The sequence below is a fragment of the Rhinatrema bivittatum genome, chromosome 14, assembly GCF_901001135.1.
Source record: "Rhinatrema bivittatum chromosome 14, aRhiBiv1.1, whole genome shotgun sequence".
NCBI classification, from domain to species: Eukaryota; Metazoa; Chordata; class Amphibia; order Gymnophiona; family Rhinatrematidae; genus Rhinatrema; species Rhinatrema bivittatum.
This window is the reverse complement of record NC_042628.1, coordinates 19,010,827-19,155,005: the sequence shown is the minus strand read 5'-3', so window position 1 is coordinate 19,155,005 and position 144,179 is coordinate 19,010,827. Positions and strand designations below refer to the sequence as shown.

The 144,179-nt window shown below is 43.5% G+C and overlaps 2 protein-coding genes across 2 annotated transcripts; both read right to left on the bottom strand.

Moving 5' to 3' along the window:
• Positions 1–46,781: 46,781 nt before the first annotated feature.
• On the bottom strand, positions 46,782–67,566 carry CLEC19A (C-type lectin domain containing 19A). Its single transcript, XM_029577142.1, has 5 exons — positions 67,375–67,566; positions 54,182–54,347; positions 52,404–52,497; positions 49,939–50,071; positions 46,782–48,547 (listed from the first exon to the last, which is right to left on the bottom strand). The coding sequence occupies exons 1-5, from the start codon at positions 67,487–67,489 to the stop codon at positions 48,468–48,470; spliced, it is 588 nt and encodes a 195-aa protein (XP_029433002.1). The 5' UTR covers positions 67,490–67,566; the 3' UTR covers positions 46,782–48,467.
• Positions 67,567–69,158: 1,592 nt separating this feature from the next.
• On the bottom strand, positions 69,159–134,138 carry SYT17 (synaptotagmin 17). The gene is made up of 8 exons (XM_029577443.1): positions 133,730–134,138; positions 131,106–131,123; positions 129,957–130,105; positions 120,136–120,284; positions 119,189–119,808; positions 95,323–95,443; positions 94,645–94,800; positions 69,159–69,400 (listed from the first exon to the last, which is right to left on the bottom strand). The coding sequence occupies exons 1-8, from the start codon at positions 133,742–133,744 to the stop codon at positions 69,204–69,206; spliced, it is 1,425 nt and encodes a 474-aa protein (XP_029433303.1). The 5' UTR covers positions 133,745–134,138; the 3' UTR covers positions 69,159–69,203.
• Positions 134,139–144,179: the final 10,041 nt, after the last annotated feature.

Sequence of the window (144,179 nt, the reverse complement as noted above, 5' to 3'; positions counted from 1 at the left end):
TGCTGGCAACGCATACCCAAATGTCCTTGTGCAGTCGAAGAAGACGACACCATACCAATAAGAATTCATAATGTAGTCAGGGAGACATCATTCTTTTAAAAACTTCCCTGACCCTGTGCGTTCCATGACATTAGATATAGATAACAGGATCTTCTGCCATCTGCAATATTCTACAGAATTAGTCAAGATAATTTGACTCTGTGCAACTCCGGGAATCAGGCTCGCCTCTGACATTATTCTTAGAACGTGAATAAACCAGTCCAGTAATAAGAAAAGGAGAGGGGAAAGAAGCGTGTTAGACTCATTCCACTTCATTTGATACTTTGGCTAACTCCCGGCAAAGAATGTGTTCCAGACCCTGGGTTTTCATAGTAATAAATAGATTAAATGTAATTGAAATGGGAATATTTTCTAAATACCGCTAATATTTGCTGTTCTGAATAAAACAGAATAGAGGGACAGTGGTACTGCAGGCCAGTCAAGCACATCTGGCTCCTGCTGGTAGGCAGACAGAGTCGTGAGTTGAATTTGTTATACGAGATTTCAGTCGGTGGCTTGCTGTGTGCAGGCTGTGATTAATCCATGAGCTATGTAATTCCCATTTCAGCGAGCAGGAAAGAAAATCAGCAAAGTAGAAGGCCTCTCAGTGCGGGTTGCTTCCCCATGATTGTTCATTTACATCAGAAGGATATTGTCATAGCAAAATGTATGCACCACTGATGTTTAATTTCGATCGAAGGGATCCTCAAGCAAGCCTGGTTTTAGGCTATCCAGAAAGAAATGCATGAGATACATTCACAGGGCCGGCCTTAAGTCTGAGCAAGCAGCGCAGCCACATAGAATGCCATGCTCGAAAGGGGTGGCCCACCCTCCAGTATTCCATGTAAACTGCATGCACAGCTTCTCTTTGTCCACACACTGGAAATGCACCATGAGCTTCATGAAATCAGAAGCCAAGAAGTGGTGACCTTTCAAGTTTTGAGAATGCTGGGAGTTGTAGTGATAGCACAAGTTGACTGACAGTGCCACACACACACACACACTCATACACACAGGCTTCCTCTCTCATATACATGCTCACACACACAGGCTCCCTCTCTCACATGTACCCCCTGGTGTCTCCAGCTCTTCTTTGGTTGGGATCTGCCGGTAGCTCAAATTCCTCCTCTTCACTTCAGCTGTGTGACAGGTTGGGAACTGCCAAGTGGCCTGCGGCCTCTTCCACATCCTGGCTGCCAGTGGGTTGGGATCCACTGGGCAGCTCTACAGCCTACTTCGGCTGGTGGTAGGTTGGGTTCCACCGGATGACCCCACAGCCTCATCAGAACTTCAGCTGCTGGATATTCCACAGTGGAGGAGCCGGAGGGAAGCAACCAGTGCAGCAGCTGGCGAGATTTCAGTACCCTATTAGTTGGTGCTCCAGACAATTGCCTGTTTGGCCTGCCCCTTCATCTGGCCCTGGGGTTTTGTAGCAGTCCAGCTTGTTCTGTTTGCCCAGTAAGGTGGTGTTTTAGTGTTCTAGGGCCTGGTGTAGTGTTTGCCTTGCTGCCTTTTCATAGATAAGGTTTCTGCCGTTTGAGTCCTGAGAGACCTCTAAAGGCTAGGAAACAGAAATGAGATAAGTGTTCAGGGAGGTAACGTGCTGGTACAGCGTACTACCCTTAGCAGAAGGCTTAGAGATTACTACCCTTAGAAGTAAATTTTGAAAAGCCCACACATGGAAATACCGATGGTTACACATGTAGCCGGGTTCTGTGTGCGCTGCGCACATTTTCTAAAGGGCCCAGCCTCACGCGTAACCACCGACACGCACACATGTGCTGGGCCTCTTGGAAGGAGCAGGCCATGGGCAGGGTCTGGGTGGGGAGGGGAGGGGCGGAGCAGGACAGTGCCATTCGACACTTTGCCAGGGAAGCACGCGCTGGCAGCTGGCCGGCACATGGAATCTACTGCTGCTCCAGAGGAGCAGCAAGGTAAAAAATTAAAAAAAATTTAAGAGTTAGGTAGGGGGTAGAGGTTGGGGAGGAGAGGAGAGGGGAAGAGGTAGGAAGAGTGGGATGCAAGATGCTGTTGTTGAAAGCTGCTGTCAGGAATAAAAAGCCAGTTCTGCTCAAGGCCGGCCCAGAGCACAGACAACGCTTGCAAAAGAGGAGACCGGCAAGTTACCAAAAGATGGAATGTGACTTGAGGTTGAGAAGGCAAGGAGGTAATGGATTTCCACGTTATCTCTTCAAGGACGGACATGTGGTTTGCTTAATGCTTTCCCTTAAGAGAAAAGGCAAAACACTGAAAAACAATTTGATAGAAAGACTATGACAATATCCTGGTAGAAATCAACAGGTAGATTTTCAATAAGGCCCCTAAAAACTACCCGACCTTCAAACACAAATTATCCACATTGCTTGTGCTTGAAGATCACGTGGATTATATCGCTAAAAGGTAGGCGCACTTCACATGAGGGCATAAAACACGCATATTGACCTTGTGTGTGTACATTTTTTAAATTGTACATGCAGAGGAATAAGTCCTGATACCGACTGTGAACCCTACCCACAAGGCAACCACTAGAAAAGGAGGCTCCATTTTTTTTTAGTGAGGGAATTGGGGGGGGGGGGGGGGGCAAAACACCTCAGTAAAGCCAGGAGCTGGCAGGGCATGAGGAGCAGGCAGATACAGCAGCGAGACTCCAAGATGTCAAGACGTCCAGGGAGAGGAAGAAGAGGAGAAGATTTTTCTTTTGCTCCTTGGTTCTTTTTTGAGGTAGGAGGCCACGGCAGGAGGAACCCAGGCAGCAATAGGGTTTGCCAACTTTCAACCGTCAAAGATCCGAACACTCTGAGATTGCCGTTTAATATCGTCCCTGATGGGGTTTACACCCATGCAGCGTTGATTGTCACTCTGGAGAATATAATAGCAGATAAGGATCCACCCAGTCTGCCCAGTTTACATCTTGCTGAGGTGCCGCAGACCCATTTGGTCACTGGTATTCCCTTCACATCTTCACCATTAGTGATCCTCTGCACTTGGCCTGCGCTTTCCTGAGCTCATGTTGTTTTTGCCTCTCTCACCTGTACTGGGAGGTTGTCTACGCATCCACCGCCCATTCCGATTTTACTTCTAAGTTTCTGGAGCCTGACATCAAGAACTTCTTTACTCTGATAAATGTTTGCCTTTACCAGCCAAGGGGGCCAAACTACTATTTAGCAAAATGTTTTAGGCCTGACAGGCCGATGCAATAAAGTGCATCCAGCCTAGCTCACAGGTTAACACACAGTCGGACGCGCTAGGCTAGCACCTGATGCAATAGGGGATTAGTGCGTCCAAAATGCGTGCCCAAACAACTCCTTAGCCGATAGCGGTCATCATATCTAAATTCCATGTAGATGAGGCTATTAGCTAGCTATTAACCCCCCTGCCCCCGGTGCAGAAAATCCCCCGGTGCCCAACACACACTTGTTATTGCGGCAAACTTAACTCCAGTCCCGGAGCTGGCGTTAAGCCATTCCGTGAGTCAAGGGCTCATGGCAATGGGCAACCCAACTTCACCGAGTTTATTGCAAAAGTGAAAGGAAACAAGAAAGACCAAGTTTAGGGAAGGGAGCTCCAAAAAAAAAGAAACACGCATCAATTCAATTTTATTGGGAGCAGCATGGCGAGCTACACTGGCTCACAAAGCAGGTGGCAGAGGAAGCGGAAGAGGTGGCTTTAGGGAAGCACAGCAGTCCCCTGCCAGGATAACCTACTGACCCTGGAGAGGTCGACAGAAGGTTCGCACACTGCACCGATGCGGTTGTGGCCGCACAGCCGCTTCTCCTGGGCACCAAATGCATTTGAGCACCAGGGACACACAAGTTTTCCCTAGCGCATCTTTTTTTACCGCGGCAGCTCGTTTTAATATAGCATCAGGCGCCCAGGAGAGATGGCTTTGAGCATGTTAGGAAAATGGGTGCTCAATATGAGGGTCCATTTTAATGGGCATCTTATTGCATTGGCCCCTAAATTATGGACTGAAGTCTTATGTATGCAACACACATCAAATGTATGCAATTCCTCTCTCTTCCTCTGCTTCTCATCTCTTTACCCCTCCTGCCTAAGATCCCACCTTCATTCCCTTCCTCTGAGCTCCCCTTTCCCTCTTTTGAGATCTTCTCTCTTCCCATTCCCAGATCTCTTCCTCTCCCTCCTCCCCAGCCCCAATCACTAAGATCTCTTTTCCTCTAAAGAGCCAAATAAATTAATTGGATGCAGAAATATCAGAAAATAACTTTTATGTGTTTGGGGAACCTTTGGGTCCCCCATAGCTGGCCCTAGATCCCTGCCTGCTAGGTAACAGCTAGGAGGGACAGACCATCCCATGCAGCGTCTTCCTCCGAGGGTGCCTGCAATGGTTCAGTCCTTGTCCAGAAGGGGGGGTTGGAGCCTTAGTGAGTGTGCTCAGCTTAGTTTGGGTTTTGTGGTGAGAGGAGCTGGTTTTAGGAGTTGGGAGGCTGCCTAATTCCAGTGCACCCCTTGCCTGGGAGGGGGCTCTCCCTTCCTGAGAGTGAAAAGGGCCTTCTCCCTCCTCCCTGTGTGGCTGGACTGTAAAAGCTCTGCTGGTATCTAGAAAAAGACCTTTTCCCCTAAGAGATCAAACTACAGAAACAGTCCAGAGGAGAAGAGTTTCAAGATCAAATTGGAGATCTTGAACCGGATCTCCGCCCCGGGGAACGTAGGACACAAGCTGGGAACGTCTGGGACTCTGCTGGAATGCAAGTACGAAATGTTTTTCTGGATTTAGGGGACTTTCCTCAATAGGATTTCCCTTCCCAGCCGGGACCCTTGCCCCACAGACAAGAAAAGGAATGAGCTGATCCCAGAGCGTAGTGCTACGGAGTGACGAAGAGAGAGTTCCCTCTGTATGACCCAGATTAAACACAGATGTGAAGTAAGACAAGTAGCCCCTCGACTGGGCATTTATTTAATTTCTGCAAATCAAAGTAAAGTTTCTTTAGAACACCCACATTGTGTCCTGCCTTTTTCTACAGTTATAACATCACCAAACGGGACAGTGACACACCTCAGGGAGGATTCCCATTCACCGCCTGCGCCTAAAAGGTTAAGCCTTTCCCCCACAGAAAGAATCCACTCCTTGGGACTTGTAAAAATTGGGGAAGTGGCAAAAGGAGATAGCCCCAAGAGAAATTCTTCTGTGTGCCCTTGGACTGCCATAAAAAAACAAAAAAAGGGTTACATATATAAAATAATAATAATAATAACAACAAATGTATCACATTACTTAAATTGCAAATATATGCAAGATTATGCAAATTTGCCACATCCTTGCTTCAGAATTTGCTTGCTCTTGCCGCAGAAACCTTGAAAAATGTGCCTAAGGAAACTGAGGGGCTCCACTCATATCCCACTGTCCCTTCCATAAATTTGAGTAGTCTAAATCCCTGCATCTTTTCCTTCCACTAGCACAAAGATAATTAGCCAAAAACATGTTTACTGTTTCCTGGCTCCTGAGCATCTCCACGTCTAGCCACGCATTCGTGACACTTTCTGCTGGGCACAGCACAGGTGCTGGTAAGACGGATAATTGTGCTGTAAGAGGCCCGGCGGCTCTGCTGGTTCAGAAGGAAGTGACTGCGTATGTCAAAACAAGCCTGCGACTTGGGGAAAAAAAGAACTGACAGTAATTACTAGAGGGTGCTGGGCGTAGCGGTAAACACAAGTTAAAGTCTTATCTGAACCATTAACAATTTCATTCTCAACTGCCTTTCCACTGTTTTCATTGAGGCTAGGCCAGCCAACTTACAAGGAGAACAACATTTTGTTCCTTTTCATTCGTTTCAAATAAAACAGACGGCTGCCGTTGCCACCCAAAAGTCTTCCCCAGTACCCTCTTATTGAAAAATGTTTCCGCGGAGCTGGAGCGCTCCCCAGTCATTCCTGTTCCCACAGCTGCTGCTGCTGCTGTTGCAAATGGCGCTGGCCGATTTGAGGCTAGCACCGCTGAAAATGTTTGCCAGGCAGATCTTAGAAACAGGCCCAGGCAAGTGCCATTTTGCGTGTCAAAAACTTGCAGTGGTGCTGGCCTCAGTCTGCCCATGCCAGGGGCAGCGGAACGTCTTTTTGGTTGGGAGGGGGGGGGTGGCCTAACCAAGTTCCACCCCTAGCTCTGCCCCAGCTCCACCCCCCCTGCCAAATTTGTTTACAGTTAATGCATTCTTTCTTATGTACATTCTTTGCATAAATCATAGATTAGAATTATTCATTCCTTGACCTACTAATACTTGATGCTAGAAAACCACTATAGTCTTCTTTTCTGCCTGCAGGCAGGGATGGCCTGCCCCTGAGAAAAAGCTGGATGGGCTAAGACCTGGGTAGCCCACCCTATTCTGATACCTATGCAGTGTTGCCAACTGCTACTTGAAGAAAGTCACTAGATCCACTGTGAAAACTCTCCAGATTGGGTAAAAAGTAGCTAAAACCATGTTGTTGCGTCGGCATAGCTGGTGATCCTAAAATTGGTGGGGAAAGAGGGGTAGCTGACACTCACACATGCTCTCTTGCTGTCTCAGAAGCTGACACACACATACTCACATTCTCTCAGTCTCACACACACTTTCTAAGACATGCTTGGACCCTGACACACACCCTCATGCTCTCTCAGACACAGACACACACAATTTCTCAGACACTGTGACATACACACACACAATGCTTCTACTGCTGCTCATGTGCTCACTTAAAGGTGAATGTTAAAGGCTCAGCACATGCATCAGTTGGGGGATGCGTGAATAAGTTGGGCTTGTGTGCGCCGAGCGGATTTTAAAAGCCACCTGGCAACACGCGTAAATGCCACAGAGTGCCGGGCGTGATCTGGGCGGGGAATGGGCGTTTTGGGGTGTGAATCTGAGATGTGTGCATAAATACTTACATGATCCAGTGGTCACCGAGGCCCCTGCCGCATAACTTTACTTCTGTTATGGATGATATTTAAGTTAAAAATTAAAGAAAAATAGGAAGATCTGCGGGGCTTTAAGGGTCAAGGATAACTGGGGGGGTGGGGGGGTGATGGCTATTAAACTAGGAGGGTTTGGAGGACCTCGCTCTTAACTGGATGAACTGGGCCAAACTGGTAAAACTGGGAACAGCATTGGCGTGCACCCCTTTTAAAATCCTCTGATTCACGTGCTAGAAATGGCAAAACTTAAAACATGCCCATTTAAAATCTGGTGCACGTGTGCGCGCAGCCAGGCTATTTTATAACACGCGAGCACGTCCCTGGGTGCGGGCTGATGCATGTGCACCTGCGTGCTGGTTTGAAAGTTACCATCCACATGAATATCCCCTTCTCTGGACTTGCTAAGGGCACTACAGTATCATCATGCTAAGCTCCTGCCCTTGTTGCCAGCCTGCAGCAGCCACCTTTACGCTCCCTCCTCAGGCACCCACTGACTCCATTTGCTCTGTCAATGGCCAACAGCGCTGCCCTTCTCTGAGATCAGCTCACACAGAGGCCTGACTTTCGGGGCAGAGAACTTCCCCTGACTCCCAGCTGCACAGCAGCAAAAAAAAAAAAAAAAATTACTTATGACAAAACATAACCCTCACCTTGTCTTCTGTTCTTCTGCTGTAGGGCTCTCATAAGGTGATAATAAAGTTGCTGCTGATCCTGATATTTATTTTATTTTATTTTTTTATGATTGTGATTTGTTCTCCTTCCAGCAGAGAGAGCTCATCTGTGATGACATCAGATTTCCAGGGTGGGGGTTGGAGAGGGGAAAGACTGAACTAGCAGAGTCTGTTCTGAGGAGGGAGGGGGCAGGACCAGCAAGCAAGGCACTCTAGCCAGATGTCTCACTCTCTGCACTCTCCTGCAGCACTCTAGCCAAAGGAGGTCTCACTCTCTTGTACTCTCCTGCAGAACTCTAGCCAGAAAAGGTCTCACTCTCTGCACTCTCCTGCAGAACTCTAGCCAGAAAAGGTCTCACTCTCTGCACTCTCCTGTAGCACTCTAGCGAAAGGAGGTGCACTCTCTTGCACTTTTCAACTTACCATGTATTCAATATAGATGCATGTATTTTTCCTTGAAAAATAAATAAATCATCTATTCAGGACTAATTCAAACCATTAGCATCACAAAAGACATTCCAATAATTTTATTTCTAATGGTGGTGTTGCAAGCGAGACAGATGCTTGAGAGCATGAGCCCCTGTGCCGCGATACGATCTGCACAACCCCGGGGCTGGCTGTGGTCACGCTGCTGGTTGGCGAGCACATCTGGGCACAGGCTGTTTGGAACGGGAATACTCTTGTCTTGGGACTAGGAACACACTTGTCTTGGAACAAGAATGCTTGGATGTTGAGCACGCACCAGGTAGAGATACCTGGCAATGTAATGCTGGTCTCTGGGGTAGCCCTCTGACCACTTGAAAACCCTTTCGGACTGATGCTTGGAAGCGGTTTGAGCATGAGGACAGACGGAGGCTAAGGACTCTAGACAATAAGTGATAAAGGCTTGAACATGACTCTGAAGATGGAACAAGGTGAAGACTCAAGACTAGGAACTAGGCAAAGACACTGGAGACGTGGAAAAAGACAAAGGCACTGAAGATCTGGAAACATGATGAAGCTCTGGGGGAGCCCTGGTCCGCAGTGCACCCTGCACAGCCTATGGGCTGGCTGTGGACCTCGCTGATGGCAGTGCAGACTCTTCACTTGGAACTTAACAAGGACTTGTCATCAGGCTTGGAACATGATGAAGGCTCTGAGGAGGTCCATCACCGCTGTGCGCCCTACACAACCCATGGGCTGGTTGCGGACCATGACAATAGCGGTGCAGGCACTAGACTCAGGAACAAGGCAGAAGCTGGAACAAGTCTCAGGAACTTGGAACTCAGACTCAGGAACCAGGGATGGACTTCTGAAGGCTTGAACCAGCAAACGAAGACCCTGAAGACTCTGGACAGGATGAAAACTTGGAACCAGGAACAAGACAAGGACTTGGATTCAAGAACAAGGCAAAGATTTGGATTCAGGAACAAAACGAAGAGACCAGGACATCACAGGAACCAGGAACAGGGAACATGGAGGATCTTGAAAGCGCTAGTAGACCTTTGCAAAGTAACAAGGAACTGACTGAAGGACCCTTTTACAGGAAGGACTTTAACAGAAGGGTCTGTGGGGCTTTTCCGTGGATCCCTTTAAATACTAAGCAGAGGTGTGCACCTAAGAGAATGCTAGGGCAGGAGCAGAATGGAAGTTAGCAGCCCTCAGGCTGTGAAGAACCGGCAGGAGCAATGGCGTGGCTGCAGTTGGCAGCGTTCCTGAGTTGCGAAGAAGATGAGAGCAGTGGTGGCTCACAGCTGCACAGAAGACAGGCCGCAGCAGCAAAGCTCAGCCGCGTCAGGCGGGGTCTGGAGTTGGCGGCGTTTCCAGGCCACGCAGGAGTAGAAGCTGTGGCAGCAGCACTAGGGGTAAGTGAGTCGCTAGAGGGCCTGTCCCGCAGTTAATTGGGAAAACGCAGTACTGGCTGACAACACGCATTGTTGTTTTTTTGCAGATTTAACAAACAGGCCCCAGTTGAGGGATATGGCTATATAAGGAATGCTTTCATAAACCTTAGAGGCCATTATTGTCTCAGAAATGATATGAAATCAGGACAGAAAGAGGAATCTTAATACATTTCATTTTACCTTTCAGCTGAATTAAAGAAAAGTTACTGTTTTGCTAATAGTTTTAACTTAAATGTTAGGAAAGGCTTTGATAACTGGGGATAGTGACGTTTAGAAATAACAGAAACGAATGTGCAAAAAACCGAGCAAATGATAAAATGAATAAATAAAATAGCTCTCAGTCAAGGGCATGGCTGTCTTATGACAGGAGAGCTTGCCTGAATAATAACTTCATTGGCTTTCTGCAGCTCGGCGGGTGCACAGTTCGAGGGCTTCTTCACCGTTGAGGTTTAGAAATTGAAAGGGCTGGTTATGGATGATGAATAATCCACCTCTTTATTTTCGCCGCAGGGCAAGCAAAGTTCTGGCACAGACTCCTGCCTGCTCTTCCATGAGTGGCGTTTAGGTTATTACATTTGAAAGGGGTCTCTCCGCTCACTTCTCGGGGCTTTATTTAAAGTTTAACGTAAGACTCGTATCCTGTTTGTCTTGGTTTGCTCTTTGAGGTGTGGGCTGAGCACGTCTGAAACCAATTTGCAGGATATCATCATTAGGTTCCACTTGCATGAGGTGGAGGAAAGTAAAATCCATCCCATAATTCTAGAAAGAGATGGAGGAAAAGGGAAGACTCAGAGGTGTGCACTTTTTTCCCCATTTCATTTTGTTTTTCGTTTCTTTTTTTTTGGGGGGGGGGGACCCCACTGTTTTCATTTTATTTTTATTTAAAAAAAAATTATTAAAATGAGAAATGAAAAGCAAAAAAAATGTCTAATCGATGTTACTGCTGCTGCAAAACCCTCTGCACCTTCCCACAAGCCCATTCTCACCGGATTTATTTATTTGTTTGTTTTTTTTGCACATCATTTTATTAAGGCTTTTATATACCGACTTTCTTGATACAAATCAAATCAATTCGGTTTACAATGAACTAAGCAGAATATACAATTAACCAATCAACAAGAGATACGGAGCATACAGTTACATTATAACAAGGAAGCCTTAACTTGGAGTAGGAAAATAAAGAGGGGGTGAACGGAGCAATAAATATATAAAGTGAAATAAAATAGAATCATATCAACCAATTCAAACACAAGCCACAATAAAACAAAACCAACAAAAAGAAAAGGCAAACAAAACAGCCTGAAGCACAAACCCATCAAACCCCCCCGAGCCTTCTTCCTTCACAGGGCCGGAGCGATCCCTCCTCGCTCCTGACCTGCCGGGGTTCCACTTGCAAATGGCGCCGGCAGCCTGAGGTCACTGCCATTATCCTCTGTGCAAGAAAAAGATAGACCGAGTAGGTGATACCCCCCCCCCCAAAGTCATGCCAGGGTATCGGTGCTTCTCCTCACAGGTTTGTGCGTGCCATTGGGTGTGGAGTAGGGAGGTTCGTTTTCAATTACAGTAAAGGCGAATCCATTTCCCAGTGAGATGAAGTGGAAAAGGTTCTTCCATCCAAAATAGGGGCAAAACTTTTCGCAAGTCAGTTGCTTAGTATTAACCCCCATCATTCTTGCATAAGCTTGGTTCATGTGTTCCTCATCAGACAGAAGTTTTGGTTAACTCTCGCCCCACCCAGTCTCTGTCCTCTCATGGCCTATATTTTATAAGGAGCAGGAAAATAGGTTGGATGTAATTCAGGCTGCAGCGCAACTCACTTCTCTGCTATAGATTTATGGACAATTCTATCAATTACACTGCTCTGCCCATGCTGAAACTCGACGGCGGTCGGCTCTTTGGGAATGCCTTTTGGATTATTTAGAATTCCTGCACTCCGAAATTTTAGATCTCAGTATGTTCTCATGAAATCAAGTTTAAAACGGCATTGCCTTTATGCCAAATTATCTTCAGCCCTTTAACTTAATTGCTGTCCTCTGAAAGGAATTTTGCATTCAATTATTTTTTCAGCTGTAGGTTAAGTATAGACTTCCATTTGCGGAAAGTAAAATTAAAGCCAGGAAAGACACTGCAATTTATCTTTCAGAAACCCTCTTCGTAGTTTTGCAGTGCTTGAACCTCGTTATTAAATGCAAACAAAAGGGCTCTACTGGACAAGGATCTAATTGTGCATTGCTGAATACAGGTAGTAAAGTGTTGTACATTTCTGAATATCTGTGACTTCAAAGGTCTTTAAATACCAGCGGATAAAAGAAACAGTTCCAGATCTCTGAGACTTAAGTAGATTATAGAAACTTTAGATTGAAAATTAGTGTTCACAGTGCTAAAACTGGATAATTGACTCAAATATCCAACATATCCAGGAAAAACCGAGGAATGTCAACATCTTAGAGAAGATCGAAGATGCCCGTTGTATGTTAGGATGCATTTTCTAGGAGTTCCTTTTCATCCACTTAAAAATGTATGCTGTTATTTTGGATTTGAATTTGTGGCTTTGGCTTGTGCTGTCTGCTGTGTGCAAGTCCAAATATAAAGCATACCCTTTCCAATTGGTGTTGACAAAGGTGTTTTCTGATGCACTTTGCATAAGTGAATTGGAAGTCCATGGCAGAAACTGGGGTATGGTGATTCCGCTTGCTGTTGAGTGATGCCATATTAGTTGGGGACATGCTGCAGATCAGGATTCATACATCCAGTGCAGTGGAAGAGGGAATCTTGGCTCACTCTGAGGAAGGGTGGCCATTTACTGCCACGTCCCACGTACAAGTGTAAATTCTCAAGAGGTCGAAGGGTAGTTTGCCTTGGCTTCTTCATGTGATGCCAAACTGCTTGCATGATTCTAGTTCACTGCTCTTCTTAGGTGGGTTCTATCAATGTTTGGTCTGTAGTCTTTTTTTTTATAGGGGCAGTGACATGCCTTATTGTGGGACTTGACTGGTGAAGCTATTAGGTGAGTCAAGAGATAGGGTAAGCCGAATAGGCCAGAGACTAAAGCCCATCTGTTTGCCAGGACGCTAAGCCACAACTGAGAGTCTGGGTCCGTAGATGAATGCGTGTTTTGTTTGGGATCTATCAAGGGAAGGAATGTCCTGCCCCAGTGATTTGCTGCTGATATTTTACCTTGTTCAAGGAATATGGTATATACACGTAACAACATAAGATAACATAACTTATAACGGAAAAACTCAACTAGAGATTTTAATTTTCACCCTAGCTCAACTTCTGAAGAATCTTTTATAAAATTTTTAAAGAATTTTTTTTTTTTTAAATGAGGAAAAGGCTTCAGACATCTCAAAGGTAAGAAATTTGCCTTGAGAATTCGAAAACTTGAATCATCAGTCAAAATATCCTAACTTGATTCAGTTCAACCAAAATTTCTTATTATTTTCAAAACTTATTTTAAAAATTGCAGCTTGAGCAATCAAATTCAATCCAACATGGCCAACATTTCACATTATGGCTGCCTTAGGGAATTATTTTGGTGCACCTCAAATAAAGAATATTTTATTAATTCAAAATAGCATTTTGTAAAGAAAACATTTAGTGAAAAAAAAACTTTGAACACAACCAGTACTGTACTAAGGGGGGGGGGGGGGGGTGCAGGGCTGCGGTCCGTGGGTGACAGCCGGGAAGTCGGCGGCCGTGAGTGGAGCCCATCCCGCTCATACTGGAAGAGGAGGGAGGCCTCCGGGCTGTGAGCGGTGGGAGCACTGGGTGGCTGCCTGAGTGCCACAGGTCTGGAGCCAGCAACAGCATAGCCTTCCCGCTCCCCTCCCCGGCCCGGAAGTGGAAGCGATGGGTCCGCACGGGCGGGAAGAAGGAAAGGTCATGCAGTCGCAGCCCGAAGCAGCAGGAAGAGCAATAGCGCTGACCCACCCTCCCCACTGCAGATGCAGGGAGTAGAGCTGCACCAGCCCCCCCGTGCCGCCTCACGAAAAATGAAGAGTCCCTGTCTGTCACGGGGGGCTGAAGGAGGAAACTGCTGCTATGGAGATAGATTTTCATGCAGTGAAGGTAGTGCATGCAAATCCAGCTCACCGATATGCAGGCTGGATATCCTGAAAACCCAGCTAAAAGGACTAGGTTGAGGAGCCCTGCTTTACAGTAATGGGTAGGACGTGACGGGAGAGAAGGCAAAAGAAGATGAAAAGAGAAATGGATGCTGATGTGGTATTTTGATAAGTGAAGGGAAATGGCTTTTAGCAGTGTCTCCCAACCCTAACCAGGATATCTATGGTGAATATGCATGAGGTAGATTTGCTTACGCTGGAGATTCAGGGACTGCAAAGCTATCTCATGCATATTCCTTGACAGATAACCCGAAAATCCGACTGGTTAGATGTGCCGCCAGGACAGGGTTGGGTTGCACTTTCTTGAACTTGCAATGTCAGTAACCTGTGTTTCAGCACTCTGCAGGGCAGACCTGTGATTGTCACAAACACTGTTTAAGATTACCCCTCTGCAGGTCCCTTGATTTTCTCAAGGGTGTTTGATCCTTAAGCAAAATGTTTGGCCAAACAATGATGATATAAATCTCGTGATGATTAAACAAGGGAAGATTACAAGGTAGCATTGAGACAATATAGAACACTGTTTTGTATGATTGAAAAACTAAGTTTTAAATGTCCCTGGACGACTTCTGAGAACAATTTTGGATTACGAGGAAACTGCTTGATAAACCAGGGCTCACTAGGTCATTTTATGAATTGGTTCCAGTAATATTGAACAACGTTTTTGTTAACAAAATGAGGAAGGTGGTCCACCTGCACTGAGCGGCAGTTACTACCCTTAACAGAATCATGGGAGTGACCTGCACTGAGCGGCAGTTACTACCCTTAGCAGAATCATGGGAGTGACCTGCACTGAGTGGCAGTTACTACCCTTAGCAGAATCATGGGGATAACCTGCACTGAGTGGCAGTTATTACCCTTAACAGAATCATGGGAGTGACCTGCACTGAGCGGCAGTTACTACCCTTAACAGAATCATGGGGATAACCTGCATTGAGTGGCAGTTATTACCCTTATCAGAATCATGGGGATAACCTGCACTGAGCGGCAGTTATTACCCTTATCAGAAACATGGGGGTGACCTGCACTGAGCGGCAGTTATTACCCTTATCAGAAACATGGGGCTGACCTGCACTGAGCGGCAGTTATTACCCTTAACAGAATCATGGGAGTGACCTGCACTGAGCGGCAGTTACTACCCTTAACAGAATCATGGGGATAACCTGCATTGAGTGGCAGTTATTACCCTTAACAGAATCATGGGAGTGACCTGCACTGAGCGGCAGTTACTACCCTTAACAGAATCATGGGGATAACCTGCATTGAGTGGCAGTTACTACCCTTAGCAGAATCATGGGGGTGACCTGCACTGAGCGGCAGTTATTACCCTTATCAGAAACATGGGGCTGACCTGCACTGAGCGGCAGTTATTACCCTTAACAGAATCATGGGAGTGACCTGCACTGAGCGGCAGTTACTACCCTTAACAGAATCATGGGGATAACCTGCATTGAGTGGCAGTTATTACCCTTATCAGAATCATGGGGATAACCTGCACTGAGCGGCAGTTATTACCCTTATCAGAAACATGGGGGTGACCTGCACTGAGCGGCAGTTATTACCCTTAACAGAATCATGGGGGTGACCTGCACGGAGTGACAGTTACTACCCTTAAGAGAAACATGGGGGTAACCTGCACGGAGCAGCAGTTACTACCCTTAAGAGAAACATGGGGGTAACATGCTTAGTCACCATATACTATTAGATACATCAGTATCAATTGGGATGGGAGGCGTGTTCCATGCTGATTTCACTTTTTTCTATTTGATTGAACTCAACAGGTCAGATTGGGAGATCGCTGTTCCCCTCTGAAACCAATTACATCAGGTGCCCTCCCGGGATCATCCTGGTTGATCATATTGTTCAGTCCTGATCTGTATCCTTTGGGGAAACATATTGTTTCCTATGAGATAGGGCAATGATATTCAGCTTTATCTACCAATGGGCTCCTCTCGTCTTACTGCCATAGCTTCCCTATCTAGGTGTAGTCAGGTGATTGAGAGTTGGATGATCCATAGCAAGTTAGCTCTTTAACCTTCAGAAACTGAAGGGCTTCAGGACCCCATTCCATTAAAACCCAGGGCACCTGCAGATTAAAGATCAAGGATACCCATTTCTTTTTGAAGTTCAGGCCCTTGAAATCATTCTTGACTCCAGTCTTACTTTTAAATCTCACATTAAGGCAGTGTTAAAATTGGTTTTCTATAACTTATGTCTAGTAAGGCTTCTTAAATATATTCTGCGTGAAGCTGGCTTTTGCTCTGGGGTACAAGCCGTGGTTTTCAGTTCTTTGGGCTATTGTAATTCCATCTCTGTGGGTCTCCCTAAGGGAGAGCTGGAGGTTTCGTAACCGTTTCAAAATTCTGCAGCACAATTGATAACTGATTGTGATAGAAGGGACCTCATCACCCCTAGGTTGGCCAAGCTTCAGAGGCTTACTTGTTGCCTTCCAAGCAAAATTTAAAAACCTTGTTTTAACTTACAAAACCCTTAGCAAATATGGTCCCAAATACTTGCAAGAACTTTTACAGTTTTACTGTACATCTGAAACCCTCTGCTCCACAGAGAAATGGTTTTTGGCTGTCCCATTTATAAGGCCCAAGGAACTGTGCCTTATCAGTCGCTAGCTCTACGCTGTGCTGTGCTCTTCCTTTGAGAATTAGACCTCTTATCCCTTAGGAAGAAAGTAAAAATTCTCTTATTTATCTGAGCATTTGCAGGTGACACTTGACTCATCCTCAGAGGAGCAGTGCTATTTTTTTAGATGTTGCTCAGTCTAACCATAGTGTATTTAACGTCTATCTTCTACATTTGTTTATTATATGTCGCGTGTCTTAATGTGTCCTGTCTTTTAAGTTATGTTCCTTTCAATGGCTTTATGTTTTCTCTTTGTAACCCGCTTTGAACAATCTGTTGCATAAGGCAGAATAGAAGTCTTTTAAATTAAAAAAGCTGTGGCACTGAATGACTATAGGAGCAGCTGTAATTAGTGGCGTAAAGCGCTGATGCTTAAAAACCTGAAAGAGAAGCAGCCTCTTGTGTAATTACCTCCAGATTACAGAGGCAGAGCTAAAATTGGATAATGACACCTTGTAAGGATGTAAAATGTAGCCCTATAGGATTGCCATATCTCATACGGTAGGAAGTATTTCATTGCATCCAGATGCACAGTTTGCTTTCAAGTTCAATAGGGTTCCCATTGTACTTAGCCAGGCAAGCAGCAGGAATAAACTGCCGTTCTGTGAAGCCCGAATCCCTCGGATGATTTAACGTGCACAGTGGGTTCTGCCTTTTTAGCATCTGTTTTTTTTCCTCTTGGCACGAGGAAAGGTCATTTTCCAGGCAGAAGAAGGGTGGAGCTGCCGCACTGGGACATCTGGAGAGCAAACAAAGTGCCATCTTCCTCTAGAAGGAAGAGCATCCATGGGGCTGCTCCATCTCATTGCACCTGCTCCGCTGACAGTTTCAGGGCTGGGATTAGGCCGAGAGCAGAAGCAGATGGACAGAAGCCTCTTACTGCAGCCGGGGGAGGCACCGCACCCTATGCGCTCTGTCTGCTAATTTCACTCTTTGCTGCCCAAATTATTTGCGGGTAATTTGCCACCTCTCTAATTGCCTGTGGCGAGAGACAGCGATTTACTGAGATGGGAGCTGGTTTCCCTGCTGAGCTGTAGAAAACTAAAGCCTGCAATAGACACAGCGACAATATTGCGTTATCCCTGGATATGCAGTGCTAATTCTAAGGGTAATAAGGTAGAATATTGCATGTAAAATAAGCGGGCATGCCACGCTATGGTATGCTAATACTGTATGTGGACTTGTTGGGTTACACAGATCAGGGGAAGGGGAGGCAAAGCAGATGTTGGGAAGGGAAGGCAGCATAAACTTTTATTTCCCTTGTTAGGGCTGCTACAAACAAGCTAAGGGCAAACGGGCTACCGGGCTAGGAAGTTCTGAGGATCCTGTAAGCTCCAATTTTGTGCCCTGGAGGCTCTTTTGCAGGATTGCAAACATAAAATGTGACCATCTAACAGGGGTGGGCAACTCTGGTCCTCGAGGAGCACAAACCGGTCAGGCTTTTAGGGTATCCGAAATGAATATGCAGGGGAGAGTTCTGCATGCACACTTCCTCAGTTGTAGCCAAACCTATCTCGTGCATATTCATTAGGAATATCCTGAAAATCTGATGGATTGCCCACTTCTGCCGCATATCATAGGTTTTACTGTTATGTATCAAACAGGCTTGATAGTATGGTCACATTCTTCCACGAAGATAAGAAAGAAGAGCAATGGGCAGCCTACGGAATTATTAGGAAAGGTAATATTTTGGGATGTGATAAAGTCTGTCGTTTTTTCTGGCCATTGTCATTATTTTGAAATGGTAAACTGTACTGTTAAGGAGATGCTGTAGGCTGGACCATCAGCTCTGTGCCATATCTTCTGGAAACTTGAGTTCAAATCCCAGGCCTGGTTTCTGTTTTTTTTTGAGTTGGCTGGGACTGTAGAGGCAGCATTCACCGCCCTGATGGACCTTGCCATTAGGTGTACACCTGTGACACCTAATGGCAAGATTTAGGTAGCCGCCACGCAGGGCAACTTCTATACAGCTCTGGGTTCTTCAGTAATTTGGCCTATCAGCCACGGAGGACTTCCTTGTAAGATGCATAAGCCATTCTGTGGCTGTGTGTCAACTGGAACTGGGATGCTAAGTGACAGAAGTCCGCACAGCTGTATGTTCCAGCTGTCTGACTTTTATTGTCCATCCATCCCTTTTGGAGCATTACAGTTCACAGGCAGTAATGAGATTTCAATCACAGCCTTTTTAAACAAAACAATTGAACTGTATACAGAACCAGAAAGAGGAACACCACATGAGCTGAAAGGGGACAAAGCCCAGCTCGTCCCTTACCCTCTGTCCTGCGCAGGATTGATGCCTGAATGCTGTTGCTGGTGTCTGTTCTCCGTCCCCTCTGAGTGACATTTCACATCCCAAAATTTGTTGATGGCCCAGGTGGGTTACTGTTGAAGAGGTAAATCAAAGGGGCCTAGACCCTTTGGGAGCAACCAGGAACACAGGCAGGATAACAAGTCAGTCGGGATGTTGATAATATTTAGATTTTTGGGAAGGATTGTATTGTTGTTTGATCTTAGTTATGTGATGCAGTTTAAATTATTCCCTAGTGAGGGATGGGATAAAACGATGTTAGGATTGTTTAAACATACAGTGCTGCAGATGTCTAATAGGGCTTTAGAAATAACTAGTAGTAGATTTATATGATTATATGTTTGCTGTATTTTTATTTTGATTTATATTGTAAACTGATTTGAATCATTTTTTAGAAAAAGATGGTCTAGAAATACAAATGCTATGTCATGTTCCATTGTTAAGAGAGAACTCCATGGTTAGCTGTGATGGAACCTATTTACTTTACAGGATCTGGTTTCAAATCAAACCACTTTTTTTCCAAATGGAAGATCTCTTCATGCTACTCACAGTTCCGCGGCACTATTGTTTAGTGATCCTTCTGAAAGAAGACAGTGCACACCTTGATGTTCCACATATTCCTCCCAGGAACCGCTCAGCGAGGAAGCTAGATTATTTGCACCTCTTCTGAGCTGGCTTTTCTCCAACAGAACTCTCTGCAGAGCCTCTCACAGTCATGCTCGACACTCTTAAGTCACTAGAGCATGCCCAGATCCACCCAGGTTAGACCAGTACATGTCCCTGCACAGGTCTCACTGTCACATACCAAGAGGTGGGGTAACAAGCGTGACAGGTTCTGGAGGGCACTGTCTGGTCTCTGGCTGAGGATTTTTGTCTGTGCTGGATGTAAGGGGAAGATGGTTGAAAATATCCCCAAGTAGTTGCAAATGAGGGTTCATGGCACTGTAGACTTTTGAAGGCTTCAACTCAGCAAGAACCCTAAAGAGGCAGCTAGCAGGAAGACTTAAAGAGCAGGAGGAAAATGCTGGGTTCTCCATTCCCTGCAAAAACAAACGAGAAGATGCCAAAATGCATTCTTTCTTACAAGCTCGTAGAAAGAATGTCAGGAGTCTCCAAACTGGTACTAATGCTGAGGCTTTTGTGCCATGTGGCTTGTAATGAGAGAGCAAGTTGATTGACAGCATCATTATTTGTATCTGTCAAAGGCTGAAAAGGCTTAGGTGTACTAGATGGTAGGGAGCCTGGCATGGGGAGATGTGTTCACTTTCTTTAATGATAAAATCTAGCAGCTGCTTCCTGAAGAGTGGGCAAAAACGTCAGGCCCACTTTCCCAATGATCAAAGGACTGCACAACTAGGACTGATTGGGGAATGCTTGCCTGCTAGCCTGCATGCTGCTAGCAGGTGTCTGTGCATTCAAGGGATATAATGGAGTCAAAAAGAAAATACATATATGAGTACTCACACATACACACAGACACACACACACACACACACACACACACGCGCGTGCAAAAAAAAACCACCAGAATGACCCTGGTGACTTAGTGGCAGTGCTGGGTGCTTCCATGAGACAGATCTGCATTCGAGCAGCTACTTCTCCTGACAGAATGCATGCGGGTAACCTGCATGAAGCAGCAGTTTTTATTCCTAACAGAAGGCATGGGGTAACCTGCATGAAGCAGCAGTTTATATTCCTAACAGAAGGCATGGGGTAACCTCATGGAGCGGCAGCTACTACCTGTAACAGAGGGAAGGGGTGTAACCTGTACAGAGGTTACTACTCTTAACTTGCTGGCAGCCTGGATGGACCTCTTCAATCTTTTTCTGCTGACATTTACTGTGGTACTATGTTCACTGGGCTGGGGATGCTGGTCTGCTGGTGCCATTTTCAAGTGCAGCATCAGCAGGGCAGATGTGACTGGGGATTGCTCCTGCCCCGGAGAAGGACAAGGGGATCTGGGAGAGGGGTGATGTGGGAGGAAAGGGGAGATGACTGTGGAGGAGGATCGGGGAAGGACTAGGAAGGTGTAAGGGTTGGGGGGGGGGTTTGCAGTGACAGGGCTCAGCTTTATTTTTTTTAAAACAAAACTATGGCGAATGAATTAAAATGTCATTTGTACCATACGAAGATGTAGAAATAATAGGCATCTCAGAGACCTAGTAGAAGGAGGATAACCATTGAGCCATTGGGGTACTAATCATATCAAAATGATAGGTCAGGTATTTGTTATTAATTCCTTCTTATTTTCTTGGATAGTTTCTACTCTACATTTTATTTTTCCTATAAAGTATTTTCATAATTTTCTTTTTGTATTTGGAAAATAAAATACAAAACTGATAAGCCAGGTCAAGTTGCTGGAGGATGGTACTGTGTGTTAGGGATGACAAAAAGTCAAACAGGATAAAGTCCTGCAGGAGACAAAATGCAACATGGAATCTCTTTGGATATAAATTCCATGTATGAAGAGGAAGAGTATAGCAATGGGGGTAATCTACCTGTACCTGGCAAGGATGGAGAGACAGACAGTGAAATGCTAACAGGAATTATAAGAGCTAACAAATTAGACAATACAATAATAATGGGAGATTTCAATTACTCCAATATTGATAGGGTAAATGTTTCATCAGGGCATGCTAGGTAGCTAAAGTTTCTGGATACCATTAATGACTGCTTTTTGGAGCAGCTGGTTCTGGAACTGAGAAGAGGGGGACCACTCTAAATCTAATCCTCATTGTGACAAAGGATCTGGTGTGATAAGTAACAGAGGGGTGGGGGGCTGCTTGGCAATAGGATCATATAACATATTCCCTGAAGGCAGGATATCAAGGAAAACTACTGCAGTAGCACTTAACTTTAAGAAGGGAAACAATGATAAATGAGGAAATTAGTTAGAAAAAAAGATAGGTTTTAAAGACACCATCTTGAAAACCCAGACTAAATGCATTCTGTGTATAAAAAAAAGGTAGAAAGAAGACCAAATGACTATCAGCATGGTTACTTGGTGAGGTGAAAGCCAAAAGGGCATTTCTCAAAAACTGGAAGTTGGATCCAACAAAGAAAATAGGAAAAAGCGTAAACACTCACAAGTTATATGTAAATAATAAGGCAAGCCAAAAGAGAATGTGAAAAGAAGCTTGACAAAATAAAACTTTATCAAGTATATTCAAAGCAAGAAGCCTGTGAGGGAGTCAATTGGACCTCTAGATGTCCAAGGGGTAAAAGGGATACTCAGGAAAGGCCATAGAAGAAAAAAATTAAATTAATTCTTTGCTTTGGTCTTTACTGAAGACGGTGTTGAGAAGATACCTATGCCAGAAAAAGTTTTGTGGATGATGATTCAGAGAAACTATTGTTATGAACCCTCCTGTAGCAGTGCTACGGGAGGCTCCTTACCTCTTCCTGGAGGCCACTCCAAGCCAGGGTCTTGCCTGCAAACTGTCCAGGATTTCCTCCAGGGCCTGGGAGGCCTCAATGTCCTTGGGGCCTGCCGGAGGCTGCTTGTGTTTGCATGGACTTCCTGGTTTGAGCCACGCCCTTCTCTAGGGGCCGGCCCGCAGCACTTCTCCGTATTATAGGGCCAGTTAGGTGTGGGCCTGCCAAACTCCTCCCAGGGAGTCGCCAAACAACAAAAACCTGGTCTATGGAAAGGCAGCAATGCAAATATTATAACAGGCTCTAGAACACTAATATATCACCTAAGGGGAAACAGATCAAGCCGTACTACAAATCCCTACAAAGAGGCTACATGCTAACAGAAATACTGCACCTCAGTCACATACACAGAATACAGATTGACCCTTACCTAATACAGAATAAGGGACTACAAATTAGAAACAGAAACGAGCAGACAAAACTGAAATGGAAAGGCTGAGAAACCAGACTGAACAGTGGAATTCTGAACAAAAAGCACAATACAAATATATAATGCACATTCCCAAAGATAGCACATGCCAGTCACTAAAAAAGCAAAATAAAATGGGTTAAAGTTTTTTTTATTTTACCTTTGTTGTCTGATCTTATTTTTCTAACTGGCTGGTTCTAGCCTCTTTTTTCATGTTCCTCTTCTCATTCTTTTCCCAGTTCCATTTTTAGAGTCTATATTTCTTTCTGTTTCTTCTTCTTCCCTTTCTCCCTCAAAACACACACAGGCTCTCTCTCTCTCACACACACACACACACGCTCTCACTCATACACGCTGTCTCCATCTCACACATACACACACGCATACAGGCTCTTATTTTCACATGCTGTCTTTCTCTCACTCTCATATATGCTGTCTCCCTATTACATGTACACAGGCTCTCACTCACACTTGCTGTCTCCATCTCTCTCACACACACAGCTCTCATTCTCACATGCTGTCTTTCACACTCATGTATGTACAGGATGTCACCCTCACATGCTCACTGGCTCACACTCACAAGTATTCCCTTTAACTCACAATCAGGCCCAGCCTCCCCCTCGCCTATAGGCCTCCTCCTTGGACCTCCATGGGATGAGACCTGCCGCGGCCCTGCCGCTGGGTCTCCTCTTCTGTGCTGCCAAGGGATGGTATCCGTGGCAGCCCTGCTACAGGGCCGTTTCTTTGGACACCGTAGAGGGTTAATTGGTTGAACCATGGCCCACCCCATGGCCTCAGAGATGCTGACCAACCTCAGAATGGGGATGAATCCAAAGTGCCTCCTACTTCTTGCCCATGCGGGGTCAACGCACCTTCTACTTCCTGCCTGTGTGGCTCCTGCACTCATTTTCTGGGTCCTGCTTCTACAGGAAGTAGCACCCGGAGTTTTCGGATGTTGGCCCAGAGACGCGGCAAGGTTTACAGAATTCCAGAGTCTCCAAGCCAAATCCAGAGAGTTCCTGGGTATGCTTGTGACCTGCATGGGCCACTCTTGGAGACAGGATGATGGGCCTGATGGACCTTTGGTCTGATTTAGTTATGCCGTTTCTTTTTCCATGAAGAAGCAACTATCAATTATTTTAAGGGACTTTGCAGCACTTTTTCAGGAAATTTTCAGCTGTAGGCCTTCAACCTCCCCACCAAGATATTTTTTTTCTGGGACTCTTGGAGGAGCTGAACACAGGGAATAGAGCATCACATGGAGTAGGACAAGCTCTCCTGGCACAAATCATCCAAAAATGTGTGAATCTGATATCTCATTTGAAAAAAATTCAGGTGCGCTTTTGAAGTTTGTTGATGGATACATTTTAGCATTATTCATCCACAGGGACTTTTACTGGCTGCTGCAACACTATTTCAATGCGTTTAAAAAAAAACAAAAAAACAAAAAAAAAACCCTCACAGCTGCTTTAAGGACCCTGGAAGTCCTGTGTTATGCAAGAATATGGAATGAATGTTCTGCTGCCCAAAAGCTAAGCAAGGAATATTTTACTGCATCTCTACCACTGCTGCTACTACTAAGACTATTCATGTGCTGCCAGTGTGTACGATCCTTTTGTTGAGAAGTTCCTGCTCCAAAGAGCTTAAAGTCTCACATCTGAGCAGAAACCAGGTTACAGAGTGAGCAAGGAAGCGGGCATAATAAGGAAAACACTTGTTTTATGTGTTTCATGGAGAAGGATAGGAGATGTGTGCCCTTCACAGGTCAGAATATTGTGGTCCTATGGAAAGTGGGAACCTGTAAAGAGTAGAACCCAGGCAAAAGAAGGAAGCAGTGGGGTGTCTATCGAATTTCTACCTCTGACTATCGGACATAGCATCTAACAGCCCGTAAAGGCTCGCCATCATTTCTTTAAGTATCCACAGACTTGATAAGTAACTGCAGTCCCCAACCATGAGGCAGCAGATAATGTATGTGCAAACTTGCACCACATATGCTTCACTAGGGCTATGCTGCTGTTTGAAAATAGCATGAAAACGGCAGCGACATTTAATGTTTCATTTCAAGGGCTTTTTCTTCAAACAAAATGATAGGACAAAACTCCCATTTTGGTTTGGTTTGGTAGTGTGTGCTACATTGTTTCAGTGCACACATTAAAGCTACTGAGTGCAGACTAAGTCTGAAAATCAAAATGAAACAAAAAGAAAACCAAAAGTATGAAATGAAACGAAAAAGCAACATAAAACGAAAGATTTTGCCCTACACACTCCTGGCAATCACCACTTTTGTCGCATTCAATTTTATCTGGGATATTCTCATAGCCTGAAAAAAGGTTGTCCAACTAGTTACAGTCAAAAGTGCATCTGGCGAGTATCGCCATGTTTTCTTCTTCTCAGATCGTCACAAACCGCAATGTCTGTGTCTTTCTTTTTTAAATATTCATTAATCTTAAAAAGGTGTAAGCTCCATTCTCCATCCAAAGCTTTTTGGGGCAGGGGTTAACTGATTTTGTTAAAAAAAAAAAATATATATATATATATATATATATATATATCCAACTGGGGCTAAGAACAAAGTTATTTTGTTCCCAGTTAGCAATTTCAGGTCCTAGCATTGCTTTATGTGATGCATTGACAGTTTTAATTAAAAAATCCATCAGTTCTACTACTTGGTACAACAGATAGCACGAAGCCAAGGAATGGTATTCTAATGAGGTGTTTTTCTAACATGCAGAGACAGTCCTTGTATCCCAACATTGTCTCACATGTTTGGATCCTCAAGCAAATAGCTTGAGAGAATCGTGACAAGCATATTCAAGAAAAATCTGCCATTGCACCTGCTTAAAATGAGAGAGCTTTTAAGCAAATGCAGAATCTAGTGACAAATTCTTCCTTCACTAGTTTTGCACGCTGCCTGCTCTGCAGTAGGACTCTTATTTAAGTGATATTTCCAAGTACAAATGCTTACCTGATTGGCTGTTTGGGAGCAGATATTTCCCCGGGGAAGGTACAAGCATAGGGTTGAGTGCACAAGCGGCAGTACACTACAGAACAGGAACAGCTGGATTCACAGCTGCTTCTCCCAGTATATTACAATGAGAAATATGCAGGGTAGTATGTCATTTTTTTGTACACATTTGTATGATCTGAATGGACAAGGAGTCAGAACAATGGAAATACCAAAGCCTGGAACATCTTTTTGTTCCATGATTGCATCTTCAGGAACAATTTTTATTAAATGTGATTCATTTGTCAGATGTTCTCTGACAAATTACGTTACTGCTCTTTATATTTATGCAACTTGATATTTTGTTTTGGATTTAACTTTTTATTTTATTTTATCTTTTACTCTAACAGCTAATTTATTTAATTTTCCACTTTTATGTAGTTTTTAGCTGTTACTATTTGTAACAAAACCATGTATTTCTTGTGTGTTTTAACTTGTAAACCGTTGTGAAGGCATGTCTGATGTAACGGTGTAGAAATGCTAATAAACTAAACTAAACATTAAGATTTTAATACTTGTTTCTTTAGTTTTAAAGGCAGGGCTTTAATTTCCTTTGGATTTATATATATTATATTATATTATATTACAATAGGGAAAGCATTGGAAAAAGACAGTCTTGTCAATCTTCATTCAAACTTCATTAACTTCAGACTCGCTCTCTCTCTTGCTCTGTTTAATCAGTCTTGGTCTCTGGCTCTGCAATGTGAGAGACATTTAATTAGCAAAGAATGTTGTAAGAGAAATGCATGCATATCCCATTTTCCATAGACCTGGTGGTGCTGCTTGAAAAGTTGTACCTGTTATCTTGCCCCCTCCTTTCCCCACATGACACCTCCCCCACCGCCGGAGGTGGATTATTTAGCTGTTTGTTAGACTCTGAATTCTTTTTGAATGGGCATATCTTCTAAATTTCGTGATTTGGATCCCTTGCTCACAGGACTACAACTGGAAAGATTTGTCCCTTACTAATTAAATTCCCCTATCTGTTGAAAACAGGCTGTCAAGCCACCCTCACATTTGTCTATAAACAACCACCATTTTGTGTTTAAATATTCCTCTTGTTGCTATCATGCCAGGTACTTGTGGTTTGGCTTGGTCACTGCTGGAAACAGCATACTGTGCTTGAAGGTCCTTTGGTCTGACTCAGTATGGCAACTTCTTATGTTCTTAACTTAATAGTTCTCTCTCACCTGAATTTCCACTTAATGCTGAAATAGCCCATACTAGTATCATTAACTTTTACAACTCGTTTAAAATCTGACGGTCTTAAATATTTGTCCTGAGTGGCTGGTTATAGGTAGATTAGGTTCCATTGAAACAGAAGAGAAATTTCAGGCACGCAAACAGATGTACATTAATGGGAAGCTGGGGATTTCAGCAGTAAATTATATGCAAATATTCTCCCCTCTCCTATTCTAACGAACCCCCTTTACAGCAGAGTCATTACATAACTTCTGTTTTTAAAAAAAAACACACTAGGAGTTTTTAAAGCCCAGGAATGAGCTTGCCTGGCCTCACTTGTTGGATTTGTTCCCTCTTGGCCCAGTGGAGACTGGAATATGTAAACATTCTGCTTAGAAATTTCAGCTGCATACAGCAGTCCGTATTAAATCAAATCTCAAAAGCCCCCAACATTACAAGCTAGGAACATTCCATCTTGTTTCTTTGATTCTTGCTGCACTCTCTCCATGGTTGTTTATATTGATGGGTTGCATTAATAATGAGATACTCTCACTTTCCAGTGCTACTTGGAGAGGAGTAGTTAACCTTTAGAAATATAGGGAACAAGCTTCGTCTTTTTCTCCTAAAAATATTTTCCACTCGTGGATTCTGTGGCCCTAGCCAGCCTCCTTCTGCCATGCTTCTTGCTTGAGCTGTGGGCCTTCACTTCTTTTTATGACTTTCTCTAGGCCGCCTCTACGCCATACCTTCGTCTCCTTCTTTCCACCTGTCCTAACCACACTATTTATTTGTTTTATTGCTCCTTTAAATTTCTCCTCCATCTTCTCTGCAGCCTCGGCTACCTTCAACCTTTTTTCTAAGTTTGTTCCTGACCTTGCCACGTCTGGTCTTGTCATCAAAAGCAACTTGGAAGAGCAACCTTCATTGGAAAGAAATAAATAGATTTTTGTTTTAAAGTGTTGAAATTGTGACTGAAGTTTAAGACATCTCTGTGACTTGTCAATATATTGATTATATGTGCTGGAACTGGTTTGCAAAATTTGTATATTTTAGTTAAACAAGTGATCACGACCTTAAATGAAGTTTTAAAAAATAAGATGTAGAAATAAATATAAACAAATAAGTTGTAGATGATGGGTTTGTTTAAAAAAAAAAAAGGCAAAGTTGTGCATTTGGGGGAAATATTGCATTGAACAAGAAAGGACAAGCTCTTATTTTTGCAAATAAGTAAGAAGTTTACAATTAAATTGTTGTATAGTGTTTGCAGATAAGTCTCCAACAAGACTAGCTGTACTAACAAAAGGCCCCATTTTGAAAAGTTTTGCAAAACCCTTTTGGAAATAGATTCCAAGTAATATCTGTATATTGTCCGTGGCATTAGCATAACTCAGTGACTTGCCACAGGCATTTTGATTGAACATTTGGTTCTATGGTACCTACTAAGTGAGGAATTGGCCAATTGGCAAATTCCCTTTCAAATGTCTAGGATGGCCACTATCAAAATATACAAGAGTATTTCTGTCAGTTGCCTTACGATATATAGTTGTCAACAGTTGATTATAGGTTTTCTTAATAAGTGTCCAGAAAAAATATATGTGTCATACTAAAAGTCATCTGAAATCTTTAAATTTAGGTCTTTTGAATGTAATCACCCATGCAATTCTAGAAGTCTTCTTTCAGGCTCTAGAAAACCAGAATATCATCAAAATATCTCTTCCAAATTAAAACCTCTTCTACGCAGAAATCATCTTGGAGAAATATATTTTCAAAATTCCCTACATAGAGATTGGTCAGATGTGATGCCATAGTTGTACCTATCACTATCCCTTTTATATATTTATAAACATTGCCATAAAAGCAAAATAGTTTTATGATAAGGCAAATTCAGCTACCACATATATTAATGCAGTGGGAATATAGAGATTTCCCTATCTTTTTCTGTAACGTGATCCTGACAATCTCCAATGTCTCTGCTTGGGGTATATCAGAATATATAGTGATTCAATGTCAAGTATTACTAGAAGAAGGTCTCTTATGTATATATTAAATGAATTTACTATTTGGATTATTACCTTGCTGGCTTCTTGGACTTGCAGTAAACTCCAACAACCACCACTCTGACTCCACTCCAGTGACTCCCCTCAGCGAGTCATGGAGTCAGCATTTATATTCCCATATATTGACCCATCCATTGGGTCACTCCTAAGCAACCATCCTTCAGTTGTTGAAAACCAGATATATTTCTCATTGCTGATTACTTTCTCCAACGACATGACCTGCCCATGCAAATCGATCTGATCTAATATCTGTGACCCACAGCGATTTGCATTACTTTCACAATTCAGTATATTATTTATTCTATGCCATGATCACATCATCAGCTTCCATTGTACATCAAGGAATTATTCTGAGTATTATGCTCTTGAAGGCAAAGAGAATTGCTTATTCTGTCTGTATCATTTTCTCTGAGTGCATGGCATATATTTGTATCACAGATTAACAATTCAATTGAGCTTTTCGGGCTTGAAGTTCAGAACCCAATGACTTCTGAATGGAACAGGATGCCTTGTTCCCCTAGAAACAATTCCTTCCTGATGCCGTGTGAATATTTTGAGATACACCAAACCCCTTCATAGTTTTCCTAGAATCTAAGGTTGGGTATGAACAGCATGCTTGCATTTAGAATGAGCCATCTAGACTGCTGGAATGAAATCAAAGGTTCATTTTAAAATTAAGTAGCGCTCCATTGTCATTTTTGGAATTATTGCTTGTTCTGTATAATGTGCCTTTTTTCTCTAGAAGTTCCTCAAGCTGTTGAATGAAGGTGGCTCCTGCCAGGGCCAGATTAAGACACACTGAGACCCCTAAACTACCAAAGAAAATGTAAAACTTTAAATTGAGTAATGTTGTTTGTATTTAGAACCCTCTCATAATCTGACGCCAGAGACTGTATTTTAGGTAGCATCTTGTGCCTAAAGCCGCACTGGCTCCTGCTTCTTGCTAGCAGTCAGTCCTGACTCACCAGTGCAGTGCAAATCCAAACAGAGTAGAAAGGTTAAAACGGAAGTGACAAGTAACATCATCAGCACCTCCTGTCTTTATCGCACAGATATGCATTGCTTTATCATCATATCAAACTAAAAATACCCAGCCCTGTTGACTGACTGCCAGGAAACTGAACATAGACCAGATCTGACTGCACCACCAAAGTAAGCCCTGAGATTAATTTCACTTTCAAACCTTGAAGGAAACAAAAGTCAGTAGTATGCTGCGCAATCAAAAGAACAAGGACCAACCTTATTGTCTGGAGCCTGGCTTTGTCAGTTATAATAACATTTAGTCCAACCCAAAAGTTTGAAGAGAAAACCATATAATATAATTGCCAGTGAGGAACTGCAAGAGGACCATTTAAATAGCAGATTCAATGTAATGTAGACAAGAGGAAAATGATGGATATAGAAAAGAATAATCCAAATTATAGGTATATGATACTGGGTTCCATATTAGGTGTGGCCACCCAGAAAAAGAATATTGGAGTCACTGTGGACAATACTTTGAAAAGTCTCAGCCCAGGGTGTGGTGGTGGTGGTCAAAAAAGCAAACAGCATGTTTTGTATTATTAGGAACAGAATGGAAAATAAAACAGAAGACATCCATAGTGCCACTGCAGATTGAGTATACAGTTTTGGTTGCTCCATGTCAAAAACGAATGAAGCAGAGCTAGAAAAGATACAGAGTAGCAAAACCAAAATGATAAAAGGGGTAGAATGGCTCCCCTATGAGGTGAGGCTAAACAGGTTAGGGATCTTCAGCCTGGAGAAGAGACACTGAGAGGAGAGGAGTGGGATGGAATGGATAAACAAGGGATGTTTTTTTATTCTTTCAATTAGTACTAGAACTAAGGGTCACTCCATGAAGCTAATAGATAGCACATTTAAAACAAATTAGAGTAAGTATTATTTTCACTTGGTACACAATTAAACTATGGAATTTGTTACCAAAGGATGTGGTAAAGGCTGTTAGTGTAGCTTGATTCAAAAAGGGGTTGAACAAGTTCCTGGAAGAAAAGTTGATAAACCATTATTAGCTATGTAGTCTTGAGAAAGCCACTGTTTAGCCATGGTTATAAGCAGGAAGGATTGGATCTATTCTTTGGGATCTTACCGGGTACTTGTAACCTGGATTGACCATAGTTGGAGGCAGGATATTGGGCTTGATGGACCTTTGGAATGACTTAGTGTGGCATTTCTTATGTTCTTATTAAAGAAATAGCACTACATAGAAAAGAAACCAATAAAAAAAAAATCAAATTAATCAACTATTTTTTTTTTTCAGTCAACATCTAAGCTATGGAATTTGTTGCCAGAGAATGTGATCAAGTTGAACGAAGGTGCCTAAATTTAGGCACTAAGGGGCAGATTTTCAAAGACCTACGCGTGTCGGGCCTATTTTCAAAAGGTCCAGCGGCACGCATAAAGCCATGGGACGCGCGTATGTCCCAGGGCTTTTCTGAATGGGCGGGGCAGGGGCGGGGCAGACGGTCCGGGGGCGTAGTGGGGCGGTACAGGGGGTATGACTGGGCGGTCCGGGAGGTGTGGCCGAAGACTCCGGCACAGGGGATTGCGAGCTGGCAGTTGGCCGGCGCGCGCAAGTTACGCCTGGAGGGGAAGGTGGGGAAGTTACAGGGAGGGGGAAGGGAGGGGAAGGTGGGGAGGGAACGGGGAAAGCCAGCGGGGCTCCCTGAGGGCTCAGCGCGCGCAGTTTGCACTAGTGTGCACCCCCTTGCGCGCACGAACCCTGATTTTATAACATGCGTGCGGCTGCACGCGCATGTTATAAAATCGGACATACATGTGTGCGCGCTGGGTTGCGGGCACAAATGTACGCCCACGCGTATGTTTTAAAATCTGCCCCTAAGACTTTATTTATATATTGGCTTCTGAGCTCCTAAGTTGGGATCCTATTTTCAGTCACACAGAATCCTAAGTTTCAGATGAAAATTAATTTGCCTAGATTTAGGGCCTTAAATTAGGTTCCTGTGTTGAAAAAGAGTGCTAAGCTCCTAACTTTATTTCCAACCTTTTATCAAGCCCTGTAATCACTAAAGCTAGGAACTTGGTGACACTAGGAGACTAAATTTAGGTACTCAACCCTGTTTTAATTTAGTTGACATTTTAGGGATGCAGTGTTATGCAGTTTTACTTTTTACATTTTTTGTCTCTTTTATGATTTGTTTTTTATCCTGTTCTTGCCCTATTTATCTGTTCTATTTTATGAGATGTGAATTGTTAATTTGTTTATTATGATTGTGTATTTTGCATGTCGCCCAGGGCTTCGGTATGGGCGACTCATAAATATTTAACAATAATAATAGAACATTTTCAGAAGGGTCAGTTTAAGGATTCCCACAGTTAGGCATCAAAGCCCTTGGAAACTTAAGTTGGCCTCTACATTCTTAAATGTTTTGGGTGCAACCTTTAAACTTAATTTTAGAAAATGAGTGACAAAGCTATAAATAATAAGAGATCACTAAAAATGTGGAGTGTGATTTGTTTGGAATTCATTTTCAGAGCATGGGTGGCTTTGTGCAGTGTAGATTTAAGCACATGATTTCAAACACTGAAAGCGCGTGAGTCCTTTCCCCAACTCTGTCCCACCCCTGTTCGTGATTCGAGCTTACTTTTCCGTGCACGCATCCTCGGTTCATTTTCAAAGTGCCACTTAACGTGCAGAAATAGGGGCTTTATGTGAGTAAGTTGCTTGGAAAATCAACCCCCACGATAATGTAGCCATTCTCAAACCCCTAAATAAATTTAGCCTGGCTTTATTCATTGTAGGATAATTAAGGTGGAACTAATAAAAAAAGATATGCTATCTAGCAATCTAATTCACCGTTTCATTTGCAATAGTTAATTGTTTTAAATGGCAGTTAAATGAGTAAGAGGCTGAATCTCAAGTATTCTCAGGCAATTATTGCATTTGAGACAGGGGCTCACTGTGAGGTGGTGATTCAGTTGAATATCTGCATGCTGATTTCATGATCGTTCAGTATGTAGAGTATATTAAGTTTTAATAAAACATAAAACCAAGGACATATGCTGCACCAACACCGTACTGTCATTGCATGCAAAATTCAACCACAAACCTATGCAAATGATGCTGGCTTCCCACGAGCAGAAGCTTATATAGATTTTCTTCCTGTACTGTAGTAAAGGATCAGTGGGGGAGTTTCTTTATTTTCCGACAGTGAAATGTAGTCAACTGAAAAAGACATATCTGGGTCAAATGTAGGAACGACTCTGTAGGCACTCGTCTGAAAACAGAATTGCATTTCCTAAGTTATGGTACAGTAACCGGGGAAACTATACCTAATTCTAGTATATGTGTACCCTAATGGATCTAGATCAGTAAGGACTCTTTCTATTAGATTCTGTTTAAGGTTACCATCTTAAGACCCTTTCACTTCTTAGTTCTTTGAGCTAAACAATTCATTCGGTTATGGATGCTTTTTCTTTGTTGACGTGTTGCAGGTATAACAAGAACAAAAGTCATTAATTTGATCTTTTGTTTGAAGTACTTGATTGCAGGGCTGCTTTAACCACTGGGCAAATGTTTGTGGATAAGCCCCCCCCCCCCCCACTGTTTATTTTTTCCACATCTGGATTTGGATGTTAGATTTAATTAGTTGCCTTTCCAAATTCAAGCTCAAGGAGAGATACAGTAGATAGTTTCCTGCCCCAGAGGGCTTACATAGAAACATAGAAATGACGGCAGAAAAGGACCAATGGCTTTGCTTGATGTGCTTTGCTTATGGACTTGGCCGTAGAAGCAGTCCTCTGTTTTTTTTCCTTAATGTCTGCATATCAGTACTCCAGACTGTTAAAAACATCATGGCTCATGTCGGTTGTCTCTGAATCCAAATTCCTCTTTTCTTCCACACCCTACAACCCCTTCTTCGAAGAAGAGAGCGATGTTGCAGTTGCATCAAAAGCATCAAGGCTTATTGGTTAAGGGTAGTTATCCCATGCCTTCTGTTAAGGGTAATAATTGCTGCTCTGTGCAGGTTACACCCATGCTTATCAGATCCCCAGACCCTAAAATAGTCGGAGCCCTCGTTGGTTGCTATCTGAATCCAATTCCCCCTTTTTTCCTGCCGCTGAAGCAGAGAGCAATGTTAGGGTTGCATCAAAAGTATCAAGGCTTATTGGTTAAGGGTAGAAATCCCATGCCTTCTGTTAAGGTAGTAACTACTACTCTGTGCAGGCTACCCCCATGTTTATCAGTTCCCCAGACCATACAAGTCGGGGCCCTCATTGGTTGCTGAATCCAATTCCTCTTTTTCCCTGCCGTTGAAGCAGAGAGCAATGTTGGAGTTGCATCAAAAGCATCAAGGCTTATTAGTTCAGGATAGTAACTGTCGCACCAGCAAGTTACCCCCATGTATGCTTTCTTCGATTCCTTTAGGACTTAGCCATAGAAGCAGTCCTGTGCTTCTTCCCTTATGTCTGCGCATTGGTATCCCAGACCATGGAAGTTGGGGTCCTTGGGTGTCGAATGAATCCAATTCCTCTTTTTCCCCGTGCCGTCTAAGCGGGGAGCAATATTACAGTTGCATTAAAAGCATCAAACATATTGGTTAAGGGTAGTAATCTCCATGCCTTCTACTAAGGGTTGTAACCATCGTACCAGCAAGTTACCCCCCTGCATGCTTATCTCATTTCTTTCCTCTAGCCTTTAGAGATCTACAGTGTTTATCCTATACTCCTTTGAATTCTTTGACTGTTTTCATCTTCATCACCTCCTCTGAAAGGGCATTCCAGGCCTTCACCACCCTCTCCATGAAGAAATATTTCCTGACATTGGTTTTGAGTAGTTCCCCCTGGAATTTCATTTCATGATCCCTATTGTTTTCTTTCCAACAGAAAAGGTTTGAAGTCCATACATCATTAAAACCTTTTAGGTATCTGAAGTCTGTATCATATCTCCCCCGCACCTCCTCTGTTCCAGGATATAAATATTAATATCCTTCAGCCTTTCCTCATAAGTCTTCCAGTACAGACCCCACACCATTTTAGTCTCCCTTCTCTGGACCGCCTCCATCCTGTCTCTATCCTTTTTGAGATACAGGCTCCAGAACTGAACACAGTATTCACCAAAGCCTCACCAATGATCTGTACAAGGGCACTATCACCTCCTTTTTCTTACTGGTTATTCCTCTCTCTATGCAGCCCAGCATTCTTCTGGCTTTAGCTACTGCCTTGTCACATTGCTTCATCATCTTCAGATCACCAGACACCATCGCTCCAACATCCCTCTCTCAGTCCGTGCACATCAGTCTTTAACCCCCACCCCACACTGCGTAGAACTCTTTTGGATTACCGCATCCCAGATGCATGACTCTGCACTTCTTGGCATTGAATCCCAGCTGCCAAATCTTTGACCCCTCTTCAAGGTTTCTTAAATCACTTTTCATTCTCTCTACTCTTTCAGGCATAGAGAGAATGCAGATATTAATATCATCCGCAAATAGATAAACTTTACCTTTTATCCCTTTCACAATGTCATTCACGAAGATATTGAACAGAACCTGTCCCAACACTGATCCCTGTGACACTCTGCTTAACATGGCTGTCTCTTCAGAGTAGGTTCCATTATCATTACATGCTGTCTCCTATCGGTCAACCAGTATGTATGTAATCCATGCTACCACCTTGGTGCTCACGCCAAGCTTCTCATTTTATTCACAAGCCTCCTATGCAGGACCATATCAAAAAATGCTGAAATCCAAGTAGATCACATCGCGTGCTCTTCCTTAATCCAATTCTCTAGACACAAAATCAAAAAAAATCAATCAGATTTGTCTGACAGGATCTTCCCCTGGTGAATCCATGCTGTCTCGGGTCCAGTAAACTACCAGATTGAAGATAATTCACTATCCTTTCCTTCAGCAGAGCCTCCATGAATTTTCCCACCACCGATGTGAGGTTATCACAGCCGTGCAGCCTTGTCTCAGCAAGTACTAAGGCATGATCTATGCCTCCCATGCTAAGATGTCTCTGCTGATAATAGTGTAAGTAACTTCTAATCGAGAAGAAGGTGAAAGTCTATAAACATAACTTCAGTTGAAATAAAATACATCAATTCTGCTTCATTCAAATATTGGGCGACTAGTAAAGAGAACAAATGATGAGTAATTAGAATAGGAAACTGGGATAAAAGACACCTGCTCTATTGCTCGTCTGGAATCCTTGAGGCTATTCTGCCATTTAAACTTGCAGATTTCATTTGCATATGGAAATTTGACTGGATGACCAACAACAGTTGGCTTAGGCTTTGGAGAAAACTATATACGTGAGTTTGAAAATTCAGCTACACATGCGTAGTTAACTCCCCCTGTCTAAGGAATGCCTCTTTTTTATTGAGTGCTTCTTAGCTGGTAAGTGGGGGGTACATTTTCAGATAGCCAGCTCCTGAAGTTACATGAGTATCCCTATTAGGCATGCTCTTTACCTTGGAGGCATAGCATACTCATTGTGGATCCCGAAAACCAGACATTTGTAAGGTCCAGAGTTGGCCACTGCTGCTCAAGCTACTTCTTAATCAACTTGTACCCTAATAGCTAGAGGGCTTCTCTTTAAAAGTATAACAGAGGGAAATACCATTTCATAATTCACCACAGTTACAAATACACACACACACACCCAGGTATATCCATGTGCGGATATGATAGGAGGGAAGACATAACCTGCTGAGACTCTGAAAGTAATAGCCCTGTGCTACATTAGGAATAAGCATTCCTCTAAATATCAACCAGTCCACTCTTAGCTTTCTTGCTGCCTGTTTGGGTCTTTCATTGTTTTGTCCCAGTATATCTTATCTCTTGTGTTTTTTTTATCAGAGCTGACCCCAAAAGTGAGGGGGGGGGGGAGGGTGTCTCTCTGAAGATGCAGGAATGTATGAAATGGAGTGGGGGTTAGAGAGAAGAGCAGAACCCGCTCTCCAAAGATGTTCCAGTCCCACAGGAACGGGGCATTGCCCCCTCCTTACCAGTGACTCTCTCTCCTCATCCTGAACGGCAGAGCGAGCCCATTCAGCTTCATCCCCGTAAAGGCAGAGGGGTTCACGGCGCTGGCAGCAAATCTCTGCTGCGGTGCTGTGAGCACTGCTGGTCCACAGCCCTCTTGTGCTTTTTAAAGGGGTGGGTCTAATGGTGCCAGGATGCCACTACCCAGGCTGAAAATTGCTTGGGCGTGAGGGCTGCCAGGAGGGAGGAAAATCTGTCCCTTTCATCGCAGGACCCTTCAGCTCATGCCTGCCCTGTCTAATTAGAAATCTACGCTTGATTTTTAATGCCAATTTGCACTTGCAAAGAATTCCCATGGTCCTGGCCCGGCATGGGACTTTCAAAGGGAACTTGCTGCTGTTATTTACTGGCATTTTAAGGACTTGCTCAGAGGTTGGCAGACCACCCTCAACAGTGGTGTTAAGTGAGAAAGCTGACCCAGGTAGCAGCCTCAAGAGGAGGAAAGGCGCATTAAGAATTAAGCAATGCTATGATCAAAAGCAAAGAGACCATGGCTATGTGAAATTTAAAAAAAAAAAAATAAAATTGTTTCTTGCAGTAAATAACTGCATTATGAAAGGAATAAACCCTCGGCAATAGCAGGCAAGTGTCAAGCCTAAAGCCAGAAACAAAATCCCAACCATATACTGTCAACAGGTTCTGCCTGGGAGGGAGATTGGCCACGAGCTGACTTGCCCAAAATACTTGGCAGCTCCAAATTCCACAGAGAGGGGGAGGGGACAGCAGAAAACACCAAGTGAATTTAGTTTCCCTGCCTGCATCAATGGTTTCAAACCCGCATGATGGCACTTTGTGCCACGGCACACCCTCGCCCCAATCAAGAAGGTCAACACGAGGAATTTGGCTGTCTTGTGCGATACCTCAGAATGTCGCCCACATCTGCTCTTTCAGGGCCTCATTTTCTAAAGTATCGCAGGCCTGCGATACTTTAGAAGATGAGGGGCGGGGGGCCAAAATGGGGGGGGGGGGGCGGGCCTGCGCTAGCCGGCAGCGATCGCACCGTCGCGGTTCGATCGCTTCCAGTTTCGCACCCAATAGCGCCACCATAGGAGGTGTAGCCATTGGGAGCGAAATAGGCAGCGAAAAGGCGCAGCTACCTTTTCGCTGTCTGCGGCGTCGGCGCAGAGTCGGCCCCGGTGACGCCCCGACTCCTCCTCTTCCGGGGCCGACTCCGCCCCCATCCTGGGATCGCACGCGATATGGGACTTTTCGCGTGCGAAAGGTCCCATATCGCGTGCGAGCGGCTTGGAAAATGAGGCCCTCGGTCTCTTCTTCAAAATAAGTTCGCAGGTAGCAGGTGCTGGCCGCCCTTTCAGCACCAGGAACAAGATGTTTATCGCCCACATAACAGATCTGATTGGATCCAGTTCCTGCAGCACATTATCAGGCCTCAGGATTTACACGTCGTGCAGAGCCACCAGCGCTCCTCTCCTCATCTACCAAGCAGGCTTACGTTTTCAGAATCTAGTTGAGAAGTAGTTTCGAAATAAGCAAGCGATGGTGTACTGAAGCTTGTACTGAAGCTGCCTGTGCTAACATTTAAAACAGCTGTTGATCCATATGACATTCAGTAAATACTCAAATGAGCCGTATTACTGAAAGTAAATAATAAAACTTCTGGTGAAAATGATCTGGAGATGGTGAAAGATACTCTTCCCCTCAGGTCCCATAATAAAGAATTGCTCACGGGAGAGAGGCACCTGGCTTGATGATCGCCTAACTTAAAAAAAAACATTCAAGATAAACCTTTGGTTCTCAGCTCAACCACCTGCCAATGAGGTTTTCTTGCCAGAATTATAAGTAGAAAGATCTGAATATAGTTTATTAGCCTACACCCAGATGTCTCTTATTAACAGCTAGCATAAAACAGTCTGTAGAACATATTTGCCAATTTTTCAATAAGATAAATCTTGTGTTTAAGAAGTGAGGGTTGGTTTTTTTTTTGTATGTTTGCTATCAAAGTTACTCACAAGTTGATCCAAGTTGTTTATGCTGGGGATATCAACAGAAGGGACTAATGGGGATGGGGACTGAGAGGGTGGGAGGGAAGGAATCCAGTGACTGAAGAGCCAGCGCTATGCACTGCCATGCAAAGGATCTAGGTTTGATTCCTGCCCCAGCTATCATGCTACAGCAACACCCAATGGCTGGACATAGGGTTGTAGGGAGAGAGCCCTGGGAGGGGGCAGCAGCTGAGGATTGCCCTGCAGCAACTATGGCAGGTGAGTTGGGAGGGAAATATAAAATGGGGGACAGTGACCATAGGTAATTGCTAATGAAGGATCATGGTGCCATAACCCAGTAGACGCCCCTTCCAATTGAGCTGGAAGCCCAAAAGACAGGAAGAAAGACGAGGAACCTGAATGGCTTCAGAAAAAAACCCCCAAAGAGCATCACCCTACTAATAACAGTACTAGACAGAGACAGAACAGGCTACAGGACCTGAAAAGAAAGGGAAAACGTAGGATGCTGTAGCATAGATTCAACCAACGTTAAAGCAATTTGGAGAAATTAAACGTGCTGTAAATGACTAAATGAATTATTTTATTTATTTAAATTATTTTATATACCGTCATTAAGCTGGGAGCCGTCACAACGGTTAACAATGAGGCACATAAATTAATGTTGCTAAATGCGTTTATTATACCAACTACGGTACAGAGTTTCATAATAACTAACTTTGTGAGCGACATTGCGGACGGGATTGAAGGTAAGGTTTGTCTCTTTGCGGATGACACTAAGATCTGCAACAGAGTGGACACGCCGGAAGGAGTGGAGAGAATGAGACGGGATCTAAGGAAACTGGAAGAGTGGTCGAAGACATGGCAGCTGAGATTCAATGCAAAGAAATGCAAAGTCATGCATATGGGGAGTGGAAATCCGAATGAAATGTATTCGATGGGGGGGGGAAGGCTGATGTGCACGGAGCAGGAGAGGGACCTTGGGGTGATAGTGTCTAATGATATGAAGTCTGCGAAACAATGCGACAAGGCGATAGCAAAAGCCAGAAGAATGCTGGGCTGCATAGAGAGAGGAATATCGAGTAAGAAAAGGGAAGTGATTATTCCCCTGTACAGGTCCTTGGTGAGGCCTCACCTGGAGTACTGTGTTCAGTTCTGGAGACCATATCTTCAAAAAGACAAAGACAAGATGGAAGCGGTACAGAGAAGGGCGACCAGGAAGGTGGAGGATCTTCATCGGATGACGTACGAGGAGAGACTGAAGAATCTAAATATGTACACCCTGGAGGAGAGGAGGAGCAGAGGTGATATGATACAGACTTTCAGATACTTGAAAGGTTTTAATGATCCAAAGACAACGACAAACCTTTTCCGTAGGAAGAAAATCAGCAGAACCAGGGGTCACGATTTGAAGCTCCAGGGAGGAAGATTCAGAACCAATGTCAGGAAGTATTTCTTCACGGAGAGGGTGGTGGATGCCTGGAATGCCCTTCCGGAGGAAGTGGTGAAGACCAGAACTGTGAGGGACTTCAAAGGGGCATGGGATAAACACTGTGGATCCATAAAGTCAAGAGACCGCCAATGTAGAGTGGGTGGCTCACCAGAATGATGGCTACTGCCCGGAGACAATACCCTTATTAAATAAACATACAGATGCTTACTGTGACTCCAACATCGCTCTAAGCTTCAATGGCAAGAGGAAATGTGGAAAAAAGGATTTGCAATCACAAAGAGGGGAGTAGCTGGCTTGTTACGGCGGTTACTACCCCAAACCAAATAAGCCTAATACTTCACTTTCCAAGCATATACAGCATAGTTCTCTGCTTCAACGGCAGGGGAGAAGAAAAGAGGGTTCGCACTCACAAAGCGGGGAGTAGCTGGCTTATTACGGCGGTTACTACCCCAAACGAAATGTGCCTGATACTTCGCTTTCGATGCATATCCAGCATGGCTCTCTGCTTCATGGCATGGGAGAAAGGCTGATACATCAAGCATTTCCAGCATAGCTCTCTGCTTCAACAGCAGGGGAATAAGAAAAGCTGAGGCTTCACGCATATCCAGAATAGCTTCAACTGCAGGGGAGAAGAAAAAAAAAAAGGATTCGCACTCACAAAGCAGGGAGTAGCTGGCTTGTTACGGCGGTTACTACCCTAAACCAAAAGGGCCTGATACTTCACTTTCAATGCATAACCAGCATGGCTCTCCGCTTCAACGGCAGGAGAGAGGAAAAACAACCAATAGGGGCTGTATGACATAGTCTGGGTAAAGGGAATAAACATGGGTGTAGCTTGCTTATTGCAGCGGTTACTACCCCTACTACCCCTAACTAATCAAGCTAGGTATTTCACTTGGATGCAGCTCCATCACTGCTCTCTACATTAATGGTGGGGGTGGAAGGGAAATAGAACCAAGAGTTAAGAGAAAAAGATAAGTATGAGAGAAAAAAATGTGTGAAGCTTGCTGGGCAGACTAGATGGGCCATTTGGTCTTCTTCTGCCGTCATTTCTATGTTTCTATGTAGGGTGATAAGTGCGATAGATTTGCTTAGATTTATTAGAACAGTTTTTAACAATATATATAATCTACATGTAATCTGTTACTGCTTAAAAGTCGTGTTGCTTAGTTGTGTTTCGTTAGTGTACAAACTCATTGCTCTCAACAGTTCCCTGGATTCTATTCTCCATTCTCTCTGCTCTGCTCTCCAAATAGTTTTTGCTCTGCTCATACCTGCAATACCAATATTTCTGCAGACGGAGGTGCCCCTGAACCAAAGTGCATTAACATTGGCCATTTACACACATCAATAGCTCACATTTACTGCCCATGCTAATGTATGTAAATGTTTTGCACTAATTTGCTAGAGTTAAAATTAGTGTCAGGTTCCTGCCCTTCAGTACTTCCTGGGCTTGGACAGAACCAGTTCCTAGGCATTGGTACGGGCTAGGAAATACTCAAGAGTCAGTAGTTCCACTCAGATAGACGGAGGCTTGGATCACGGAACTGCAGGAACAAGAGCTGGAGTGGAACTGGATCCGGAGCTAGGCTGCAGCCGGAAACAGGAATGAGCAGGCAGGTTGCAAGGCTAGGGCAGGCACTGGCAGCAGGCTGGCATTGCAAGTCAGGAACTGGAGCCTGAAAACCAGATTACAAGCAATAGCAGAGCTAGTAAACACCGGCACTGGTAGAACTGGGGGAAGGCGTTGAAGGACTTGGAACTGCAGTCCTACAATGACGGACTGGAACCAAATTCTTCACACAAGGTGTCTGGAGATTTGAGGTTTGGCATGGAGCAAATCTGAGAGCAAGAGAGCGAGTCAGCCTTCGGGTTGCTGCAAACAATTTTCTGAACCTGTGCAACCGTTTTTAGCTGAGTTACAGCTAATTTGAGATACCTGGAGGTGTGGCTTCCGGGACTTACCTGAAGCAACCACCCTCTCCTCTGCTCCCCCTTGTTCCACCCTTCCCCCCCCCCCCCCCCCCCAGCTGGTCTGAGGGCTAGGACTCGATCCTGAACTCTCCCTGCCTAACAGTTACAGGCCGATGCAATACCATTCACTGCGGCCAGTGCACGGCTCAATACGAGACTGGACGCACGTCCATAACCCCCAGTGCAAAACGGGGGTTAGTGTGTCCAAAACCCACGACCAATCGAGCGCGTAGCTAATAGCGCTCCTCACGTGTAAGGTACATGTAGACAAGGCTGTTAGCCGCTCCCCGCGATGCAAAGAAATTTCCTGCGCGTCCAATCCCTGTGGTGCCTGCTGGTGGCAGTGTGCTCAGCACAGTGCTAGAGTCCAGATCTGAGCCCGTTTGCTTCTTTTTTCCTGAGTGGGAGGTTCTTTAAAGGAGCTGTAACACATTTTGTCGGAGCGCTCCTCTCTCAACGTGTCTCATCCCATCTTCCTTGGACACAGAAGAGGCGATTTTTTTTCTTTTTTTTTTTTTTAAATGATGTCAAGTCTTTTCCGTTATCACAGCTATACCTGCAACATCACGGCACAGCGGCTTAACTAGCACTGGAAACATTTGCACCGCGTCAGAGGTGGAGTAAAACTGCCAGTGTTAAGAAAGTCCGCGTTAAGCTGGAGCTTCCTCCCTGCATCGGGGAGCACTGGGTAAAGCCCTCCTTTGCGTAGGATTTCTAGGCGAGGGCACTGAGACAAACGCACATTCGGGCCGATACAGTAGGGCGCGCTAAAAAAAAAAAAAGTGTGTCCGTTCCGGCGCCCGCTCTCGGAACGTGCGCACGGCCCCCTCTCCTGGGGGCGCGATACGCGATGCAAACGAGGGGTGGCACTAAAAGGAGGGACAATTACGCGCGCCCCTAGTGCCTCCTTGGGCCAGGAGAGGTGGCTGTCAGGGGGTTTGGAAAACGGCGCTCAATTTTAGGAGCCACGGGTTAGGAAAATGGATGCTCCTTAGCCGTTTTCCTAACCTGACCCACCAGCACATTTTTTTTTTAATCTTTTTTTTTTTGTTTACCTTTTGGTTCCTCCGACTTATTATCGCTATGACATTAAGTCGCAGTATTTTCTGCTTTTCTGTACACCTTTTTGGGCTGTTCTGAGCATAAAATGTAGGGATCAGCGGCACATTTTTTTTCAGTATCCCAGGGGAATGACTAATAGCCTCATCAGCATGCATTTGCATGTGATGAGCGCTATTAGTTTTGGGGAGGGTGGGCTGGACGCACATTTTCGATCCGCTAAACCCCTTGCTGAATAAGATGTCTCATTCTATGATTCTGTCCTCAGGCAATAAGTTTCGATCATCACTGCCTGCTTTCTGCCTCATTTCAGTGAAGTGTTATAGTCTTCCTATGAGGCCATAGAAATACACAGAAATAAAGACCAGCAAAGCTGCATGGCTGTAAACAAGGGTTAATTTGAAATGAGGGATGATTTGTAAATTGGTGAAGGTGGGACCAAGAAAAGAAGCATGGTAGCCGTCCAGTGGTAGCAGTCTGATGTGCTCTTTGGGGCAGATTTTCAAAGCCCTACACGCGTAAATCCTATGGATTTTCACACGCCGGGCCTAAAGCCCTGGGACGCGTCTAAGTCCCGGGGCTTCGAAAAAGGGACAGGGAGGAGGTGGGGCGGGGTGATCTGGGGGCGGGGCAGGGCCAGATGCCTCCGGCACAGCGGCCATTTGCTGCTGTGTTGGAGGATCGCATGCCAGCAGGCTGCCGGTGTGCGCAACTTGCGCCTGCCAAGAGGTAAAGCAAAGGTCGGGGGGGGGGGGGGGGGAGTTTAGGATAGGGCTAGGGGGCGGGAGGGGAAGGGGAAGGGAGATTAGGTTAGGGGGTTAGGAAGTTCCTTCTGAGGCCGCTCCGAAATCGGAGCGGCCTGGGAGGGAACGGGGGAAGGCTGCGGGCCTTGGCGCGCACAAGATGCACTAGTGTGCACCCCCATTGTGCGCGCTGACCCCCGATTTTATAACATGTGCATGTTATAAAATCGGGGGTAAAAGCGCGTAGGTATTAAAATCTATCCCTATGTGTGGAGCATTGCTTATTTGTCCATTATGTTAGGTTTTTTTTGTTTTTTTTAAAGAAATGTAATTAATTAATTAAATTTGATGAGAATGGGAATATTCACTACCAGGATGCCAAAACACTTCTACTTCTGCCAAATTACAGACCTAATTAGTCAAATAGAAACATTTTTAAATGAAAAGGTGAGAGCATTTTTTTTTTTTTTTTGAAAAGTCATATTTTAATTATTCAGAATGTTTTTCATCCACTCAGGACCCAACAGGCTTTGCAATCCACAGGGCAGATAACGTTTCTGGCATCTGGACTGCATGATCGCTTCCAAAGAGGGCAAGAGAAGAGAGAAAGTGTTATTACTGTGCACTGCCCAGTTTTAATTTAGTAAACCTAGGGAGGTAACTGACTTACCTCAAATGATCAAATCAGGACGAAGATCTCACAGTGCATCCCAGGAGTTCATGATTTAATCACTGATTCGTACCTCCACCCTTCATCCTAACAATACTTTGCACAGATAGGCTGATCGCACAGCTGACCCTGGGGGATGTGGGGCTCAGGGAGATCCAGCCAGAGCAGATTCCTCTTCCCTTACCTCCCCCCCCCCCCCTCCAAAAAAAAAAGATTAAAGAGCAGGGATCCTCCTAAGATATTGAACAGCAAAGAGGCGGGAGAACTATATCTCTGTTGTGGCTGCTCCTGGCCTGCCAGCACTTCTGAGCCGCTGTCAGCCATCTTGGATGGGGCTACTGCAGGATTTCCCTAAGCATGGGGCTGGGAGCAGTCACACCCTCCCCCCCCAGGACAGCCCTGTATGTCAAATAGGGACATGCTACACCTCCATTGTATCGATCTTCCTATCTTTCTTTAAAAATATGGACCTCGTAGACCATAGCAGCAGCAGCACGAACTATGGACCTCGGAATATCAATGGTGTGACTCTGGCTTTCATCCCTAAACTTCATTTCTTTTATCTTTGTTTATTACGTCTTGTGTTTTCCTGTTTCCTTGGAGCAGGAGCGCTGTGTCTTTTCTTGTGGGCACACATGTATCCGTGGACGGCTGCATGGAGCATCAGTCACCACAGCAAAGGCTCCCATTTACTCAGCTTCATAGTAACAGTGAGGGTTGGAAAAGCTTTCCAAGAACATTTAAACACGTATTTTTTACACAGAAATGAAATAAACAAGAGTGAAAAGGCAAAATCTTAAATGATTTTCTTAGCTTTAAGTGCCAACTAAATTATCTAATTCGTACTTCTTTTGCTAATACTGTTGCACAATATCCTCTGCACACTTATGCCAATGGTTTGCTTGATGTATTGTTGGCTGCACCCTTTCTCAGGCTGGAAGCATGTTGCATGACACCCATGAATGATTCATCCACTATACATGACCTGCTTCTAGGAAAATCACCGAACTCCTGCCCCCAGAACTCTCCTGCTGCTGGGGTCATAATAACCAATTCCCTAAGAGTTACAGCAGCAAGAGCTCGTCCCTGGAAACTGCATACAGAGGAAACTGAAACCAATTAAGAAAAAGCTAAGTGAAAACTGCTTAAGCAAATGTCACTTCCTACAAGACTTCTTAAAATGGGATCTGTAGGCTGCATTGCCTCCCAATGAGGTAAATATCTGTAACCTCTCCAAGACTCACTGGCAGTTTGCCTGGCTTCTACAGCTGCTGAGGGAGAAGAAAATTAGATTTCCTGAGCAGTAGTTAACATTTCCCCCTAACATCAAGTAAAGACATTTTAAAGTTTTTCCCGTTTTTATGCAACGTTTGGACTCTATCGGCTGAGAGGCAGTTATGCTGAAAGGTTTAAGCACATGCATAGGAGCACCACAACTCTGGGGAGTCAGGGGGCCTCAGCAGGTGGCGATAACCTATTACGGGACCAGTGCAAGAATAAGTTAAACATCAGCTTTCACTCAATCCTAGACTGCTCCCATGAAAGAGAAAAGTCCAGTTTATTTTTAAGATCCAGCCTGGCTACTAGAACTCTGCCTTTCACAAGTAAGAAATATCTTTTACCAATAAAAGGTATTTCAGGCTGTTTTGAAGACAAGGTTTGAACTGGCAAATCTTCGCACTGGATTGCAATCCAGGGGCATGGCTCAATCTAGGTATTTATGTTTCTAATCCCTTTTTTGAATCATGACCTTGAATCAATAATTTTTTTTTTAATCTAAAATAATAGATCCAAGGTCAAAGTTAAAAAAATAACTACATATGATTGGTACAAACAATAGCCAGATGGGAACACATTCCCTAGATCTAAAAAAAAAATGACCTGTATCTTGCTCGTACTTATTATGCCCTTTCTCTGCTATCAGGTGGAGCAATGTGATAATATGGTTGATTATTAAAAATCTTTTGGTTCCTCCCAATAAACAGCACAAGATCTCCCAAAATGATACCAGCTATTCAGACAATTTTCCTTTGATTGAAACCCTTTCATTGGTATGGTCATTCCAAAGATTCTTAAGTGAAGCTATAAACCCAATGACGCAGCCCTCAAGGACTTCTACTGTGTGTCTGAGGTTTAAAAAAAAATCATGAATAAATAATTCCATAGTTTCACTTAACCTCGGTTTTGATATTTTTTAATTTACAGATTGCCTTAAAAATAAGAAGGGAATGTAATGAACTTCCTGATTTAATTTTATTTGCATATGCTTTTAAACATTTAAAAAAACAATGTCATTTCTCATATGAAAACGATGTATTAATAGCAAGACACAAGAATTCAAAACTAGGAAGAAAGATAACCAGATATCCCTCTCGGAGATGAAAATCAACAAGTTGTACATATATCACAATAGTCCCCAGACATATGAGAGGAATCCAACTCAAGATAACTGAAAAAACAAACATTTAGTAGTCTTGCCTAATAATTTTCTAAATGCACCTCCTAATTTATAAAATATCTGCACCCGCCAAATAAACTGAAGGTTATTAAGAGCACATTATATTATTTTGCACAAAAAATATATCCACCTACTTTTCTAAAAATAGGTGTACAAATTATATGGATCCCTGCTTACAGAAAAAAATGACCATACTGGAACATTTGCGTATACTTTCGGGGGCGGAGACCAGTGGCATTTTATAAACTATGAAGCTCCTGCAAAGTACAAGTGTAACTTTAGGGAAACCTAATTATGCATGTAAGTGCTAAGTTATGAGCACTATTGAAAATGATTCACAACAATATGATCAATTATTAAATCCTTATCACAAATAAGACAGCACAGCAATTCAGAGACTGAGATAGGGATACAGCCCGGGCCTTCAGAAAAGAATCTAACTGAACAAAAAACATGCCAGTCCCCTTGGTAGGTGACCAAGTACTTACAAGGGAATATTATTTGTGTTTGTAGATTGTTTAATGGTATTGGCAAAATATTCTAATAAAAATATTATAAAAAAGCAATCATCCCTTCTACATGAAATCACATCTTGTCAACCTTGAGTTGTTCACAATTTATAACAATGAATCGTTGGCATAGGCTCGATCCAGATTAAAATTGCGAGGTTCTTCATGAGGCATGCTATTTGGACTTAACGGGTTTGTCTGGTTTTGGCTTTCAGAAGTTTTTTGTTATGTAGAAAAGAGACCGATTGATCCAGGCCTGGGTTTACCCCACTGCCTGCATGGACTTTCAGTCTTGCTTTTCTACAGCAGATCTGAAAGTCCATGCAGGCAGTGGGGTAAAACCAGGACTGGGTCGGCCTGCCCTGAAAATCTGCAGCCAGTTGGCAACCCTGGACGAGAGGAAAAGGTCCTTTGGGCCATCTAGATAGAATGATTTACAGATTTAGTGCGAATCCCAGTTGTTTCAATCTATCCTTTGCTGGGCTTCTGACAGCCCAAAATGGCTTTACTTCCTTTAGTTATATTAAATGTGCTATTACACCTTGTTTTTAATTATTTTGTCTTCTCAACTTGACAGCAAGAAAGTGAAGGCTCTGATGTCAAGATGACGAATATTAAAGTCCTAGATAATAGTGTGCAGTACACAAGAGCATGGCCTCTTACTTTAGAATGATTGGGACACTGCTTACCTATATTACAACAATATTAACCATATAGTCATATTACATGTTAGGTCATATTATCTTTTAGGTCTGACTTATCCAAAACGTACATCAGATTACCTGCTTCCTACCTGATAAAGAGTTGCTGGTATCGGATCAGAGATACAAAAATAAAAAGCTTACTATGCACGTAGACCACTAAAATGTTGCATTTTTACAATAAAATGCTCCCTTTGGTTGGACTTAGTGAGTAATTACAGTAGGTACTAATTCTCAGTCACTACGGCTACTCAATTGCTGGTGATGGAATCTTGCAGACAAATGGGAACGCTTGATTGCATCGGTTGTCGTTCCAGGATCGTAAAGCTGAAAGACACAAAGAAGGCAAGTCTAGGATTGTTCTTATGGGGAAATGTGAGCTTGCATTACCACTAAAAATGAGCTGTAGGAGCTGTCCCGCCTGGGAAAAAACATTATTAGGAAGGTAATTTTCAAAAGGACTTCGGTGGGTAAAGCAGAATTGAGCTTTTACAAAACTGTGTGCCCATAGTATGCACCTATATCGTGTGTCTTTAATGTCTGAGAATGACATGGTGACCGTGAATGCCAATTTACCTTATAGCCTGGATTACTTTTGTTCTACCCACTGTTATGTAATGTACTGTCCTCAAACCATATTACTTCCTCAGCCTGACATGGTTGCGTTTTCAGTGGTTATCAAACATTTAATTGGTATTTTATGGTCCTATATTGGGTCAGACTGACGGTCCATCAAGCCCAGCATCCTGTTTCCAACAGTGGCCAATCCAGGCCATAAGAACCTGGCAAACACCCAAATATTAAATAGATCCCACGCTACTAATGCCGGTACTAAGCAGCGGCTATTCCCTAAAAGGTGAATTGTAAAAGCCCTGCGCGCGAATAAGTGGGACTTGCGCATATTTTAAAAAGCGCCCAGATGCACGGGTAAATGCTGCGGAGCGCACATCTCAAACCTTTTAAGAAAGCGGCGGGGCAGGTGCATGCCGGGAGCTGGCCAAGAGATGCGCGCGTAAATACTTAAGTGCGCTGAGGTCCCTTGCCACCGTAACATTGCTTCTGCCATGGATGATGTGTAAGTTATAAAAGAAAAATATTCATCCATTTCAGAGAGGTTTAAAGGATCTGTGGTAACTGGGGGGAGCACAGGCTATCAAACCAGCGGCCTCTGGAGGACCTAGCTGTTAACTGGGCGAATCAGTGGACGAACTGGTAAACTGGTAATGGCACCGCTGCGCGCACCTTTGAAAATCTCCTGACAACGCAGTAGAAACGGGATTTGCCCACCCACTTAAAATTTGGCAGACGTGTGTGCGCAGCCAGGCTATTTTATAACATGAGCTCATATACACATACAAGTTATAAAAGAGCCACTTCCTGAGTGCAGGGCGATGTGTGCGGGCTGACATACGTGCGCCAATGAGTGCCCGCGCGCCGGTCTGAAAGTTACCATCCCTGTCGACTTGCTTCATAGCATATTATGGAATTCTTCTCCAGGAACTTGTCCACAACCTTTTTAAAATCCAGCCATGCTAACTACCCTAAGCACATCCTCTGGCAATAAATTCTAGAGCTTAATTGTGCACTGAGTGAAAAAGAAGTTTCTCTGATTTGTTTCAAATGTGCTTCTAGCTAACTTCATGGAGTGTTCCCTTATGTTTTCTGAAAGAGTTATCCCACAATCTGAGACTTTCGCCTGAGAATAGTAGTTTTCTTACCACTGTTATATCTGTACCATATCTGCACACAGTCCTCGTCAGCTGGGATGGAGTGGATGCCATCATCAGGTTGGTTGCCATCCCAGTAGCTGTAGTCATGTGGTGTGCCATCGGTCCATTCAAACTGGCCTTCCTGTCAACAGGATCAAAGCAGGTGGTAAATGGAGCAAAGTGAAGGAAACTGATCAGTCCCAAGATCCTCCTACCCTCTCGCCAATCGTATCATAGGTGGTCTCACTCCCCCTTTCCTGAGAGATGATCTTAAAAGTAGATTGAACTGCAAATGTGGTTGCAGTTGCAAAGAACATATATTCCGGCTGTTCCAGGCCGCCGTGTGGAAGGCCCCCGGTTCAGTTGTCTCCTCTGTTACTTAGGTCAGCTGGGGCAAGCGATGCTGGGAAGGTTGGGCTCACAGCCCCTAGAGGGCAAGGTGTTGTCCTTGCTGTAGAGAGAAACAACTGGTGGCTGGATTTTAGAGCCTGCGACTGCAGGGTCACAGAAGCAACCCTGGTACTTGGCCACTGCAATGACCGTCCTGCGTATGCTGGTGGGCAAAACATCCCTGGCTAGTTGCCAATGAAGGTCCATGGTCCCAGGATCCCAGCTCTGTTTTTGATTGAGCCAAAGGCTCCATGGAGCAGGAGGAAAATGTCAGGACCTGGATATATCTTAGTGGAAAGATAATAAAGGATAATCTTTCTCCTAATCTATGTCCATTTCTTAACACAAAGACATGCCCACACTTGAATCACTGAGTTGGGTTTCACTGGGCGGAATTCCAGCGGATTGAGCTGAGCTTTGCACAGCACGGAGAAGTCCCTGCTTTCTGTTCCATGAGCATCCACAGCTGCAGCCCGAGCGCACTGTTTGCATGAGCTTCCCACTACATTTGCTTACAGGCCAACCTGCCATGACTTCAAGGACCCAAGCAGATAATTCTGGTTTTTGTTTTTGTTTGTTTGTTTTTTATGAGAATACAAGAAGAAATAACATGCATGGAAGAATGAATGGATCTGAAAGTCATTCAGTTTAAAGAGGATTAGGAAGAATATGAGCTATATATAATCTATGTCAAATGGGATTATGGGTTTTGTGAATGCATTTCATGTGGATAGAAAAAAAAAACCCAGAAGAAACCATAAGAAAAAAAGACTTCTTCAAATCGTTTGCGCTTTTAGCCCAGCAAAAAAGAAAAATGATGGCCAAACCTGACAGAGAAAGGAGCTTGCCGGGGACAGACCCTGAGCATTGCAGTCGTCACCTAACATCCCGAGCGGTGCTGGATTGCACAGAATCTTCCAGGTTGTGAAAACAACGCAGCGTTTCAGAGCGTCCGAGCAGTGGCATGCAAGGAGGCACCTGCATGGCCAAACACTAAGGGCATTTGCTTTCCCAAGCCAATTCAAACGTCATTTCTGTATAATGGCCACGATATTAAAGGTAGGAAAAAGGCGCCTACCGTAGTATTTATTGTTAAGGCATTAGTATGGGACAGATCTATGGTGATAAGCTAGAGGCAAAAATGAAGGCACACTTCGAGAACTCACTAAGGCCCCGGTGTAGTAAGATGTTAGTAAAAATTAAGCTGCACTGGACTTCACCACACATTTTCTTTACTCATGGGCTAAAAAAGAGATAACTCGCAATGCAGTAAGTTTTACATACGCAGTCAGAGGTACGGACAGTGCATTGTACAAATCAATTCCTCTCTTACTTTTCATCGCTCCAAATGATAGAAAATCTTCAGTGGTGTCAACTTTGCTGTTCGTACGTCTGACTATATCTGTAAAACTGCCCCATCCTGAGTTAAAAGTGCCCCCTCTTACAGTGGTATAAATAGTAAAGTTACATATTGGTCTCTCTTTCTTCTCCCCCCCCCCAAATCACCAAAGGTGATAAAACCCTGTTTGGCCGGTACCGCAGCTTACGATGTGAAAATAACACAGATGTGATAAATTTTACTCGCACTGCAAAAAATACCTATGTGATGTGGTACCAGGAAATTACCCTAACTACACCCTTTTTTTTATCATGGGTGCTAATTTTGCTATATTTATCGCAAAATGATTAATCTAGTCCTTAGCTAGCCAGCTAGGCTTTCAGTATGGCCCTCATAGTGTCTTAGTTGTGGTTGTTTACTGGTTTATTGTTTGAAACCTATTTTTGAGATTTTTATATACCATAACCCACTTTGGGCAGTTTTTACTGGAAAAGTAGGATATTAATTATTAAATTAAAATTAAATTATGTCTCTAAACAACTTCAGTATATGATTTTGTAAATATTAAATGCACATCAGCAGAATGTAATGCCCTTTATGACACAGGCTGCCAGGATTATTATAATCTAGTACATGACATTTGGCAGGATCTTAAAAGAATGCCCACCTCTTTTATAGCCAAAGCTGCAATAAACAAAGGCAGTTAAATCTTGCACTGAGTTGCTGTGGCACTGGGTTTCCTCACCTGTCTTCTGTCATGAAGTCCTATCCAGACATCCGTAGGTATTCCTGGAATTCTGCTGTTAACCAGATCATATACAAAGACATTCTCTTCCCAGCTAGCAGGATGCAAGGTTATTACAGCACGTTAAAACACAAGGTAGACAAATCTGCACAGAACGAGAGCACTTTGTGTTCTAAATGTAATGCTGAGCACAAATCAAAGTAATAGGCCTGTTGAAATTGTCTGTCTGTCCTGACCAGTGGCCGTTCATTTTGACTTTTTTATTTATACAAATTAAATAGGTACAAGAAAAATAATCCTTGCATGGTAGCAGAGCTCTTAAATGACCAATATGGTATCGAGAAAGCACAACAAAACCAAAGAACAAACATAGGTCTAAATTAACATATTTGGCATATCAAGTGAAGTGAGGGGGGGAGGGGAGGTGACAAACTAAAATGACTACATGGAGCTGATCGAACAAATAAACTTAAAGCAATCTTTCCATAGTAATGGGGATACAGGGTCCCATCATGAAGTAAGGTAGGCTGCCAAATATTTACGGCGTTCCAGGAAGGACAGGATACTAGTTATTCAGGGTCTAGAAAAAAACATGTGGTGGCTGCTCTCGTTAACAGGCCAGCCTTTCCTCACAGCAAGACTTAAACTGCACTTAAAAACATTGGGAGATGGGTTCACTAATACACGCTGTATGAAAAGTGAATTGGAATATGCTCGGCTCTGAACCAACGACTGGAAATGAGAACTTGCTCAAGCAACCCTGCACCCACACACACGCATGCACCAGTCACACAGACCTGTGGTGATACGGCTGAGAGGAATAATGGCCAATTATCACTCCGCTAATTAACTACTGAACGTCTTTGCACCAAAAAGGAACTCTATGAGCAGCAGGAGGCCCTGCCCCTTGGGTTTCCGTCCTATCTTCCCTCCTCATCTCATTCTGCTTGATATTCTGGCATCGCAGCCATAATCTGTTGTGCTGTTGGGCACCTGCTTATCAAACATCACTTATCCTGCAGTCCTGTCAACTTGCGCCTATCTATGAATCTGCCTGCCACTGGGCATGTGCTTGCCTTCAGATGGATTGAATCGGTGGACCTCCAGTGTTAGCAATAGTGCAAGCTTACAAGCAACACTCATGCAGGACCGACTGAGGGAATGCACTCCTGTCTGCAAGTGCAGAATCTGCAGCCAGATTTCATCCTGAAGACCCACAAACTTTCTACTTGCAGCAAAGGGGGGGGGGGGGGGGGGGGGGAAAGTTTTACAAAGCGCAGTCCACAAAGGTACCTACTAGTACTGGTACTACTCCACCAGAGCGCACTGTACTGTATTGGCCTGCTAGTGAGTACTCTAACTCTCAGTCTATCTCATCCACAGTATCTCCTAGCTGGGAAACCTGCTGTGGAACCTCCTATCATCATCAAGGAGAGAAGGGCTCCCTCTGCCGAGGTCCCTGAGACTGCAACTACCTGACTGCCTCACTACTGCCACCTCTGGTGGCTCACTTCAAGCTGTTTAATAAAAGAACTAACTGTGTTTTGTGCATTACGAGTCTAGCCCAGTGCTGTGGCTCCTCACGGGGCTCCTCCCCGTGGGCGTGGTCATCTCCCACAGCACCCAAGGATCCACCAAAACACACTTAACCATAACAACGTCCTGGCTTCGGTGCTGAGAGTTAGGCTCCAGCCGATGATTTTCTGTCTAGCACAGCAAATTATTTGAGCAGCCAGGTGCTTCAGCATCTCTTAGAAAGAGTTCCCCATAAAACATACCTGTGAATGGAAGCTAATTTAGCTGATTTTGTACCCATGGAAAATTCGGAGCAATATAAGTCGGCCTCTGCCCACGTTTTATTCAAGGGGAAGAATCTGTAGCAGTGGCCGCTGTACTCCGTCCAGAAGAGCGGGCAGGTATACGGGAGAATTGGCTCCAACAACGCTGAGGGAAAAGGAGAGAAGACGAGGGACAGATTCACATGCATCTTTCATTTTACAGAATCGTAGGGAACACTTCATCCACTCTGTACTTATATCTCCAAGACACTAAATAAGGGCTGGAGATTGACACGAACCAGGCCACATTTGAAAGGCGAGTACTTTTTAGTGACAGATAAACTTGTTACAATCAGAAATAACTTCCAAACACACTGTGCATTCCTCTAATCAAAGGGGGAGGGTCTTATTTGATTCAGAAGAGTAGCCTAGTGCTGGGAGCAATGGACTGAGACCTAGAGAAGCCAGGGTTCAAATCTTGCTTCTCCCACTGATGCTCCCTGTGACCTCCTGCCAGGCAGAGTACAAACTTCAGGGGTAGAGACTTACCCGTTGCACCTTTAGTGTAACTCACAATTAAATCCAAATCCATTTTCTTGAAACTTGGTGACTTTTAGTGGTCTGGAAGACTGTTGCTTACTTCTTGTGGTACTGATTACGTTTGTGGATCCTTCCACTGGGATCCCTACTAAGTATGGTCTGGTGGTTAGGGCAGGGTCTAGAGCAGAGGAATGTGCCAGCTGCATCACAGCACACACTTTCTAGAGCAATGTTTGCCCATCTGTGTGCCTTTAGACCTGATCAGGTGTGCCACGGAAATGTCACCGTGGCCCGAGGCTCAGATCTAGGCCAGCACCTGGGCTGTACTCTCGGCACCTCACTGCGTGGTGGCTCCTAAACGTGCAGAAGCTCCTTTCAGTGCCTCTTCTTCCCAGCTCCAGCTTGAAACCCTGCAGTGTAGGGCAGCCTGCACGCAGCGCCTCGTTCGAGTCCTCCTAACTTCTTATCTCCAGGCTGAGCGAGGAGGGCAGAGCATGCACTGAATACCAGATGTCTCGTTGCCAGAGCAGCAGCAGGAAAGGAGCTCTGGCAACCAGATGCGGCAGCCATGATAATTAACAGAGCCAGCTACCCTCAGCCCACTGACTTCTCCCCTCTCCCGCACTTGTGTATAGAGGGAGCTGGTCCATTGTGATAAGTCCGTGTGTGTCTCTGTTCTTTCTCATCCTCCATTTGAAATTTGGAGTCTCTGAGTCCTCTCCATGTCTGTACTGCCAGCCCCATGGAGGATGGTGTGCCGCACTACATTTTTGTTAATGTAGGTGTGCTTTGGGCTTGAAAAGGTTGGAAAACACTGCTCTTAGAGGCTGCTGTGCTGGTTAGCTCCCACTTGCATAAAAGCAAGCTACGCCTAGTGTCTGTCTGGAGTTTTAGTTTGCATTTTGAGAGAGGCACGCGCTCAGAAAGGAGCTTCTGCACATTTTAAGAGCCCCCACTGGCATCTCTTTCAGGTCTCTTAATTTTTCAGAGTGAGGGCCCGAACCCTTGACAGAGGAGCGATGGAAAATAACAAAGAAACCTTCATTTTATGTGCCCCTGAGGTTGTTAAAGTATCCCTTGTGATCTTTGCAGTTAAGCATCCTGAGCAACTTGTATTTGAGAAGAAGCTTTTCTGCACCCTGTCGGTCTGCCACCAAGAGAAGCATGCGGAATGAGAGTTCCTAAGAGATCTTGGTATCTCTCTGTCCAAGGGGTTCCCTTGCCCGTCTGGCAAGGGAACCAGCATTCAGCGTACAAAAGAGAAGAAATGGCACCCACCCGGTGTTCGGTATACGGAGGAGGAATAAAGGTGGCACCCGTACGACAGGGGCATAGCTACAGGTGGCGGGGAGGGGGGACGTCTTGGAGGCCCGTCTGGCCCGCTCCCCTAGCAGCAGGATCATGTCACATCTGAGTCTGCCCTTAAAGGGCAGCAGTTATGTCCCTTACCCTGGGCTCGGAAGTGGGGAATCACGTCGGCAACGCTGAAAAGAGATTTAACACTTGTGTAAAGTAGCCAAGGCAAGGAGGGAGTGAATAGAGACACAACTCGGTGTTCCCAGAATGAAAGGGGTAAGGAATTGGGGGCTAGCACAGTGCCCCCATCCCCCGCCATGTTAACCTTGGGCCCCCCCCCCCAGAACTTTACTTCTGGTTACGCCCCTGCCATACGGGATAACAGAGTTGCAGAGCAGACGAAGTGAAGAGAAGGATCCACGTAGCTCATCCGTGAGAGCCAAGCGCCATTTAGGAGAAACTCTACTGTGGAGGGAGCGTCTGTGCAGAGTATTGATACTCCCCGACTTTCAGGTGGGAGAGAGAGAGCGAGAGAGCCGGTGGTGGAGGCTGTACCTCCCGGGAACACAGGAATGGAGAGGAGGGACTCGCAGGACCGCAGATTGATTTCTGAATGTTACCCAAAAGAGTTTGGTACCACCTTCCATATTCCATGTTTATTTATTTAAAAAAACTGATGATACCCATGTTTGGACTGTTTTATCAGTAAAGGTGTGCGGGAGCACCACCGCTGGCTCAAGCTTTACTATTTATTGTCACTGAATGATATCCAAACACTTAATGCCCAGGAGGTTACCTGCTCACCCATGCAGAATCCTGAAACCCTAGCACTAAAAAAGACCCCGAGTGATTTCGGGAAAAGGTCTGAGCCTCAGAATCGAATGACCCGTCCTCGTCCTGTGTGCTATTACAGCTGTCCCCCAAGCTCAGGGTTACATTTGTAGGCTCTCGTACTAATTCTAAGGAGGAAGTTCAAAGTTTACCCCAATGTGAGGGAAGAATTGCGTCACATCGGGGTCAAAAATAAGATTTATACCCAGTGCCGACCAGTGGACACTGTAAGCCAGGAGTCGGGGAATCTAAGCTGGTTTGCAGTCAAATTAACAATCACTGCTTGATGGAGAATTCTGCCATCTGGGGATCCCCATAGGATGGAGACCCCAGGTCATGTTCCTAGGCAGCCCCAGCGTTCAAACAAACAAACACATTTGCAGTTGTTCAAGTGAGAAAATGTGCTCCCAATGGCAGGAGCGTGCCAGAAGGCATGGGAGGAGGGAGTGATGGGGGGAATGAAAATGAGAGGTGCCTTTTCGAGTCTGAGAGAATCCCCTTTTTTTGGGGGGGGGGGGGGGGGGCCCTGCTAAATTCCATTTTTAGCTTCCAGCTCGTCCAGAACCCGGGACTAGGAGCTGGTGCCACGAACCATTCATTCGCAGCCAGCCAGGGAGATTTCCCCACAGTGAACATCCTCTCCCATCTCGCTCAGCCCTGTCATGGGCCCTAAATCCGTCCACTGTGCCTTGCCGTTGCACAGTCCGTAGCGGGGGTACCCCGAGGCAACAGGAGGTAAAGCGACTTGCCAAAGGTCACAAGGGGTCTCACTGGGGGAAGAAGGATTTGAACCAGAAGTGTGCAAGCGCAAGTTAAAATGTGTGTGTTGCCTTCTGCATCGGCTGAGCGAATATTTTAATTCCAGTGGGGGAAAAAGGAGTTTCTCAGTCTCACGATTTCTGCTGGCAAAAAGCAAGCCCTTTTGTGCACATAAAAGCTTTTGTGTGCAAAAAAAAACCATGCTTTGTGCATGCAACGCATGCTTTCTGCGCATAAGCTGTTTATGCACAATAAATGCTTTCAGTGCACAAAGCATGTTTTCTGTGCATAAAATCCTGACTACAGGACCTGGGGTACTGGAACATCAGCTTGCACCCATAGACTATCATTAGCCCTGGAAAATGTATTCTGCCTCGGACTGGGAGTTAAGAGGTCCAATTTCAAAGGCATTTAGCTGGATAACTTGTGAGCTATCCAGTTAAATGCTGGTTTTGGACTTATAACTGGCCCTTAACTCTTAACATTTAACTAAAATTTAGCCAGATAATGAAGGGTATTTATTGCAGGATGGAGTTAAGTTAGCTAGATAAGTTATCCAGCTAATTTAGATATTCAGAGTTTGCCAGATAACTTATCTGGTTAAATCTGATAGTTCGGTAGAGCAGTCCTAAAGTTAGCTGGAAAAACAAATCTAACTAAGGGGGTCATTTTCCAAGCAGATCGCACGCGATAAGGGACGTTTCGCACGTGAAAAGTCCCTTATCGCATGCGCTACCAAGATGGGGGCGGAGTCGTGGCGGCGCCAGCCCCGGAAGAGAAGGAGTCGGGGCGGCACCGGGGGCTGACGCCGCGAAGACTCCGCCGACAGCGAAAGGTACGCTGCTTTTTCGCTGCCCGTTTCGCGCCGAATAACTGCACCTTTTAGGGTGTAGTTATTTGGCGCGACGCCGGCAGCGATCGCACCACGGAGGCACGATCGCTGCTGGCTATCTCAGGATCGCGCCCCCCCCCCCCCCCCCCCCGTTTCGTCCCCCCGTTACCATGGGATTCAGGGAGCCCTGTGACATAGGTAAATCTAGTCCTAAAGTCAGCCGGATACGTTTGTCTGACTAACTTTGGGGGTTATTTTTCAAAGCATTGTCGTGTGTGTTAGGGCCTTATCTATCATGAACTGAGCATCATAGAATCTAACTAAGGAAAAATTACAAAAAGTTAAAATCCAAATAAAGGCAAAAACACAAAACATTTAAGTCCCAACAGGGCCACATTTCAGCAACGTGCCAGCACTGGGGGGAATACATTTATAAAAAAAAAAAATATATCAAATAAAAGACAAACAACCGATTATTCTGGTCACAATGAAATTAAGAACATAAGAACATAAGAAAATGCCATACTGGGTCAGACCAAGGGTCCATCAAGCCCAGCATCCTGTTTCCAACAGTGGCCAATCCAGGCCATAAGAACCTGGCAAGTACCCAAACACTAAGTCTATTCCATGTAACCATTGCTAATGGCAGTGGCTATTCTCTAAGTGAATTTAATAGCAGGTAATGGACTTCTCCTCCAAGAACTTATCCAATCCTTTTTTAAACACAGCTATACTAACTGCACTAACCACATCCTCTGGCAACAAATTCCAGAGTTTAATTGTGCGTTGAGTAAAAAAGAACTTTCTCCGATTAGTTTTAAATGTGCCCCATGCTAACTTCAAATTATATGATAAAGCTAAATAGTAATGTGCCAGGCGTATAATCTTTGGTGGGTCTTGAGTGTGTCGGTTGCAGCACGAGAGCTGCCAATGGTCCAAATGTTTTACAGAGGCTCCAGTCCCCATTCCAAGTCTCACTGGTTATTGTGGCCATTGAAAAAGAGCAAATGCCCCAAAGACCCTCGTATCAGAGAATACGGGTTGCCCACATAGCAATAATGAACAATAAATAACTGTGATGCTAATTTTACAGTAGACAGTCAAAGGCAAATAAGAAGAGCATTTACTCCTGGTATTTGCTTAGAGGTATTTTAAGTAAGTACTGGGCTCTCTTCTATCACATCTTGCATTCTTCCATGTATTCTCCTCCCCTCCCCCGGGCCTGGCAGAACTCTTAGAGGGTGGACGCTGATGTGGCAGTGCGCTCAAATCACTCAACAACATTATCTAGCTGATACCCGTCTAGATAACTAGTGCAGCCAACCCAAGCACTTTGGGGTCGATGCAATACTGCGCGCTGTGGCTAGCGCAGGGCTTAACACACATTTGGACGCGCATTTTGGACGTGCGTCCATAACCCCCCCAGTGCAATACTGGGATTAGCCCATCCAAAAAGTGCGTCCAAACCGCCGCGTAGCTAATAGCGCTCATCGCCTGTAAATTCCATGTAGATGAGACATACCAAGACCCTTAACAATGCACTTATCCCTCTATACTTACCCCTCCACATTTAACCACACTACATTTTAACTCTTTTATGATTTGCTCTTAATATTTATTTTTCTTTTAATGCTTGTATGTAACTCTGATCTTATCATTTTCAAACAATATTTATCCTGCCCTTTCTTGCCATTCTTTTAAATAAGAATTGTATTCATATGTTTTATATACTGTATACTATTTATGTCTTTTATTACCTTGTTAACCGTTGTGATGGCTCCACCGAATGACGGTATACAAAACCAGTAAATAAATAAATTAGCTAATGCCTGCGATGCAAACAATTTCCCGAGCAGACAATGCACCCGTTGCAACGCAGCAAATTTTACACGAACCCGGGGCTGATGTAAAGTTAATGCCACACTCTCAAGGGCTCATTGATAAAAACAAAAAAAAATCCTGCTTTCTGTGATTCCTCCTATTAGTATTGTCACGATACTAAGTGAGAGGAACCACAGAAAGCAGATTCTGGTAAAAAAAAAAAAAAAAATGACTCGGGTAAAAAAAAAAAATTTCTGGCTGCCCAATATAAATGCACAAGATACATGGACCAGGCCATGTATCTTGTGCGTGAGTATTGTGCAGGTGGCGGGAGAAAACACACTGACAGCCACCTCTCCTGTGCGTCCGATGCCGAGGAGGCGCTAGGGTCGCTCAATTTTCCCTAGCGCCTCCTTTTTAGCATAACCCCTCATTTAAATATTGCATCGCACACCCAGGAGAGGTGGTTGGGCGCGTTAGGAAAATGCTGAGCACCCTTTTCTATGCACAAATAATGCATCGGCCCCCGTTATGTGGAATCTTGGTATCTTTTTAGTCAAGGCATACTGCTGAGAGGTAACTGTTTCCAGAGTAGTGTTTAAAGAGCCTAAACTTGGCAAGGAAGTATGAAACTATATATTTAAAAAAAGCATAAAAAAACAATAGAGAGAATTCAGATGCACATATTTTACAAAGGAATATCAAAGTTCAATAAGACATATACAAGTCTGAAGTAAACTATTTAAAATTGCCTGATAAATCTTTTTTTTTTTTTTCATTTGCTCAGTTCATACATATCTCTAAAAGGCAAGAAGGACTTCATAAACTAGAAGCTTAGGTGCTAATTGCCTGAGTTTCTTCAAGGAAAGGGAAGTGGTGCTGAACTGATTGGGTTATAGAGGCCATATTGCTCTTCACTTTAATTTAGTAGATTAGTCAGTACACAAGCCCTCGCGTCTTCCTCATGACCAAGCCTTAGCTTGTCCTATGGGAGAGTGAAATGTTGCTAACCTAATACTCTATGTCAACATGTAATAACAGCAACCAGCCGTGACTTCAGCTTCCTCCAAATCTAGACACACGCTGCTCTTCAAACATCTGGCTTTTGTATGGAGAGGGAGTCCCAACAGGGGATTCACATCAAACTTATTCATTCCTCCCTTCCCCTACCATTAGTTTGATTCTAAAAGCTGTAAAACTAGAGATTCTTGAGTGATAACTCAATTAGAGATGACAATTTACTGTGTTTACAAAACACCAACAGAGAGCAAACCATCCTTGTATTGGACTCTTGAGCTCTTGGCTCTGAGCTCTGCTTAAGAATCATTGCTATAAAAATATGGGGAGGGGCAATGTTTAAGCCTAGCAGGTTGCACAGATGAAACAAAAGAATTATCCAGTCCTAACTGTGAACTAATGGGAGCAGTGATAAGGAGGCAGTGGTACAGCAAGCCTTTTGATGTCAGCTCCTTAAAGGTTTGCTGTATATGTATTATTAATTCTAATCAAGGTAATTTTCTTTTAATATTATAAGAAAATATTCTATTGTTAAAAATGATTCAAATTACGTTGGCTTTATCTTTCCCCAGCCTTTCATTAATTTAGTTAGCTTGTCCAAACAGCAAGTTCCTGGGGGTGTAATAAGGTTACATTTATCAAAAAGCAATTGTATGATAGGTCAAGGTTTGATTAGCACGTGAGTGAAGATAGTAGTTTTTAAAGGGTGTGGATGCAGAATGAAAGACAGTGTGGGTTTTGTGCCACTGCACATAGAGACCAATATTATAGTTCTGATTCTCCTAAGCAAAGCTGAAATAGAACTTAATGTATGCAACAGATTGGGAGTTTGCAGGATCTATAAATTGAAAAAAAACAAACGTATATTTCTTATGGTGATGGACCCTTGCACTGAGGGGGAGTTGACTGTGTGAATATACATTATGGGCCAGATTTTATAACATGCGCGCGGGTGTAGATTTGTGCACGCAACCCGGTGCGCACAAATCTTCGCCCGATTTTATAACATGTGCGCAGCCGCGCGCATGTTATAAAATCCAGGGTCGGCGCACGCAAGGGGGTGCACACTTGTGCACCTTGCGCGCACCGAGCCCTAGGGGAGCCTCGATGGCTTTCCCCGTTCCCTCCACTCCCCCCACCTTCCCCTCCCTTCCCCTATCTAATCCACCCCCCAACCCTACCTAAATCCCCCTCCTACCTTTGATGTCCTTTTTACGCCTGCCTCTAGCAGGTGTAGCTTGCGCACGCCGGCAGCTGGCCGGCGCGCGATCCCCTGGCACGGCCGCCGAGCCGGAGGCCTCGGTCCCGCCCCCGGACCGGCGCCCCGCCCACACCCCCACCCCTTCCCACACCTTTTTCAAAGCCCCGGGACATACACGTGTCCCAGGGCTTGCACGCATCACCGAGCCTATGCAAAATAGGCTCGGCGCATGCAGGGGCACTTTCTCGGGGTTACGCGCGTAACCCTTTGAAAATTTGCCCCATATATATACATTTATATAATCTATCTGTATATATATAAAATAAAGTTTAATGATTAAAGGGTAATTTTCAAAGCCTTTTATGCACATAAATCACAGGTTTATGTGTGTAAATGACTTGTTATAAAATTGTGTGGAGGTTGTGGGCATAAAAGAAGGGGTGCAGCACAATTTCACACATACCTAATTTATCAATGACAAAACAAATGAAAATGGAGTCTGACTATTATACCTTGCATGTTCTAAAAAGATGAAGACCTTTATTGGAATCTGAAGACTTCCATACTATATTGCAGACACTCATTTAATTCCTTACTACCCGGATTACCAGCTAGCTCGATTAGGCCTGTACAACTATTACAAAACGCAGCAGCGCCTGTCCTCACTGGCAGTAGCCGGGTCGATCATATCATTCATACACTAACGGATAGATATTAAAAGGGTCATGCGTGTGCCCATATCTTGCCATGTGCAAAGATGCATGCTGTTTTATAAAGTACTTTTAATGTCTGCAGCTGTGTGTGTGTGTGTGTGTGAGAGAGAGAGAGAGAGAGAGAGAGAGAGAGAGAGAGAGAGAGAGAGAGAGAGAGAGAGAGAGAGATACTCTTTATAAAGCTCAACCTGACACTCAATATATGCACCATTGTAAGGGGCCACTCTCATTCGGGGTGAGTTTTCGGGAGGTGGTTTAGGGTTGCAGGGGTTGGTGTTACAGACACATTCAGAAGTATCCATTTTAAAATTGACATCATTAAAGAATTTTAGGCCTTATAAGTGATGAAAATTCTAACAAGAGGAGTTAATTTGTATACTGCAACCTCTGCTAGCTGTGTTGGGCAAATCAACTCCTTTTCATCACTTATCTCTCTTGCCTACCAAGGAGCTGTAGCAAAGTTATGTGCGTAACATACGCTAGTTGGCTGAGGAAAATTAGGAGTTACGCGTGTCAGTGCTGGAATGCCCTGCCCCTTTTCTGCACGCACTTCCCGGCTATTTAAAATTCACGCAGCTCCAGAACGGCCCACTTACACGCGTATGTGGCCATTTTTGTGTGTGCAAGGCTTTTAAAATCTACCTCTAAGTGCTTTTCATTGGTTACCTGTTCAGTATCGAATTCAATATAAAATTTTCTCACTAATACATAAAATCATTAATTATGAGGACATAAATAGGACTGGGGCAGCCCTGCATTTATATGTTCTTCAGGTTGCTTAGGTCATCAAACAAAAGACTACTTAATGTTCTATCTTTAAAGTAGTGGTTATTTGGGTGAGGTTTGGGATAGAGCAATTCTGTGGCTGGCCTGATAATGTGGAATGAAATACCTGAAAAATTAAGACAGATTGTAGATTATACGATTTTTAAACGTGAGTTAAAGACTTGGCTGATCAAACGTGCCTTTGATATTAATTAAGAGCTCTATCAAAAGGCATGCCTCAAAGTGTGTGGGTAATGTTATTGTTAATTACTGAAGGGCTAATGTTTTGTTATGCATATTATTTTTACCTTGTGTTTAATTTTATTATGTATGTTTTTGTTTTGTAAACTGCCCTGATCTTCATGGAAGGATGGTATATAAATACTTGTGAATAAATAAATACCCTTATGCATACAAAAAATAGGATCTTCCGGGGGAGCAGAGCTGGAGCAGAGCTGGGATTTATGTGCATACCTTTGATTTAAAAAATATGCACATAAATTAACCTACACCAGTTGTGCCCTGCAACGAGCAGGTGAAACTTTGTGTAGGTTTGAGTGCATTCTCAGGGATAATTTTCAAAGTGAACTTATGTATAAGTGTATCATCCCTCATCCTCTGGCCTGAAGCACCTCCGGCATCAAACAGCATCCTATGAGCATGGCTGAACTTCCTGCAGCCTTTGAGCCCTTTTATAGGTCCTGTGGGCGGGACTTCCTGTGACACGTTTATTTAGTTTAGTTTATTTAATACCTATTAATAATGTCAATGTAAAGCCTGTTGCTAAGTTATTGTTAAATGTAAACCGCGGTGATGTATTTCTTTACGTACTGCGGTATATAAAAACCCTTAAATAAATAAATAAATAAATAAATAAATAAATAAACACGTATACATGACATCACATCCTGCTGTGTATAAAAGGAAGTGCAGACCCATTACCCAGTGCCCTCAGAATAGGTCTCCTGCTTTAGCAGTGCTAGTTGCTCAGCATCTTTGATGTTCATATGGTTGTTTCTTGCTTGTTTTCTGGTTCTCCTCCATTCTCGCCTTCCTCAGTGTCTATCTCCTGACTTTGTCCTGTCCTTCTGTGTTCATCAATATCTGGTCCCCTGTGTCTTGGTCTTCCTGACGTGACTCCTTGTGCCTGACCTCAGACTGGGCCTCAATTCTGCTTTGTCTTCTGCTTGCCCTGATCTCAGATTGGACCTAGACTCCGCTTCTGCTTCAGCCTGCAAGCCCTGCCGGCCTCCAGAACCCGAGGGCTCAACCCAAGAGAGAGGTGGTAGGCCAGGCGGAAGATCCTATCTCCTGGCGAGTCGGCTGCCACCTGTTAAGGCCTATCTTGTGCCTGCACAAGATAGGCAGTGACAACTTTACAGCAGTCCAAGGGCTCACTACCACTCAGCATGACAACGAGCAACAAGGGTCATTATAAAATTACCCTCCAAAAGTATGGGGGCAATTCTGAAAACTTTACCTTTTGGTGCAAAATCCAAGGAATGTTTTTCTTGCGTGCCCTGCACCAGTTCTCACAAGGAACGTACAAGCAGATTTTTCTCTTTGATAAACTGCTGAGGGGAAAAAAGTACCTGCAGAGATTTGCACCTGTTGTTTTTTTTTCTGCAAGTACTTTGTCCCTTCAAATTAACAGGCATAGCCTTGAAAATGCAGGAACACACATATTATTGGCTCCCCAACCTAACCCCACTGCTGGGAATATCTTCTGTAGGTACTTAAAAGGAGTGCATTGGGTTTTACCCATGCAAATGGCTTTTGAAAATCATCCTCCCTATTTCCAGGTATGGAGTTGTTAAAGCTTTGAACCAGGAAAATCCCACTGCTGTGTAAATCACTTTATTCTCCAATGCTTCAGGTATAAACTTGGATTGTGAGCCCTCTGTGGAGAGAGAAATACCTATAGTACCTGCACCAAAAAGCAGATTACAAATTAAATAAAAGTGTTTTTACAGGATTGGTGGTGGTGGATATATCATCACTGGTGAGCTTAATTATCGAAATGGCGGGGGGGGGGGGGGGGGGGGGGTCTATTAGCCCTAATGTTAATTGTGTGTGTGGGAGGCTGCAAGGTTGAAAGTTCACTCAGGGACTGCCCAATGCTTTTGTATCAGCCCTGAGGATTACAAATGACAATAGCAGATAAAACTATTGATAGATCAGAAATTTAGTAAAATTGAATGTTTCCGACCTGGAGTAGTTACATGTAAACTCCTTACCTGATTTAAAATATAGGATCCATGTCCTACACAGATCTGTCTAAGCTTATTAAGGGGCCTTCCAGGAGAACTCATTTAAGTTGGAATTTATTCTAAGAACGTTCATGTGATCACCGCCTCCTCCATCCATAGGTACCTTCAGCTCGGCTTCTGATCGCCTTCTCTCATGCTATCTTATAGCCCTGTGAAGTGACTATTCCACCCCTTAATCGCCTGGATGTCCGACACGTGACATACGTGACATACGTCCCTGTCAGCACAACGCTTGCCCATCAGTAGGAATTACTGACGTTTGAGATAGAGAGCTATTTATACTTAGCACTGAAAATGAAGACTGTACAGTATCAATGTCTTATACCACGGACATCACTCTCAGCTTTTGCTCCTTAACTGCCGGTGCTGCTTAATATTTTAAATTATTGTTTGCCCGATTTTTATTGTGCATGGTTTTTGTACGCTGCTGAGATCTGTGTATCAGCGCGATAAAGCTTGTATTTATGCAAGCTTTATGAAGCTTGCATAAAGAGACAGAAAGAAGAAAATGCAGCCGAAACAGCTGTTTAAAAGTATAAAAAAGAAAAAAAAGGTAGAAGGTGAATTGTAGAGTTTTACAATAATGCTTGATATAAAACTTTGCTCTTGAATGTATTGAAGAGAAGAAGGCTAAAGCTATATCTCCAGACTACTAAAGGCAATGCTTGATAACAATGTACAATGTGTGGTTCCAGCAATGCCTTAATTCCAACTTTTGCAGTTGCTAAGCGGATTCGTCTCTTTTAAAACAGCAGAAACTCTGTCATCTTTATTTAGTATTGTGATTGCTGCAGATGTAGTGCCAGCCCTCCTGGGGGTAGAGGAGCAGCTTGGTGAGTAGAGGAGCAGGTTGGAGACCCAGCCGAAGCCAGGGTTCAGATCCTGCTGACACCCCTTGTGCCCCGTGGGCAAGTTACTTCACCCTCAGGAGCAAACTTAGATTCAGGATAGGAGACGAAAATACCCCTGGCGTGGCTGACCCCTCAGGAAAGGCAGAATACGTACATCGAGAAAAGAGGGCTAAACTAATGCTGGAGCACCATGTACATCCCACAGCGTAAGAGGAATCCCAAATCCAGTCATGGAAAAAAAAATCAGCAGTGCCCAAAAGTAACGGCCTAAGAGAGAGATTTAACCCCTGCACTCACCTTGACTCACTTTAATGTCCGTCTGTGGAAAAGCCTGCGTGGATAATAGGAGGCAGGAAAGGGCTGCCCTCAGCCCCCAGCAGCAGCTCATCCTGGGAGAAGCAGCAGAGCTCATTTCGGTGCTGGCTTGCAGGGCTCCCTTGGCCGTGGAAACCCGTGATCCATCTGCAGCAGTCGGGGGGGAGCTGCCTGGCCTGCCTTTCCCACTCTCCCCTCCCCTCGGAAGAGGCTGGCCAAAGCTTGAGGCACTCCACTCACTTTCCTAATTTGCTTTAAACTTACCCCCCAACCTTGCATTCCTGGCCGCAGAGAGTTAACTCTGCTTCTTGTCCTGCATGTCGTTCAGATCCAGGAACTGAATGTTTTATTATTATTATTATTATTACTACAGTACAGGGGGGAAAGCGCACAGCTGTTGTTTTAACATATTCCTTAATGTATTGCTATCCAGATATTCTTTTTTTTCTTGAAATGTGGGAAACTTAACTGAACGTTGTTGTACCTCCTTGACACTGCCACCCCCCCCCCCCCATTCCACCTTCTGAATTGAGGGACAGACAAGACAGACAGACAGGCCCTGCTGGGGTGGTACAAGATAAGGCAGGTTCTGGTTAATGTCCCTGTCCCTCTGTCTCATCCAAGTGTGCAGCTGAGATGTGCTAAACAGGGATTGCATCAAATCGCATGGCACAAATAAATATATCTTTATTTTCAATAAATATCCACTTTTAATCATACCAGACAATATGCCGAGCGAAAAAAAAAAAATACAGAAGCATCCAAGAGAACAGAGAGGCAGTTATACGTGGGGTTATTCTGCTGTCCAAAAACTATCCTCGTGTCAACACAAACAGTAAAACATACAAAGAGCTACAACAGTCTGTCCACTAAGTATGGAAACAGGTTGGTTTGGGGTTGGTTTTTTTTTTTTTTAATCTTTTTTTGGGGTTTCCCCAATTGAAAAAGGGATCTTAAATAGTTCTTTTCTCTAATTTTTGTTTCTTTTGCAACACATGAAAGATAGTTTAACACAGTTTGACATGGCTTCTTCAATATATACCCTATCAAAAAGGTTATTTTGTGATATTCTCTCTATATATACTTTTATTGTAGTATTGAGTGGCAGGATTTCTTTTACTGATAGTCAATAGATAAGTATGTGTTTGTGCATATATACATATATTTATATATATACATATAATCATATTTATACATACACAAATAGACTTACATTACAGGAAGTTGCACATGTTAACAGGAGTTTTAATTATATTAAACGGGTACGAGGACAGAAGTTCATTTGGAAATGATTATTCCACGTATCGTATGCATTTTCCTTTTGTTTTGATTGTTTTTAGTGAATTTATCACATTCATCAACTAGAAACACAAGAGTACTTAAACTTCCAACCACAAAGGTTGTGTAGATATACCGGTCACTATTGGCCAAAGACCATTTGAAAGCTTTCAGTTTGCTCAGTGTCAGTCAATCAGTGTGAATTGTACTGCTGTACACTGCACTTTCATCTGGTCTCCACCATGAAAATAAACACTGCTGCAGGGATGCAGCAGCCAATGAATGGGAGTGTGAATGTTCAGTGGATCATGTTTTTAGTGGCCCTGAAAAATCTCGTTCTATGATTTGTCACTTGGAGAGTTAACACAGGGTTTGCACTTTGAATATTCACTTAGGCACATAGGCTACTGCGGCCATCTTGTAACCAGCCCAGCAACCGTTAACAGTTGCTTTCAAGGTGGTACAATGCATGGGTTTCCCCACTGGTTTTTATTTATTTATTTATTTGTTTGTTTGTTTTGTTATCGCCGTCCTCATGTCACCTCAAGGGAAGCCGGAGATACCCGGTCGCACTCGGCCCGGGACCGGAGACTGTGCCACTGCTCCACAGCTGTCCGGTGGGAATTCCGCATTCGACGCCAGTGGTTGGATTCTGGGGAGCCCGAGGAGTACTGACCGATGACAATCCTCCCGATAAAATCATTGCTGCTTTTCATGTTGTGGCCATAAACTGAAAGGAGAAGCAAAGGAAGTTGAAAGGTAACCGTGCCGAGCTTAGAAACACCAGATTCGTGCACACGTCAGGATGGAGGCCTCGTACACCTCTCTGCAGTAAAGTACAATTTGCAGATAACTTTAAAGAGGGTGAGAATGCTTAGACACAAATAGTTATACGTTCAACCAATTTCTTTTTTCATGAGAACAGGTATGTATGTACAAAGGGAATTAGATGGACTGAAGAGATTTTCCCATCTACTGTCTATGGGGAAAATGCTTAGAATATGTGACCTAAAACGAGAGAAAATAAAGCCAAACTTATCTGCATCTTTTTGAGCATCTCTGATGACCGTGCTAATTTAATTTTACCTCCCCAAGCCTATTTTGTAGCCAGGCAGAGCTTTTACAGTGCCTGTCCTGTCTTATATATCCTGCTTGTTGTCATCACAATCTGGAACAACAGAAATTACGATGCCACAATACCACGGAATTACAACTAAACATCAGGATCACCAAAAAGAGTACTAGTGGACATAAATCCTTGTGTTCATTCATAAAAGGGAATACATAAATTGCACCACACTCCAAATAATGTTTAAATATTAAAATGTCAGTGTTCCTGAATAGCTTTTTATAATGTTGTTTGGCTCAGAGGTAAAAAAAAAAAAAAAAGCAGTGTTTCCCATTGGTGTGAAATGGAAGAAACCCATTCATACAGCTGGCTCCTTACTAGCTTTTATAGCACATTGGTAGTCACACAGATTGTACTGAGCTGGTCTCTGAAGTATTGTAAGATACAGCTGCAGGGCAAGGCTCTTCTTTTCTTAATCTAATCTGAACCAAAATTTCTCTGTTTTCATTTGTCTACGAGCACAAATTTAGAGGGAATGCCGGAAGATTCTGCACGTGGGAGTACAATAAAAGCTCACGGTAGTAACCACAGCTCCCTAGACTGTCTGTAGGCTTTATGGCTTCCTCCGAACCATTTCAACGTTTTTCGCTGATTTTTGGCACAGCAGGCCTCAGCTCCTAAATTCCGCCCATGTCATTGCTTTTAGTTATCTTATTTGAAACTGAAGACCCATATCACGGCCCTCCTGCTTTACTGGGTCACAGTGCTGTATATGGGAGGAGGTCACTATTCTGCAACCACTTTCTTTATAATGATCAGAGACTGGGTCAGGTCATAGTAGCTAGCACATCACATTGCCGCTCATCACGAGCTGGCGGCATAAAAATCAAATCAATTCATTTAAGGGGACACAGCCAAGTTATATATATATATTTTTTTTTTTGTTTTGTTTTCAACCTTTGGGTTCGTTAAACTTTTGTTATTGATTTTTCTTTTTTAATTAAAATGGGAGAATAGAGGGGGCACGCTGTGTAGCAGGAGAGGCCAGCAAACCAAGCCAAGAGAGGCTGTACCCTGGTTGTAAGCTAATGCTTGTCATGCTCATCGGCTTTCTGTTCTTTTAACGCTCAGAATGGCTCTTCAGGTACTGTACATTTGCAAGTTTGTGAAACTAAGCTTTCTCACTATCTCATTGATCATATCCACAGACTCACTATTATCCTGAACCATGATTTCCTTAAGATAATATATCCACAAATAACTAAACATAAACACACACACACACACGCAATCAAAACCTTGAGGAAGATACAAAAGAGTAGTGTTAGAAAATGTATTTACTGCATCTATTTCCAGTTTAAACTACAGATTCTATATCACTTGTAATACATTTTTTTCATATAATGGTCCAACATCAGGTATCACAGTCTGCAAATAATCCAGTTTTCCAAGGACCACTATGGTTGCTAGTATACTGTCCAATAGCTATGGACCAGAGCAATTTTCCAGGAAAACTCCTGACCACCCTCTTGGAAACTCTGCTCCTGGCCAGCTCAGGGCATGAATTTCTGCTCGCATGCAGATGCCAGGGAAAGACTCCGCACTTTCCTCCCATGCCAAGCCCTGACAAGAGAAAGACTCTGTCACTCACAGAAAGGGAGCAAGACTGGCAGGAAGGGATGGGGATACTGGGGAAGACTAAAAGAAGATAATCTGTAAAAAAAAAAAAAAAAAAAGCAACAATAAAAAAAATGAGCAAACTAAGCAAAGAAAAAAATTGGACACGTCACAAAACAAAAGAGCAAAATAAAAAAAAAAATTCTACAAAATAAAGTTCAAAATTTAAATTTTTGATTCTTTTAGTTCTTCATTGGTAGAATAATCTAGTATTGACCCAGTGTCTAGGACTACTTGTCAAATTCTCTTCTCATTTTAGAAAGAAGTAAACTGTTCCCCAGAAGGAGCACTGTAGCATTATGAAATGCCGCGTGAATGGTGCAGGCACGTAAATGATTGCATTTAATCCCTAATGCTAACAGTGGCAGTGCACAGTCATGATGTCATGCTGGGACAGTGCATCATCAAACAAGCAATCTGCTGCCCTCCGCAGGTGGACAGGTGAAATGCCAAATTTGGATGCTTGATAACATATTTTGCTTATTTATTAAGAGGGAAAGGAAACCCATGCAATAAATTCTGTCAATTTTAAGCAACTATTTAGTTTTCAGAGAAAAAAAAAAAGCCTTTGGGCATAATCTAGCTAAAACAAAAATCCCCAAAACAAAGAAGCCAATAGCAAGAACAGAAAATTCCTGAGGCTTATAATGAAAGTGGGTTGTTTGGGTTTTTTTTTTTTTAAAAAGAATCTACAATATATGACAAGTAGAAGCGCACTCAAAAGAACACTTTTTTCCCTTCTTGTACCTATCTTTCTTAAATATTTCTCATGAAAGGGCTTACGCATCTGTCACGCCTACCAGCAGACTGTACACGGTAAATGCATTAGCTAGTGTTAGAGAGCTACAACTGGTAGAGGGTTTCTCTGGGCAGAAAAGACACTTTGCTAAAATGAGACAATTAGGTTGTCTACATGTGGCTTTTCTGTGACCTTCAGCTCATATCTCAATGTCACTCTCTCTGTCAGTATATATACACAGCATATAAAGTGATGCCTCTTTTGGGTTTTTTTTTGTTTGTTTTTTTTTACTAACTTGATATATTTCTGGATTAACTTTTGGGATCTGCACTCTCTCAGGTGAAAAAGCATGTGGCCCCCCCCTGTGTGCCACAGAAAAGACTGCAAAGTGTATAATGTTGAGAAGTTTGTTGTTTCCTTCTAAAGGAAATTGCTAAAGAGCTTCCAGAAAGTGTGGGATCATCTAATGGTCAGAGGGAGTGATTGGTAACACTTTGGCTGACAGTTCCTAAGGGCTGGGATTTGGAAAGGGGATTCGACCCTGCTTAGAGCAAGGGTGGGGGCTCCCTGAGAGTCACCAAGCCAAGAGAAGGCAGCAGCTGGGACCCTCTCCCGGCAGACCAGGCAGAATGTCTCAGGGAAGCCTGGGTGAAGCAATTGGAATTTGGATCTAGGAGTAAACAGTACATAAGAAAGAGGAACCATGAAGGGACCGGCTGGGATCAGAAAAGAGAATCCTGTGCCCTGGTTCTCAGACTGTGTGCACGCAGATAAGCCTGAAGAATATTAAGTCAGAATATCCTGAAATAACAGTCTTGTCTGCGGCCCTCTAGGATATTCAGACTTAATATTCTTCAGGCTTATCTGCATGCACAGAAGTCCGAGAACCAGCTTAATATACAGAGCTTGGGTTACCCAGAAATCAGGCCGGTTTGCTGCCCTCTGCCCCAAACTGCTGACTGGTAAGTGTCAGCCCCTGAAAGGTCTACATGACTATGTTTGGCAGCCCACTGCTGAAGCTTCTCTAACTGAGGAGTCACTTCAACAACAGACTGTAAGCAGACTGGAAAAGAACTAGCTGGGAATACTGAAATATTATCAGAAATCTAATGCCTTTTATATTCTGGGCTGCATTTTCAGACTCACCAGAAATCACCCGCCCTTGCAAAACAAACTTAAAGCACAGGTGGCAGTAATAACGTACGCTTAAAAAATGACCAAGATGTTCATACAGGCTGCGAAACATGGCTCCTCCAACCCAAAACATGGGCAGTCTTCCAAGAGCAAACATAGGGCTTAATTTGTAGACAAATAGGACGAGGAACTGTGGAGTGGGGGAGTGAGGATGGGGATGAAGGCGGAAGGGACCGGGGCCCTCTGTGAACTCTTGCTCTCCCCTCCCCCCCCCCCCCCACGCACATACTCTCTTTCCCGCATATACCTGAATATGCTCTTCACGCTCATCCTCCTCCAGTCCCAGCCCTCATCAGTGCTCATGTCCTCCCCTCTCTTTCCCTGCACACTGCCTGGGAGGGAGTGGGGCTGGAGGACGGCACTCCCGCTGCTCTGCTTCTTATGCCTGAAAAGGAGTGGCGGAGCTCCACTCCAGGCCATTTCCCCACAAATGAAGCCCCGGGCAAACACAAGAAAAGGACAACCCAACGCTTTCAAATGAAATGCAGATGGTTGAAAATGTAACTGTACAACATCAATTGCAACTTCTTCATTCAGACCGCAAGCTGCGCATCTTCTCATGCAACCAAAATATCATTCGTTTTTTTTTGTCCGCACTGCTCACTCTCCCTGTAAAACAACTTGCAGAACAGGCTGGTGTGCAGCTTATTGCGAGCACACCTGCTTGTTTGGGTTATTTTGGTTATCTGCATGCATAGTTCTGTGAGGAATCCATTTCTTCTTTAAATACATAAGAAGTTGCCACATTGGGTCAAACCCAGGGTCCATCAAGTCCAGCATCCTAATTCTAACACTAGTCAATCCAGATTACAAGTACCTGGCAAGTACCCGAACATTAAATAGATCCCATGCTACTAATGCCAGTACTAAGCAGTGGCTCTTCCCTAAGTTAACTTGACTAATAACAGTTATGGACTTCTCCTCCGGGAACTTGTCCAAACCTTTTTTAAACCTAGCTACACTAACTTCCCTAACCACATCCTCCAGCAATGAATTCCAGTGCTTAGTTGTGTGTTGAGTGAAAAAGAATTTTCTCCAATTTGCCCCCTAGTCCTTCTATTATCTGAAAGTGTAAATAACCAATTCACATTTACCCGTTCTAGACCTCTCATGCTTTATAGACCTCGATCATATCCCTCTTCAGCCATCTCTTCTCCAAGCTGAACAGCCCTAACCTCTTTAGCCTTTCTTCATAGAGAACTGTTCCATGCCCTTTATCATTTTGGTCACCCTTGTCTGTACATTCTCTAGTGTAACTATATATTATATTTTTTGAGAAGCAATGACCAGAATTGTACACCGTATTCAAGGTGCGGTCTCACCATGGAGCAATACAGAGGCATTATGATATCCTCCATCTTATTCACCATTCCCTTCCTAATAATTCCTAACATTCTGTTTGCTTTTTTGACTGCCACAGCACACTGAGCCATCGATTCCACTGATGCCTAGATCTTTTTCCTGGGTGGTAGCTCCTAATATGGAACCTAACATCGTGTAACTACTGCATGGGTTATTTTACCCTATATGCATCACCTTGCATTTGTCTACATTAAATTTCATCTGCCATTTGGATGCCCAATTTTCCAGTCTCACAAGGTCTTCCTGCAATTTATCACAATCTGCTTGAGATTTAACTACTCTGCATAATTTTGTGTCATCCGCAAATTTGATCACCTCACTCGTCGTATTCCGTTCCAGATCATTTATAAATATATTGAAAAGCACCGGTCCAAGTACAGATCCCTGAGGCACTCCACTGTGTACCCATTTCCACTGAGAAAACTGACCATTTAATCCTAGTCTCTGTTTCCTGTCTTTTAACCAGTTTGCAGTCCTTGAAAAAAGCTTTATCTTGTTTTTCTTTCTCCTAGATGGGGAGGTTTTGCTAGTGTTCTAGATGATGACATTTCATATCCGCCAAAATACTCATACTGTCAAGGGCTTGGCAACAGCTTGATCTTTCAGCATGGCTTTATCATGAGATGGGACCGTGACTCCGATTCACATTCTTAATTAGAATTACTGATGGAGAGTGCACACTGAACGAACCATTCAGTCATCTTCACTGAACCTTATCACCGAGCAATTGTAAGCTCACATTATAACAGGGAGAAACTAAAGCAAAGCTAGCCGTGGTGGTATTGAGTCAAATTAGTATTTTTGTTAACAGGAGAAAAACCGAGTTTGAATTTACTAATGTTTCGGCAAAGCAGGATTTGTGTGCCTGGAAGCCCTGGATTAGCTGAAGTAGGATTTATGGGTCCATAATCACATCTGAATTGACCTCTGTTTATTATGCTGGGCTCTATAGCAGGTACCACAATCTGCAAAGACTCCGGGTTTCTGCAGGACCCACAGACCCAGTAGAATCCTGTCCTATAATTTACAGCATAGAGCAGAATTAGTCGTCACACTGAGATCTGTGCTATGAGGGTTGGGTATGTGTTGTTTCTTGCATTTTCTGGTGGAAGCTAGAGCAGGAAACGTATTCTAATGTGAAGCAGAACATTTTATTTTTTGATTACTGCAGCCGGCTACCTTATCCTCATGAATTTGCTTGGCTTACCATCCTTGATGGCGAGGATTGCACCGAGTGTCATAACATAGCCCCCCCCAGTCAGTCTCCTTCAGTCCTGTTAGGTTTTCTAATGGGCACAGGGAGTTTTAGGATACCTGCACATGCACTGCAGCCATTCTAGGGACCGTGATGCTGAAAGAACTCAAAGACTGAGCCTTCCGAAGCAAATGATTTCCAGGGTCTCGCAGGCCCTAGACCGAATGCTCCCATCATTAGAACCTCATGCAATTCTGCAAGATATTGGCAGTTTCTCACTTCTCCAGTGACATTATCTGTTTAGAACTCTCGCCATTTGCCATTTCCTAGACTGACAATGTTGCCTTGCAGCCAAACAAATAAAGAGAAAGGAAAATAATTGACCTGAATTTTACTGCCACAACCCAAGTCAACTGTGATACAAGGTAACCTGCAGCTCTAGGCTGGATGCATCAAAGCTTTATGGAATTACCGCTGTGTCAACTTCATTCACTCTCTTTCCTCTGCTTTGATTATTTCCATAGCAAGGGAATCCAGAAGCTGAAATTTCATTTTTCAAAATGCTAGGTCTGAAATAAAGATCAACCTGAATTGTGGGCATTCTAGGATTAACAAAACTCCATCCCTCGCTTTCTGGTTAAGACTTTGGAGCTTTCTGGTCTCTTAGTAGGATGTTCAGGATAGCTGGGAAACTGGGAGGGGTAATCCCATAGAGAGGGGTGACTCTCGTTTTAGGAAGGGGTAATTTTATAACTGTGCAAGTAGGACTAAAGGCTACATGTAACCTATACACGAGGATTTCAGCTTGCATTTTCAAAGCAAACTTATGAAAATGTTCAAGAAATCAGCCTGGTACATGCAAAAATTACACCTTATCTTCAGAGGGCATAACTTATGCATCTTAAGAACATGCCATACTGGGTCAGACCAAGGGTCCATCAAGCCCAGCATCCTGTTTCCAACAGTGGCTAATCCAGGCCAAAAGAACCTGGCAATTACCCAAAAACTAAGTCTATTCCATGTTACTGTTGCTAGTAATAGCAGTGGCTATTTTCTAAGTCAACTTAATTAATAGCAGGTAATGGATTTCTCCTCCAAGAACTTATCCAATCCTTTTTTAAGCACAGCTACACTAACTGCACTGACCACATCCCCTGGTAACAAATTCCAGAGTTTAATTGTGCGTTGAGTGAAAAAGAACTTTCTCCGATTAGTTTTAAATGTGCCAGATGCTAACTTCATGGAGTGCCCCCTAGTCTTTCTACTATCCGAAAGAGTAAATAACCGATTCACATTAACCCATTCTAGACCTCTCATGATTTTAAACATCTCTATCATATCCCCCCTCAGTCGTCTCTTCTCCAAGCTGAAAAGTCCTAACCTCTTCAGCCTTTCCTCATAGGAGAGCTGTTCCATCCCCTTTATCATTTTGGTTACCCTTCTCTGTACCTTCTCCATCACAACTATATCTTTTTTTGAGATGCGGCGACCAGAATTGTACACAGTATTCAAGGTGCGGTCTCACCATGGAGCAATACAGAGGCTTAACTTTTTAAAATCAAAACAGCATAGGCGTAAGTTCCAACTTCAACCCCCTCTGCAGTTGACATGAAAGGCTTGCATGGAGCTGGGTTATGCGTATACTTACAGGCACCTAGAACCTCCGTCTGTTTTGTTAGAGTCACTGATATGCAAAACACCGAGCTCTGTGCGCAGAAAAGGCTTTGAAAAACCACTTCCTCTAGTTTCTGTTATATCCTGAGGTGCTTGAAGGCACTTATCTGAGTAACGAGCGGCCCACTCTGAATGTGACTTCTTGCAGCATGCATCCTACCTTGGCATGTGCTATCATCTAGTGAGGGGAGCAAAGGCAGCAGCGCAGGAAAATATGTTTCAGCCTCAAAATAGCAGCGCATCATCCTAAAGCTTGAACAGATGGAGCAGCAATTATTAACCCACCCACTCCTACTCCACTTATAGACTTAAATATGAAACTGCTTCCTGACCGAGAGCAAATTCTCATTAATTAGAGAGATATATAACGTAAAATAAAATGATGATGGGACGTTACAGGACGCACTGCATGGCACAGGCGGAAGTTAGGGACGTGCATTGGTTTATAACAAATGGAACAAACTGAAAATGGCCTTTCACGAAAATACCCAAAGATTTGGGGGTATTTTTGGACTCGTGCAACAAAATAAATGAGCCTCCTGGAGGCCCTCAATCCCCCCTCCAGCCCAGCAGAAAGAAATCCATGTCCTGGGCCTACCCAGGCCTCCCTGACCCCCACTCCTGCTTGTCCAAATTCAACCCAAGGGCTGAGCCTACCTAGCTGGGTCACCCTGGGCCCGGCCATGAACTCCCTGGGCCCTCCAACTGCCACTCTCGCCTATCCAAATGTAGGCCAGGACCAAAACCTACCCAGATGGACTTCCCCAGGCCCCTCCAGCCCCCATTCCCACTTGTGCAAATGTAGCTCAGCGCCCAGCGGGGGCCTCCCCAGACCTCTCTGATCCTCTATTCCCGCCTGTTGCAATTTTTCCCGGGACTGGGCATCACCTCAGCCTCCACTTATCTTATCCTTAGGGTAGGAGTAAGGGTTGGAGGGGCCCGGTCAGGTAGGCCCAGGCCCCAGGCTTCTGACTGGCAGGAAGGAGAGGTGTTAGAGGGTCTCCAGGAAACCTGTTTTGTTTTGGGGGATTTTTTTTTTTTTGGTTCTGGAAATGAAACAAACCAAAACCAAAATGAAGAGAACTGAAAAATGAAAACCCCCCAAACGAAAAAAAACCCAAAACAAAACAGAAATGTTATTGTTGTACACCCCTAGCAGAAATACACGAATCCACTCGCAAGCACAGGCAGACATGCAGACTGCTGGCTGGCACTCTGATGGATACAGGTGGGAGGCCCCTATACTAGAGGACAGTAAAACCCTCAGAGAAAAAATGGGAACGCCACACAGAGCCAAGGACACAGGCAGCCTTGTCTGGAAGAGCCGAACACATGCGTTCACATGCACGGTGTAAAGAAGAGGAAGACAGGCTGGAAAGACCTGCTCGCTGAATCCGGAGCACTTGAATGACTCATGGTCACATATCCATAGCATGCTGAGGAAAGAAGCTCTTTAGCGTGCAGATAGCGTTTCTCCACTCAGTTTTTCAGGATATTTACTATGAATATGCATGAGATAGATTGGCATGTGCTGCCTTCATTGAATGCACTTTTAGCTCATTTCTTTTTTTTCTTCATTTATTTATTTTAAAAAAAATTGTATAGGATGTTCCCTGTGGATAGCATGAAAACCATACAGGCCAGGTGGGTCCCAAAAAAAAAAAGCAAACCAAAACAATTGAACTGAAAACCAATGACAGAGATAATAGAGTCAAAGTGCCAATTTAGTTTATTTAAATTTAGATTCTGCCTGTCCATAGTACGCTCAAGGCAGATGAGGATGAGGAGTTGGAACATGGAACGGAACTAACTCATCCTGCTGGACAATATGAGAGATGTTGTTGCTGATTTGTCTTTCTATTTTAAGACTGTTCCCATGCATGCTTTTATAAATATGAACCTTTCTCTTATGATGAGGCAAACGTGTGTATAGTGACAGCCTTAAGAAGAATACACACTTCAGCAGTAACACCTAATATCTTATGACAAAGCACCTATGGTGTTTTGTTTTTTTTAATTTTACATTTATAAGTGCTAGGGCCATCTCTGCTACCCTCTAAGCTCCTCTTCGATACCTCATCGGAGCTCCAGCCAGCCAACAAGCGTGGGCTGCTTTAAATGTGGCCAGGAGCTGATCAGGTTGGCAGATAAAGGAATTTTGGGCACTGGTGGGAAAAGGCCAGCTTATAGCTTTGCAAAAACTTCAGTCCAGTGTTTTATCACCATTTTGTTTTTCACAAATGTTTGCAATTTGTACAAAATCCAGTGGCATCACCTTAGCTGATTTGCAAGAAGAATCAAATTATATCCATAACTGTCTAAAAATGTCAGTAAGCAAACTTTGCTTCAAAGTTTTACATATGCTTTAAATCGGCATTGTCCTAAAACAAGAAAAATGGAAGTTATTCTAGGACAAATCCGTGAGTACATCTGGCTCAGCCTTGATTCTACAGATGTTATATTTTCTTGCACATAGAGCAATAGAGATGAAAGTCTCCAAGCTTAATTCATCAAGGAGAGACTTAAGTGTTTGGTTTGGTTTTATTTTTGGGTTATGGGTTTATTTTTAGTTTATTGAGTTAAGTTTATGTTTATATTTTTATTCATATTTGTTAATGGTTTATTTGGTTGATTCTTATTTATTTTGATTTATATTCTGCTTTTCATGACACTTCAAAGCAGATTACATTCAGGTACTGTAGATTATTTCCCCATTCCCAGAGCTCTTACAATCTAAATTTGCCTGTTTTAGTTTTACTAAATAGTGTACATCGCCTGGAGCTAGGAACAGGCAATAAATACTTCTAAATCAATCAATCGACTGAGGTTGGAACTGTTACTTCTCATTGTACGTTATGGGATGGGCAGCGAGGGAAATATTTCATCCAATTCAGCTCTCTGGAAATCCTTGCCTTTGAGAGCAGCAGCTTCCACTACAGAATGACAAATGCTAGATATGCTACTGCCCTTTGCTATCTAGAAATTGCAAAAATGTGTTGTGAAAGATTGGAATACACAGTGGAATATGATTTGCAGAAATTATAGATATGGATTAGCAGCCATAGAAAGATTTCATAGGTGGAGGCAGGTCCAAGAGATATGGGAGGCTGTAAGTTGTTAGTCTAAATGATTTATTTGCCAGTTTTATTTTTTTTAATGTTTTTACATTTGATTGGCACATTTTAATATCCTAACCATAGTTTTGATTTTACTTCAGTATCATGTTTAGATGTCATTTTTGTGCTTTTAAGTCTCACTATTAAAAATTTGAACAGACGAGTCACCAGCAGATGGCTGAAGATCTGGAGAAAAAAAAAATCACTGGAGAAGAACCGAGAGGGAGCAGAAAGTTGCCCCAGTACCCGCTCTCATTCAGCACCCCCCATATGCATTTTCTCAGAGCAGAAGTACTTCCTTAAGGAGCGTGCCATCAGTGGCGGAGTTATACCCCGTGTGCTCTTAGGCGTGTGGATAGCCATCTGCCCCTCCGGGCCCCCCCCCCCCCGACAAGCCGGTGCAGCTGATGATGGAAAAGAAGTGACTCACACTGCAGGGCCACTGTCGACAGGGCCCTTCCCTCCGCTGCCTATTGCTAAATCCACCCCTGCGTGCCGCTTTTAACTCTACTGCTACTTTGAAACATATTTAAAAAAAACAAAAAAAAAAACAATACTATGAACAAATCACACTTACACACCGTACCACCGTGTTAAACACAACCGCCTCAGGATGGAAGACCTGGCAAGCAGTGCTGACAGGTCAGAGAGCAGAGAGCGGCATCCCTAACGGCAAGAGCAAAAAACTGAGAGATATTTGCAGGTTTTTGACATTTTGTTTTGTTTTTTTTTTAAACAATGAAATGTTTGGAACGTTGCTTTGGGTTTAATTAGGGTTTATGTTTTGTTTGGTTTTTTTTTTAAACAGGTTTAATGGTCCTTCCTTGGCCATAGCTGTAATTGTAATAGTTTCCCCAATGAGGTGATGGGGTAGCAAGGTATTAATCAACCTCACCCCACCCCAGATTGTACGGATTCTCAATCTCCGTCAAAAGGCCGAGGGAGACACAGCAACATGCCTGGGGGGGGCCACACAGAAAGTCAGAGACAGAGAACAAATGAGAATTCACAAGATCCAGAAGCCCCCCCCCCTTGACTCATGATTGAAAAAAAAAAATCAAAACAAGGTTAAACCCCATTAATCACAAAGGATGCCTTCCTAGCTCGTTTTTAGATTAAATATTTTACAGTAAGAGGTTTTTTTTTGGGGGGGGGGGGGGGAATATATCTTTACTGATGTCTGAATTGGCAGGGGAAAGGTAATTATGTTTTCAATTTCACCCCTGACATCTTTATTGGGGACAGCAGCAGCACTGAATACACAGTATGAAGATAAGGGAAAAAAAAAAAAAAAGTGGAGGGAAATTTAAAAGTCTTTTTTTTTTTTTTTTTACACATGAGGATCTCTCACTGCAACCCATTATTTATGAGCATTACGTTCCAGGCAGATGAAATAATGTTATGTGGCATTTTAAACTGTAGCCAGTGGACGGTGTACGAAGCAGTTAATCTTCATATCCTTTACAAGACAGTTATGGATAAACTTGAGTCATCCTGGTGAGTAATAACACCATCACGCTGGCTAGCGTTCTTTTATTATTCCGCGCCAGATGCAAAACAGAGAATAAATAAAAGCTATACGCCGATTCCGATTGGTGCTTTTTGCCGGTCACGGGTTCTGACTTAGTTTTAAGGATGTTGGCCCAGAATATTTATTTTTAGAAAAACGTATGCTTAAATATACTGAATGGCAGATCTTACACGGGTTGGGCGAGTAGGTGGGGATGGGTGAGAAGGGCCAGGACTGACACCCATTGGTTTGTTTTGAAAAGTAGACAGGAAGGGGTTGACTGAGGTCTGGAGCCAGGAATCTGTTTTTCTCAAAAGGAGAGGATCTGAAAATGGCTCAAGTCACATAAAAAAAATATCACTATGTGGTTAATGTCAGTTCAGATACAAAAATGACACAAACAGCATGAACAATATTGTTCATATTTTCGTGAGATTTGGAAATGAAAGCACTGTAGGCATTCAGAAACCTGAGGATGAACTGCAGTCTGAGCCTGAAAAGCTTTTTTTTTTTGAGCCGACCAATTATTTTGTTTTGAGTGCAGAGCTCATTCCTGTGAGCTTTGAAGCAATAGCAATCCGTGCGGTGCAGCCACTGCGATGCCTACGTTAAGGGGAGGGAATGGGTCAGATGCTGGTGCCCTTTCATGCTCCTTTCTGACCTCATTCGCAACCCCTCACGCCTTTCTTTGAAGATCCTTGCTTGTAGAGAAGACAGATTGATCTAAATGTCCTCCTGTCAGTTTTCTGCTCCCGAGGAGCTCTCTTTCTCTCCTTTCACCTTCTTATCTGGACCTTACCCTACCTCTCCACTAAAAAGCAACTCCCATGTGCAAGGAATACCCCATGGAAACCAGCAAAAGGAATCAATGGAAAAAGAGAACTGACCGTGCTCAGAAAGTACATGCTCACGCTATTAGCCAATATATTTTCAGATTTCTATGCATGAAAATAGCAAGACCATGCTATTGGGAACATGTCTTACCGTGCACACACTCAATGCTTTTGCACCACTTGTTAAGCAGCTTTTTAATGTGCTCTTTTCTTTTTTTTTATTTTGTGATCCCACGCTAGAAAAGCTTTGCTCAGTTTATTGCCTAAGGCCTAACATGCTGATTTTTTTTTAGTTACAAATGGCAAATGTTTGAATGATACACCTCTGCTTTTCAAAGCACACAAAACTGCAGCATCCATGAACTATTTTAGCTGTGCCGATACACCAGACAGGAAGAGAACACAAAGCTTTCCTAGTCGATATGGAGCGACCAGTAACAAAAGTGTGAAAGAGAGAGGCATACAAGGCCCCATGGACTTCAGAATCTTCCTGAGATTCAGGTGGAAATAGTGGATAGGGCTGTACATATGTGGTCTAGATCTACATTCATTTCCCTGCTAATTACCAATTAAGAAAATGTGAGTAGAAAGTTTGTGTAGATTCTGCTATCACAGAATCTCCTTAAAGGAACATGTAATTTGTAGCTTATTGGGAGCAATGTTTTACACACACCTGAGTGATGTTCAGACCTTGTAGTACGCAGTGGAATAAGGGATGCAAATTTTATCTGACAGAGCTATCTGAGGACTGTCCTGGATCTTCCCAGAAGGAGGGCAGTGTATAAATCTAGAAGATAACGTAGGAACAGGAGCCTCCCGGATTAGGCCATCACCCAAAGAAATCTAGCAGTCCGATACCCGCCAGTGGGCCTTCAAAGCAGCGGCTCCCATCCTCCTGGAAGAGCTTCTTGGGGCTTCCTCCAGGCCTTTAACGGGTGAAACAACTGACTGGCAGAATGCATACCCTCTGCTTGGCTCCAGCCTGAAACCCAAAACAGTTTTATATCCCAATCCTGCTCTGCTATACCAAACTGAGTACAGGCCACCAGCATCTACATCAAGGGCTATGTAACCTTGGAAACAGGATTCTGGGCTTGATGGACCCTCTGTCTGACCCAGAAAGCAACTTCTTATGGTCTTATGTTGTTCTATACTTTATATCACTGTAATGCCACCTTTAATGTCACATTCTTTGCCGCCTATCATTCACTTATGGGCTATATAGATGTCAATTGTTGGCTATACCATATCTTACCTTACTTCTGCTTACAGTCTGCTCTGCTTGGACTAATTTCATGGTTTGTATATTTGTAATATTTTTGTAAATCATTCGTTATATTTTACTGGGTTATTGTGTGCTTTGCTTGCACCAATGTTCACAGCTGACTTACATGTATTATTTATCATATGCCCCAGTTTGACACAGTAAGGTCTGTCATACTGCTCTTCTCATTTTCTTCCTGTCAGCTTAACATGTTTACACTGCCTTGGGTAAATATCTTTCAAAAAGGCAATTTAATAAATCATAATTAAAAAACACATAAATTAGAATATGACAAATCTGCTAAAGGCATGCAGCTTATTAGTGCTTGCATACAAATGCTAGAAGCCTCAAAAAATAAGATGGATGAAATCTAGACCGCCTGATGTGAAATAATGATATTAATAGAATAGGCATTTTGGAAATCCGGCGGTGGCAGGACGATAGTATAAATTGTAGTATAAATTGTACAGAAATGTTCTGGAGGGTGGGGATTGTGAGAAAGAGGTGCCATGTTATACGTTGAAGAAAGAATAGACTTACTACATTTGGGTCTGGCTCTCAAGAGGTCAATGATGAGGGAAGCAGAGCTCTTGGAAGCTACTCTGATAAAAAGAGACTACTAACCACTGGTTTGTTGACCTGGATTTCTACATATCCCACTGGACTAAGTTGGCAACCGCATTACTAGATGTTGCTCCAGAATGACTGTTGGCCTTTACGTGCTTTACAAATGGAAGACTAGTACAATTTTCTCATGGTCGCTCTCAGTAGACCATACACACCAGTGTTTTAACTGTCACCTGCTCCAGCCTACTGCAAGAAATAGGACAGATTTGCGTGCTCGGTAACTGAGTTCTGATGCAGCCAAGTGACATGTGGACTATAATAAAAGCTAAAAATAAATGTACAAAAACTCTGTATACCTGAAACAGGACGACAGGTTCTACATAACTACATTTTTTGAACACCAGCTCTGCCAATAATCAGGCCAATGCAATACCAGCGCACGGCTCAACGTGTGATTGGATGCGCATTCTGGATGCACATACATAGCCCACGGTGCAAAATGGGGGTCAGCGCGTTCAAAACCTGCATCCAATAGAGCGCGTAGCTAATAGTGCTCATCGCATAAATTCATGTTGATGAGGCTATTGGCTATTTCCCCCAATGCAAAAAAAAAAAAGTGCGCTCAACCTGCACATTTTTACCCTCAAAAAGTAATGCCTGCCCTTGAGCAGGCATTATGAGGAGCCCAAAAGGTTTAGGAAAAGGGACGTTCGTGAAATTGAGCATCCATTTTCCTAACCCGCCGACAGCCACCTCTCCTGGGCGCCTGCTGACGAGGAGGCGCTGGAGGTGCACAATTTTCCCTAGCGCCTCCTTTTTACTGCGGCAGCCCATTTAAATATTACAGTGGGCCCCCTGGAAAGGTGCCTTGGCGCGTGTTAGGAGAGCGGGCGCCCAATCATGAGCGCCTGTTTTCTACGTGCCGATATTGCATCGGCCTGCAAATGTCTTCCAACTAAAGCCATATTTACCAGAGCAAGTGAAAGTAACCGGAAATCCTTCTGCAGTCTATTTTCATTCACATGGAGTGAGTCATATTATTTACGTGGCCAGCATCCAGCTCTGAAACATGGCAAAGTCAATGATAATCTCCACAAGGCCTCGAATCAGATGTTTCTGGCAAATATCACCGAGCTGGCACCACACACGAACAGAATGAGCTGGCAACAGGATGCTTAAAGACATGACCTCCAGGCATCAAATAGAGAACTTGAATTTATAAAAACCTAAAGACAGTGTATCAAGACAACCAAGAGCTATTTATAGAAGGCGATAAGGGAGCTTGATCTCCAATCTAAATAAGTTGGGTAATCATAATTAGGGCTAATGTCGCAGAAACTCTTACTGAAAACAGTCTCAAATGATTAGTACACAGAAAGTGTGATGCATGCTCCTTTAAAAAAAAAGCAATGGCCACATGCAGTACGTGTACGTAGAATATCCCAATCTATACAGTGTTCCTGCAACTATCAGCCATGAGTGAATAACTCTAGCTAGTGACTGCAGGTGTATACGCTGTGACTATGTCAATAAGAGAGAACTATCCGGACGATGACTGAACAATTGAATCAACGGGAAGCTAAAATGCTGTCTGACGGCCTGAAGGATCTCTTTCATTCACGCCATCATTACTGAGAAATCAAGATGCATTGTATTCCAGATTATCAGAGGCGTGCTTTCTGGCCACATAGCCACTGGGCTCTCTAAGCTGAATACAGGTCGCCAGGCCCCCTCTCCACTGCTACTGTCAGTCAGGTTACGGACCTGCCTGTAGATCTTTTTTCTGTGTGTTTCTCTAATTGCTGCTGTTTCTCTTTCATTATTTCTATCCAGAATCCCAGAGAAAGAAAATATCCCCACGTTGAAAGCCGGTCATTTTTCATCTGGGCAGAAATAATGACTGGTTACCTGCACGAGGACCTGGCTGCATTTCACGAGGAGAAGGGGATGATTTATCAAAATTATTGCGCCAGTGTAGGACTGGATTTATTATAGTTCTGTTCATGAAAACATGTAGAGAGCAATGATAAATCCTCCCTCCTATATGCAGTTACCTAGAACATGCCTCCTGTTCCGGATCACTGACAAGACATGTGGTAGAACCCAGAGATCTATAGGAACCTGACAGGGGCTGTGATGTGAACATTTCTTGGGCAGTCTCTGGAACTAGCCTGAGACCAGCAACTCATTTCTCCTCAACCACTTTTTATAAAGGTCCCAACTGACCGGGATTTAAACTCATGGCCTAGCTACGAAAGGATTTCTAATGTTGTGGCACCTCCCTTGCGCCATCCAGTTCTTTGCAGGGCGCATCAGATCTCATGTACTGCAGCTCCCACAGCCCTTAAAAAGCATACATGCAGTCAAAGAAACATATAAAACATAAAAAAAAAAGCATTTATAGTATTCTGTAACATTTGTTTGAGGCATGCAACAAAGCACACATTGGGGCGGATTTTAAAAGGGTACAATAGAAACCCAGTCCTGGGTTTCTATTGCAATAAAAAATTAAAAATCTACTACCTTACAGTAAGCATTCCCAACAGAATGTGTCTCTCTTATAAAAAATGGAATATATATATATATATATATATATATATATATATATATATATATGTATATCTCACAAGTGTCTCTCTTGCTGGCGATCTTTGCATTGCCACTGTCAATCCAACTCCTTTCGCTAAGTTTAACAGAAAAAAAAACCCTAAAGGAATTTTGAAAACCCACATCAGTTCATGTTGTGTAAATTAAACCCCATTATCTGTTAATTATTACAACAGAAAAGCCACACTGTATTTCAGTCTAATGTCAGGGGGAGGGAAGAAACATGGATTGTACGGATGCAGCAGAGACTGTGGAGATTCGGGGAACAGTTTAATCATAACATATGAAGGCATACGGTGCCTCGGAGATGGCATGCATATAAAGCAGAGCTTAATTATAGGCCTTCTGCTAAAGAAATTTCAGAGCACGAAAGGGCACGTTTTCAATTGCCTTTCAGCGGCACTTTAGTTTCGGAAATGTTTGCAAACAAGCTAACAGGATAAAGTGAAGCTTTCCCGCACCGACTCTAGCATCTGCTTCTAGTGCTGCGGAAAATAAGAGCTACCTAGATGTTGCCCTCGGATGCTGCCGGGCTCTCCTGGCTTCTGTACATGCGCCGTTGCAAGAAATCAATTCACCTTATTTAACTCGAGAAAGAGCAAACACTCTGGCCCGGCTGTGGCTTAAAGCTGCTTTCTAATGACTCTGCCGAAACAGAGAAACTGCATCACCTCGTATTCCTATCGCAGTGGCTTATAGGGAGAATCTCCAGTCACAAAAGGCAGGGCATAGCAATTTTCTATGAGTGCGCCAAGGCTGGAACAATGTTGATATATATAAATATTTTTTTAATTTCAGTTCTTCTACTCATAGGTGGCCTTACCCCCTCAGTGTATCATTCTGAAACTCAAATCATGAGCAGCTCACTGTTTTAAACCATGAATTTAAAAGCTTATAAAATGTTTTTGTTTAGGAGTTAATATTCAATATAAATGAGCTACAAAAATGGTTCATTATCATGACCCTTTGGTTAGATACTAGGCTAAAACAGATATATAATGGCCTTGGTGAGAAATCAGAGTCGGGCAGGATAATCTGATGCTTACTTTGCGATACTGCGCTACTTTTTTTGTGTGAACAGATAAAAGGACTTACCTATTACTGCTGTCATACATTAGATTTTGGGACTCGGAGGTTCCTTCATTTGCAAAACTGAATAAGGGCACAATAGGGACAGTGTCAAGAGGAATTGCACGGCGAGGGATGAGATGGCGTCTCACCCCGCCAGGGAACGGCACAGGTCAAATCATCAAGAGGGGAGGCGCTATGCAGCCTGGCCCTTTTAGTGATTTGAAATGTTGCAGAAGGGGGGAAGAAGGGGGTCGGCAGAGTGATAACGTTTCTAGGAAGCCGGCAAACCCGCCATACTCCCAGGAACCCCCAGCCCTGCCTCCCACCTTTCCCCAGCATTCTCCCCCTGGAGAAGTGGGAGATGGGTGAATGGTGGGGGTCTGTATGTGGCGCACTCCCTGCAAGCCATTGCAAGGGCATAGGGCAGACTAGGCCCTGTACAGCCTTGTGCCCACACCCCTCTGCCCTCACCACCCACCATTACAAATTCTGCATTTATAATAACTAATTTTATTATTTTAATTTTTAAATATAATTTTTAATATATTATTATAATTTTAATTTTAATTGGCCTTCCCAATGCAACCTTAAGACCACTGCAGTTACTCCAAAATGCAGCTGCCAGAGTCCCGACTGGTAAAAGAAAATCCGACCATATATCCCCAGTACTCCACAACTTACATTGGCTACCTGTTAAAAAAAGAATAGAGTACAAAGTCATCACAATTCTACACAAGACAATTCACAAAGCAGACTTCACTGCCCTGGACAATATTATACATCTGCAAAAATCATCACGTACAACAAGATCTACATATAAAATTCAACTGGATGTCCCTTCATTACCACAAGCCAAACTTTCCTCCACCAGAAATGGAGCCATCTCTATAGTCGGTCCAAAATTATGGAACTCATTACCTCTACACCTCAATTCACAAGAAAATTTTAAATCTTTTAAAAAAGAACTTAAAGAATGGCTACTCTCACAGTCTTACAATGACTGTGCACCATTGATAACAGAGCATAAATCCTTTTCATATCCACCTCTCGCTCCTTTTTATTCCAGCAATCCTTCTGACACTCGCCCCGACTTGCAGAAACCTTCCTTCTCATTAACGGCTTCAACCGTCAACCTCAAGCGTTGCATACATTCTTATCTAATGTTCAATGTACTTATTAACTTTTATTAAGTTAATGTTCTGTTTCAATCTCTGTTTTAATGTTATGAATTCAAATGTAACTGGTTCGTTGTAATGTAAACCGGAGTGAAGGCATTGTCAGCTGTACCTCGGTATATAAACAAATGCTAAATAAATAAATAAATAAAAATACATGAAAAGGACATTCAAAATACAGTCTTCTGAGGTAAAGATATCACCACAACATATATATATATATATATATATATATATATATATATATATATATATATATATATATATAATTTTTAAATGCAAACCCTGCAATAAAAGCAAAAAACACACTTGGAATACATATAGGATTAAGCTATTGTAATGCATGTTGGGTATGGGCTTTGTCCTCAGAATGGCATGAGTAAATTGAATTACAGTAACAATATAGTAAGTCTTCCATATTAAAAAATAGCATTAATTAAAAAAGTAAAAACCTTATCTATGAAAAGGCAACACTGTAAATATTACAGCAGGCCGTAAACACCAATACACTTCCTATAAGGAAAACAGAACAAGCCAGGCTACTATAGATCCCTACACAAACTTCACACTAGCAGGATACCTCACCTCAGTCACACATTTATCTATTTACTTAGAAACTTTGTAGTCCGCTAATCCGAAAATCTTAATGGATAGCAATAAACGCACATAATAAAATTGGCAAAATGCAAAACAACCACAAAATATCCAAAAGTACAGAACACAAACAAATTAAATGTTACAAAAAATTACAAAGGCAGACTCCAAACAATAGCTAAAGCAGCATAGAAACCCACAATAAATCTGCAATGAATTTACCAAACACACACATTCAGAACACAGACAGACCCTCTCCCACAAAGAATAAAAAGATCATAAAGCATAAACAAACATGTAGACAAAAACTGATCTGGAAGCACAAGCCAGACTATATGCAGTGCAACAGTGGGAAAATAGAAATACCATTCCTCATAAAGCATCAAACAAAAAAAAATATAAAACAACTATAATAGTAAAACCATATTAATAAAAAGAATAAATGTTTCAAAAGAGCTGATGAATAGAACATCTAGTAATTATATCTCATATAAAAATTATAAACAAATTTCCTAAACACCAATAAAATATTTCAAACTAGCAAACACATTAAATAGCACCCAATAATTAAAACTAGTAAGAATAAAAAAATGTCCTGCTTTCCATACTGGGGAACGTTTGATTTCTGGTCACCCTGAAATTTCTGTGGATTAGTATGGAGGGAACAGGGGGAAGCGAGGGAACTTTCTCCTTCCGCTCTCTCACACAAGTTCTTTCATACTCATAAATGCGCTCACATACACATAGATGCTCTCTCATACATTTGCATGCTCTTATTCATACATCCGCTCTCACACTTGCTCTTTCACACACACAACACATGCCCTCTCATATATAAACATGCTCTCAAGCACACACATAGAAGCTCTCTCTCACACACACGCAAATGCTCTCACATACACAGATGCTCTCTCAGCGCCGGTGGGATGGGGTCCACTGGTGGCGTTTGGAGCCTGCTTTCTTCCTCCTATCACCGGTAGCCATGGAGCCCTGCTGCCGGCAGCGCACAGGGTCTTCTCCTATTTTGTTCGCTGGCAGGGGGTTGGATCCCTGCCGACGTTTAGCTAAATATGTTTCAGGAGGCAGGGGGAGGCGGCCACTGAGCGCTTTGGAGTGTACTTTTCGCTGCTCCAAAATTTTGCCGCCTGAAGCGGGCCGCCTCCTCCTGCCTCATTATAGAAACACCCCCTGGACAGTGTGGCCCAGAATAAAACTGAATACTTTGCAGGGAATCACATTAAAAGCAGGACTATCAAGGCCAATGGGATGTGGTACAGCTTTCTTCTAGGTCTAAGAACACAGTCTAGCAATCTGAACTGTTGCATGCTTTAACTAGCAGTAGTGAACAGTTTCTGATGAAAAGAGTATTGGGGAAAAACAGAATTAATCGACTCTCCCTTTTCTAAATGTCCTCCCTCATGTACATCCCTGACTGGCACAGAGCACTGCTGGAATACCCCTGGATGATACGGAAAGAGGATGCAGTGGTTACAGCTCAGAGCTTTGAGACCTTTAACACCTCAGTTCCTGTGTTCAGAAGAGCCCAGTACTCCCAGCTACGCTCTTACCTGGCAATTCCAGTTGCAGGAGACAAGCTTAAGAATATGCAAATAGCTCTATGGGAAAGAACAGAGCTCCAGGCCACATGAAAAGCTGACGATAAGCAGATTCAATAAGTTTAAGTACAGTACTGGGAGAGGGAGCGAGTGGTATATTTAAAGGAATAAAACAGCTTTTAAAAGGAGAATCCATCCTAAGGGAAATTCGGCTGCATTTTCGAGGGTTTAAGAAAATCCACAAAGCTAATTTGCTCCAGGTCTGGATCTAAAGTCTAGTGCTTAAACCTCTGGTGAATCACAAACCTGTCAGAAAACAAAGCCGCAGCATGCACACACACAAGCAACATTATGCACTACAGGGAGTTAGAAACAAGAACATAAGGCTTGCCAACCTGGGTCAGACCAAAGGTCTGTCAAGCCCAGTATCCTGTTTCCAACAGTGCCAACCAGGGTCACAAGTACTTGGCAGGATCCCAAGGGGTAGATAGATTCCAAGCTTCTTATCCCAAGAATAAGCAGTGGATTTCTGCAACTCTACATTAATAATGGTTAATGGACTTTTCCTACAGGAGCTTGTCCTAGCTGAAGAGTCCTAACCTCTTCAGCCTTTCCTCATAGGGGAATTGTTTCATCCCCTTTATCATTTTGGTTGCCCTTCTCTGTACCTTTTCTAATTCTGCTATATCTTTTTTGAGATGCGGTCACTAGAACTGAGCACAATACTCAAGATGAGATTGCACCATGGAGCAATACAGAGGCCTTATGATATTCTCTGTTTTATTCTCCATTCCTTTCCTAATAATCCCTAGCATTCAATTTGATTTCTTGGCTGCTGCTGCACACTGAGCAGAAGATTTCAATGTATTTTCAACGATGACACCTAGATCCTTTTCCTGAGTAGCGACCCCTAATGTGGAACCTTGCAATATGTAGCTATAATTTGAGTTACTCTTCCCTAAGTCTATCACATTGAACTTGTTCATATTAAATCTCATTTTCCATTTGCATGCCCAGTCTCCAAGTTTTGCAATGTCCTCTTGCAATTTCTCATAATCCTCGATTTAACGACTTTGAATAATTTTGTGTCATCGGCAAATTTGATCACCTCACTTGTTGTACCAATTTCCAGGTCATTTATAAATAAATTAAAAAGCAGTGGTCCGAGAACAGATCCCTGGGGCACTCCACTATTCACCTTTTTCCATTGGGAAAATTTACCATTTAGCCCTACTCTGTTTTCTGTCTTTTAATCAGTTGGCAATCCATAATAGGACACTGCCTCCTATCCCATGACTTGATTTGTTATTGAGTTAAAATTTCTAAGGGAGCAGGGATGTAAAGCTAATCTAAAGTACTTTTAGTCTATGGATTTATTTTATATGTGTTTGGCAATGACCATCAAAACATTACAATTAATCTACCAATATCTTCCTAGTTACCCACCTTATTGACTCTTGTTTTGAATTCATTTCCTTCTGTATAAAATCTGTAGCAAATTACTCCTACCAAACACAATTATCTTGTAAAATCAAAACATATAAAAACAGATAAGGCCTAGTACACAGATAAGGATTAGCAAGGATGTTTGAGGTATCGGCACTTTCGGTCCTCTTCTGCTACAAGGAATGCGGGGCCTCTGGAAGTTGGGGCTGTGGAGTTTGAAGCCTGGAAGGCTCGCTGTGACCTCTGGCGACCTCTCCCAGGGACTGCTGGGAACGATATGCAGATGAGCCTTCCGGGTCTCTTCTGCTGCCAGTTAATTAGTACTTCATTCGTAAAATGACTGAGGACGTGCAGTCATTGGAAACAATACTGTAAGTGTCAACATTTCCTAGATCGCTCTGTGTCATTTTGAAATGGGTTTTTCCCATTTCTGTCCTGTGTATGCACACGATTTGAAGAGCACACACATGCATGCTACTGACAAACAGCACGAAATAGCATGCCCTAAAAATAAAACTGAAATCAAACCGTTTTAAAATGACATGAACTAGACTAAGGACAAAGGGAATGAAGCAAAATGTCTTGTTTTTTGCAGGCACATCCCCACCCCTAAGCATTACAAGAAGACTAGGACTCCCAGGGCAGTCCCCACACACCATGCGTGGTGCTTCCTAGAGAGGTTATGTTTGCGCTACGTCATGGCTTGGGGTTATATGTAAGCTCTACAAATAGCACCTTTTGATTTGTTGAATTTTTCTTCTTCCAGCTTAGAAATGAAGGTAAATAAATGAGTTACAGTGTGGACAATAAACCACAAAACCCTCCGTAAATAAACCACAAGAGTCTATGAGTACCAGAAGGCGCAACAATCCAACCAAGAAAAATGAAACATAATGAAATAAAAGGCATCAGCAAATGAGGAGAAACTCTCGTGCCCACTTCTCCGCACCCAGGCTCTGAAGTCTACATTTAGGAGTCGGGAGCAAGGCCGCTGCTCAAAGCGTACAGAAAGATCAAATGAAATAATCTGCCATTAATTGACTATGGTAAACCTTTTATACATTCTTACTCTGCGATGTCCACTGATTTCCTTGAACACTTTTAGCAGTTCTCCTGCCCTGCCTCTCTACATCCCCTCACCCCCCCCGCTGGTGACCTGGTTTTCAGAGAACTCGCTTAGTCTCCGGATTGCCGGTCAGACCTCAGCATGCTTCAGTGCTGCCCCACTTGAATTATTTCCAGCTCGCCACTGCTTTGGGAAAACGAAGGTTAAGAAAAAAAATGTATGCGCCGAGCAATAGAGCAAATGAAAATGATCTCGTTACCTGTGAACACTAAGCTGGCACTTTCCAGCTCTTCTTGTGGAACCTTGAAGCTGAAGGACTCGTTGTAGTAGGGATCTATAGTTCCTCTCATGCAAGAGGTCTTCTTTGTTTTGGATAGTTTTAATCCATGGACCAGCTGAATCTTCACAAAGGGATCTGAAAGTAACCAAGAACACAAGACAAGTAAAGCTGAATTTACTCGGACGGTTGGGGTGACAGGAGATAGTATCTCCGCACATTCCACTCAAATGGAAGGCCGGCTTGGTGGCAAAATGCTGCATTACTGATGATGACCCAGTGCTTGCCATGAGCTAAAGATCAGTTTTCCCCTTGGATAATGGAGACCAAGCCTTGGCAAATATCAGAGAACGCACCCTTTTGTCATGATGAGACCTAGACTATAGCACTCTGAGGTGGCTGAGGCTATCATTACAGCTGGATTTATTTTATTTTATTTTGCATCCCAGTGGGTGCTGTGCAGGACCTGCCATTTTTTTCCAGTCATATATTTCCCAGAGGGAGGCCTCTCCCCAGCACGTGAGCAAGCAGAATTAAACCTCCAGATGACCAGAAGCAAGGGAAGCTAATGTTTTTACAGCACGTCTGTTTCAAGCCATCGCCTGTCAAGCAGGCAAGATTTGTATTAAGAGCCTACTGGCACAAAATGCGGCTGTGTACCTGAACCCTGGCTCATGTCCGTCTGAAGGAGCTGCTTGGCTCTGATGATGTCCACGTTCAGTCTCCCTGCACTCGGCAAATAATTCAGAGATAGCAACAGCTCTCCCAACTCAACTTCATTCTGAGAGGAAAAACAGATTGAGAGAATGCAAAGTGAACACAGAAACAAGAGAGTGTGTGCAAACAATCACTACAAACAGATCCTATGATCCCTTTGAAGGGAAGCCACCTCGAGTAATCATTTACATACAAAGCTCCACCAGTTCAGTACTGTTACATTTTTCTGCAGAGTAGACTAGGCTAGAAAATATATAAATCATTCAACTACTATGATAGGAAATGTTAATCATGTAAACTAAAGGTAACTTGGTCAGCTTTCAGGGGGTTAGGGGGCTGGTAACAAGTCCTGGGATGGGCGAATCGTTTGAAAGCATTTGTTGATGAGTTTAATAGGCAGAGGAGGCTGGGACTGGTGGCCACCTTTTCGTATATGCTAGTAATAACTCACACTGACTTGGCAAATAGCAAGCACTAAAAAAAAAAAAAAAACCCCAAAAAACCCCACAATAAAATTTAAAAATTTGTTTTCTTCCTTTTCTTCCTCCCCCCATTTTTCCAATGAATACAATTTTTGTTATTTCCTGATATGCATCTATGTGTATTGAGTTAAGTACACTAGTTTGTATGGAAAATCTTGATGTTATAATATATATTTTCTGTATTTCCTTACAAGTATTTTCTTGTTATATTGTTTGAAACTGAATAAAAATTAAATTATTAAAAAAAAAAAAAAAGCCCTCTGCACATTAGCGATAATGGGGTAGATTTTAAAAGGAGCATGCGTGGCATACATGTTTGCGTGCTACCCAGCGCACACATGTATGCCCAATTGTATAACTTGTGTGTGCAGGCGCACACAAGCTATAAAATCAGGGGTTGGCATGCGCAAGGGGGTGCACAATTGTGCATCTTGCATGCGCTGAGCTGCGCTGCCTTCCCCCGTTACCTCCCAGGCCCCTCTGAAATCGGAGCAGCCTGGAAGGGATAGTAGAAAGACTAGGGGGCACTCCATGAAGTTAGCATGGGGCACATTTAAAACTAATCGGAGAAAGTTCTTTTTTACTCAACGCACAATTAAACTCTGGAATTTGTTGCCAGAGAACGTGGTTAGTGCAGTTAGTATAGCTGTGTTTTAAAAAAGGATTGGATAAGTTCTTGGAGGAGAAGTCCATTACCTGCTATTAATTGAGTTGACTTAGAAAATAGCCACTGCTATTACTAGCAACAGTAACATGGAATAGACTTAGTTTTTGGGTAATTGCCAGGTTCTTATGGCCTGGATTGGCCACTGTTGGAAACAGGATGCTGGGCTTGATGGACCCTTGGTCTGACCCAGTATGGCATTTTCTTATGTTCTTACCTTCCCCTTAACCTAACCTTCCCACCCCTTCCCCTAATCTTCCCCCCCCCCTAGCCCTACTCTAACCCCCCCAAATTATCTTATCTTTTGCGCCTGCTGGCACACAATCCTTCAATACAGCGGCAATGACCGCTGTGTCAGAGGCCTCTGGCCCCGCCCCCGGATCGCCCCTTTAGTAAAGCCCCGGGACTTACACGCGTCCCTGGGGTTTATGGGCGTCGCCGGGACTTTTTAGAATAGGCCCAGCGCGGGTCACCTTTTGACAATCCGGCCCAATGTGTGTAACCTGTGCCGCCTTTTTGACACGGGTGAAGTTACAGCGTATACAGTAAGCCGACGTTCGGACACAGTTTATGCGGGTGCCATCTTGTTCTGCGTGTGCTTTCCAGTTAGGTGCCCCACTGAAAACTGATCCCTTGATGTTTAACCCGGTCCATCACTACGGACAACAGTTCTGCCCCACAGGTCCAGAAAGTGAATGCCCCGAATAGGGTTTTACATTTAGCGTCAGCGCAGGAAAAGGCACCATCGCACTCTATCCCAGCGTACAGCAAGCTGTGAACGTCCTTACGTCTGATGGAACCAACCTCCTCAGAAAGCTTCTCTCTATCGTCCTAAACCAATATCCACACTGGGGAAGGAAAACAAGACCTGCAGCAGCCTCTTTACTGCACTAAACAGGAAGGAATGACCTGTTCTGTTACTGTGCACGACGCTTTCTTCTCAGTAAGAATTCAATTCATTCTTCAAAGACATTTCTTCAAAGAGCTCAGAGTACCTGCTACCAGAGCTTTTATGAATCTCTCCCCTCCCCCCCACATGAGCATTCGTTCTGCTTCCATTTAGCTTGTGAGAGATCAAACAAAAGACGAGATCGAAACTGAAAACCTGCTCAAGCTTCCATAAGAACTCGTGAAAAAAAAAAAAAGAGGGAATTCATTCCTTTGGGTCCTTACTACAATAAAAATACCAATGTGTGTCACTTCCAGGGCTTATCTGGAGCAGGACTCGGAGCCTTGGAAATGACCCCAGACTGCTGCTGCTAGAGCGAGCCTCGGAGAAGGGATGGAGGTACCGCTCTGCCACAGCTTTGGGAGCTGGAGGACTAAGCAAAATGCCCCCACATGAAAGCAACCCACAGCTGCCACAGGGAAGTCAAGATAGGCCCTTTAGGAAAAGCCCAACAAGAAAAAAAAAATCTACACTTGAAAGGGTCAATTTTGTTTGTAAATGCATAGCGAGGGTAATTGTATAACGACGCTTGTTCATACCTTTTACACACAGACCTCGCCCCCAAATTCTCCCAAACTTGTGCGCACATGTCCCCTTTGAAAATTTGCTTGGCTCACTGTGCGCACAGATTAGCTCACATAACCTATGCAGGTAAACTTACCTACAATCTATTTAAAATTTAAAAAAACCCCATGTGTGTATATGTTCCAACTCTTCCCCAACTCCAGCCCTCCTCCCAGGGCACACACATTTCTAACATCCATTTACATGCACAAAACAGTTTTATGCACGTAAATAGATTTGAAATTTCAGACCACATTCCTTTTTTTTTTTTTGCACAGCTTCCGTGATTTTGCCTTCAGTTGTCATGCAGCTCTTACTTTACAGTAGGACAACCCTGGCTCCATGCTGGCATTCTGCTGGACTGCCAAATGTTGAGCTCTTCTGCATTACTAGGGCAATGATGTTAACAAAATAAATTAGTCTTGCTTACAAAAAAAACATAAAACAAAATGAGGGAAACCACAAACAATGATAAACCAATATGGTCAGCAGTTACTTCTAAATTTAGATAAAAGGTGTCAGCAAGCCTTTGCGACGTGTCCAAGAACCTGGACCGCCCGGTCAGTTCAATCATCCCCATATTTTTTTTGAAGGCATATAAAATAATCACAACAATCCCGATGTTTAACTTTAAAGTATGCCCGACATAGCCGATGTTTCGCTTAACCAAGCTTCGTCAGGGGCAGAATCACATTCCTTGAAAAAGCCTGATGATTTTTTTTTTTCACTCAGTGCATAATTAAGCTCTGGAAGTTATTGTCAAAGGATGTAAAGGTAGTTAAGCATAGCTGGATTTAAAGAAGGTTTGAACAAAGCCTTAGAGGAAAAGTCTATCAACCGATATTAACCAGGTAGACTTGGGGAAAACCACAGTTACCCTGGAGCATTTGCAGCTTGGAATCTGTTATTCGACATCCTGCTAGGTACTTGTGACCTGGCTTGGCCACTACTGGAAATGGACTCTTGGTCTGACCTAGTATGGCAAATCTTATGTTATGTTCTTATGTCCTGAACTTAGCCAGACAAGCCATTTGAATTCTGACTCACCAAATCATGCCACGCCCACATCATAGCAATGCAAGCCTCTAAAGACTTCATTTGCTTTATAGCAATGGTTATTGCAACTGGTTAATGTACCTCAGAGACAATGCATCATTTGCTTTTGATAAGACAGTGAGAAAGAGATAAGTGTGCTCTAATTAAGCAGTAAGACATGACTGGGCATGCTTTATTTGTCCATTTAAGCATACCCCAGCTGCATTTTCAGGCACACAGAGAGAGAAAAAAAAAAACACAACCTAACAGACCTATGAAACAAAATGTTCTTCTGGGCTTTGTTTGTAAAGAAGAAAAAAAATATATAGAGATATCTCAAAAGAAACTGGCAGTACCAGCAATAGGAAAAAAGATGATCAACAACCACAGCTGACGCTACAAGGAAATGGTGTTCTGAAAGGACTGTCTCCGAAAAAAAAAAAGCAGTACGGCTCGGAGAGAACTGGCGGCGCACCTGCAGAAGGCCAGCGACAGCTGGAGTCTATCAGGTGGTGTCAGGAGCACGGTTCGGCACCTTAGAAAAGACCAGGGAACGCTCAGCTAACCAAGTCACTGCAAGGGTTAACAATAAAATCACCACATTAGGGTTTCTTAGTACAATGGTGATGCACAGAGTGCTACATCAATTGGCCCATGGTTGGAGTGAGAAGGGTTGAGGTGGGGGTAGTAAGGGAGAAGTAACATTGCCTTCATGGCAATACAAAGCAAGTCTCACTATTTCTAAAAGATGAACGCGAAAGTCATAGGAGTGTTCTAACAAGATAATGTCGCCTATTCTTGTACTGGAGTGCTGGCTTTGCACACGTTTGGGCAAAGGGAGATATTCGCCCAAATTTACAGTGGGGCATTGCTCTCATGCAATAATAGGTACCTCCCATAAGACATGTTAACATATAGTATAACACATGCCAAAATATAATTTTACAGGGAGAATACAAGTAAAATGTTATTCCCACAAAGAAGCAGCGTCTCTCAGTGCCATAACCCAAAAACACTCGGAAAATGCCTTCCCTCACGTCCTGAATAAGTTTTAGCTAGCCAGATATATTCAGTGGTGCGGCCATACAGCTGCAGTAGTGACTAAATATCTACCTCATTGAAATTATCTCCCCCCACCCCAACTGCCATTTTCCTTTATGAGGGTAAGTGCGTAAAGATCTCTTTTAGTGATGTCTTTTTGGGCAAATAGGGAAGTTCACTTAATTCATATGGCCAAGCCAACAATGCCCCACCCCACAACCACTTATCCCAGCAGGATTAATTCCCACTTACAGCAGCAGTGGTTTGGAGGAAGAAGGACCAGAGATTGAAGGGAGCTTCCCAAAACATCACAAGGGTTAAGCAAAAGGTACGTCTATAGTGGAAGAACTAGGAGAGGGGATCCAAGTTCTTTTTTTTTTTGTTACTTCAGTGGCTGGGGGTAGAAATCCTTGCAAAATTAGTATGAAGACAAAATGCCAGCTGAAATAGAAAAGAAAATATGAATTTTCACTTGTGAAGGCTATACAGTGCTCATATCTTTTAGTCTGAAAACCTTGAGCCTCACAGGCAAACTGAAGCATCGGTGGCACTTCTCCAGGACCATGAATGGAGACGCAACAGGAGCACAAGAAAAGAGGTAAGAGAGCAAACTGACAAACTAAAGGTAGCAAATCACCAGGACTGGATGGTACTAACTCCAGCCTTCTGAAAGAATTCAAATATGAAATTGCAATCCTTTTACTAGTAATCTGTATTAACATTAAAACCAGCCACAGTATCTGAAGACTTGAGGGTGGCCAATGTAATGCCAATTTTTAAAAAGAGCTCTAGGGGTGATTGGGGAAACTATAGACCTATAAGCCTGGGCAACATGGTCAAGATGGTCTTAAAACAAAATTACTGATCATATGGATAGGTACAGCTTCATGGGAGAAAGCCAACATGGATTTAGCAAAGGGAAGTCTTGTCTTACCTATCTATTTGATTTTTTTGAATAAACATATGGATATTAAGGATTAGCCAGTCAATATAGTGTATCTGGATTTTCAGAAGGCATTTGACAAAGTCCCTCTTGAGAGAATCCTCAGGAAATTAAAAGGTCTTGAGATAGAGGGCAGTGTCCTATTGCGGACAGGTAGCTGCTTGAAAGAAAACAGAGAATAGGACTAAATAGTTAGTTTTCCCAGTGTTGAAATATAAATAGTGGAGTGCCCCAGAGACCTCTAGAGTGCTGTTGAAAATATCATAAATGCTCTGGAAAAGGGAACAACGAGTGAAGTGATCAAATTTGCTGATGAAATAAAATTATTCAAAGTTGTTAAAACCGGAATGGATTGTGAGGAATTGCAGAAGGACCTGGTGAGACTGGGGGACTGGGCATCAAAACGGCAGACAAAATTTAATGTGAACAAGTACAAAGAGAAGCACATTTATATTAAAAAATAGTAATTATAGCTACACAATGCTAGGTTCTGTATTAGGAGTCACTACTAACAAGGTGCGGGGAGAGATTTTTCATTTCAGTTTGTAATTTCCATTTTGTTTTAATTTTTTTAATTTGGGTTTCATCTCCTTTAACCAAAATTAGCATTAAATAACCCCCCCCCCCCCAAAAAAAAAAAAAATGAACCAAAAGGGGCCGCCCTGAGCCCCCTGCTGCTGCCCCTGCCACTTCAAGTGAACCGTGGCCTCCCTTGGCCTCTCACCCCTGGAAATGAACCGGGGCCTTCCCCAGACCCCCCCCCCCCCCCCCCCCCGACCCCTACGAGTGAACCAAAAGCTGGGAAGGGGCTTCCCCAGCCCCACCCCTCCCATTTTCTTCAATGCAGAAATGGGCAGGAGAGATCGCTCCCAATGCACCATCGCGCCAGTCGGCCCTGAGGTGGGCATCAGTGCTTTACAATCTGAGGGCCGGCCGGCAGCTTTCTGTTGTATCGCTGTGTGTCTCCGCTGCCGGCACCATTGTGCATTAGACGTTGGTGGGCGAGAGCAGCTGAGGATTGCTCCTGCCCCTTTCTGCACTGAAGACCCCCTCCCCCCTCCCCCATGGAAGAGGAAAGTGGGGGCCAGAGAGGCCCCATTTCATCAGAGGGGTGGGATGGGGAGATATGGGAAGGACACCCCCCCCCCTCTTTTTTTAAACAAACTTTAAAATGTTTGGATATTTTTGAATAAGTCAATTTTTGATTTGTTCAATTCGTAGCAATCCGAAAATCGACTTTTCGTTATGAAATATGCCTTCATTTTATACGAATGCACTTCTCTAGTTACCTCCCAGAGAAAGGATCTTGGGGTGATTGTGGGCAATACGTTGAAATCCTCAGCTCAGTGTGTGGCAACAGACAAAAAAAAGCTAATAGAATATCAGGGATTATTCAGAAAGGAATGGAGAATAAAATAAAAATATCATTAAGCGCCTTATTAAAGTCTAATATTTAGACATTTTTCTAAGTGCCCCTTTAACCCCTTGATCATCTAACGGTCCAACTGACTCCCTCACAGGCTTTCTGCTTCGGATATATTTAAAACTTTTACTGTGAGTTTTTGCCTCTACAGCCAACTTCTTTTCAAATTCTCTCTTAGCCTGTCTTATCAATGTCTTACATTTAACTTGCCAATGTTTATGCTTTATCCTATTTTCTTCTGTTGCATCCTTCTTCCAATTTTTGAATGAAGATCTTTTGGCTAAAATAGCTTCTTTCACCTCCCCTTTTAACCATGCCAGTTGGTACTTCTTGGCTATCACATACATGCTACATTCATAGGGCATGTACTGGGGACAGCAGCTAACCCTGCTATACATGCAATACACTGCATGTTACAGTTATTCAATGGAGCCAGGTGAGGATCAGGAGAAATTGATGTCTGGATAGGATGCCAGTCCTCCTCAAATCATCCACAATAATTAGGAATGTGCTGGAAACAAGAACAACATTTGCTGTTTCATTTTGTGTTGTTTCCAGACTGAAATGACACATCATTAAAACCAGCCACAGTATCTGAAGACTTGAGGGTGGCCAATGTAATGCCAATTACATTGAAACCCATTTTAGTGCATGCTAAAACCTTTTAGCATGCATTAAAATGAAAAGAAAAAAAAAAGAAAATACGAAACAAAACAAAAAATGAAATTTTTTTTCCATGCACAACTCTGGCCCATATCTCTTTCAGCAGGCCGTCCATTTAATTGGCGCACATTGGTACTTCTTGGCTATCACATCCATGCTACATTCATACGGCATGTACTGGGGACAGCAGCTAACCCTGCTATCCACAAGGGAAATGATAGATCACCACACAGACGAAAGCACACAGGATGTCCTCCACTTAAGGCATTTGGAGTTACAATGCTGCAAAGGTAAACAATGCAGAGTTACTTTTCTAGACTGACACCCATTATCCAACTTATAACACCTGTTTCGACATTAAGACACCCGAGTGTCTCCCAGCAGGCATACATTGATGTGCTGATGACCATGAGGCCTGGCGAGGTGATGTCAGAGGGAAGAGTGCCAGGGATTTCCTTTTACTAAAACCGTGTCAATACAGGAGTCCATTTTCAGTCACTGTGTGGCTTGGTTAGTTAGCAGGGTATATGCAAGTTAGCTGGTTATGCCTAACCGGCTAACTTACAGAACTAGTTAGCCGGCTAGAATTTAGCCAGATAAGAGCTAAATATAGCTGGGTCAGCCTTTTAGACTGACTATTACATTATCCATTGTTCTGTCCCCAGCAGTGGGTACATGTTTGGGTCTGTATATACTGTGCTAAGTGTTGAAACACCCTTTTTGTAACCCACGATAAAAACTGGTGAGCCTTGCCTTTAAGGGAGCTTGCCCTTAAGAGAAGTTCCCTTCATCCTTTGCTTTCTCTCACTTGGGAAGAATCTGTATGCCCTCTCAATCTAACTTGAGTCTTCTTAAGTGCCTTATTGGCTCAAGGGACTGCCCTTCATGTTCCCCCCTGTGTCACATGGATCCTAGGCTCGCTACCATTGGATCTCGCCCTCTAGCCCCAGCTTGTAGGGACGTTTCCTATAATCACTCTCCAAGACTGTTAGTCAGTCTCAGCCATGCTGCCTCAAAGCTAGAAATGCCTGCAACCTCTGTGATACAATCATCTTTTTTACATTTCTTCCAATTGCTTTAATTCTAAAGATTAAATCAGCTTCAGAACCCTTGTCTTCTTACCCTGCATCCCAAGAAACTCCGTTTTGTCCCCTCCTGCCTATTTCCAGCTACAAAGATCCTTGCCTGGGGCTATACATTTGGAAGCGACAATTGTAAGTAACTAAAACTACTTGTACAATAAATAATTTCAAACTTAAAGGGATTTTTGTCAGAAGACTGATTGGGAAGGAAAGTTAGCTGTCTGGATGAGGGGAACTTGGACATTTCCTATTGAGCCAGCACAGTAAAAAAGCTGAATCATACAGAAGCACAATCCATATCAATTGTTTTTGAATATGGATCTTGCAATGTCCTGTAGGGATCCCTTGTCACTTTCCTCTTCAGACAAAAAGAAGGAAAAGCTTTAAAACATGTCACTGCTTTTTACAGTACTATATATTACTACATTCCAGATTATTTTGATGAAAATAGAGTATTGGGCTTTGGTGCTGGAACCAGTCCCCCATTTATAACATTGTTCTTATGGGACAATTGGTTTCAACTTTACAAAGCTTTGACTTAAGACATGGTTTTTAGGAACCAATTGTGTCTAAAGTCTGAGGACTTCCTGTAATTGTACTTGCGTCTCATCTCACCTAGTCATAGGAAGCAGTAGGAAACCACTGTTTATGTGTTACTTCTCACAAATATACCATGGCCACAAGCATGTTAATGAAAGATAAACAAAAGCAAACAAAAAAGAAGATCAATCACTTATACAGCCATATTTCCATCTAATACAACTGCATCTTCCATAGATCACACCTCCTGTCCTTCTTATTATGGCAGCATTATACTGAAATCTTTTATCTTATCTCTGTCAAATGGTCAAGAGACATGTAAATTCCTCTCCATCACTGCCCTTGTAGTCATGAACTGAAATCTCATTCCAGTCTCTTGAAATTACTTCTTTAATAGTTTCATTGACAAGCAAGATAGTAGCAATGGAACCAGTATGTCACATTATCCAGGGACCAAGGCTGCCTCTCTAAGAAGCTGATGTGATGAAACCACTACAGAGGTCCCAATGAGGTAGTTCAACTATTCTCTCTGCCCACCCCTGTAAATTCAATTTTATTTTTGTTAGCTCTAAGCTAATAGTGAATGTATTGTGAGAAGGGAGGCTGGAGAATATAGTCTATAGCTGACGTGTTCTATCCATTAAGAAGCAACAGGTATATGAAGGAGGAGCACTAGCACCCCAATTCCAGCAAGTCTGTGAAGGGAGGAGGACACAGTCATATCCTTCCACTGATACCATTGTATTAAGGTGAGGGACTGGTATATGGAAGACATCTAGCTGGAAGCACGCAATAAGGAGCATCTTAATGCCCCAATGAGAGAGAAGCACAATGTGGAGGCAATGGGATAACATGGAAACTTTCCTCAATTAGAAACAATGACCCTGTCACCATTTCAGACATGAAAACATCAGTAAGGTCCATCTGCTATTGTAAGATTAGAAAGTTAGACCATCTCTGGCCATCAACCCAAAATTGACCATAGGTCCAGAACTGAGGAACTTCTTGTAAGACCAAATAGGTTGGAAGTGATTCTGTGGCTTGCTTGAAATAAACTATAATATTGTAAGACAATTTAATAGTTACAGAAACTGTTTTGAAATTTTACTTTGCAAGATTACTTTAACAAGAAAATGCCTCCCTTACATTAAGAAGATACTGCAGTACGCAAAAGAGGAAGTAGCTATTTTAGCTCTCTGTAGCTCAGAATGAGGAATCATCTTGCTGCCACACAGGCCGATTCAGAAAAATGCGTGGGAGAGCAGGCGAGTGCGCGCACAGGCCACTCTCGTGGGCATGCGATTCAGGAGGGTGGTCTATGCACATTAGGGCCTGCGGTAAAAGGAGGCTCTAGGGACACTAGCATGTCCTTATCGCCTCCTTTTTGACAGGAGCGGCAGCTGTCAGCGGGTTTGCTGGCGTCAGTTCTCAAACCTGCTGACAGCCACGGGTTCGGAAAATGGACGCCGGCATAATTGAGCGTCCGTCTTCCGACCCACGGGCCGATTTTTAATTTTTTTTTTAATTTTTACTTTTTTTTTTTACTTTTGGGGCCTCCAACTTAATATCACCAGTTCCCCACCTAGGTTAACGTCTTAGTTGGGATGATGACAGTATAGCAAAGAACAGAGAAAACGGAACTGTGTCTGCACAGCTCAGAGACCCCTGGCTGTCGGCCCAGAACTGGCCACCTGCCCAAAGTTGGATGTCAGCCCAACTTTAGCTCTGCAAAATAGGGTATATTGGACAGGAGAGTCCAAGTGACTGTTGACACAGATCTGAGCAATGACTCAGACTTTGCTCCATGACCTTCTGTGTCCTGGTACCACTATCTCCTCCAGACAAGTGAGCAATGCCCCAACACCAAATTCGTTCACTATTCCAAAGTTATTTTCAGACGTGCTGACCATGCAGGGATCACTGTCAGGGAAGTGACCTGAAAATATCTTTTTCTCTGGGCCATTCTCATAAGTGGTCCTGCGTATATTTCTTTTTTTCTTGTGTACTCATATTCATAATCATATGCTTTGCTATTACATTAATGATTACATTGCCTAGGATTTCTTGGTGTTTGCTGCTAGTTACATTACTGCTATTGTTTTTTGTGTAAGAATAAAAGTTATGTATATTTGGCCAAACACCAATTGACTCGGATCCTTTTCTGTAACCCTGCGTCATCATGTTACAACTATTCCCTTGGCCTATGAGGAACAGGATGAAGATGTTGTTTATTTTGATTTACTTTTGTTTTATATAATTCCAATTGTTTATATTTGTTCTCATTTTAGTATGTGGTGCCAGTTTTTGTATGACCTGTTGGTTGTGAATGGCTGAACAGTGGTAAACTATAAAGTGAAGTTTAGCATGTGTGTTACGAAGGAGCAGTATGAGTGATATATGTCTATGTTAGCTTGTATCAAAGTCATTTGATTGTTGTGGTAGTATTATATACTGCTATTATCAGTGTGGTTGATTATTCTTGATAATCTAGTATTACTGAATTACAATATAGTCTGTGTTTTCCAGTTTCCCTACAGTCTTTATTTATTTGATTTAAATTTTGCTTTTCAGCACTTCAAAGCATATTACATTCAGATACTGCAGAAAACATAGCAATATAGATATATGCTGTGTAGAAATGTGCTTACATACTTGTGAAAAGTATATGGGACCTAAGTGTAAGTGTGTAAGTTGAGAAAGGATGTCTGTGAAACAGAGAGGCTATAAAGTTGTGAATGAAAGAAAAGTGAGGTTTAGAATAGGTTAAGAGAGATGATAAGAATATTATTTAGGATCATGTTGGTATTAGTGTCAGCCAAAGAATGTGTTTTAACGCAAATGCCAATGGGAAAAATGGCACCTTTGAAAGTGATTTTTGCATTAAGACTACGGTCAACCTTAAAAATAAGGGCATACTGTTAAAATATATTTGTGTGATTTTGTAAAAGAGGTAGGTTTGTTGCAGATAGCTTTCCTATTTTTGACCATGTGAAAAGCTTTAAAAGGATAATTTGTGAGCATTAAACCCATACGTGGCTGTTCTAAAAGAGTTCATTGCTCAGTGCACACAAAATTACACACATAACCCAATTTTATGTGCACTGAGGAGAAGCCTTCCAAGGGGGGAGGAGGAGGGCTAGGCCTGGGGTAGTCGGCAGTTATGCACATATTTTTAGACATTAAAATATATGCGTGTAAGTGCACATGCATTAAGTTACGCCCTCTGAAGAGCAGGTACAACTTTATCCTTGTGTCGTCTTCAAACACAGTTGGAAGCCACCGGGCCCTCTCTTGGCAGACGCTGCCACTCCTGCATCTTCCCTGAGCCTCTTAGGCACACACGTGCATGACATAAGGTAATTTAAAGGGCCCATGACGGAGAAAGCCATGGTGCCCTTGGATGACATCTGATGTGCTGGCCTGTAAAATGTCCTGCCTTGATGCCTCGACAACAGGTCTCCTACTGCCCTGTAGCACTCTACAGTTGCCTCAGCACCCCCTACCTGCTTTCCTGGTCTTTGTGTCTTCAGTTCCAGTGGTCTTTGTTGTTTTCTGTCTTCTGTCTCATGGTCAGTTCTTCAGTTCCTTTGGTGTTCTCTGTCTCCTTGGCTTCCCGCCTGCGCTGCTCCTCACCTCCCTGCCTGCCTATCCAACCCGCTTTCCCTCTGGACGGATCTTCGGTTCCTTGGGCTCTTCTTTAACCACGCCTGCCTCGGACCCCGGCCCACTTCTTGATCTCCTCGTCGGATCTTCAGCTCTTCTGCAGATGCCCCCGCCTAAGACCTGCAGGCCCCGGCACCCAAGGGCTCAACCTAAGGGGAACATGGGCTGGTGTAGGTGAAGCTCCCATTGGGCCTCTGCCTCAGCCAACTCCACCAGCTGACAGTGGGGACCATCTCCACCTCGGTCCAAAGGTCCTCGCCCACAACAGTGAGTATGAGAGAGTTCACATCTGGTCCTGGTCCTGGCCCTTTGCACAGGTCACACCTGACCCTGGTCCCACCCATCTCACCCCCTCTCTTCCACAGTTCCTCTTCTTTTTTTTTTTTTCTATAAATTAAGCTCTGTGAACAGTGTGTTACAGGGAAATAATGTTCCTGTTTAAGGTAATATCTGAAGTCTTGTTCGATCAAGCATAGGCAAAGCTATAACATTGTGCAAAAAAAAAACAACAAAAAAACCCCTCTGTCCTCTGCAATACTCTGAGATGAGATGCAATGAATGAGAGAGTCAATAGGTCAATGCAAGAGGGAGGTTTCTGGTCTTTTTACATCAACACAAGGAACTGCAAGGAAGGACAAATTTCCACTCTGACAGAAAGCAGCTCCATTAGACTAATGACGTGGAGAGGGAAAAAAATACCTTTTCAGAAAATGAAGGAGACCTGATGGAGTCTGGCGCACTGGCCGTGCTGCCAGAGAAATTGTGTTGCTGGGCAACAGCTTGCCGGGTGCAGGAAGATATTAATTGAACATCGGTTGCCCAGGATACACCAGTGGCCATGGCGGCAGAATCTGAACTTTAGACCCCAGAATGCCAGTCACTATCTGTCTCATGACACTGAGGAATGTTTACAGTGAGCGCCGTGCAACAGAGAGTCCCACAGTCCTACAACATAACAGGTCGCTTGCATTTTTCATTATCGTTTTCTTTAGTTAGTTTTCAGATTTGTTTCACATTGTTCTTCTGCCAAAAAAAAAATAGAAGGTACTGCTGCAGGCTAATAAGAAACCATTAACATAAAAATTGGTCATTTCCTCTCCAAAACTTCCCATATAAAGCAGTCACTCAAAGCCTGAAAATAATGAAATGGTTCTTTTTAAATTAGTTGGCTAAAAAATGAAGAGACAAGTGCAGCAAGAAACTTTCCACCTGGGCCAATATCTCAGAAGACTCTCTCTATGGTCTGGTTTCTCCACAGACAGCAGGACAGCAAATTTTTTCCATACTGGGTCAGACCAAGGGTCCATCAAGCCCAGCACCCTGCCTCCAACAGTGGCCAATCCAGGCCATAAGAACCTGGCAAGTACCCAAAAACCAAGTCTATTCCATGTTACCGTTGCTAGTAATAGCAGTCGCTATTTTCTAAGTCAACTTAATTAATAGCAGGTAATGGACTTCTCCTCCAAGAACTTATCCAATCCTTTTTTAAACACAGCTATACTAACTGCACTAACCACATCCTCTGGCAACAAATTCCAGAGTTTAATTGTGCGTTGAGTGAAAAAGAACTTTCTCAGATTAGTTTTAAATGTGCCACATGCTAACTTCATGGAGTGCCCCCTAGGCTTTCTGTTATCTGAAAGAGTAAATAACCGATTCACATCTACCCGTTCTAGACCTCTCATGATTTTAAACACCTCTATCATATCCCCCCTCAGTCGTCTCTTCTCCAAGCTGAAAAGTCCTAACCTCTTTAGTCTTTCCTCATAGGGGAGCTGTTCCATTTCCCTTATCATTTTGGTCGCCCTTCTCTGTACCTTCTCCATCGCAATTATATCTTTTTTGAGATGCGGTGACCAGAATTGTACACAGTATTCAAGGTGCGGTCTCACCATCAAGCGATACAGAGGCATTATGACATTTTCCGTTTTATTCACCATTCCCTTTCTAAATCTGAATTTCACAGCTTGAAGACTGGATTTGTCTTGTCAGCTATCTTACAGGTTACTTGAAAATTATAAATGATCACAGTGGTCTATCATTATAGTTAATGAGCTAATAATTAGTGAATTAGGGGGCCAGAGTACTAGGCTGAATTAAAATTGTCCATTAATGTGTCTCATTCAATGTGATGACTAGTGCTTAGTTTAACACCCATGTAGTAAACGGTGCAAAGCTTTATAGTGCATCAGGCATTAACAGAGGATGTTTTACTGCAGTAGTAAGGTGAGTGCAATAATGTCAGCCCCAATGTCCCGGCTCCAATCATCTCCCCGAGTCTCTATGGCCTCCCTAATAAAGGCCCTCTCCAAGGTCTTATTCTCCCCCACCCCCGCAACTGCATCCTTCCCCCTGCATTACCCTCACTGTCAATAATGGACCTGCTGTGATCAAATCCACCCCCCCACACACACCCCCCCCCACACCCCCATCACCCTCCACACACATACACACACAAGTTCTCAGTGTCGAGGAAGAACCTGCTGCAGCTCAGTCCTCCTTCTCCGCATACCTCCTGTGTCAAGGAAGGACCTCCATGGCCCTATGTCCTCCCGTCCCCGCTGCTGCCATTCAGCTCCCCAGCCAAGCCCATCCTACTATTACTATTTATTTCTATGTAACACCGTAGAAATACACAGGAAAGCTACTTGCTTCCCATTAAGCTTCTTTAGTCAACAGCAACATACAAGACAAAACTGACTTTGGGAAATTAATTTATTAAGAAAAAGTTCCATAATGGCAGATAGGGGGGCAGGAGAGGTCCCACTACATATTGCCCCACTTGCTCTGATGGACATAATGGCACTGGCAGGCCTGATGCACTCCATTATTTATTTAAAAATTCTTCCATTCCACCTATCCTGGGCCAGCTGTGCTAGGCGGATTGCAAAAAAACCCAATCATTTGAAAAAACAAACAAACAATCAGAATGTTGACAGCAAAAATGGCTGCCAAAATATGCACACTTCCATCTGCAAGAGGAAAACTACCAACCCGTCTCTCAGAGAAAGCCTCCTGCAACAAAATTGCTTTTATCTTTTTTGAGGAAAAGTTTAGAATCTGTGATTAATCGCAGAACCTCAAGTAAAGCTTTCCAACGTTAACGGCCCGATGACAGAGAAGGTCCCGCGATGATGAGCTTGCGTAGCGAGGGGGCACTTACCAGCAACAGCCCATTAACTTAAAACACAAGACCTCACGAGGGAACATGTACTGAGATGGGACTGAATAAATAGGATTACTGCCTCTTTCTGATGGCTTTGAAAATGAAAGTATTTTGAGTTTTATCCTTTAGCACACGGGCTAGCCAATACAGCTGCTCTCTCGGGCACAGCAGTACCTTACATCAGGCAACACCATTTTGTCCATCAGGGTGAGCAGGGCAGGAAGCAGTGAAGATCTCTCCTGCCCCATTATGCCATTATTGTTGTATCAGATGGGGCAGGCAGCAGTGGGGATAAGCACAGGTGGCTCATCAGGCTGGGGAGGCCCTTCCTCGGCACTGACAGGGTTACAGAGGGGGCACCATCAGGCAGGAGATGAAGGAACGAGTATAGATTTGACCACAGCAGGCCAGTCGTTGATTCTGAAGTGTCTGTATTGTGTGTGTGCGCATTGGGAGGAACTGGGCCACGGAGGAACCTTCTTCTCAGGAGAGAGAGAGAGAGGTAGCCAGATCGGCAGCTCACAAGAAAACCTAACCATGCCTTTTGAAGTATTCTTACAATTGAGTGTTAGCCAGTGGATTACTGTTAACCATGTGGCTTAATACAATTTGTGGTAATCAATTTTAATATTAATGAGCTGTTTTGTATGCATTTGCAAGTGATGCAGGTCATTAACCACTTTTGTACATTAGATCACGTCAACATGAATGTGGATTAATGCAGTAACGTGCATTGGGAGGTAAATTTATAACAATCCACATAACTTATGCCTTTCAAAAACATAGATTACGCCAACTTTTAAAGTGAAATTATGCGCATAAGTTCACGTTGACAATTACAGAATGTGTTACACCTGCTTTCTGCATGCTAATTGTGTACATGCTAATTTATGTGCATACATTTTAAATTCAAAAAGTATGTGCATAAATCCCAACTCCACCCCAACTGTCTCCTGGAATGCTTATCTTTTGTGCACAATCAGATTCCACGTACTTGTACGTGCACAACCCCTACGCAATTTTATAACAAGCCATTTGTGCACATAAACCTGTATTTTATGCAGGTAAATTGTAATCAAGCTGGCTATTAGGGGGCTCCCTGCCAGCAGGGGTCCCCAGTGGGCTACTCAGATCCGCTCTAGCCTCCACCTTGAAGGCTGCGTGATGCAGCAAGGCCAGCCCTGTAAAACCTTCCCACCTCAGTCTGGAATCCCCTCTCTGTGCCTTTGGCCCCTTGGCTTCGTGCTCTTTGCTTAGTATCCTTCTTCCGATTCCTTGACTTGCTCTCGTTCTGTCTAGGCCTCCCAGTGGCCTTCCTTGCCTGTGTGTTCCCAGCCTTGTCCTGCGTTAGGCCTCTCAGTGACCTACCTTGCTCACATGGTCCCTAACACTGCTTCTGTCCTGTCTTGGCCTGCCGGTAGGCCCCTTGTCCGTGTGTTTCCCTTGTGCTGACCTTGCTGTTCCATGCTTGGTCCAGCCCCTTGTTGGTTGAGTATCCCCACTGCCTTGTACTTATTGTCCTTCCAGTAAGTTCCTTGTTTTCTTTTCAGATTTCAATCTTTGGTCACCCAGGGCATTACTTGTTGTATCTTGATACTCAAAATGGCAGCCCCAGGCTTGGAGACCTAGAAGGTGACCTGGGCACTACTGCACCACCAGGATTCGCTAGGTAAGGGCCGGAGAGGTTGGAAGGGATAGGTGCGAGCTCAGAAGGGGGGGGGGATTATTTTCATAAAGTGGGAGGGGCTTGAGGCAGAGGGGAGGGGTCTATGCCCAGGGACTATTACCTTCAAAAGTGCCTTTTTTTAAACTTTGGGTGCTTCAAGTGGTAATGGAGGGGGGGGGGGGAACAATGTCACTCCCCCCCCTCAAGTCTCATAAGGGGATTTGGGTGGTGGGGGGGGGAGGCACTGTCTGGACCACTCGGGTCTTTTAAGAAGATGGTGGCTCTGGGCTATGGGGCCACAATGAGCATTCAGCTGTGGGAAAATCCACGGGGACTTACAAAGCTGTGTCTAGGAAAACACCGTGGCTTAGTAAATATACTACTTTAATGAAAAATAGTAGTGCAGCGAGGACAGGGCTATTTCTACTAGAAAGTAGTAATCTAGTATTCTAAAAATGGTTTTAAAATTCTGTAAATCGTCACTGCAAGCCTTTTGTCCTTTTTCATTCATTCCTCCCCTCTGGGTGCCTGCAAATTAAATCATTCTTGTAACTGTAATCACCATCTTTTGTTGTTAAATAAACAACAACTGTTATTTATTTCACCACCTTCTACCAATTCTTGGATATAGCCGACTGAAGTTGCTTTTGCACGTTGCGTATAATACAAATAAAATTCAGCTACAGCACTGCGTATGTACATCGCTTTTATTTTGTAATGAGGGCTCCCTGTCCTGGCATTTCTAGAGTAAGGACTGGTGACTGTAACAAATGTAAAGCAGTAACAAGTGCAACTGTTACAGCTTCAGGAGTGGCTGGGAAGACTGACAAAATATGGGAGAATTTTTCCCAGGCAAAACTATACACTCATGCAAAAAAAAAACAAAAACCCCCAAAAAAACACTCTCCAATCTACAATTTATACCGTATAAATCTGAATAATGGAATCAAAATGCAGTTAAACGTATGGATTCATTAAAAAGCCATCACTGAAACTAAATCAATACAAGAGGACAATTACAAGGGGTTTTCCTGAGGCATCAAGTAGAAGAAGCATTCTTGACAACTGTTTGCCCTCATCTGAGTTCTGGGCATGACTCAGGGTAGTTCCCACCAAAATCACAGGCACATTCAGCACAGGCACTGGGAGACCACAGTCACCGCTGGTAGTATCCATGAATTGTTTCAAGCAGCGAGGAACAAACTTGCTGCACTAGCTCAGCAACTGCAGTCTTTCACCCTCACAACACATGGAGTCCCGTGCACGTACGACAAAAGGTTTGGGATATAAATACTCAAACAGAAGATCTCTACCATTGTGACTTGGCAGACATGGAATCTAATACTGAATTTAGTCTCAAACTCTAATGACCCTCGCTGCTAAGGATCGGGGGCCTCAATATGTAAACCCGCAGTCAATGGCAAAGACCCCATCAAAGCTGCCTCCAGAGTGCGTGTTCGGTCAGGCCCCCACTCGTTGGGAAAACTCCCGCAAATTCTTCCTCCTGGCAGATCTCGCAATGCGCCAGCTCCCCTCTCGCCAATCGCAATCCCATCTGGTCTCCCTACCTTCTCTGCTGCTCTATCATTTCCTCATTTTCCCCCTCATGTCTCCGTTTCCTTCCAGTTTAGGGGGATGGAAACTCACTTCCTGCTCCCCCCCTGTATCCCTGTACCGAGCTCTCCGTATTGAGCTGTCAGGGCTACACGCGTAAAAGGGAGGCCACAGAATGAGGTCCTGGGCCACAGGCTGGGGTTGCAGACACGCCGGTGCGCTCAGGAGAGTCCCGGTCCTTATGAACGTGCTGTAGACAAGTTACTGAACAATGGTCAGATCTCAGCACCAAAGATAAATGTTCAATTGTCAAATGAGTGGAAGAGCGGATCCCCAGGTCTTTCTTCCTGTTTGATCAAAGGAATGTGCAGTGTTTACATAATTACCAAAGGTGGCTGGTTGCATTAGGACTCTTTTCGAGGGCTTATTCTTACCACACAGCAGAGAGCTGGCAACCTGCTTGAAGTTTTGAAAACACAGGTCATAACTTTGTTCAATTTTAGGAAAATCTGAGTGAGACACGTGAGAATCTGTGAAATTCTAGACCTCTTGCTATGCAACCCAAGCAGTCCTTCCACACGTTTGTCTCAGAATTTGTAGGGGCAAAAAAGTATTTTCCAGACTTAGTTTTGAGGGTCAGTTTTAAATAGAGTTGCCAGGGCATATCTCTCTCTGCATTATAGAATGAGAGGGTTTTTTTTTTGGCTAAATGCAATGCATGAGGAAACAGGTCTAGGGATGTAACAGATGCACTAGGGAGAACCAGAGAAAAAAGGAGGCTAGTCCCGGAGATTCAATTTCTAAACGGCTCTAAAAAAAGCCTGAAATACAGAGTGCTATTGTGGGGTGGGAGGAGGGGGGGTGTTGGGCCTCGTAGTTTCTTACTGTGCCTTTGGGCTTCTTAAAAAAACAGTCTGTTGGGGCTATGGTGCCACGGACATTCATTTGCAACTACCTAGGGATTTCCACCTCCCTCCACCCCTTTTCTTAACTGCCCCCCCCCCCCCCCCCCCATCTACCCTAAGCTATCACAAAGACAGTCCTTGGCAGAAGCTATAGACTGCAGCTCCCTCAAGAGCACAGTACAGATGCAGCCTGAGTCTGGCCACTGGTTGTCACCATTGCGGAAAGGCTAAGAATCCTATCCCTCTTCCTCCCTCTATATTCCCTCCCCAAGAGCTGTTGAAAGAGTAATCATTTTAACAGCTCTTTCTGACTATGTCTTCAAAAGGTGCTGCCACTTTGAGTTGACTTAAGCTGCCTTGAATTCCTGGGAAAATGTGTTTGTACCTAAAATTATTTAGTTAATCCCTACCAAAAAGAAAAAGTAGCTATGCGGTTTAATGAACATTTCAACGCATTGTGCTGCACTGTACCCTATGAAATGTCACGTAGAGTTAACAGGGCTGCCATGGTTTTCCAATGTGAGCAAGGTCTTTTGTCTATGTTAACTTGAGCTACTTTACAGCAACATTATCACAAAATATCATGACACATTTTCAATTGACCTTTGTCACTACTGTACTTCCATGGCATTTCCTTCAATAACACATGTATCCATCCTACTCCAATGCGTGCAATGAATACAGAATTAATTTCTGCATCATACTCTACACTGCTTTCAATTTTCTGATTTGATTTTTGCATAAAGCTTCTGTTAACATTCATTTGGTATTATTTTACTTCCCAAACTATGATATTTAATTTAAAAATATTTTCCTTTAAAATTGTCAGCTTCAAAAAATGTTCAGAACACTTACAAATATGGTTACAGGAATTGTTAAACCTTCTATCTAGAGGGTAATCTTACAAGAGAGAGCCCACATAGCAGTAAAGTTGTACGCATTGTCGCTACTGAATATTTTCAAAGTGAACTTAAGTGCCTAAGTTTAACTTGAAAATTCTTGAGTAACTGGCCAGTTGACCAAGTTGTGTGAGATAACTTAAGTGCATGCTTTTTAAAATCAAGAAGTATGAGCATAGGTTACAACTACAACCTCCCATCCAAACCCGGGGTGCCTTTCTCACTGTGCGTAAAAGCATGCATGAAACCAGGGCATTTGCGTACTTTTACAACACTGGCCCCTGATTGATTTTCAAAATGCCACTTATGCACATAAAAATCCCTTTGAAAATGAAGCTCCTAAAACTAACACTTTAACTTAGCCTTTCCAGCCACTTAGAACATTAAAAAAATTAAATAAATAAAAAAGATCACGCTGGGCCCAGACCAAGGTTCATCGAGTCAAGCATCCTATCTCCAACAGTGGCCACTGGCCAGTCTGAGTCACAAGTACCTGGCAGGTCCCGAAAAGTAAACCTATTTCCTGTTATCCCCAGGAGGAGGGACTAGGCTGAACGGGTTAATTGTTTGGTTCCCTTTACCCAGAAATTCAGCAGCTCTGATCCAGGTAAAAGTGCCACTGCATAGATCAGGGGCTTCCCAAACCTGTCCTGGGGACCCCACAGCCAGTCGGGTTTTCAGGATATCCGCAATGAATATGCATGGGATACATTTGCATACCTTGAGACTCAGTAAATGCAAATGTATCTCATGCATATTCATTGTGGGTATCCTGAAAACCCAACTGGCTGTGGGGTCCACAGGACAGGTTTGGGAAGCCCTGGGGAAGAGCCAGATCAAGTCAGCTGGATAAGGTTCCACAGCTAACTTTAGGACACCGATTTATCCAACCAGAGGTGGCCAGGGCTAACCAACTAAACTTTAACAGCATCCCGGGAACACCCCCAGCGCCACCTTTTTTTTATGTGGCTAAATTTTGTGCAGGAAACGATTTTCCCATAAAAAATCATTTACCCGCTTAGCGGAGGGATAATTTAAGCCCCAAAGATTTGTCTGGCTAATTTCCAAAGTTAGCCTGGCAAATCTTTTGAATATGGATCTCTTAATCTAAAAAATAAAGTAAATCACAAATTGTAAGTCCTGAAGAATATTCGAATTTAAAACATAGTTGATGCAACATGTCAAAAGGAGAAAATATCGTTAAAATCAGACATTACTCTCTCAGGAGTTCATAGTTTGGTGCATGTTTACAGCCCTTTCATTCTTTCCCCAAGATCCTGCAGAGCCTCACAGAGGAGGTGTAATAATATATATATATAATAATAATAATAATAATAATAATAAATAAGCAATTCATTAATGAACTGCAAGAGAGAGCAATGACCGAGGTTTTCAGATCCCTAGATAACACAAAATTATTTAAAGTAGTTAAAAAACAGACAGACCTTGCCAGACTGGGAAACTGGGCATCTAAATAGCAGATAAAATGTAATGTGGACAAGTGTGAAGTGATGTACATAGGGAAAAATAACCCCAATTATTTGTACACCATGCTGGGTTCCATATTAGGAGTTATCACCCAGGAAAAGGACCTTGGAATCACTGTAGAGAATATTTATTTATATCCTAAGTTCAGTGTGCAGCAATGGTCAAAAAATCAAATGTACTGTTTGGAAAGTAACAGAAAAGAAAACTTAAAATATTACAGTCCCTCAGTATTAATCAGTTGAATGGCCACCTTTTGAGCGCTGGGTGCAGTTCTGTCCACACCATTTCAAATAAGATATAGCAGAACTAGAAAAAGGTATAAAGAAGAGCGAAACAAATGATAAAGGAGATGAACTTGCTCCCTTATGAAGAAAGGTTTAATAGGTTAGTGTTCTTCAGATGGGAGAAGATATGATGGGGTTTATAAATTCATGAGAATGGTGGAACTGGTAAATAGAGAATCGTTATTTACCCTGTCAAACAGCACTAGGACCAAGGGACAATCCATGAAAGTAAATGGTAGCAGATTTTTTTTTTTGTGATTAAGAATGTATTTTTTTCAGTCAATACACAATCAAACTGTGGAATTGGCTGCTGGAAGATGTGGTCAATACAAAGTAGTATAGCTGGAAATTTAAAAATGTTGGACAGGTTAAGACTATTGCCAACTATTAGACTTGGGCACCATCACATGAGAATGAGCAGTGGAAAGGATCTCTCCATTAGGATCCGACGGGTACTTTCTTATAAGCTGAAATGATCGAAGACAGGATTTAGTGGACCTTTGGACAGACCCAGCATGACACTTCTTATGGGGTTGGTTTTTTTTTATCTTAAGCCCTTAATTGACAATGTTTTGTTTTGCAATTTTCTTGTTATTGTTTTGTAATTATAATCTATAATTTGTGATTCCCTCCTTAGGAAGATGTACTATACTATACTTAGCATTTTATTCTACATGATTTTTGGAACCATCTTAGTTGAAATACCAAAAATACCATCAATATCATCAAATAATACTATCAAGTCCCAGAATGCATTAAAACCATTATCATATACATTTTATCGGGTTAGCTTATTACCTGAGAGCTTGGAACTATCGCCTTCCACCAGTGTCCACCCTTCACCAGATCTACTTCACTAAGAGGCATTGAAACCTTTCCAATGACACAGTGCCGAGAGAATTTATCAAAATCCACTATCGTTAGAAGTAAAGTTCTTCTTTGGGCTTCTAAAAATGGGATTTCAAAAGCATATCGCTCCTCGAATACTGGATTCTGGGTTTTGCGCTTTACTCCAGTTTGCTTTGAGTTCTTCTGGTCTGGCAGGAGACAAATCTTCACGTATGGATTGGAATGAGCCATGTCTTGCCTTGCACCATCGTAGGAAATAGGAGGAGGAAGGTCTCTGGCCTCAATTACTCTTACTATTAGGTAATTGTGCAACAGGTCGTACTGTGTACTAAAATGCATCATGCCCAGTTGATATTTGGACGAGATTTCCTCGTCAGTCAAAGAGTCAACATCATCACTATTAGAATCAAGAGAATAAAGCCTTGGTTCAAATTTTCTAAAATAGTCATCTGGAGCGTATGTTTTTCGGAGTACAGTTGGCTGAACAGTTTCCTTTTTGGCTCCCATTACTCCAAACTCAATGGGCTTAATGTCGATGAGTGGTGAACTAGGCCTTCGTGACTCTAAACCTGAAAGTCAATGACAGCCAACAACAATATTAACCTCACAGAAGGACATTACTACCTCATGGAAGTTTTACTGTAAGAACAATGGTCTAGCCAGTCACTGCTTTATTTACTAGTGAACTTTTCACATCACCTTTAAACTAGAACAAAACATTTTGAAAAATCCTCACATTCTGATCTTATTTTTAGTGGCCTGGTAATCCACTTTTGTGCAGATCTGGTTTGCACACTTTGTCTAGAAGATGGATGCAGCTACACCTGAGCTCTAATGTATTTAATGTCTGAGGTTTACATAAAATCGTGCACAAACTCTGTATATAGCAGTCTTACTTGAGATGCGTCTTGTGAGGCTGTAGGTAGATCTTGATGTGTCTGAGGATGACCGTCGTCTGTCGGGTGATGTGTCTTGAGGAGTTGGAGGTGGTTCACTCGCTGCGTTGTCCGAGTCTCCTTCCTTTTCTTCACTTTTATTGCTTATCCTGTTGAAAAGGCAGATCTCACCATATATGAATCAAATGCCAATGTCATAAAAATATTATTTAATAGAAACTGGTTACAGTTACCACTTTCTGAAACAAAAAGCAACTATTACAGTTAGTGTTTATTTTAAGGTAAGTTAGTTCAGTTAAGTGGTGCTTTGATATTTGAAAAAGTAAAATACTCTATAATTTTCTGTTTATGAACTTGGACCTGTCTTCATGTGCTTCCATTTTCAAAAAGTGCAAAAACCAAGAAACATGACTTTTCACATAAAGTACAGGGGAGGTTGCAGCACCTCTACATGCTTCTCCCAGCTGCCTTGCTGGTTGACCTTGGAAGTCACCACTCTCTTTGCTGTGGTCTACAGTGGAATTAACTGGGCCTTGGTATGGTGGTGTGTAAGGATGGTGGCTGTTTATTTGGAAGATGTGTTATTTGAATTATGTTTTAAATAATTGTTTTATAAATTGTATTCTGTTTTGTTGTAAATCGCTTTGGGCATTTTTAGCAGTAAGGCATTTAATAAATGAATGTAATAAATAAATAAATAAAACCTCCTTCCTCCCTCTTGCATCCAAACTACTCGAATGTGCTGTTCACTTCCACTGTCTTGACTTTATTTCTTCTCAAGCCATTCTCAAGTCTGGTTTCTGCACTCTACATTCCACAGAAACAGCTCTTGCCAAAATCTCCAATGATCTGTTTATGGCTAAAACCAAAGGTTTTTCCTTATCCTGTCTGCTGCTTTTGACACTGTTGATCACCATCTACTCCTTGATATTCTGTCCTCACTTGAATTTTAGGACTCTGTCCTGCCTTTGCTCTTTTCTTACCTCTCCCATTGCACTTTTAATGTTTTCTCTGGTGGACCTCCTCTACCACCATCCAATTATCAATTGTTGTGCCTTCAGGCTCTGTCTTGGGCCCTCTTCTCTTCCCACTTTATACAAATCTCCTTGGGGTTCTGATCTCATCCCATGATTTTCAAAACTATCTTTATGCTGATGAGCCCCAGAAATGTCATTTGAAATCTAGTTCCAAATCTGCTTGTCTGACATTGTTGCTTGGATGTTACACCACCATCTTAAACTCAACATGGCCAAAACAAAAGTCCTCTCTTTCCCCCTAAACTCAATTCTCCTATTCCCCCTCTCTCTATTTCTGTGGATAACATTGTCATCCTCCCAGTGTCCTCAGCCTGTAACCTTGGGGTCACCTTCAACTATTCTCTCTCTCCTTCTATACAGAGACTCTTGGAAAAAAAAAAAACATTCTCCTTACTATAACTATATTTAAAATCCATAAAAACATGGCTATCACACAACAGGTTAAAACTGAATGCTTCAAAAACAGAATTGATCTTCTTATCAACAATTCCAGATTTGATACATCAGCCTCCAAATAATTTCACCTTTGAAGGACATGTAATCCCAATAAAAACCTGTGCCAAAAACTTAGGCACACTTATTGACTCCAAATTATCTATTGCTAACAATATATCTGCATTAGTGAAAAAATCCTTTTTTAAATTACAGGATGTTAAGAAAACTTAAACCATTCCTGTTCCCATCTGATTTTTGATCTGTGACCCAAGCTTTGATTCTATCCAGTCTCGACTATTGTAATTCTTTATATCTAGGCCTGCCAGCTTCAACAATCCGCCCACTTTAACTCATCCAAAAAGCTACGGCACGTCTACTACACAACTTATCATGCAAGAACCACATTACTCCAACATCTTCACTGGTTGCCTATTTCATATCAAATCAAATACAAAATCTTCATCATAATTCACATTCTACTTTACAACCCATCCTCAATCTGGCTCTGCTCCAAGCTAAGGATTTATAAACCAACTCGCCAACTTCAATCAATGAACAAATGCATTCTTGAGGTTCCAACAATAAAAACTGCAAGACTTGACATAACCTGCAAAAGAGCTTTTTCAGTCGCCGGCCCGATTCTTTGGACCTCCTTGCCAGAAGATATTAGACATATCAAATACCAAAGAATTAAAAACTTATCTTTGTTCCATCGCTTACAATATTACCTAACTATCTTGAACTTCCCCTCCTCTAATTTCTTAAGAAATTGTTTTAAGAAAATGTTTTATGCCTAACTAGCTGTCCTTTTAACATTTTATTTTACATTTTATTTTGTATTTATATTTGTCATATTGTCTTTTTAGTTGAATTAATTATGTATGTATTATTGTAAACCGCCTAGATGGATTATTACTAATCTTATTAGCGGTATATAAAAACTTTTAAATAAATAAATTTAAATAAATAAACATGTCCAAAACATTGCTAAAATGTTTTACTTTTCTCTATAACATTATTAAAATCCATCCCTTCCTTTCTGAACACATCACCAGAACTCTTATCTACTCTCTCATCACCTCTTGTGCAGATTACTGCAACCTGCTCCTTACAGGTCTCCCTGTGAACCATCTCTCTACACTACAATCTATCTAAAAATTAATCTGTATGACTTATCTTTTGCCAAGGTTGCTACACCCATATAATCCCTCTTCTCAAGTCATTACATTGGCTCCCTGTTCAATTCTGCATAAACTCCTCACTATCCTCTACCACCGGTTCCTGACTCAATGCTTTCCACCTGGCCACAATGTATGCTTGAAATAGACTTCCTGAACTGGTACATCATGCTCCCTCTCTTGCCTTATTCAAATCCAGTCAAAAATCCCTAATTATATACCACTTACTGCCTTATTGATTAACCATTTTATTAATAAATGCAATTCCCAAAGTCTCCTTTGCCCTGTATGTTTGCCTTGATTAGACCATAAGCTCTAGAGAGCAGGGATTGTCTCGAGTTTTTGTACAGCGCTGCATATGTTGAGTTGTGCTATAGAAGTGATAAGTAGCCGTAGACGCAGTACCCAAATTAACTAAAAATTGTACCTACATTTAGGTACTTAGACAGACAAGTAATCATTTACATTACTTAGTTACTCAAATAGGCAATTGAATGCAGTAACAAGTAACCTAATTGCACAACACTGTCTAGCCTGCCTGTCACAGTTAATTTAACAATAGAAACGTGAATGGATTCTGCAAAACTGCAAAATTCCTCTCAGTACTCAGGGTTTGTTGTATGAAGGGCAGCAAATAGAGCTGTTAATAAAACTACCACGGAGAAGAGGTATGGCGATCGTGATATGAATCTGGAGCAAAGAGGGCTAAGTGCCTGTGGAGAGATCTAGCTCTTGGAAAAGAGAGTGAAAGAGTGAGAGAGAGAGAGAGAGAGAGAGAAAGGGAGTGAAATAGGGCCACAGCAGCATAAACGTGACCATTAAACCAATAGGAGAGTCCAGCTGTAGCACATCATAAAATGGCATAGCAGGATGGGCCAATCGAGCTGCTTCAATCTGCCTATGGTTGCCGCTCAACTACGGCTGTAAATCAATACAAGCAATTTTCATATTACCATTTTGGCAATTCTGACCATTTGCTTCAGCATCATGAACCGTGCATTATCCTTGGAGTTTCTGTGCAGGAAGTACCTTAGTATGCAGTGATAAGCCAAAAGGCTTACTTGCTTGCTTCCCCTAAGGTGTAGAAAAATATGGCAACCTATCATATCTATAGCCTGTCTATTATTGGCTGAATTTGAAAAGTGGTTTGTATATACATCTCCATTTTGGCAGGATATTTGAATATGGAGGCACTACATAGATGATATTTTCTGAGTTTGGTTCAACACAATAGATAATTGCAACAATTTATCCAGTGGATCAATCAACAGGATTTGAATTTAAAATTTACAGTTCAGTTTGACCCTGTCCAGTTTCCATTTTTGGACCTTCTAGTTAGAAAAGAACAAGGCAGATTGGTTACTTCCATTTATCGAAAAATTATGGCTAGAAACACTCTACTACCCTAGCTTTCACCCTAAAAATCTAAAACAAAATATTCTAGTAGGACAATTTTTAACGCCTTCACAGGTTATGCCATTCCACTCAGGAATATAAAAATCAAGCTAAGGTATTATCAGCTCGATTTAAGGACCATGGGTACTCTACAAGATACATACGTCTTGTGTATAAACGGGCTTTATATGCAAACCAAGAAAATTTGCTTCTGGGTAAATTTGCATTATTCCATACTCTATTTGCACTTTTGCAATTAAGTCCATTGTGAGTAAACATTGCGTATTTTGGCTGGTGCAGCCCGTTCAGTGAAACTCCCGTGTTTGCATTTAAGAGAAATAGGAACTCCAGGGATCAACTGATCTCTGCTGGGCTCCCTTCATTAAATGCTCGTACCCCAACGTTCCCCATGTGGCATACGCAGTCAACGCATGTGGACATATACTACAACAGTGTTTGCACATTCTTGCCTTCCCAGAGGTTATCGTATACCGGGTACATTTAATTGCCACACAACACTGGTGATCTATGGCATCATGTGCTCATGTAAGTTGCTTTACATTGGGCAAATCAAGAGAAGGGTTCGCACCCACATTGTGGAACATAGCTGCATTCGCACGTTGAAGGTACAAGCCCCGCTGGTGGAACACTGGATAAAGCACCAACATTATCTTGAAGATCTGCAATTTTTTGTAATCTGTACAGTTACACGTCAGTGGGGGGAGGGGGGGCAACATTTCTCATGCCCTTATTCAGAAGGAACAGCAGTTCATACACTCCTGGGTGTTATCTCGAGGTGTCCCACGTGATGACTGTGTTTGCCTAGTAGAATGAATTGAGCTGGCTCCAGTCCCTGTTTGTTATAAATCCTACATTTATTTGATAAGATATTTTATATGTTTGTACGTTAATATATGTGGTTTTAAATTTAGGACTTATTTTACTAAGCAAGCATAACTTGTTGTCTGGTTATGTGTGATTTGATATGTGGGTTGGAAATTGGTTCTCCCCACGTGTGCAAGAGACATTGAGTCATAAGAAAAGATGTTTTTAACACAGTCAAGTATTAGCGTTGTGGTTGATAATTTTACAATTTGTGGTTCTTCATATTTTCAGTGTCATTTCTTTTTCTTTTTTCTTTTTCATTTATTGTATAGTGATTCAGTCGTGGGGACCTGTGGCCACACCTCAAAATCAATACAATATTAAATCATATGCTATAACAGACAACACGGTTGGTTGAATTTATTGAAGGGAATACACCTTGTTGAATGAGTGGTTACTCCTCCGGGGACAGTGATGAAAACATTTATGTAAAGGGTTAATATTTTGTAGCCTTTTATTAAATTTTTTTTTTAATAAATCCCCCTGAAGAATTATTTTATAGTGAAATGGGGTCTCCGTTGGGGTCTTTGTACATATCTTTGTATATATGTATCTTGGGTTATGTGTGTAGTATGGTTGATAGATGTGGTGTTCGATTTTTGTGTGAACGTGAGTTGGATTATTTCAGTTAGAGAATAAGGTATGTTAATATGTCCCTATGGTTAACTAATTCTTTGTAAAGATTGTTTGGAATTGTTAATATTGTTGACATTTATTATACCCCTCTTTTTTGTATTGTCTTATTGACTATGACCATTGTAGAGATTACTTTTCTTGCACCTTCTGTCTAGTTTACCTAACAGAAACCATCTCACAGTAACAGCAATCAGTTCCAATAAATGCATAGCTTCAATCTAATATAATTTGTGCCAGCAAGATAGACACATACACAAAAAAAACAACACTTAAAATTCATGAGGATATTCAAATCAAAACAATTATTTGGCAGAAGTGACTTAAACCCTAATTTTCAGCAGGATCTTCCGGAGAAATGCATGTACTGTTTAGCCCAAGAATGCACACTGTTCTCTGGGGTATGCTTTTAGGCTAAGGTAGAACATTTCAAAAGCATTAAGGAAATAAGTCCTGAAATGCATTCTTTAAGATGTGCTCAGGGTGATGCAGTTGGAAGGCCCCTTAAGCCCCTGAAAAGAACAGCATGTTCCGTCTCCGAAGCATCCTTTCTACACACTTGCTGACAGCACAGGTTCAACCAGGTAATTTTCCTGCAGTTTATAATTACAGCCAAGAGGGCGAATGATCCGAGGGATCAGACACAGCCAGTTAGTATATACATGTAAAGGAAGCACAATTGGAAAGGTGTACTCCTTGGAGTATACAAAAAATGTTTAAGGAGCTAAAAGCACTTTGTATGTGCATAGAGGAGGGAAGGGAAGGGGATGTGTAGGGTTCAAGTGGGGGGGGGAATGTGTTGGGGTGGGGGGTGGCATAGGATGTTTCTGTGTGTGTCCTCCAGCCACTGGTAGTGTGTGTGAGTATGTGTGTGTGTGTGTGTGCGTGTGTGTGTGTGTGTGTGTGTGTGCATGCAGGTGCTTCAGTCAAAGAGTGAGAGAGAGTGAGTGTATGTGAGTGTGTGTGCATGCAGGTGCTCCAGTCAGAGAGTGAGAGAGAGTGAGTGTGTGTGCATGCAGGTGCTCCAGTCAGAGAGAGAGAGAGAGAGTGTGTGTGTGTGTGTGCGTGCGCGCGCACGCATACACTAGGTTTCCTACTGCCAACTCCCGCCAATAGAATTTTACATGCATAACTTTCTGGAAATGGGATTTTAAGTCCCTAAACTGTCCATGCATGGGCAGATGAAAAAGAACAGGTACATAGGGCATTCCTACAGTACTTTGCTATAAAGAAGACCAAAAATAATAAAGCTGCTAATTTATATATACAGAAGATAAAAGCCTCTGAGTTAGTATTCAGTGTTAAACATTCTTAACAATGAAAGGGTTTTAAAGAATATTTCAATTTGGTTTTGAAATTTTTGGCAGGAGCTCATCTGCAGTCCAGTTCTTGTACTCAACTGACTCCAAGCACACTGCCACACCTGCATGAACACCTGGGCTGGCACCTGGGCTATCAGGCAGAAGAGTTAACAGCAGAGGACAAAGTGGCTGCTTAGTGGTGCTTGGAACACTATTCACGGGTACATTTTTCCCGCCTTTCTCCTTACATTGGCTGTCAGCAGACATGACAGCTTCCCTTACAGTTATATGCTGCTGTCTGGAAGTCACTCGGAGAGCAAGCAGTGCAGCCTGCCAAAGTCATGAACACACCTGAAGAGGAGAAGATCCAGTGTTGATCTCAAACTCGCCCAAGGATTCAGCCATCAGAAGATACGGTTTCTGAAATACTAGCTCTGTACATGACTACCCCATATCACCTTTATTTACATTTCTAGCAAAGTCAGAGATTTTATCTTTAACCCCAATGTTCCACCCAAGAAGTTTATTCCTCTTCTGTATCCTTTCATTTTAATTAGAACCTCCCGCTTCAGCCCCAGTCCATTCCTGCACAGGAACAGTCTTTGTCCTCGATTCCCATTGCAAGCTGTCTCCTTCCCCGTGACCCTGTGTCTGAGCAGTCTCATCTCCCCAAGACCGCTGAGTCTGAGCAGTCTCATTTCCAGGGCCGGTGCATCGCATTAGGCAAAACAGGCGGTCGCCTCGGGCACCGACCATTAGGGGGTGCCGAAGAGCAGCCACGTGGTGCCGTGAGCTGAGCCTATCCCGCTGGCGGCAAAGAGGAGTAGAGATTCGGTGGGCGGAGAATGAAGTAGGAGTTGGGGCCGAGACCATGGCGGGGGGGGGGGGGGGGCAGCGCGACTGGGTGGGAGGGCAGGCACGACTGGGAGGGGGGAGGGGAGGGGGCGCAAGACAGAAGGTTCACCTAGGGCGCCTAATAACCTTGCACCGGCCCTGCTCATTTCCCAGGATTTCCAAGTCCAGAAATTTTCCACACTGCTCATCAGGCAGCTGGATACTGGCAAGTAACCTCATCTTACTGTCTGCTAAGGAGTGGGCAGCCATCATCCACAACTTTCCGCCTTTTATCCCAAGAACTATGCCTCCCCCCAGCACTCCTCCTTGCAAATTATAGAATTTCAGCAGTCGCTGGGGACCAAGACTACTAAGTCAAGACTCCCCCCCTAGAGCCTTCACCGATACCACATTCTGGTTAGTTTCAACAATGGTAAACAACTTTAAGAACTCTAACATTTAAAGTGCAGCTTTCATTAGAAGTCTAAATTGTTATTTTACATTGATAGTTTGGGGTTTTCAAGTATTTGTTACTGAAAACATCTTGCAGCTTCCGATATCAGAGCATCATCTTAAATTTCAGATGTTTGTGTAAAATACTCCAGTCTAGCTGTAATTCTCTCTGTTAAGAAAGCAGTGCCATGCGGTTATGTTATAGGAAGAATCAGATGCCTGCCGTCGAATCCCTCGATCCACAAACACCAGGCTGACTGCTGAAGCACGGCAAGCTGTGGAATTCCATAAGTTCATGTCAACATAATTCTACAATACCAGGAGCATTAGTGATGAATGCATGCGTTAATAAATACCTACAGTACCTGAATGCAAACCGATGTGATATGTCAGATCGAATGTCGGTATAAATAAATAAATAAAATAATAAGCACCTCAGTGCGTCCAAACAGCTCGTGCTTCTTAAATAATATTCTTTTGCAGTATCTATATTTTTCAAGAATCAGAGGCCACCAGAAGACACACTGAAAATAAAGTTACTGCAACAGTGACCAGCTCCTCAAGACTTCCCTCCCACTGGCTGTCAAGTTTTCATTCATACTGATCATCAAAGCCCTGCAAAGAGTCTTCTGTAACAATAAGACGTAAGCATCTTAAAGTAAAAACACATCCATTTCTAAAGCACATCTGCTGGCTCACTTACAATGTATCTAGAGCTCCAATTAAACTGACACATCTTTCCACTGATTTGTGAAAAGTCTTTCCTTATCCAGAATTGATTTATATTTCAGTTTCCATATGGGACCAACAAGTCAGTCACTGGTATCATCGTTGGATATACTGAGAATCAAGACTTCAGGGCCCTCAAATTAAGAGACACCAAGTCCACTTTAAATCGTTTTAAAATAGCAAATAATATTTTAAATCAAACTCACTGAAAACATGCAACATGTACACTGATTCATTAATTTATTCCTTAGAATTAAAAAAAATATATACTGACTGTGTCCTTGAGATACCTTCAAAAGGCAGGGGGAAAAAAGGATGTGAAAGGACAACCCTTCCATTTATTTATTTATTTATTTATTTAGGGTTTTTATATACCGACTTTCTCGATATGCAAATCAAATCAAGACGGTTTCCAAAGAACAAAACTTTCAATACTCTATTAAACAATAGAGTATTGAACAGGTACAATTTATATATATATAAAATATATATACATTTTCCTGTTTCTTACCCCCCCCCCCAATAAATATGTGTGTGTCTATGTTTGTTCATAAATAGATAGATATAGATAGGCATGGCTGCTATTCAATATTTTGTAATTTGTAGCTATGCCTCTGTTTCTGGATCATGCGATGCCAGTTCTTATAACCAGCACAGCTAGAAAGCCTGGGATATCGCAGATGCAATGAGCAGAAACAGAGAGAACAGCACAGCCGCCTCGAGCCCCACTGGGACGTAACCAAAAAAGCTGCAATGGTCTAAAATGGAAAATGGAAACAAGGTTATTCTTACAGTGAAGGAAGTCAATAGGAAGACCTTTTGGGGGTGGGTTTTGAGGAGACACCTGGCCTTTTTGTAATCTTTCAGTTTGTGGCTCTGGCTTGCATACTTGGACTGTTTATACAAGGTAAAAAAAAAAACAACAAAAAATGGAGACTTACAGCCAGGGAGGTGTCTGTGCAGGAAAGGGCCCCAGGATCTCCACTTCATCTTCACTCGACTGGCAACAACTACACTCATAGCACTTCTGGCAACAATTCCTACAGGTCCATCTGCAGAGCAGGAGGTCTGAGATCTTGGACAGAAAACCCTATACCAAGGCAAACACACTAACATTACGGACCGATCACCACCGTCAGCTTTACTCCCTGGCTCATTTTCAATGCTCCACACTGAACTTACCAAAAAGAGAACTAACATATTCTTTTATTCTAAATGGCAATAAGAGACACCTCAGCTAGGTTGACTTGACTAACATTCCCTGTGTGCTATGTGCCACACGTTGTATCTGTAATGTGAGGCTTGGAGGTCACAATGACCTCTCTGCTCCTTTCCTAGCACATGGCAGGACCCCCACTGAGTCACTCAGGGAACCACATGCTCCTTCGGTGTACTTCATGGTAAGGTCAGTGGGGGCCAGGGTTGAGGGACTGCAGGTCATGCAGGTGAAGGACATCCAGACCACAGTTCAGATTATATCGAAAACCCAATTTTGAGTCAGCTAAATTAAAGTGCTCCTTTGAGCCCCACTGCACAGTGGTAAAAATCACATTTGCACTCAGAGAATATTAACAAATGCAACATCAAACCCCCCAACCTATGATGTATGAACAAATATTCATCTAGGTGATGACATAGCTTGTTATAAGTGTTTGAAAACCAGTGCAGAGAAACAAATGATGACATCATCAGATGGGCGGCAAAATGCACCTTATAATGATGCAGCTTGAATTTAAGTTCTGAAAAAACACACTTAGTATCGTTCACATGTTAGTGCAGCAGCTTTATGTTCATCCAATGAAAGACCAGCCTCTTCCGTCGTAAGAAGACAGCCAAAACATGCAGTGAAAAGCTGCAAGGTAATTTCTCTCAGAAATATGCCAAGTGCCTCGCAAATCTATCCACAGCAGAAAGAATAAGCAAGCGTTGCAGAGCCACTTTTATTGACTTGTGTATTCTGTCTGCAAGAAGGCCCACCTGATTATTCCATGAAATACAAGCCAGAAGCATTGAGATCAAAAAGGGGCAATCCCGTCTGTACTGACGGGGAGACGAGTGAAAACAGAGGAGGAAATCTGACATGAACTCACCTCGTTTATTGGTTCCAACTGTCCCGCAGCAAAGCAAATGGTGGAGGAAAGGAGAAGGAAACTAGCTTAGTGGGATTCAGACAAGTCAGAAACATCACACATGAATCTGACAAGACGAGTCACAGAGAATTCAAGGTGACTTCTTTCTGGAATGTACACACATCGGTTACACGTATATCTGGATCAAAAAAAACAACCAACCCCTCCCCACCCAACTTGGTGTGGATAGGGACCTAAAACCCAACAGTTATTAGGCCGGGGGACACAGACAGACAGGGTGATCTCAGCAGTCCTCTTCCCATCGGAAAGTGGGCTAAAAGTCCATGAAGGAAGAGGCATAATAATGTTTCTGCTGCAGGCTCATCACCGTGGACAGCTCTGGTTATTAGAAAATGCACGAGATCTGTGCCAAGGACATCAACTCTTTCTCGACAGTAGCAATGGGGGGTAAGTAAAACATGTCAATCCCTGCACGAAAATGAATCATGCAGGACAAAAAAAAAGTCCACCAATTCTTCCCTCCCAGTGCTCGGAAGCTAATAACTAGAATCTCGGTTCTGAATGTCACACGTCAGCCCCCTCCTGACAGCACATGGAGAAGCTAAAGCCTTGAATTGTACCAGGCTAGGGATGGGACTCTATAATAACTACTATACAGGAAGGCCACGACTTCGGGCTCTAAGTTATAACTAATGTTTGCAAGAAAGGGGTTAGCAGTTACAGAAGAACACTGTATGCGTTTATTTTATCTGTTGCAAAAGGACAATCAGTAATGTGATTATGATAAGATTTTCTGGGGAAACCCAAACAGCAGCCTACCAAGTATTGCACATAACATCTGGATCTGGAAAGAAGGAGCAAACATATTTGTAGAGGGTCAGATGGGAGATTTTTTTTCTTTCCTCTTCACATTTCAGTTTAAATGGAAAGCACATCGTGGCCAGCGTTTTGTAATCGTGTGTGCACGTTCTGGCCTTCTAATGGACTTAGGCACCTTGTAGTTCCAGTGAAGCTGTTAATCTTTTTTTATTGTGTAGCCATGAGCATCAGCGACTGAATCTCGGCTCTGCAATTAGCAGGAATCGTCACCATAACAACGTCAGAGGCTGGAAGCCCTATTCACCCACAGCCCCTGGTCTGTAGTCCCTCTGCCAAAAGCAGGCAACTCAGATACTATATAGACACCCCCGAGCCCACCACCTCTCCGCAAAAGCAGTGCTCAGAAACAATCTAATCTATGCCCACTGCACCCCAATCTTCACTGTAAGATATCCAAGCGAAACATACTGACAAGGAAAATGTAACAAATAGCAACCTGCAACAGTATCCAACAAGTCAGCAGCCTGCAAACAAAACAACAACAACAACAGAATAAGTCTAAAACTTACAAAAGAAAAACCGGGGGTGCTGCAAAGAGAGTATTTACAGCCCATGTCAGCCAATACACAACAGTGACACCTACTGGCCAGACTCGGGGTGCATGCATACTGATTTCCGGGTCGTTCCTGATCGAGAACGTCGCCTGGGTTAGATGAGACAACGAGAAGAGCTGATTAAAATTGGGCAAATACCCAGGGGAACTTTGAATGAATTCATGGTGCCCTATAAAGGCCAGTTCCAAATGAGTTGGAAGCTCAGAAGCAATGGGTCAGGTAAAACTTTAAAAAGTAAGAAAAGAATCACAGAGCAATTCCTACGAGTATGGTTTTTTTTCGGAAAATTATTCTGTTCAGTTTTGAGCTAGATTCATACATTTTATGGGAAAATGTTATTTCGGTTTTAAGGGTGTGCAGTGAAAAAAAGGTTTTTATTTCGTTTCAGGTTACTTTTCATATCATTTGTTGTTTTGTTTTAGTACTCACTAAATCCCAATTGGTTATTTGTGCATCCTAAAACATTAGCGTGCGCTAATCTAAACGAAACGAAACAAATGGCAGCACATCCCTCCAGGTTCGCTTTCTAGCTTTTCTATAAATATTCCCATCCTGAAAATGTGGGTGCAGTAGGCTGAAAGTTTTGGGGGAGATAATGTGTACGGAGAAAACCAAAACATAAGTGAATTCATTTTAGAAATAAAATCGCGCTACTCCTACTGTGTGCAAAAGTGAAACCTGACTTCTGTGTGCAACCCCCCCCCAGGTCACGGTAAATCCCTCAGCGCCGGAGCTCACGCGCCACCGGCCCCCAGTTCGGTCTAGCGCCACCCGCTGGCGCCTCCGGTCGCTACACTCTGCCCAGCGGAGAGGTTAAGGGGCAGATTCGCCCCAGCCGAGAAACGCCGAATTCAGCCGCCTGTCTCTCCCCCCGCCCCAGCAGGTGAAGGGCAGGACGGTAACGGCACAACAGGACAAGAAACCCGCAGCCAGCCAGTCCCCCCCCCCCCCCCCCTCCAAACAACAGTTGCTCTTTGCAGACGGACTGAAAGCGTCGCGCCTGCCCTGACAGGAGATTCTGCACCTCCTGAAACTCAACCCAAGTACAGCCCCCACCCCCAAATAAAAACACCCCCCCCCCTCCTAAATATGAACCTCTGCGACGTGCAAGGTCACCAGAAAAAAAAAAAGGCAGCTGTTTGTCCACTCTCTTTAGCCCCGCACCCAGCCCCCGGGCTCCCGGTACCCTACCTGGATGTACGCCATGGTCCCTCGGACTCCTGCCCGCCTCAGCTCGCGCCGCTTCGCCCTGGGAGGAGGAGGAGAGGGAAGCAGACGTGACTCGTTTAGCTGATGAGCGGCGGCGGCGGCGGCGGCGCTGACCGGCCCTTCTCCTCCCGGGAGGCTTTCATGGCTGCCTCCACATTCTGTGGCGGGGGGGGGGGGCAGCACTGATCGCGGGGGGAGAAAGAGAGACTGTGGCTGGGGCTGGGGCTCGCGCGTGTGTGTGTGTGTGTGGCAGTGACGGGGTGAGACTTGTCTGGCTCTTGTCTGAGCGGTGGCGGTGACCGACCTTGTTTACATGCCTGGGAGTGTGTTATGGGTGGGTGTGTGTGTGTGTGTGTGTGGCACCGACTGCCTCAGTGTGGTCGGGTGCTGTATAGGTGACAGCGCGTGTGTGTGTGTGCATGGATTATGTCCGTGATTTGCCTCTGTGCAAGTTGATATCTGTGTGTGTGGGGGTGAGGGGGGGGGGGTGTATTTCTTGGTTTGTGATAACAAGGTTGGGGGTTTTTTTTTTGTTTTTTTCATTCATGACCGCCCTTACTGCATCCATCTATTGGGTGAATTCATTTGCCTGCACTTAAACAGCTGCTGGTTTTACCACGTCTTCTAGTTCAGGAGCTTGGTTGACATTAAATTATCCTTTAAAAAAAACTTCAAGTTAAGGGATGCATTGTGTGAGGGACTACTCCCTTCCCACCATGGAGGGGATAGTTTTTAGATCGGGGTCATACTGGATCTTTTCCCCACCTGGCTGACAGCGGCATTCGAAGAAAACATCAGTTTGCTGTTTTGTTTTTGTTTTTGTGTTTGTTTTTTTCACCACATGATATTGTGTCCATCATTACCTTTTAGAATAAATCAGTTGAAGAAATAAAATCAGACCAGACATTACTTTTATGGGGGTGTTGTTTTTTGTTTTGTTTTATTTTTGTTTATTAATTGCCCCGTGCTACGAGAACAAATTGCTATTCCCTATTTTTGCATAACTTTCTCCGCTTCTCTCTTACAACCTTCTGTTTTCTTTCCGGCTGCCCTTAGCATCAAGCAAACTGACGGCTCATCTTCATACGAAATACTAAGTTTTAATTTAGCGATCGTGCAATTGGTAGCCTGGGATGCTAACGACAAAAAAAAAAAAATAAAGCACAAATAAATGAGGGAGCGGAGAGAGAATCCCGCTATAATAATAATCATAATAATGAAAAATAACAAAGCAGGTGCAACAGATCTGGTACAGAAACCGTAAAACAGCGACATCAAGTGGGCAAACTGTGTAAATGCTCCAGACGGGGAGCTATTGCCAGAGTTCTGCCACCGGAACAGAAAGACGGGAAACTTTTCGTCCACTTTACACTGCTGCCCCTAGAGTCGTTATCACCTGGTTCTAGATAAATCAGTCAGTCAGTCAGTCAGTCCATATGTTGTTTGTTTCTTTGCATTCAGCTGTTTCCAAAACCTTCTCAAGGCACAAACCTTTGCAGGAGTGGGGAAAACCCGAGCAAGGCTCATCTGCTCCTTGGTACCCGGATCCAGGCTGAGAAAGAGCGGAGGGCGCCAGCGAGAACGTGGAATGTACGAATTGCACAAGAAACGCTACCACCTTGGACAACATTGCGCGCAATGAGAACGAAAAACGGATGGAGCTTGGTGCACGTTGTTTGTTGATCCTTTCCGCAGTAAATGCTCCGCTTTGGTGGCCCCGGAAGCTGCCCTCCTGGTTTCTTCGTGGGTGTCTTTCTGTGCAGCAGCAGAGGCAGTAAAAGGGTGGGCGATTGCCTCCTTCTAATAGGTTTTTGAGTCCTGTCCCTGGCTATTCTTGGAGAGCAGAACCGAGAGACAGTTGCTTAGGTAATGATGGTGTCGGTGCCGCTACCTGAAGTTAGCAAAGCCGTGTCTGACAGATGGGGATCTGCTTCCCTCCCTCAACGCGCACATTTTATCGAGAGCTTCAAGGTGTGATTTTACCAAAAGATCAGTCGGAATGTGTGCGGTACATCTACAGTCTTTGCAAATATGACTATCGTCGTGTCATGTGAGCTCAATTTAACAAAATAGCCAATTTTTAGATTTCTTGTTTTACTCGAGGATCTGAGAAAGCCTGCAGTCCAATGTAGTTTCCTTCCGGGATTGCATTCTCTGTGCCTTTCTATGCTCTGACAGATCTCCTGCCTTCCAGTGTAAAGTACTAGTAAATGAGGGCAGATCAAGACCAACTGGCCCATCCAACCTGCCCAGTTTTTACCATTTTGAGTAGACCAGCTGCTTAAAACACCAGCTCTCCCCTCCCAAATCTTTTACCTGACCTCTCAACCCTGTTCCCAAGCCTGCTCATTAATGTCAGAGTACCCCAGGCCACTGCACGGCTTCTGTCAGGGGTGTAACTAGGAAAGCCCTGTGCCAGTTTCTCCAGCCTTTTTGGTATCCTGATGCAGTCCTCCAGCATTCCTGCCCATTTGTTTTTAATTTTCCCTCGTCTTTGCCCTCTAAAGTTTGTTTAGGACTGAGCAAATAAATATGTCCCCTTCTTAATTTCTTCTACCTGTTTACTGATCTGCCCTTTCCATTGTGTCCCAGGCTTAAAGTCAAGGCTGTGTGAGACACAAGTTCCAGATGCAAATGGCTTGAGTGTCAAGATAGGTAAACCGGTGCCCAGACCCTCTGCTCCAGCTCTGTGTGTGGATGCACAGTCCATCTGCTCTTCTGGGCATCACGTACATGACTTCTGCTAAGTGAGATTGTGGGTAGTGACAGCGTTTGCATGCCCTTTGTTTTTATCATGGAATCTTGCAATCTTTATACCATCAGGGAGTCAGGAAGTGCCAGCTAGCTTATGGAAAGAGGGGGAGTTAGATGTCTTCGGGCCATGCATTCATTTATATTTTATGTCACTTCCTCACTTTTTCTGATGGCATGTTTTTATTTCTTACAGACTGCCTCGCATGCCAAGCTAAATGACTTAGCTCACCTTCCTCCTATGACACAACAGCATCTCAATGTATTGATCGTGGCATTTGGTAATGAAAGAAACCATGAATAAATAATGAAAGTGAGGGCTGTTTGGTTTTTTTTCCAGCAAATGAGAATCCTGCTAGAAAAACCGAGCTGCAAGATGCAACAGGGCCTCCTGTCCAAACCACCAGAGTGGCACCAGGTTTGCAAAATGTGGACATGCTCAAGACGTAAATGTCAATACTGCTGCTGTTCTTTTAGACAGATGTGAATCCGCTTTTGGTGGGTCCCTCCGAAGGAAGCCCCTACAGTGAAACATGGCTGCGTAGGGGGACTAGATCCCTGTTACGTTATTGCTTGGAAGCTTAAGAATAAATGCTGTTTTGAAAGAATAATTGGATCATTGCCATGTTCACTTGGAACAGCCATATATGTTGGAAACACATCCTGCTTTAACTAATACTGCGCTAGAAATAGAGCTTGTCCAGTGCCTCACCTTCTGGATACCAGTCTCCTACCACATTTGTTTATTTATTTAGGTAGGTGGGGTTTTAAGTTGGCCCACTCCTACAGCTCAGGACAAGGTGCATTATGATCAAAACAAAGTGCATAGCTCATAAAGGAACACAAGATGTAACAGCAACAATACAAAGAACCACAAGGCACCATGGTGTAAATTCAAAAACAAGGGGTGGCAAAGTGTCTCATAAAACTGGACAACGCAGTAGGCACAGAATGGCTTGAAATGCGGGTCTCGCCTCAGTGATGCCACAAAACATTTTAAAGCATGTCTGCAAAAATAAATAAAGCTTGCTGGGCAGACTGGATGAAAGTAGAGATGTGCAGGAAAAAAATTCAGTTTTGTTCATTGTTTTCATTTTGGGGAGTTTTTTGGGGGATTCAGTTTGTTTAATGTTTATTGTGGTTTGTGATCCTCTGTCAGAAGATCAGCCCTTTAACCCTTCAGCAGCTCTCGATGGAGGAAAGGGGCATAAATGATCCCCAGTCATTCCTGTCCTGCTGGCTCCTGTTAAAAAATGGCACCAGTCTCAGGGCCAGCCAGAGCCAAGTTGTTGTAGGGCTGTAAAGCAATGCACCTGCAAAACAAGCCACAGGTGGAGATGGTGTTTTTACATCTCTTGGCAAACAGTGCTCACTATCTGCCAAAATGAAAAACCTGAAACTTTTGGGGGATTTTATAGAAACATGTTCATAACCCCTTATGCAATAAGATTAGCCCATCCAAAGCGCACATCAAAACCAGTGTGTAGCCAATAGCGCTCTTCACATGTACATGCTAGGTTGATGAGGTTATTAGCTAGCTACTACCCCCTTAGGTAAAAAAAATAAATGTGCACTCGATGTGCACATTTTTACCCTCAGCTCCAGAGCTGGCGAGAAGTTTGAGGAACCCCAAAAGGCTTGCAGAAAATGCTGCTTTCCTGTGGTTCCTCTGATTTAATATCATGGCAATATTAAGTCGGAGAAACCACAGAAAGCAGCAATGTGAAGAAAAAATGTCTTGCCGGCAATCAGGTTAGGAAAAATGGATGCTCCATCATGGTCAGGTCCAGGCAAAGGGTCAGGTCTAGGCGGCAGGCAATCATAGTCAAAGCAAGAAGTCAAGATTCAAAAAGTCAGGCCAAGGGTGGACAAAGACACAGTGAAGACATTGGACACTGTGTCCAGAAGGACAAGGCGAGGCTGGATAAGGTGGCTTGGATGAGGAAGGCTGGACCAGGCAAGGCACAGGACCCAGGAACCAACACACACTATTTCAGGAGTAGACGACCCATTGCTGAGGGGCCTTGGCTAAAATCCTCTGGAGGTGCCGCACTGGGTTTCCTGCCATGGTGCGCATGCACACCTAAGGCAGTGGCCTGGTTGGGATGGCAGTGTCAGCGATGATTGGCGGCATTCAGAGACGGTGAGATGCCAATAGAACAGGAGGCCTCTGGTAGCATTGGGCAGGAGCAGAGGTGAGTGCGGCAGCTAGCAAAAGCGTTCGAGGGACTCCCAATGTAACAGTATGTGTTTAAAGGGCTGATCTGAGGGAGTAGATGGGTTGGATGTGAATTAATTGGAGACATTAATAGTACTGTGAGTGGCTGAGGAGGTGTTGGTGAGTGTGTGCACTTCAGTGTGTGATTGGGATGGGGTGAGTGGGTAGATGTGCATCAGTGGCTACAGGGATATGGAAGGTGTGTGTTTGTGCAGAGGTGGGAGGCTGTAGGTTGGTGTCAGGAGTAGATGGGTGGGGTGTGGATAAATTGTGGCTATAGTGGTTGTGTGAGTGGCTGAGGCTGGTATGGTGTGGGTTGGTGTGGGCATATCCGGGGCAGGTGTAGACATGTAGGAGTAGATATGGATCTTTCAGTGGATATGCCTGGGAAGCTGGGGTGGATTTGGATGGTTGGAGGTATGGAGGTAGTGTGTGGCTGGGTCTGTGAGGAAAGATGATCCAGATGTAGATGCGTGGGGGGGAGAGAGGTGGGGATAGTGTGTGCATATATAGAGTGGTGGGGGAGAGGAGATTGTATTCTGCACTGTGGTGTTATTCTGATGGGAACCCCTCACCCTTTCCTCTTGGCTAGCTGTAGAGCTGGTTTGCATACTGTGCACTTCCAGGTCCTCCCTCCTTGCATGTCAGTCCTCACCTCCATTCTGATAGCGGGATGTCAACAATGGCGTTATCATCTTAAGACCATCAGCGTGTGTGAGCTGGAACTGCGGAGGCTTGCATACTGCATTGGCGCTGCGCATATGACAGGGCATGCAGTTTGTGAGCTGGCTGGTGGGGTGGGCATGTGTGCTAGCATGCACACCATCGGTAACAATCTCAACAGATATTGAGGAACCTATGGAGGGATGGATGAAGCGGTATCCCGGTATGGTAGTCCGTACCGGGTGGGGTACGCTGGTGACAGACAGACAGACAGACAATATCTGGCAGCAAGCACGTTAAATATATGTAGATGAGTGGAGAAGAACAAGTAAAAAGAGAATAGTTATTCACCCTTTCAAACAGTGCTAACACTATGGGATACTTCATAAAACCAGCTGATAGCAGACTGAAAATAAATTGGAGAAAGTCTTTTTTCACTTAATGCACAGTTATGCTGTGGAATGTGTTGTCGGAGGATGTGGTCTATGTATCTAGCATGGCTGGGTCTAAAAGGAGTTTGGACAAGTTCCTGAAGGAAACAATTATGAGCCACGTGAACTTGTGAAAATCCACCACTTATCCCTAGGAATGAGCAACAGGGAATTGGATCTATTCTTTGCAATCTGCCAGGCACGTCCTCATGACCTGGATTGGCCACTGTTGAAGACAGAATGCTGGGCTCATTGTACATTTGGTCTGACCCAGCATGGCCCATCTGATGTGTTTATTCAAGCAATGCTATCCTTGGCATGCCCACTCTATGACTTTGAGAAAATGCTTCATGTTGAAGTGTCCCTCGCTACCTATGCAGCTGTTGGAAACCTTTTTATAAGTTATTATTGTGCCACTAAGTACCTCAGTAATGTGTTGGCAACACAGTGACAGCCACACCTCTTTGCTCAGTCCCACAGCATCAAGAAACTGATAACATACACTCATAGGTAGATTGGCATCATTTATTTCCTTGCCAACAGGCACCAAAGGAAAACCTTTTTTACTACAGCAGACGAGATGTGAGCTGACTAATGCGTTCTACAGGTTTATTATTGTTGAAATTGTTTGCTATTATACAGTAAACAGTGCTCCTGATTTAAAGCAGGGTTCTCCAAACTTCTCAACAGAAGGGTCGCAGAGGACATTTCAAATTATCAAAGGGCCATTGCGGGGAAGGGGACCCCTCAGAGCTTGCTGAGCAGGGATGGAGAGCCATTTCTGGCCCTTTCAAGGATTTGAAATGCTGGGAAGAGGCAGCGGCACAGGGTAGGGTTCACAGGGATTTGGCAAAAGATAGTGTCAGTAAGCATATTTCTAGATTTCTTGGAAGTTGACAATCCTGCCACACCGCTGGTAATCCAGTCCCTGTCTTCCCCTGCATCTTCCCCCTAGAGGACTGGGGGGATGAGGGCTGTACAACTCTTCCCTCAACCCCCTCCATTTGCTTCCCTCTCACTCACCCCCTCTTAGCATCTCCCTCCTACTCCCCCCCCCCCTTCCCCAGCATCTCTTCTCTTCCCCTCCCCTGTAGCATCTCCCTTTTATGCGTCCTAGAACATTTCCCCTTTTCTTATCCCCTCTCCCCCATAGTATCTCCCATTCGCTCTTTCTCCAGTATCTTCCCATTTTTCCCGTGCTCCTGCAATTCCTCCCCCCGATCCTATTCACCTCCAGCATCTTTCCTTCTCATTCCCCCGACTCTCCTGCCAGCATCCTCCCCCTCACACCATGGTGGCTTCAGCTCAAGCCTCTCTCCCTGCACAGCCAGAGAAATTCAGGTCTGGGTCTCTCCTCCTAAGTCTCCGCTGGTGCCTGGGCCTCTCTGCGCATGCCTTCAGTGACCAGTGTGCCCCCACGGTCCCATCACAGCCAACAGCACTGCAGCAAAGCAGACCCCACCATCTAGGGGAATGCAACTTGGGGAGTGGGCACAGCAGCTCCCAGCTCACTCACCGCCCCACCTCGGGCATCTTCAGCTGGTGTGGTCTGGGAGCCCCGTCAACCTTTCCTTTCCTGAAGTATGGGGGGGGGGGGGGGGGAGTGTGGTGGGCCAGAAACATGAGCTTTGTGGACTGGATCCAGTCGCCGGGCCACAGTGTGGGGATCCCTGCTTTAAAACAAGAAGTTCAGTTCACGCCGAGAATGCAGTCTCTTCTGGTCAGCAGCAGAGCTGAATCCTGCAGGATTAAAAGCCTGGACACACGGGACTAGCTGGCACGGGACTCGGGCAGGGTCACAGCAAGAAAAAAGGTTCTTGCCCACAGCCAAGCCACTCCGCAAGAAAAGACTTGATTCTTGTGTAAGTTTCAGGATGGTTGGGATTTTAGATTTAATGACTCACTTTTCCAAATCTGAGTTATATTCAGGTGCAGTAGATATTTTCCCTGCTCCAGGAGACTTAGATTTACTAAGGCTTTTCTCCCATTCTGGGTCCATGGGAGAAATGCTTACTAAATAACCCTCTAAATTTGGAGGTCAGGAAATAGAGGGTAAAGTGAGTTGCCCAAGGTCACAGTATTGAGTGGCAGAAGCAGGATTTTAGCTCTAGCTTCCCTGATTCTCAGCTCACAAGGCTTCTCTGCCACTAAACCCTTTGGCTCCACCAGCAGCGGCGTCCTAGGGTAGGGATGTGCGTTCATTTTTTAACAAATTATTTTTTCAGAGCAAAAAAAAAAAAAAAGTCTATTTTTTGATTCATTCAAAATGGAAAGAACTGAATCTAGACTTGGCCAAAAATATTTTAAAATTGTCAGATGTTTTTGGTCCATTCCAAGAAATTATTTAAAACTAAAAATAAATAGATAAAAGGGGCCCCTCCAGGCCACCCACCACATTCTCAGGTCCCGGGGCTTCCTTGGATTCCCCCCCCCCCCCCCCCCCCTACCAAAAGCCCAGGGCCAAGACTGGAACCAGGGTCTCCCCTGGGCTGGGCTGAGCCAGGGCCCTTGCCTACTCTGCAAAGCAGCTGAAATCAGTGCCTCCCCCCCCCCCCCGGCCCCCATTTGTGGGGGTTCTTCCTTCTAGAAAGGAGCAGGAGCAATGCCCCAGACATTCCTGCCCCACTGCCGGCTCCATTTCCCTGTATGGCCATACAAACACACGGCCGTCCAACAAAATGGAGCCAACCCGCTGACCTCAAGCTTGGTGCCAGTCGCAGACTGACCGAGGCCATTTTTACAAAGGAAGTGAGCGGGGCAAGAGCGACTGGGGCATTGTCCCTGCTCACATCTAGGAGGAAGACCCTTCCCCCACCACTACAGAAGGGGGGAAGTGGCATCCAGGGGAGATCCTGGCTGCAGGAGGTCCAAAGGACCTGGAGGGGATCTGACTGGGATGCCTGGGCCTCAAACGGTTGACAAGGAGAGAAAAGTAAAGGGATTTGAGGTGGCCCCCCCCTGGATTTGAGGAAACAACTGGAGAGATGTTTGGGGAAGCCTTGCTTTGGGGTTTCGAGATTTTTTTTGTTTGTTCGGTGTAGTTTTATTAATGTAATATTTATTTTGGTTTGGCACGTGAACCAAAGTGAAATAAATAGTATATGTCCGAACAAATGAATATCCTCTCCCCCAGAGGAAAAACGAGCTAAACAAAAAAATGTGAGTGTGCACATCCTTAGCCTAGAGGTGACGCTGCCACACGTTTCAGAATGACGGCCGATGGAATAAAACAAAATAAAAAAAAAATGTGTGCAAGTATTTCAGTGCAGATTTTCTTAAGATGTTTGCCCCTTTCTCAGGCTCTGCCTGTGGCACATTGTGTGCCACTTGCAAGATTCTCCACCAAACTGCTGGTCACTCTCCTAGCCTGAAAGAAAATATGATCCGGCGTTTTTCTTGCAGAATGGTGACGGTGCTCTTTACATTCTCATCCACCTTCCTGTAATTCTGTCTGGTTGTTCTACTGAGAGTTTGCTACCACTGATTTTTTTTTTTTTCGTTTTAAAGAACATTCCTGTAAATGTGTACCGTAATCGTTTACCATTAGGAGGCCTTGTGCATGGACATGGCGTCTGTTTTGAAAGTAAGTCCTTTTCCAGTTTGGCACTGTCTTGCTGCAAACAGGAAGCTGGCTTCTTACAATACTTCAGGCATGAAATTCTGGCAGCCATGTCACTGCTGACCCTCGTCGCCAGCTGCATTCTTGCCCTAGGGAGCTGCATTTCTACAGAGAAGTCACTGTTGTCCCATGTGTGGAGCTGCACGCCTGCAGTGACGTCACCGCCATGTCATAAGGCGAGCTGAGCTCCTGAAGTGACGTCACCGCTATGCCCTAAAAAGGGAGCTGCGTTTGCAGAGGCGACACTGTTGTCCCATATAGGGAGCTGCATTCCCGCGGTGATGTCACTGCTGTCCCATAAAGGAAGGGGGCTTTCCTGCAGTGAAAGCGGCAGCCAGGTTCAGTACTGCTGCAGTTAATGCTGGAATCAGTCGTAAATAGCATGTTAAAAAAAAAAAAAAACACACAACAGAAAAGAAAGAGCCGATCTTTGAAAAAGACGCTGTTTCCAGCCTCCTAGGGTAAGTATCAGTAATAACCGGGTTGCTAAAAAAAAAAAAAAAAAAGGAACTGGCAGAGCCCCTTTAATGTTAGATCGCTAGCTCTCCAGCTTCGGATGCAATAAGAGACATTCCTCGGGCTACCATATAATTTTCAGCTCTGGATCGGAAACAGGCCAGACGAGGCTGGCGATCTGGAGTTGGCCGGGGGCCATAGCGCCTGATCTACCCTAGGGGAACTGCTGGGGCTGCAGCCACGTTAAGCTGCACGGAGAGCCGCGACTTGAGGTTTTCGCAAGCTCTCGTCTAT

Excerpts from the sequence above, each read along its gene's own strand:
- SYT17 (XM_029577443.1), bottom strand. Across the intron at positions 119,809-120,135 it reads CCTCACAAGACGCATCTCAA|GTTTAGAGTCACGAAGGCCT; the intron begins GTAAGACTGCTA and ends ATTGACTTTCAG. Across the intron at positions 69,401-94,644 it reads TGCCAGCTTAGTGTTCACAG|TTTATGGCCACAACATGAAA; the intron begins GTAACGAGATCA and ends TTCTCCTTTCAG.
- CLEC19A (XM_029577142.1), bottom strand. The coding sequence starts at position 67,489 with ATGAGCTCTGCTGCTTCTCCCAGGATGAGCTGCTGCTGGGGGCTGAGG. Across the intron at positions 52,498-54,181 it reads AAATTAGCTTCCATTCACAG|CTGGGAAGAGAATGTCTTTG; the intron begins GTATGTTTTATG and ends GCATCCTGCTAG. Across the intron at positions 50,072-52,403 it reads GACTTCATGACAGAAGACAG|GAAGGCCAGTTTGAATGGAC; the intron begins GTGAGGAAACCC and ends TCCTGTTGACAG.